General features: G+C 38.0%; 3 protein-coding genes across 4 annotated transcripts in view; 2 read left to right on the top strand and 1 right to left on the bottom strand.

Annotated features, from left to right (window-relative positions):
* Positions 1 to 45,305: 45,305 nt before the first annotated feature.
* On the bottom strand, positions 45,306 to 103,845 carry arel1 (apoptosis resistant E3 ubiquitin protein ligase 1). Of its 2 annotated transcripts, none has more exons than XM_039742227.1 (22): positions 103,671 to 103,845; positions 101,017 to 101,348; positions 93,059 to 93,227; positions 92,168 to 92,388; positions 91,268 to 91,339; positions 78,634 to 78,860; positions 77,034 to 77,271; positions 74,851 to 74,960; positions 71,739 to 71,919; positions 71,361 to 71,611; positions 70,848 to 70,925; positions 69,728 to 69,869; positions 69,414 to 69,535; positions 66,915 to 66,990; positions 66,702 to 66,811; positions 66,186 to 66,365; positions 64,474 to 64,599; positions 58,851 to 58,980; positions 57,093 to 57,151; positions 54,592 to 54,681; positions 49,157 to 49,332; positions 45,306 to 47,876 (listed from the first exon to the last, which is right to left on the bottom strand). In XM_039742227.1, exons 2-22 carry the CDS (start codon positions 101,162 to 101,164, stop codon positions 47,774 to 47,776), a joined length of 3,009 nt encoding a protein of 1,002 aa, XP_039598161.1. In that variant the 5' UTR covers positions 101,165 to 101,348; positions 103,671 to 103,845; the 3' UTR covers positions 45,306 to 47,773. The 2 variants fall into 2 exon arrangements, with proteins under 2 accessions (XP_039598161.1, XP_039598160.1); XM_039742226.1 differs by having other exon boundaries at positions 74,851 to 75,020; positions 103,671 to 103,844.
* A 61-nt stretch (positions 103,846 to 103,906) lies between these two features.
* On the top strand, positions 103,907 to 121,888 carry fcf1 (FCF1 rRNA-processing protein). The gene is made up of 8 exons (XM_039742228.1): positions 103,907 to 104,008; positions 105,296 to 105,363; positions 106,605 to 106,676; positions 107,001 to 107,149; positions 109,776 to 109,848; positions 113,111 to 113,198; positions 120,497 to 120,591; positions 120,955 to 121,888. Exons 1-8 carry the CDS (start codon positions 103,925 to 103,927, stop codon positions 121,001 to 121,003), a joined length of 678 nt encoding a protein of 225 aa, XP_039598162.1. The 5' UTR covers positions 103,907 to 103,924; the 3' UTR covers positions 121,004 to 121,888.
* Positions 121,889 to 132,959: 11,071 nt separating this feature from the next.
* ylpm1 (YLP motif containing 1) overlaps positions 132,960 to 144,179 on the top strand; it is a 107,747-nt gene continuing 96,527 nt past the window's right edge. The window contains exons 1-5 of the mRNA XM_039742199.1: positions 132,960 to 134,046; positions 136,186 to 136,395; positions 137,032 to 137,229; positions 139,489 to 139,892; positions 140,051 to 140,446. Coding sequence (XP_039598133.1) covers positions 133,204 to 134,046; positions 136,186 to 136,395; positions 137,032 to 137,229; positions 139,489 to 139,892; positions 140,051 to 140,446 — 2,051 coding nt within the window. The 5' untranslated portion in view covers positions 132,960 to 133,203. The remainder of the gene's footprint in view (positions 134,047 to 136,185; positions 136,396 to 137,031; positions 137,230 to 139,488; positions 139,893 to 140,050; positions 140,447 to 144,179) is intronic.

Here is a 144,179-nt window from a genome sequence, read left to right as displayed (position 1 = left end):
TTGGGCTTTGGGTCTACTCCCAGCTGAGGTACCTTCTTTATGGAATGTGTATGTTCTCCCTGTGTTCTTAAAGACATGCTGTTGGGCTGGATGAGGAGTTCCAAGCAGGTCAAGTGTGAATGACTACTCTGCGGTCGAATGGTTGCTACCAAGAAGCATTGTGTGACCTTCAGCAAGTCACTCACTCTGTTAATATCCTATAATTAGAGACATAAAAGCAGGTTAGATACAGTATGTCTTGATTAAAGAAAGGTCCATCTATTCAAAACTGCCACTGAACTTATCACAAACAACTTTAGGATGTTCTAGGAAAATTAGTGGACCTGGAGACTTAGGGAGAATATGTAAATTCCACACAGGCAGTGTCCAGATTAATCATTGCACCACAGTGCTACCCACCATGAAAAAGTGCTGTGTTAAAAAAGAAGTTAGTGAGGCCGTAAATCTAAAATTCAACCTCTACCACACTCTGAGTGTAAGATCCTGAGCACTGCAAATAAAATATAACATAGCACACTTAATCCAGTTCAGGATAAGTGCGCAGTCAGAACCTATCCTGGCAGCACTGAGTGCATGACAAAGAAGAACATAAGAAATCTGACAAATAAGAGGAAACCATGCAGTCCATCAAGACCCTTTATTTAGCTAATAGCTACGCTGTCCCAGCACCCCTGGAGAGGGAGCCAGTCTATCACGAGGCTAAATCACACATTCACACTCAAAGGGGAACAATCTGGAATCACCAGTTCATCTAACTCACAACATTGGGGCCTTGGTTAGCACTGCTACCCTCCCTTCAGGGTCCTGGGTTTGAGTCATGTGACCAGCTGTTTAGTGAACGTGTTTGCTCATTCTCCCCACATGTCCCCAAAGACATGGTGTTAGGTTAAGTGAAGATTCTAAACTGACTCCGACATGAGCGTGAACATGCTTGGGACCTGCTTGGACTAGGCCAACTCTTGTTTTTTGTGCCTGATGTAGCCGCAATAGTTTCCAGGCCCCTGACACCCTAATTTGGAATAAGTGGGTTTAATAATGTTGTGCTATGGTACCGTATAATCCCAAGATCAGAATTAAAGCGTGAAGCCTTTTATTTAATTTTACTTCTAATTTGCCACGTCTGCCCCTGTAGTGACATGTTCAATGTTCATTTTTCAAAGCACACAGTAGGTCAAAAAGTGCTAATGAAAAATAAAAGTAGAAACAGTCCTGCCAGCTTTCGCAGGGGGCGTCCCTAGCTGCGCTCTTTAAAGAAGGCAGCAAACATGTTGTGCAAAGACGCCCTGGGTGGAATCTGAGCCTGAAAACTGGACAAAGGCCCAGTGTTCGCCTGTCAAAAAACTATTGGAGGAACTGGAAAAGAAAGTCAATTATGCAAATATGGTGTCTGCCAAGAAACTAAGAGGAACTTCTTCCAAGTGTTTCAAGATGAGAGCCTTTATAAAACCGCAAGGAGAAATGAGCCTAAAGGCGGCAGAGCTAATAAATACTAGGACTAGGCCAAGGTAGCCATTTGGTGTCATATCAACTGATGCCTTCATCCAGTGTGGCGGTGTCCACATGGATTCAAAGCCTATCTCTCCAGTTGGTGCAAGGTTGGAACCAATCCTGAACAGGACACCCAACCTTTTCATGCCTGTTCAGATTAGTGAATATCTTTAATTCATAGCTAGTGAAAATCAGGAAAGACACAAGGGAGATGCTCACTAATTGCTCTGAAAGGCTGTCACTGCGATCACCCAATATGGCTGATGTTTAAAGCCCCAGCTGTGAACCTGGAGCCCTGGTTGAGAGAGGTGTACATTTAGTTTTCAGGTTTACAGACAAGTGTTGAGCTTCATACTGTTGACTAAGTTCTGCCTAAAGCACGCTAAGCTGAGAGTCACTCGCTCACTTCTTTATTTTTTAATTTGTAATTATTTTCTAGCGATTCTTACAACACTTTTCACTGTGAAGTTTCTCTCAAAGCCTTTTATTAGAGTACAAGGGTGTAAAGAGGAGTGAAATTATGCTCAGGTATGAAATGTTAAGGACTGCACAAACTGCATTGTTTTCTGAAATGTCCTTCTTGCAATGTTTTGACTTGTGCATTTATAACATTTAGCATTCTGTGATAATTGTCTGTCTGAATTCTTTAAAGGAATAGTTTGAACTGGTTGCTTAAAAGAAAGAAGAAGCCCTCTGTCAGTAAGAAAAACTTGTTTGTCTCAACTTATACCAGACAAAAACCAGTGTGAACTTTGTCCTAGCCTAGGGGTTACAGGGAAAAAGTTGAGTTGGTGAACGTTTCAAGGACATAAGCTTTGCCTACAAAGAACTGGCCAATGAGAGGCCTGAACAACTAAACATGAGAGAGGAATCAGCCCTGTACTACGGCATCCCTTTGACGTAAGAGGTACATCAAGGAAGCACAAGACTGGAAGCGTGTAGTTTTACGAAGAATAACTTAACATAATTACCAAGCTTATTGAGAGGGACATTTCACAACGCAAGCAGGGCATCCCCAGACAAATATGGGAGGTCGATGGCAGCCCAGGTTCGTCTATCCCAGCGCATCAAAGTCGCTGAGTGTTTAAAAGCTAGCAGGAACATCTCAGGGTCGTCTGTAGGACTCATCTTCGCCAGCAGATCCTTAGAGGCAGATCGTCTGGGTCTGGAGAAAGCAGAACATTTTGAGCTTGGCGAAACACATCATCCTTGAGGATCCATCTGTGCAACCACTTCTGTTACCACTTGTCACGCTTGGGTCACAAAGTTGCACAGATACAGTCAACAAAACTTTATTCAAACACTTCAAACATACATAAGTCTTATTCATGAGTGATTCAGGCTCCGTGTCAACCCATAGGGCACAGCTTCGTCTCTCAATTAAAAGAATAGAAAATCTTCATCTTTAGAGGGGTGCGCCTTGGGAACGGGAGCCCCAACAGGAGCAGAGGATGTCTAGGGGGAAGAGAGACAAGGTAGTGAGATAAAAGGACAGTCGCAGTACAGGGTTTTAAATGTTCAAAGCCCCACACAAGATGCAGATCACGCGGCACAGTAGCAGCAACAGCAAGCCAGCAGCTGATCCAGTAAAGAGGAGATAAAAAATTATGTTTGTTTGACATTGAATCACCGTTTAAGAGGGGGTGTCGGAGGAACGGCCACGGCACCTCAGGGCTGCGTCCAGCATGTTTACAACTGGCATAAATTCAGGTTTATAGAGAAGCCCAGAGTCTCTGCCATTACATCACTATGAAGGTCATTCTGGATCAGAGGAGTCTCTGTATCTTCCTCGTTTTATCATCGAGAAACCACATCAGATTAGAGACCATTCAGCTTACTAAGATGACAAATCACCTGGTTATCTAGGTATATTGGATGCCTAGACTGCTTGAAAGACAAGCTGCCACCCATTCAGGTTGAATTGGAATTATATGATCACACTCATATTGCTCTGCTTCTGTTTCAAAATAATTAAGAACCTTAAAAGTTCATTTATAACACATGAATAAAAGTGCAAATCTTCTCTCCTGCTTGTTTTAACACTATCTTGTGTCCTGGGATCATAAATATAAAAGACTGGGTTTTTATCTGGGAAAATTAACTCTAACAGTGACCATTACTGAAGCTACAGATAGCAGCTGCATCTTTTTGACTGGCTGGTGACATCACAAATATGAGGGCTGTAATGGGGATTTGAGACATTCTGTTCAGGTCTACTTAATAAAGAGTCTGAAGGTGAGAAGAGGGCCATCTGTAGGCAAAGCTGTTTAGCGTGCCACTGTGATCTGTAAGGGTTATTCATACACATAATTTTACTTACAATGAGAATCTACTGTAAATGACAAGGTTAATATGACAGGTAGAAAAGATGAATCAAGTGTCACATAGTGCTGAAGTTCTGATGTGCCCATTTTAGTAATGATTAATTTTATGGCCATGGTCATCAGGGTCGACAGCTATTTCAAACCTCTGCAGTAACCACGTGCTATTCCCGAATCATGCTTGTCAAAAAGCAAATGTACCCATGATGCCAGTTCAAAGGGAAGGTATAAAAATCAAACCACTGCATGAAACTCCAGAGCTTACCTATGGAAGGATGAAAGACATCGCTCCTGCCCGTGCCTAAGACAATGCTGTCAAAGACTGGAAAAGCGCAGATCACTGGAAACCCCGACTGCATCATGCTTTGGTCAAGCATAGTTTATATATCATTGTGAGTATTAAACCAATATTAAATACAGGATGGCCCAGATCTAATTATGCAACTTTTAATGCAATGCAGGAAAACAATACAAGACAAAAGAATTGTTAGAAATATCTTGTAATAAACGAAAATGGACTTACATTGAATTAATTCACTGATTTTCCATGTAATGTCCCACTTGTCCTCCATTTTTTGTGAATTCTCTATGTCAGGGGTCCTCAATCCCAGTCCTGGAGAGCCGCAGTGGCTGCAGGTTTTTGTTCTGACCTGGTTGCTTAATTAGAAAGCAATTCTTGCCAATAAAGCACTAACAAGCTATGAAATTAAATTAACTCTGCTATGTCAGGTCATTCTCATATCCTAGATTTTCTTTCCCTTTCTATCATGAAAATGATTTGAAGGCTAAAATGGACGAGTAATTCTCAGTCCTTCACTTTTTTCTCTTCATTTTTCTTCCAAGTATTTAATTAAACCCAATAGTGCAGATAAATACACACAGGTGTAAATGTAAACAAGCTAAATGGAGAAATGCTGCTCTCTCTTGTCATTTGCATGTTATTGATAATAAGGAGCAATTAAAATAGCTGTTTAAGACAAAAGTAAGCAATAAGGGCTCAAAATCACTAAAGTGAAAGTTTTATTAAGCAACTGGCTTGGAGCAAAAACCTGCAGCCACTGCGGCTCTCCAGGACCGTGATTGAGGACCCCTGCTCTATGTAATAAACTTAATAAGTTATAGCGTAATTAAAAATGTCGTAATTAGATCTGGACCACCCTATAGAAGCAAGTATAATCTTCAGTTAGTGTTACTGATTCTTTCAATCACTGCTGTACCACTAGGGGAATGATATCTATAAATACTGCATATGGGTTTAGTAAAGGCGGCAGTCTCTAATGAACCTCTTCCCAGGGAGCAGCACCTCCTGCTGGATACATTAACCTAGGAGCCTTAGGAGGATTCAGGACACTCTCTAAGATTTTTGTATTTAATGGGTGCAGGTTCCTCATCATCACTCCAAACCAAACAATTGATTTGTTTTGTTTCTCGTATTTGCCTTTGCTGGTCTCTGTGTGTAAAAGCAATCTGCAGATGGAGGTGAAGTGTGGCAGACACTTTTACTTCATATTTCTGCTGATGCATGCATGCCAAGCATAGGCGAACAGCTACATCATTTGTGTTTTTGGCTGCTTTAGCACGTACAGGAGATACTTTTTAAAACAATGTGGATGGAGCTTGTTTTGGTTTAAAAACTCCATTTTGTGAACGCAGCCTCTGAATGTTCCATAATGTCTCCATTAAATCTCTTTACAGTCACATCCTTGTCCCTCGTGCCCTGGTACCTTGCTTAGAACTGCCCATGCTGAACCCTTTCCTTGGTATTAAAGGCACAGATGGGAAGAACAATGTTTCTCTCTAGATTTCTGGTATTCACATGCCATCCTGTGATTTAACTTCCTTTCTTATTGGCTCAAGAAAATTCTAACAACTTAAAGCCAAATGAAAACATTTATTTTTAGGAGCTGCTTGAGCATATATTTTCAGTTTAGACTGCTCTGGGACACAAAAAGCTATCCATCCTGCCTCCTAAGCATATGGAAAATGTAACATGTTATACAACAAATGCTGAGCTCAACTTTAGTATCAATTAGCTTCAAAAGAATGGGGAGCAGGGAAGAACTTCAAATATCCAAAGTAAGAGACTTGGAAGCTTCTCAAAAGTCTGCATTTTTAATTAATGTACACATTCAAGAGCAGACTGAGCAGAAACACAGCAATTAAATGATAAAAGAAACATGGGCCCACCATGCTGGCAGGCATGATCAGCACATACATAACTCAATCCCACTTAATCTAATGCAGGGTTAAGGAAGAGCTAAAGCCTTCACTCGACAGCATAAAACATAAAGCAGCCCTGGTCAGGCCGACTCACAAACAGGGAAAGAAAAATTTGGATTCTACAGTTAACCTAACCTGGACATCTTTGGGGACGTAGGAGAAAACCCATACAGACACAGCAGAAGCATGCAAAGGACTGGGCATAAGACTGTTTGGTGTGTTTGTGATGGCAGTTACCAACAACAAGGATCATTAAATTGGAGCAGGCTGTATGATGAACCCCTAAGTTATTTAGAAAAACACAAAAGGGACTGCACAGCAAAATGTTGCTGGTAATATTCGCGCCATTACCAATAATCCACTGGAAATCAAAATGTTGTGATCAAGCATGCAGCTACAAAAAGCAGTGATCACAGTGACTCCTTAGAGGAATACTCCACCCAAAAATTATACCACTTTGTATGTTACATAACCCATGTAGTTTATGGCTAAGAAAAATTTTTAACCTCATGTTTTTGTGATGAAAGAACATAACAAAGTTTCTGACAGAATGGGACCCAATAGCAACCAACACTGACCAGCAGGAAACAATATCAAAAATGTCCATGAAATAAATTTCACATTACTCATGTCAAGTCATTCAATCTCACACTTAGAACGTGCAGAACATGTGTATTGTTTACTAAAAGCAGTGCATGAACAGGAAGCTCCTTCACATGGGATTGCACTTTTGAATTGAAGATTACCTTATTTGGCTGACACCTTTATCTAAGGCGACTCACAACATTTTTATGATACAATTGGTTGCATTTCTTTTGGTTTCCCAATTGGAACAGAGGCAGGTCAAGTGGCTTGCTTAGGGTCACACAGTGTCAGCTTCAGGGTTTGAAGGCCAAAGCCAAGATGTCCCCCTTCCCCTCATTCACTGGTCAAGAGTTCATTTTCGGCCACTCAAGAAGTAAGTTATTAAAAAAATAACAATAAAGACTAAAGTTTTCATTAAAACGGCAGTGCCTGCCTTGAACAGGACACAAGTCCACCACATTGTGGACTGCTAAATCTCACATAGTTATTAAATATGTTATTACATGATGAGTAGGTGTACTACTGTGGACTTGCATCACGAGTCATATTAGTTTACAGATTTGACCTGTGGTAACTGTTGAAGGCCAGCTGCCAATCCATGACAGCCCTCAGAAGCAGGGTGTTATGAACCTGAGGTTCCCAGAGCACTTCCTGGTGACATCAGCTTAGCTGTCTACTCAGCCCACACCATCCTGCACAGCACGACACCACTCAAGAGTGAAAAGTCAACAAAATCATTCAGTTTTTCACAACAGGTTTATACTTTCATGAGGCATTGAATAGCAATTATGCTGAAGGATAGCTTTTCTCAATCTTGATCCAGGGGGCCAGTCTTAACCTCAGAGGACCACCCTCCCCCCAACAGGTTTTTTGGGTCATTACTGTCATGTACACAGAGTACAGCACAATTCTTAGTTACATGTGCTAATCACAACACTGCTCTTTGCAAAGGCAGCTTCAGCTTGGAGGCTCCTTCTCTCTGGAACTCATGCCCTGGTATCTGAACACGGCTTAATTGATCATAACGTTCAAATTACTGTTGGAAAGTCTCTCTCTTTTTCCCTTGCACTTTAGATTGGCTGCCCGATGCTTATTCTTTTTTAATTTGCTCCTCATGATGCAGATTCTTTTAAGTGCATTCCGTACATTTTTAATTTTGTAGACTGACAGGGTTTGTTTCCTCGCAACTGATCACAAATTTGAGTGAGCCATTGTCACAAGATAAGATTTTACAGCCTTGAATTGTGTTTTCTGGAGGGTATGCACTATAACGGGTACTATTTTTATGAAAAAAAGATGCGAAGATTAATTGATTCTTTACATGATTGGATGTCATGTACTGCATTTAAATGATGGTGTGTTTCTGCTCAGCAATTGCCAAATTAGAATAATAACCTTTGTGTGCTTTTTATTAACAGTTGTTGAAAATGTATTTTTGTATTTTATCTTTAAGAGTAGATTAGTCTCTATTGTCTTTTCAGATTTTAATCTGGTGAGATGTTAAGCAAAATTACAACCTTTTATTGGCTAACTAAAAAGATTACAATAAGCAAGCTTTTGAGGCAACTCGGGCCCATTCTTCAGGCAAGATGTAATCAATGCTTACCTTCTCACCACATCCATTATGGCTAACACGGTACAACACCCTAGTACTACAGATTTTAATCTTTAATTCCTTCTAAAAAACGCAGTGCTCCTTCTTCTGATACACAGAACACATAGAGGTCCCTTAATAAATAATTTTTATTGCCACTGTACATGACCTACAGTGGTGTGAAAAACTATTTGCCCCCTTCCTGATTTCTTATTCTTTTGCATGTTTGTCACACAAAATGTTTCTAATCATCAAACACATTTAACCATTAGTCAAATATAACACAAGTAAACACAAAATGCAGTTTTTAAATGATGGTTTTTATTATTTAGGGAGAAAAAAATTCCAAACCTACATGGCCCTGTGTGAAAAAGTAATTGCCCCCTTGTTAAAAAATAACCTAACTGTGGTGTATCACACTTGAGTTCAATTTCCGTAGCCACCCCCAGGCCTGATTACTGCCACACCTGTTTCAATCAAGAAATCACTTAAATAGGAGCTGCCTGACACAGAGAAGTAGACCAAAAGCACCTCAAAAGCTAGACATCATGCCAAGATCCAAAGAAATTCAGGAACAAATGAGAACAGAAGTAATTGAGATCTATCAGTCTGGTAAAGGTTATAAAGCCATTTCTAAAGCTTTGGGACTCCAGCGAACCACAGTGAGAGCCATTATCCACAAATGGCAAAAACATGGAACAGTGGTGACCTTCCCAGGAGTGGTCGGCCGACCAAAATTACCCCAAGAGCGCAGAGACGACTCATCTGAGAGGTCACAAAAGACCCCAGGACGTCTAAAGAACTGCAGGCCTCACTTGCCTCAATTAAGGTCAGTGTTCACGACTCCACCATAAGAAAGAGACTGGGCAAAACGGCCTGCATGGCAGATTTCCAAGACGCAAACCACTGTTAAGCAAAAAGAACATTAGGGCTCGTCTCAATTTTGCTAAGAAACATCTCAATGATTGCCAAGACTTTTGGGAAAATACCTTGTGGACTGATGAGACAAAAGTTGAACTTTTGGAAGGCAAATGTCCCGTTACATCTGGCGTAAAAGGAACACAGCATTTCAGAAAAAGAACATCATACCAACAGTAAAATATGGTGGTGGTAGTGTGATGGTCTGGGGTTGTTTTGCTGCTTCAGGACCTGGAAGGCTTGCTGTGATAGATGGAACCATGAATTCTACTGTCTACCAAAAAATCCTGAAGGAGAATGTCCGGCCATCTGTTCGTCAACTCAAGCTGAAGCGATCTTGGGTGCTGCAACAGGACAATGACCCAAAACACACCAGCAAATCCACCTTTGAATGGCTGAAGAAAAACAAAATGAAGACTTTGGAGTGGCCCAGTCAAAGTCCTGACCTGAATCCAATTGAGATGCTATGGCATGACCTTAAAAAGGCGGTTCATGCTAGAAAACCCTCAAATAAAGCTGAATTACAACAATTCTGCAAAGATGAGTGGGCCAAAATTCCTCCAGAGCGCTGTAAAAGACTCATTGCAAGTTATTGCAAACGCTTGATTGCAGTCATTGCTGCTAAGGGTGGCCCAACCAGTTATTAGGTTCAGGGGGCAATTACTTTTTCACACAGGGCCATGTAGGTTTGGATTTTTTTTTCTCCCTAAATAATAAAAACCATCATTTAAAAACTGCATTTTGTGTTTACTTGTGTTATATTTGACTAATGGTTAAATGTGTTTGATGATCAGAAACATTTTAGTGTGACAAACATGCAAAAGAATAAGAAATCAGGAAGGGGGGAAATAGTTTTTCACACCACTGTATATGGAAACTGTTTTAGAACAGGAGAAAGACAAGTAAAGACGTACTGCACAGCTACAGGAAAAGAACCAAAAGACGAAAGGTAACAAGAATATAGACAAAGACACTGAAAGTGCTATTTATGGACTATCTATACCCGCCCTAACTCTGGGGCACACAAGCAAAGAATGTTGTAGTTGGGGATTCCTAGCTTTTCAAAAGAGTTGTGAAATAATGTGCACAAAGCACCCTCCACTCCACAATAATCAATAAACATTAACAATAATCAAATCCTCCAACTCCCAGACTCGTTGTTCCCTTCCTCCCAACTCTGCTCGTCCGTCTGGGATTTCCCATAGTTCTTTTATAGTCCCTAACCCGGAAGTGTTTCTGATCCCTCAGTCCATGTGATTCTTATCACTTCCGGGTCAGATCATAACTCCTTTTCTTCGCCAGCCTGGAAGCACTTTATTTCTTTCATCCTCGTGACATGGAAGTACTTCCGGGCTATAAGGAAAATAAACGTCTCTGTGCCTCCCTGCAGTGTCCCCTGGCGGCCCCGATGTTATCCAGCAGGGCTGTGCACTAAAACTACTAGTCCATGATGCCCTGCTGGAATTCGGTGCATCTCCATGTCGCAGGGAGGGCTCCCTCTGGTGGCCTGGGGGTATTGGCCAGGATGAATGGCCAGCCATAGTCCACAACAGGTAACAAGAGTTCAAGTGGTAGAAAATCTAAACCTGGGGATTTATCATTTTCATCAACATAAGAATATTCACAAGCTCCTTCACTGAGACAGAAGCATTCAACATGGCCTCATCTTTTGTGTATAAACAAGAGTGTTGTATATACACTCACTACATGTATACACAAGAAAGATTATGTTTAGATAAGAAATGCAGTTCATGTGGCTCTACATTCTCCTCCAGTGCAAACAGCCTACAGTAGAAAGAGATCAACTCTGAATTTTTTGCTTTTCATCATGATTTAGGGTAAATCTTAACAGCTGAGACTGTTGCAAATGTTTAATTCCTACATTGCTAATAGTCCACTCACACCATGATAACGAGCCTGTACTCCATGTAACAGAAATGTTGAAATAATAAAACATTTAACTCGTAGATTTTACGGCCAACATTTTTATTTTGAGACTATTACTGTGGATGTTGAGTGTGACTGCGCTAAACTCTTTAATTTAGCCTCCAGTTCAGCTATTTTACTAAGCCTTTGCCAGTTTTTATGAGATGCAAATGCTATAGAATTATCCCTAATAAAATCATTCATGGCATCCCACAGAATGGTAGGGTCAGAAACAGATCTGCGATTGAATTGCAAAAAGTCATTTAGCTTAGCAGAAAACTGTTCACAGAAAGCTTTGTCTTTTGCAGCAATGTGTTAAATTTCCACCTCAGGGCACAGGGAGGAAGCAGCAGGAGACTGAACTTGATCACACTGCCATTATGATTAGAGATTCCAAATTAATGTCACAAACGAATGCCAAACTGAGTGCTGTGATTTCCTCTCTTACTGCAAATTTTTAAACTGAATGTTTTCACGTTTTCAACCAAAATCTAATATTAGATAAGGGGCACATGAGTGAACAAATAACACATGTTTATGTTAATTTTATGAACAATGTTATCCAACACCATCTGGCACTGTGTGGAACAGTAATTAACCCCTTACACTTAATAACTGGTGGCGCCACCTTTAGCTGCAATGACTGCTACCAAATGCTTTCTTTTATTCAATCCCAGCCTAACTTTGGAGGAATGTTACTCTTTCATGGAACTATAGGTCTGAGAAAGCAGAATATAGTCTGTTCAAAAAATATTTTTGTATTGGTAAAAAACAAAACTAACAACATAAAAAAATCTCTTACTATTTGTCCCATAACCTGATAACAATCAGATAATGTTTAAGGATAGACAGAGTTTGTGCAGCACACAGCACAACATGGGTTATGTGAAGATTGCACAGGAGAAGAGGAACCATCTAAAACCAAGTTCATTACTGCATTTGTGTCCAAAACAAGATACATGATTAACGCTGGAAATGCTGAAAGTAAATGCAACCATTTTGTGACCCAAGTCAGCGCACAAATATGCCATATAGCCAATCCTACCACCTCAGGAGTCTAAAATTGTAACATGCACAGTAAACTGTAATAAAAATATGGGGCGCCCCAAGGCATATGATGATGCCACTATTCAAAAATAATTTACCAAACCTTCTCACTATTAAAGTCTGCAGGAAGTACATTTCAGCAAGAACACCAAAGAAAAAGCAGACAACTTCCATTACATTTACCAACTTCCAAACATCAGTATATTGGAGCATCAATGCTTTTGGGGATACATGAATTATTAATAATGCAAATGTCCTGCAAACTCATAATGTCTTCTATACTGCCATCTGAAGATATCCAGGTTTCCACATTATAATGTCTTTCAGGTTGGTGCATTTTGAGATCACCTCTTCTTCTGGGACAGACAGTCTAAATTGGTATAAAATATTTTGCATTTGGGGCGGCACGGTGGCACAGTGGGTAGCACTGCTGCCTCACAGTTAGGAGACCTGGGTTCGTGTCCTCACGTGTGAAGTTTGCATGTTTTCCCCGTGTATGCGTGGGTTTCCTCTGGGCGCTCCAGTTTCCTACCACAGTCCAAAGACATGCAGGTTAGGTGGATTGGCGATTCTAAATTGGCCCTAGGGTGTGTTTGTGTGTGTCCTGCGGTTGGTTGGCACCCTGCCTGGGATTGGTTCCTGCCTTTTGCCCTGTGTTGGCTGGGATTGGCTCCAGCAGACCCCAGTGACCCTGCGTTCGGATTCAGCGGGCTGGAAAATAGATGGATGGATGGATGGATAATTTGCATTTCACTTACTGTGGAGTGACTTCTGCATTAAGAAGTTACCATTATACTATAGTGGGAAGGTGCTTGTAGGATTTTTGGAAGGAATATCGCCCATGAAATGGAAGTAACAGGTAGGAGTCAAAGTGCCAGAAGGAGTGAACAAAACTAAATGTCAAAGCCAGAGCACAAAGCAGAGTTGTGCTCAATCAATGTAGCACAGATCTAAACAATAACTTTTTTTTTAATACCCCTGCTTATACGGATAAATTATTTTCTATTTTGTCAGGTTTATCCAAAACTTAGATAACAAGTGGCTGTGCCATTTTAAATGGGTGGGCCTTGAGGTCAGTCATGTGCAACTATAAAGAACATGGCCACAGACGTACAAAGAGAGTCTGAATAACTGTAATCTAAATAAACCATGTACAAAATGAAGGTAATTGAACCAGAAGTTTTAAAAACCTGCAGTTCATCATAGGCATCATTTTAATCAGCCACATATTAAAACAAGTACAATATGAACTGCGTCAACCAGAAGTGTGTACAGCGCTAAGATGGCTCAATTAAATCTCTTTTGAGGCATCATGTGAACCCAGTTAGAATTTATGCTAAGAGTACTTGGATCAAGGCAGAAAACAAAACTGGACAAGTGCTGCTCCGCTGCTAGGCACACACCTACAATGGACTCAATTTAATGTCACAAATCCACCTATTTCATGTTTTATCTGTACTGATAAATACGTACAACAGTATGGGGTTATAAACATAAAGAATCAAGATTGTTTGAAATAAGAATCAGCATCCGCTGTTGTAACTCCTAGTTAAATCCCTGCTCAAGAAAAATAATCTTGACCCCTCTGCTTTTGAAAATTTTAGACCAATCTCTAACCTGCCCTTCTTAAGTAAAATTCTGGAGAAGGCAGTCATCATGCAGTTAAATGACCACCTAAATAAACATGCTATTCTTGATAAATTTCAGGCAGGTTTCTGAACAAATCACAGCACAGAAACTGCACTCGTTAAAGTAGTAAATGACTTGCGGGTAAATGCAGACAGAGGCCATTTATCTGTTCTCATCCTCGTAGATCTGAGTGCCGCATTTAACACCATTGATCACAATATTCTTAGTCAATGGGTGGGCCTCTCTGGCAGTGTCTTAAATTGGTTTGAATCCTACCTGGCAGGGAGAAAATTCTTTGTGAGTTGTGGTAATTATACTTTAAAGACACATGATATTCTATATGGTGTTCCACAAGGCTCTAACCTGGGTCCGCTGCTATTCTCAATCTACATGCTTCCGTTAGGTCAGATTATCTCAGGGCACAACGTGAGCTACCACAGCTATCCTGATGACACATAGCTGTACTTATCAATAGCACCTGATGACCCTGACTCTCTCGATTCACTAACACAAATGTCTTACTGGTATTTCTGAATGGATGAATAGTAATTTTCTCAAACTAAATAAAGAGAAAACTGAAATTTTAGTAATTGGCAATAATGGATACAATGAGGTTATCAGAAATAACCTTGATGCATTAGAATTAAAAGTTAAGACGGAAGTAAAAAATTTAGGGGTAACTGTTGACTGTAATCTAAATTTTAAATCGCATATTAATGAGACCACTAGGACAGCATTTTTTCACTTAAGAAACATAGCAAAAGTTAGACCTCTTATATCACTGAAAGATGCTGAGAAATTAATTCACGCTTTTGTTTTCAGTCGACTAGATTACTGTAACGCACTCCTCTCAGGACTACCCAAAAAAGACATAAATCACTTGCAACGAGTGCAGAATGCAGCTGCTAGAATCCTAACTAGGAAAAGAAAATCCGAACACATTTCTCCAGTTTTGATGTCACTACACTGGTTACCTGTGTCATTCAGGATTGACTTTAAAATTCTGCTTATAGTTTACTGTATAAAGCCTTAAATAATCTCGCTCCATCTTATATATCGGAATGTCTGACACCCTATATTCCAAATCGTAACCTTAGATCTTCAAATGAGTGTCTCCTTAGAACTCCAAAAGCTAAACTTAAAAGAAGTGGTGAGGCGGCCTTCTGCTGTTATGCACCTAAAATCTGGAATAGCCTGCCAATAGGAATTCGCCAGGATAATACAGTGGAGCACTTTAAAACACTGCTGAAAACACATTACTTTAACATGGCTTTCTCCTAATTTCACTTTAACTTAATACTGAAACTCTGTATGTTTAATTCATCATAATAACTATTCATGGTGGCTCTAAAATCCGTACTGACCCCTACTCTGTCTTCTGTTTCTTTTTCCGGTTTCTTTGTGGTGGGGGCCTGCGCCACCGCCACCTACTCAAAGCATCATGATGCTCCAACAATGATGGATGGACTGAAAGCCAGAAGTCTACATGACCATCATCATCAAGTCCTTCCGTGAGAACACTAAATACAAAGAGGACTGTTTTCATTTATGTTGGGTAGATTGCCCAGAGGGGACTGGGCGGTCTCTTGGTCTGGAATCCCTGCAGATTTTATTTTTTTTTCTCCAGCTGTCTGGAGTTTTTTTTTTCCTGTCGACCCTGGCCATCAGACCATACTTATTCTATGTTAATTAATGTTGTCTTATTTTTATTTTTTATTGTGTCTTCTATTTTTCTATTCTTCATTGTGTAAAGCACTTTGAGCTACATTTTTTTGTATGAAAATGTGCTATATAAATAAATGTTGTTGTTGTTGTAACTCAAGACAAGGATAATGTATTGCCATACTGGATATTTGTTGGACTGATCATTGCAGATAAGAAGAAATGAGATAAAGCAGAAGACTTGAATTTACCTTCATGTAGATCAACAATGACGGTGATGATAATGATATTACGAACTGCCCGTTAGATGTGTGGCCCCATTCTGTACCACTTGTATGCAAGAGCGGCGTTTGGGGATGGCAAGTGGGGTGACCACCCCAGGCCCCGTGCCTAAGGGGGCCCTGCTTTTGAAGAATGCGTGTCCCATGTGAGCAGATTTGTCATTATATTCTCCAGTTATATTTTAATAAAGTCTGCATGTTTTCTTGCCAAAATTTAGCTGAATACTGTAATGTGAAAATCCGTTGTATGTTAACATGATTTTTACGAAATTCACACACAAGTTTATACAGTCCACAGATACCAGTAACAGTGTTTGACGTAACCGGCCTCACGTGGGGTTGGTCAGCCCCAGGCCCCGCACACCCCAAGGCCACCTCTGCTTGCTTGAACACAGCTGAGCCAACACCCAGGGTGAAACTATACTGTGAAAACGGTGCAGTATACCATGTGAACACAGACCAAACTTGAACTTGGACTCCTATTTACTAATAATTCAGAAAAGGCCAAAGAGGAAAAGATAACAAAAACTTCCAAAAAAAAGGCTGTAGGCTTGGTGGAGGAAGAGACAGAACGTTTCTGGCAACATTTAAGGAGTATACCTTGTCAGGGATGCCAGGGGCGACGACCCAGCCGGGACGCCTTGAGGGACCGGAAGAGGGCATGCGCCCACCTTGGATCACGTGGGGGCCACGGGTTGAGGGCATGGAATCCCAACCCTGTAGGGGCCCGTGGTCACCGCCAGGGGGTGCCCCAATGCCTTGGGAACCCTGCACCTCAGTACTTCCGCCACACCAGGAAGTGCTGGGGGGAAGAGAAGCAGGGACACCCGGAGGGCTTCCGGGAGTACAGCCGGCACTTCCGCCACACAGGGGCGTGTCGGTGGGTGATTGCCGGGGAGCACCTGGAGCATATCCGGGTGAGGATAAAAGGGGCCGCCTCCCTTCATTCGAGGCGGGAGTCGGGTGGAAGAAGGACTAAGCAGGAGAAGAGAGTGTGGAGGCGGCCCGAACAAAGGCAGTGTGTGTGGCCAGGACTTTGGGGGTTTGTGTGTGCACTTTTGAACATTGTAAATTACTGTAAATAAACGTGTGGTGGTGGAAAACAACATGTCTGCCTGTCTGTGCCCGGGTAACGTTCACAACCTACCTCGTCTGATAATGCTTTTCTGTTTGATAAGAAATTTTGGAATCTGGCAAGTACAAGCAAGAGTTTGTGAAAATCTGAACTAAAGGAGTCTTACTTGAAGCAGGGGCACTGATGGCCTTTAAAATGTCCACTGATTTGTTTAGAAGTACTGCATTTACTTGTTGGAATAAACTCCATGGACTGTCCCATAAATTGTCATTCATTATTAAACTTGACAGTATGGTGACACAATTAATAGCACAAGTAACTCACAGCTCCAGGCAACAGGGTTCAAATCCCAGTCCAGTCACTGCCTGTATGGTGCTGGCACATTCTCCATGTTTTTGCCTGGGTACTCCAATTTTCCTCCTACATCCCAAAGACAAGCACTAGTGGGTAAAGGGTGCTCGCTCTGTAAGCATGAGTGTACCTGCTACTGACTGGCATGCCATCCAGGTTTGGTCTTTGCCTTCAGTAAATGTTAATTTTACCACTTTTTTAGCCCTTAGAAGAGCATCACATTACACAAAGCCTTGACAGGCAGGTTTAAAACTATCTATAAAATAGGACCAGTGCTCATTAACAGCCCGTGATAAATTCTAGCTGTGCAATAATCACGGGTCCATGTAAAGAAACATTACAGTGAAATGTGTCAGTGGTGGGGGTGAACCTGTGATGTTCATTGATTCACAGTGTTAACATTTTTTAAAGAAGTTAGATTCAGGATATTTGCTGAATCACATTGGTCTTTTTTATTTATTTATTTTTTTTTTAAAAAAAAAAGGAGTGGATCTGGAGAAAACCAAACGTCCTGCCGGATGTCTTCTGATGTGCTTGTAGGCGTAGCTGAGTGATGTCTTCTATTCTCCACACTAACCCTGGAGCCATTGCTCTCTTAGCTTTAGATTTCCTAGGCTTACTGTTTCTTCTCCTCCTCCCATTTTTACACACACCCTGGGGCTCAGGTGGATTTCTTTCATTAAAAAGACACCTTTGATTGATCTAATGGTTTTCATGTCTTAGTTGTACATAGAGTAATTGATGTATTGAGAAAACGAAGCAGAAGCTGGCCACTTGCACAATGCAAAAGTGGGAAACCCAGTGGGCATTCTGATTTGTCCCTTTTCACCAGGGATGTCAGTTGATGCAGCAGCAGGCTTTTGAACTTTTTGAGGAAGACAAAGTGCTTGGGAGAAATTCACTTGCACCCGTGGAAAACAAAGGGAGATTGTTGGTACGTTACCGAGTACACATAATATTCAACACACTACTATGCCTCATAAAAAACTACAAGGAAACAAACATAAAAACAGTAATTTTAAATTGGGGGTTTGGTGTGAGAATATACACAGTAATGGGCTGTTTGTACCTGTTGTCATGACAACTAGTGCAAAACTGTCATATCACCCTGGCAGAGGAGGCTCTTGCCAATGGCAGACACGTAAGCCTTTTCAAATGTATTCATGTCTGTATTGAGCAGCTGCTTATTTAAGAACAGAGCCTTTTGTGCTCACACTGAAAACAAAAGATTAAATTTCTACAAGCCTTTTTGTCAGATTTGTGTAGGTAAGGTAGGCATTATTCCCAGTGACACTGTCACAGACCCTGGTTTAGTGCCTGTTTGGGGTACCTTTAGTGTGGAGAGTGTATGTACTCCCTTTCCTAATATTGGACTATATTAAAAAGTGTGGATTCCTCTGACTGTCAGCATCTCAACAGCAGCCTGATATGAGAGTGTACATACAGCACAGTCCTGTGTTGGTTCCTGTCTTGCATCAGTCTGTCAGTTGCTGTTGGTATTGGCTTCAATTCCCTTTTACTCTTAACCAAGAACAAATTGGCGGGATTAAATTTAAGATTGATGATTTGTACTAAGATAGACATGTACAAAATTATGTGAATAGGATCAGGGTCAATATAAACACTGATGTAATTTAAAAGCCTGAGGTGCCCAGGTGGCATCTCCATACAATTAACACCAGATCACTCATTTGCACTTTGCAAAGAGACCCTACTGCATACTGTGGTGGATGGCCGGCTTCATGTTCCGGCCCTCACCCCCAGGCCGCCAGGAGGAGTTCTCCCTACAGCATGGATGGGCCCCGAATTCCAGCAGGGCCTCATGGACTATGTAGTTTTTATGCACAGCCCTGCTGGATATCTTGGGGACCACTGGGAGTCGCTGTCGGGGGGCCCGGGGACTCATATATGCCTTATAACTCGGAAGTGCGTCATAATCCCGTGACAGGAAGAAACGATGTGCTTCTGGGGTGAAGATACGGACTATTTACCCTGACCCGGAAGGAATAAGGACTTGTGGACTGTTGGGCCGGAACACCTCCGGGTCAGGGAGTATAAAGGACTCTGGGAAAGCCCAGACAGGGAGCTGAGCTGGGAGGAAGGGTAGCTAAGTGTTTGGGAGAGGAGGATTGTCTGATTGTTGATTAATTACTGTATGAATAGTGTAGAGGGGAAAGTGCTTGGTGCACTGTATTATAAGAAAATAAAAGAGTCTTGGACTTTTACTTGGTGTTTGGAGTGGTTCCTGAGGGTTCAAGAGGTGGATCAGAACCTCTACTGCTACAATACTGAAGCTTCATAATTGATGAGCAATCTCCAAACACTACCGCTTGTTATGGGTAAACCTGAGCAGACATGACAAACTCACTGCTCTAAAGGTCAAAAGCTCAGCAACATGACCATAACTTCAAGGCACAACCATGGTGCCATGTTCTAATGTGCTAATAGTTATATGTCCTCTAATGCTTGCCTGTGTCTAATACACTATAATAGGGATCTTCATTTTGACTTCACCTCTGATAAGCCAAAACCCCACCCATCCACTCCAGAGGTTTAACGACCAGATTGGAGACCATTTCAACATCAATCCATTCTTTCATGCACATTACTGAATCCACATAGTCAGACTTTGTTTTGAGGGTCAAGAGCCTATTCTTATAGCATTGGTCAGATGGCAGGGATTGAATCTGTCCAGGTCATCAGTTCTATGCAAAGCCCACTTGCTTTCACACTCATATAGGGGTGACACTAACCGAATAAATATATATGGGAGGAAAACCAGAGTAGTTTGCAAAAATCTATACAGGTCACAAGGAAAATGTGCAAACTCCACACAAAAAGTGACGGGGCTGGAATGAATATGGCAATGTTATTTATTAAAGTAAAATGTGCAGTGATGACAATCTGGACATGCTGAGTATGGAACATGCAAACCATTCAAAAGGCCCATTTCTGCGAAGGTTAAAAGAAAACAAAAAGTAGCTACTGGAGCATCCCAGATGGATCTAGCTAGGTCCAGACATTAACCTTGCAGGCCACTGTGCATTCATGGATGCTGCAGGGCCAGAACACCAGCAGCAGCAGGCAAACAAATGTGCATCACAAACCTTATGAGGATGAGAGGACACCACAACAGAGGCACAGCTGTGTGGGCCGTTGAACAGACAGCCCGCCTGGCCGAGATCAAAGTCCATGTGAACATTCACTAGAAACGAGGCAAACCAGCATATACTAATCACCCCCGCAGGCAGCAGGAACACAGAGAGGCCCATGAGGAAGAATCACACGAGCCAACCCCACAACACAGAAAAGAGTACCTTGTGTATCAAAGAGAGAAAAACAGGAAAAGAAGCAAAACATCCGCTTTTGTCATGAAACGCCGAACCCTCAGAGGAGTCTGCAGCAGAGCCAAGCTGGCAGACACAGTGGTGGTAACTGGCTATAGCCAGGCAGCAGCACTTATGGCATGTAATATTTTTTCAGTATGTATCTACATATTAAATAAAAGAACACTGGATCTTCTTGACTGTTACTTGCTTATCCAAATTTTAAAATAGCTGCTTAAAAACATAACAAATGATATTAAACCTGATCTACCTGACACAGGATTGCAAAGAAGAAGATGCCTATCCTGGCAGCCTGAGGTCCACAAGAAAGCACCAAAACAATATGGTGTCACCCATCAAGTTAATGACAGGACATAGGATGGCCTGAGGAATCCTGCGCTATCATATGGACTTGGCAAAGATTAAATTCTGGCACCCTCTTGTATGTATAAATCTAGTCATGCATCTTAGGTAGCATAGAATACAACAGATTAACCATCTGACCTGTGCAGCTAAGATTTTTTAATCTTGCATGGATCTACATATACTCTTGAAGAGTTGACATTATTAACAAAAGCTTCATCATTGGGGACATCCATAAAATAAAGAAACTGTGGTAGTGGAGGCAATTATTTCGGGTTTCCTAAAACCCCTCTATGAAGGCTATTAAAGAAAATAAACATCCACTGTTTGAATTCTCCATTTTATACTCCATATGAAGTGCTTTATTCACACCTGATTGCTTCATAATTAGTTAGACATTATACGGCACCTACAAAAGCAGATTTAATGCAACTATTCCTATAATTTAAGTGGAAGCTCCAGTTTTAAATCATTCATTTAGGGTCACACAGAGTGTCAGTTTTGGAAATTCAGCCAGATGCCTTTGCCTTTTAATTACAAAACTGGATACATGTGACATTTGCAAAATGTAATGCTCTTCTTTTTAACCAGGACTTTGGTCTTTCAAACCTATGCCAGAAGGACCAGCTTCCCTGTGACAACAGCAGAACTGGGACTAATACAGTCCAAAGGCTGATCAGCACCATGGCTAGCACACTGAAGCCTTGCAGTGGCCAGCCCTTATCTCTTCCTAATATCCTGGATCAACTTGTCAACTCTTGCATTCATTATTTCACCAAATCTGCCATGGTTTTAGGAAACATGCACAGAGAAGGGTACAAGAACATCATCCTCCAGGTTTTACTAAACGGGTGCCTAACCATCTTCATTCTACTTGGCATTTTCTATAATCATGGCTGGCTCATTTTCCCTCTCGTTAGTGACCTTTAATTTTCAGCCACCCATTTCTCAGTTCACTTTATTGCTGGCAGTAGATCATGTTCTAAATCCTTTTGAAAGGCTTACCCTCAGGCAACTGCTTACATACCAAACAGTACTGCCCTAGCCATCGCTGAATTCTTAAACAATGATCTCATTTAAAAATAAATCTGTTGTTTAACCTAGTGTTTTTCCCTCTTGACCACAGTACAAAACACCAATAAAGAGTTAATAAAGCAGGTCAATGCTGCTGCCATAGCAAAGCTCTTCTTACCTTGCCTGACTCCCAAGCTTTAATCCATCAGCACTTACCTGTAGCTGTCCATACTATTATGGCCTGTTGCAGGTCTTGCTCAGCCATTTCGTACCACAAGTTACTGTTACAAATGTGATTTGGCTTTGTTGAAGCATACTAAAGTGCATAATGGGTCCATGACGGTTCAGGATTTTTTTATATTAACAATGGAAAGATATGTAGCGGTGGTGTGTGCAATGGGGAAGTTGTCCGATTGCATGTTCATATGCAAGTGCAATCGGCACAGCCATTTCCCACTGATAATACATGAGTTGTTAAGAGAAACCAGCTATACCCAAAGAGTTTTTAAGGGTCTGAGAAGGATAGAGTTGAAAACTATAGCAAGAAAGAACAGAGAAATGAACTCCCTATTGTACCTCACTTCACAGTGCATCATTCTTCTTTGAATGTCACGTTTGCCATAAAGTTTACAGCACTTGCTGTGCGATTGGAAAGCAAAACACAAATGTGGCTACTCATTGTGTTCCTGAAAACAAAGTTCTTGTTGTGGCAAAGTGCCATATGTACTTACAGAACTGTGAAAAAGGGCATAGGGTGTCCCACGGATCAGGTTGGTGCTAAATGACTACGCTGCAGAGTCATTCACACTTGATCTTGACTTTAAAAGCCATACACTACATGTTATTAAGTGGCAGAGAGACATTAAGAAACCAAATTTTTGAATTCCATAGAATCATTTTCATGCAGCAGCCTTGCATACTGCTCCCACTTATCATGTCCAGGAAAAGACATTTGTGAGCCTATGCTATGTTGTCCAATGTATTCTTGGTTCAATTCAGAATCTTTATATCTTATATCATTGAAAGATGCTGAGAAATTAGTTCACGCTTTTGTTTTCAGTCGACTAGATTACTATAATGCACTCCTCTCAGGACTACCCAAAAAAGACATCAATCGATTGCAACGAGTGCAGAATGCAGCTGCTAGAATCCTAACAAGGAAAAGAAAATCCAAACACATTTCTCCAGTTTTGATGTCACTACACTGGTTACCTGTGTCGTTCACAATTGACTTTAAAATACTGCTTATGGTTTATAAAGCCTTAAATAATCTCACTCCATCTTATACATCGGAATGTCTGATATCTTATATTCCAAATCGTAACCTTAGATCTTCAAATGAGTGTCTCCTTAGAACTCCAGTTTTGATGTCACTACACTGGTTACCTGTGTCATTCAGGATTGACTTTAAAATTCTGCTTATAGTTTACTGTATAAAGCCTTAAATAATCTTGCTCCATCTTATATATCGGAATGTCTGACACCCTATATTCCAAATCGTAACCTTAGATCTTCAAATGAGTGTCTCCTTAGAACTCCAAAAGCTAAACTTAAAAGAAGTGGTGAGTCGTCCTTCTGCTGTTACGCACCTAAAATCTGGAATAGCCTGCCAACAGGAATTCGCCAGGCTGATACAGTGGAGCACTTAAAAAAAAAACTGCTAAAAACATATTAGTTTAAAATAGCTTTCTCATAATTTCATTTTAATTTAATCCTGATGCTCTGCATATTAAATTATCATTATTATTATTCATGGTGTTTGCTCCAAAATCCGTACTAACCCCTACTCTCTCTTCTGTTCTTTTCCCGATTTTCTGTGGTGGCGCACCTAATCAAAGCACCATGATGTCCCTATATTGATAGATTAAAGGCAAGTCCAAGTGACCATCATCATCAAGTCCTTCCATGAGAACCCTGAATACAATGAGGACTGATCATTTATGTTAAGTAGAATGGCTAGAGGGGGCTGGGCGGTCTCATAGTCTGGAACCCCTGCAGATTTTACTTTTTCTCCAGCCGTCTGGAGTTTTTTTTGTTTTTTTTTCTCCTTCCTGGCCCTCGAACCTTACTTTTATTCTATGTTAATTAGTGTTCTCTTATTTTAATTCTTTGTCTTTTTTCTTTTTCTTCATCATGCAAAGCACTTTGAGCTACACTATTTGTATGAAATGTGCTATATAAATAAATATTGTTGTTGTTTACAAAAAACATAAAAGACCTATGCCGTCTTTTCTGAAGCAACACCCGAGCAGCATGATTCAATTTCAACTAAGATGTAGCTGTAGGACAGATGGGCTTACATTTTTCTTCATCAGTACTTTGGTATAAAGATGACCTCATTACTAAGAACATAAGAAAAATGACAAAGTAAAGAAGACCATTCAGTCCATCAAGTTTGATTGTTTAGCTCATAGTTAAGCTGACCCAATATCTCATCCAGATTCTTCTTAATTGTTGTCAAGGTTTCTGCTTCAACTCCATGACTTGGTAGTTGGCTCCAGATTCACACAACTCTTTTATGCACATCCACCTAGTACCTACTTGTCTTCCCATATGTGAATCGCTATTTAATTGAAAGAATTCAGCCAGATCTACTTTACTGGTGTCTTTTAAGAATTCTTGAAGACCTAGATTAGGTCTTTATGCAGTCTCCTCTGCTTGAGACTAAACAGGTTTAATTCTCTTGGTCTGTCAGAGTAGGACATGTCTTTAAGTCAAGGCATGCACCTGGTTGCTCTCCTCTGTAAAGCTTCAAGTGCTGCCATGTCTTTCTTGTTGTGTGGTTTCCGGAACTGCACAAACTACTCCAGATGGTGTCTCACTTATAAATGAAATAGTCTAAGCACAACATCCCTCAAGTTACATTTTTACAATATATCCTAACATTTAATTTGTCTTTTTAGTTGCTTCTCCACATTTCCCACATGATGAAAACACCATTTGTGTAAACCCCTAAATCCTTTTCAGAAGTTGCTTTCCTTAGTACAGTGTCACCATTTTTATACTCGTAATTGGCATTCCTATTGCCCACGTGTACCACCTTGTATTTTCAAACCTTAAATAGTGTTTTTCAAGAGTTTGCCTAGTTGTGAAGATTGACAAAACATTTTTGAATTATGTTTGCTGCCTTTATTATCTGCTATCCCTCCAAGTTTAAAATAATCTGCAGATTTCACAAGTTTACAAACTACACTGCAGTTAATGCGATTAACATAAATTACAACCTAAAGTACAACCCCAATTCCAAAAAAGGTGGGACACTGTGTAAGATGTAAATAAAAGCAGAATGCAATGTTTTGCACATCTCATAAACTCTTATATTTTATTCACAACAGAACAAAGAAAACACATCAAATGCTGAAATTGAGACATGAAAAATACTAGCTCATTTTGAATGTAATGGCACCAGCATTTCTCAAAAAAGTTGGGACGGGGACAACAAAAGCTATAAAAGTAAGCAATACTAAAAAGAAACATAGCTGGAGGAACATTTTGCAAGTAATTAGATTAATTGGCAACATGATTGGGTATAAAAAGAGCATCTTAAAGAGGTAGAGTCTCTCAGAAGTAAAGATATGAAGAGGTCAAAAATTGTGGAACAATTTCAGAATAATGTTCCTCAAAGTAAAATTGTGAAACCTTTGAATATCTCATCATTTACAGTACATGATATCATCAAAAGATTCCAGAATCTAGAAAAACCTCTGTGCCCATGATCTTCAGGCCCTCAGGTGGCACTTCATTTAAAACAGACATGACTGTATCATGGAAATCACTGCATGGGCTCAGGAACACTTCCAAAAATCATTGTCTGTAAACATAATTTGCCATGCCATCGACAAGTGCAGGTTAAAGCTCTATCATGCAAATAAGAAGCCATATGTGAACATGATCCGGAAATGCCACTGTCTTCTCTAGACCAAAGTTCATTTAAAATGGACTGAAGTAAAGTGGAAAACTGTTCTATGGTCAGACAAATCGAAATTTGACATTCTTTTTAGAAAACATGGATGCCGTATCCTCTGGACTAAAGAGGAGAGGGAACATCCGGCTTGTTATTTTAAAAGCCTGCATCTCTAATGGTATAGGGGTGCATTAGTGCCTATGGAAAGGGAGCTTGCACATCTGGAAAGGCACCATCAATGCTGATAGGGGTTTAGAGTAACATATGCTCCTATCTAGTTGACGTCTTTTTCAGGGAAGGCCTTGCATATTTCAGCAAGACAATGTTAAACTGCATACTGCATCTATTACAAGAGCATGGCTTTGTAGTACAAGAGTCTGGGTGCTGAAATGGCCTGCCTGTAGTCCAAAACTTTCACCAATTTAAAACATGAAATGAAAAATACAACAAAGAAATCCTAAGACTGTTGAGCAACTACAAATATCAGACAAGAATGGGACAACACTCTTTTCCCAAAAGTTAAGGCAACTGGTTTCGTTAGTTCCCAGATGTTTACAGACTGTTGTTAAAAGAAGAGGGCATGCTACACAGTGGTAAACATACCACGTCCCAACTTTTTTGAGATGCGTTGCTGCCATCAAATTCAAAATGACCTTATTCTTTTCTTAAAATGGCACATTTTCTCAGTTTAAACATTTGATACGTTTTCTATGTTCTATTGTGAACTAGCAAAATACCCACGCTTCGCAGCGGTGAAGTACTGCCTTAAAATTTTTATTAAGAAGAAAATGAAACCTTTTTAAACTGAGGGAAAATATACCAATAATTATTTGTTAAGGATCTCTTTGTATACCACATTTTGAGTTCGGCCCTCTGGTTGTAATATGACCAAGCTGTGCGCTGAGCTTACTCTTGAGCATGCAATGTACAGTTGGCCATGTGAACAGTTATCTTGTTTCAAATCTCACAGCTTGGATTGCTGCTGTCATAATCGGTTTGAGTTTCATGGTTTGTTTCAATTACGACAGTATTTGTAGGACTTGTGTTGAAGAGACATTCGGCATCTGTCAAGCGTTGTAAGCATACAACCGGTTTCATCGATAACTTCACATCCAGCTTTTGAGAGTTTCAACATTCATAAACATTTAAGTGTCCACTACTGAAATTGTCACCTGTGAATCTAAGATGTTTAAGAGGCATTGGCGGTTAGCGAAAGGTGTAAAATATTTGGCCATTTCAGTACACTTGAAAGCGAAAACCGAACAATTCAGCGGCAGCCATCAACTCACATGCAGATCCATAGGTGAAGGACTTAAGCATTTCACTCTTATAGTGCTCCTGTGTAGTATAATTATCTCCTGTACTGTCATCAGTCCACACCTTGAACCTGTCCCAGTCATTCAATACATAAGACACAATGTTCCTCCGGTTTTTAAGAGTGAGCCTGATATGGCCGTGCAATATGTAACAAAGAGAATGGAAAAGGTAGGTGCCATCTCCGGGCATGGAAACCCATTAGTAAGTGACAGTTCTTTGATCGATGGCGATCACCTCAATAGACAAGTTAATGGGGGTACGGTTGGAACGATAAAGGAAATGGGTACCTGAACAATGTAAAGTAAGTCTAAAATACGTAAACAATAACTATAATCGTAATAAACAAACAATAAAACAGCGGAGAAGCCATGGATTAAATAAAAAAGCTGTAATTATCAGCAGGGAGACGTGAATCCCGTGGCGAAGCAAGGAAGGGAATGAAGAGACTGGAGCCATGGACGGCCTTATATAGGCAGGCAGCCAACAACGTGGGAGGCGTTGGGATGGGGGACCCAACACCACCTCACACGGTGACCGAGCTGCAGGCTATGGACGTATATATGTACGTAAGTAGGATTCAGTTAGCGTTGCTAACTCGCGTACCAAATTTCTTGAAGATGGGCCCATAAGTAACAAAGACTGTTGAAAAGTTCAATATGGCGGCCGACAGTGGCATCATACCACCGAAATAAGTACATACATTGGTTTCAGTTAGCGCAGGGAAGCCACCTACCAAATTTCGTGAAGATGGGGCCATAAATAAGAAAGTTCAACATGGGGGACGTTGTCGACCGTTATAACCGTTACGCGTAGAATTTCAAAATGAAACCTGCTTAACTTTTGTAAGTAAGCTGTAAGGAATGAGCCTGCCAAATTTCAGCCTTCTACCTACACGGGAGGTTGGAGAATTAGTAACATTGAAAACTTCAATATGCGGCCGACAGTGGCATCATACCACTGAAATAAGTATGTACGGTTTTGGTTAGTGCAGGGAAGCCACCTACCAAATTCATGAAGATGGGGCCATAAATAAGAAAGTTCAACATGGCGGATGTTGTTGACCGTTATGACCATTACGCGTAGAATTTCGAAATGAAACCTGCTTAACTTTTGTGAGAAAGCTGTAAGGAATGAGCCTGCCAAATTTCAGCTTTCTATCTACACGGTAAGTTGGAGAATTAGTGACATTGGAAAGTTAAATATGGCGGCCAACAGTGGCGTCATACCACCAAAATAAGTACGTACATCGGTTTTGGTTAGCGCAGGGAAGCCACCTACCAAATTTCGTGAAGATGGGGTCAGCCTTCTACCTACATGGGAAGCTGGAGAATTAGTGACGTTGGAAAGTTCAATATTGCGGCCGACAGTGGCGTCATACCATCGAAATAAGTATGTACTTCGGTTTCGGTTAGCGCAGGGAAGCCACCTAACAAATTTCGTGAAGATGAGGCCATAAATAAGAAAGTTCAACATGGCGGACATTGTTGACCGTTATGACCGTTACGTGTAGAATTTCAAAATGAAACCTGCTTAACTTTTGTAAGTAAGCTGTAAGGAATAAGCCTGCCAAATTTCAGCTTTCTACCTACACGGGAAGTTGGAGAATTAGTGCTGAATGAGTCAGTGAGTGAGTGAGTCAGTGAAGGCTTTGCCTTTTATTAGTATAGATAAAATATCGGTTTATGAGATTTGCAAATGATTGCGTTGTGATTTTACTTACATTTTACACAGCGTCCCAACTTTTTTGAAATGAGGCTTTTAGAAAAAGTAGCAGCTCAAGGAATAGAGAGATTCCACTGGTAACCTCATTCCACCAGAGAATTCCCCTGTTAACTGTTCTTTCTCTCTTGCTGGTTATCCAATTTGAGATTCCATTTTTTAGGTTACCTCTGATGCCAACAGCTTTTAATATGAAAATTAATCTTTGGTGTGGGACTAATTCAAAGGCTTTTTGAAAGTCCAAGTAAATTATGTTCTATACTTCGCTTTTTTAAAGGGCGCTTTCACACTTGGTTCATTTGTTCAAGTCCAGATCCCAGTTAAATTGTTCCCTCCTCCCACTGCCCCCTCTGGTCTTGTATCAGAATGCGTTATGCTGATGTGAACCACAGTACATTTGCATCATACTTTTATTATCTATTTTAGCTGTTTATTCTTGTCAGCAGATAGCAAGGCTTGGAAGACACCATGCCACTTTTTCTATTTAGCCTAGCTAGTTAGTAGTGCAACATACCCGGTAAACATGGAGAACAATGTTTGCTGAGCTTTTACAGTTTATGATTGATGTACAGTGATCCCTCGCTATATCACGCTTTGACTTTCGCGGCTTCACTCTATCACGATTTTTTCTCATACACGCTTACATCACTACGCATGCACTTTCTGAGAATTTTTATCTAAGCCCCACGATGGCTCCTAAACTTGCTGCTTTTTCTAAGCCTTCTGACAATAAAACTAAGCACTGGAGGAAGATGCTTACTATCCAGGAGAAGGTGAAACTCTTGGATATGACCAAAGATGGCAATACCCTACAAAAGCCTCCTCATGCATATGAAAAGACAGCACCAGCAACTGTCTATCAAGATGATCTTCAGCTGCACACCCAGACACCCATTGCCTACTCCTAGTACTCCTTCAGCGGAAGAAGACAACGATGCACCTGCTGAAAATACTGCACCACCTGAAGACTCTCCTACTGTGGTCGTGCCTTCATAGGTTAGTGGTTGTGTTTAAGAACTGTGTGCGTGTGTAATTAAATGTACAGTACAATAATCTACTATACAAAAGCGGTCAGGATTGTCCTTCCGTCCCGTGAGTGCAAAGCGTAGCCGTATTCCGCTTATCACAGACTTATTACTTGCGGCTTGCGGCACAAAGCGACGCAATGTGAGCAGAGTTCTGGTGCTCCCATCGTTCCCTTGCTTTTGTGCGCAATGTGCTGGAAAAATAGACAAAATTATGTCTCTGGAAATAATTAATATTGATGGAGTACAAATGCCTCACCGTGTAGTAAATATCAGGGGAGATGGTGCTTGCTTATTCTCATCTATAGCTTATTTAGTGCATGAAACTCCGTCTTTAATGGTACAGATTTGGGCTGATGTACATTTGGACAGGCACTCGAGGGGATAAAAAAAACTTAGGTTTTCGGGAGATGTTATGAATGGGCACTTTGATGTTCACATTCCCTACACTTACATGCCTGATGTAAACATGGAACGCACACAAATTGAGGATAAAAGTCAGTTGCCTTAACAGGCGGGTGAGCCTAGTAATAATATGATACTGTATTTGTAACGTCTAATATGTCTTATTTTCTCTTATTTTGTCTAATATATTGGGTAATACGAGTGTAATGGTGACTAAAGGGTGTTATTTCATGTCTAGAGGGCTCTAATAATGTTAAAAAATGTATTTAGAACGTCGTAAACAGGTTTTCTATACTCTAACTGCGAAAATATTCGATTAATAAATAAAGAATCCTACTTCGCGAAAATTCATTTATCACGGTAGAGTCTGGAACGGATTAACCGTGATAAACGAGGGTTCACTGTAGTTGGTTACACTACCAAAATATTGCAATGAACAATAAACTGCATTATCTACTGAAGTTCACATGAACCTTAATACAGACCCCTATTTTTGATGGACCTAAGTATGGTTCTCGGGTCCACATTCAGATATTGAAAATAGTTTTCACACCTGAGCTCTAGTGCGAAAGCACCCAAAGTGACATGTAAAAATCAGGGTCACTGGCAGAACTTATCCCAGCAGCATCAGGCACAAGACAGGAACCACTTGCACAGATCCAGTACAGGATCACAACCTAACTCACATGCTTTTGGGGACATATAATAACTGAGCATGAGATCTGAACCCAAAATATTGTGTCTGTGAGGAGGTAGTGTTAATCACTGTGCCAACCTGAATAGTTACCTTCTGATATAAAAACCACTGAAATGAAAAAGGTTGTACTTACTTTCCTTTTTTTTAATTTAACCTTTATTACTTACTAGAATCATGTAGGAATGAAGGCACATCATCTTAACATCCAACAGAGTGTAGAGAGTTAAACACAGAGGATGAAGACCTTTAAGAAAACAGTTATACTAGTGTGATAGTCACACCACTTTACCGGATAGCAGTCCCTCCCCCTATAAACTTCCGTACGCCAGTAAAAAGCAATTCATCATTTCATTCAGTTGGGGACAGATGGGTGTCAATAACAGGTCTGTTATCATTTAGAGGTGTATGCAATATTCTACAGGGCTTCATTCCAACCCTCGTACTTAGCTAGACTAAGAACTGTTCTGTGAAGCCATCAATCTCTAGGCCACAACATTTTGTCCTTTTGCTTATATTTAAATTAGTGCACTACCTGGTCTACAATGTGAGTGCCTCTTCTTTTAAGGTGTCCTCATCAATCATCAGTCACAACCAGATACGACGCACTCATACAACCATTCATTAATTAATAAATCTGCAACTATAAAGTTCCATGCATACGCTGAAATCAACTCAGAAAGCTGCGTATAAACACCTTTAAGAGGGGCACAAAATTGTAGACCCCATCTGTGCCACACAGTGTTCAGATACTCACTTTACCAGAGACAAGATGAAAAGGAGAGGAGTGACTTTTGCCAAATATTTTTAGATTGCTTAGACTCCCTCAATTCTGGGATGTGAGTTTCCAGAGGGCTCCTCCAGAAGCGCTGATTCTGTTTACACTAAAGACTAGGGCTGTGACATTTTTAGTAAAGAGTACCCCCTACTGGTGAAACGACACCATATTTGATTAAAAGAAAAAACAACTAATTTTCATACTTTTAAAGCTCTCAAGTGAGATGAGGCTGCAAGACAATTGAGCGGACTCCAAGTGATGCACCAGAGAGAATCCGTCTCATCCCCTGGAGTCCGGAAGCCAAACAGATGTGGAATGCTGGAATTTGGTTGCTGCACATAGCCTAAAATCTTTACAAATGAGCAGCAATTAATCCTATTGTCAAAAAGGGATAAGCATAACTGGAAATTTAAATATAAAGGCAAATGAATTGCTCCAGAATATAGAATAAGAAGAGAGACTAAAAGGTTTGAGACCCCATGAGAACTTTGAAGTTGGTCAAAGATACAAATATAAATAAATAAACCAAAACAACATGCACTGAAACTGAAGAATCCATTAATCAAAATCAGTTCAGGGAAATGTGGAATAATTTAAGCAGAACACAAACGCGAGAAGAATTGGCCCTGCAGAATGGAGCAATTTGAAAGAGAACAGAAAAAAATAACAAAACAAAACACAATGTTTAAGACCTTTATAAACAATTCCAGAAAAACAGAGCAGAAAAAAAACTTCCTATCTGAACTTATTCTAATGTGAGCCAAGCTCCAAATGGTTCAGTGGTCACGTAAAGATGCCCACTAGCACCGTAAGGACCACCTGATGACCCCTTGAGAGCTGGTAGGGGAGCTCAACAAATCGAAGGCCCGCAGCCTTGAAAGCAGTCAAGTTGAAATACACGCACATAGCAGCCCCCAAGTGGAGAGAGGCCCTGCCAAAATGATTCAGCCATCTTGCCAGATACAACAGTATGCTCTCTCTCTCTCTGAGAGCTGTACTGTCCTCAAAGCCTCCTTTATTAAACTTTATAGTCTAACTACTTTTCTTCACCTATGACCCAAGCACCTGAATATGAAGTGAGCAAAAATATGACATTTTATTAGGATAACTTCAGCGCATAACTGGACTAAATTTAGGGCAGTTCATTTGGGCAAACTACCATAGCCTGACAATGACCTGTGCATGGACATGTTAAGAGGCAGCAACATTTAGGAGCTGCTGCATATACAGTGCATCCCGAAAGTATTCACAGCGCATCACTTTTTTCACATTTTGTTATGTTACAGCCTTATTCCAAAATGGATTAAATTCATTTTATTCCTCACAATTCTACACAACACCCCATAATGACAACATGAAAAAAGTTTACTTGAGATGTTTGCAAATTTATTAAAAATAAACAAATTGAGAAAGCACATGTACATAAGTATTCAAAGCCTTTGCCATGAAGCTCAAAATTGAGCTCAGGTGCATCCTGTTTCCTTGATCATCCTGGAGATGTTTCTGCAGCTTAATTGGAGTTCACCTGTGGTAAATTCAGTTGATTGGACATGATTTGGAAAGGCACACACCTGTCTATATAAGGTCCCACAGTTGACAGTTCATGTCAGGGCACAAACCAAGCATGAAGTCAAAGGAATTGTTTGTAGACCTCTGAGACAGGATTGTCTCGAGGCACAAATCTGGGGAAGGTTACAGAAAAATTTCTGCTGCTTTGAAGGTCCCAATGAGCACAGTACCCTCCATCCTCCGTAAGTGGAAGAAGTTCGAAACCACCAGGACTCTTCCTAGAGCTGGCCGGCCATCTAAACTGAGCGATCGGGGGAGAAGGGCCTTAGTCAGGGAGGTAACCAAGAACCTGATGGTCACTCTGTCAGAGCTCCAGAGGTCCTCTGTGGAGAGAGGAGAACCTTCCAGAAGGACAACCATCTCTGCAGCAATCCACCAATCAGGCCTGTATGGTAGAGTGGCCAGACGGAAGCCACTCCTTAGTAAAAGGCACATGGTAGCCCATCTGGAGTTTGCCAAAAGGCACCTGAAGGACTCTCAGACCATGAGAAACAAAATTCTCTGGTCTGATGAGACAAAGATTGAACTCTTTGGTGTGAATGCCAGGCGTCACGTTTGGAGGATACCAGGCACTGCTCATCACCAGGCCAATACCATCCTTACAGTGAAGCATGGTGGTGGCAGCATCACGCTGTGGGGATGTTTTTCAGCGGCAGGAACTGGAAGACTGGTCAGGATAAAGGAAAAGATGACTGCAGCAATGTACATAGACATCCTGGATGAAAACCTGCTCCAGAGTGCTCTTGATCTCAGACTGGGGAGACAGTTTATCTTTCAGAAGGACGACCCTAAGCACACAGCCAAGATATCAAAGGAGTGGCTTCAGGACAACTCTGTCAATATCCCTGAGTGGCCCAGCCAGAGCCCAGACTTGAATCCAATTGAACATCTCTGGAGAAATCTTAAAATGGCTGTGCACCGACGCTTCCCATCCAACCCGATGGAGCTTTTGAGGTGCTGCAAAGTGGAATGGGCAAAACTGGCCAAGGATAAGTGTGCCAAGCTTGTGGCATCATATTCAAAAAGACGATACTGTAATGCTGACGATGCTGTCAAAGGTGGATTGACAAAGTATTGAGCAATGGCTGTGAATACTTATGTACATGTGATTTCTCAGTTTTATTTTTAATAAATTTTAATAACTTTGCAAAAACCTCAAGCAAACTTTTTTCACATTGTCATTATGGGGTGTTGTGTGTAGAATTCCGAGGAAAAAAATTAATTTAATTCATTTTTGAATAAGACTGTAACATAACAAAATGTGGAAAAAGTGATGTGCTGTGAATACTTTCCAGGGCACTGTAGATGATCATCTAGAATTCCAAATTGGTGGTTTCATTGTTTCTCTCTGCCTCTTCCCAGCTTCATTACTTGAATGATTTTCGTTGTCAAAATCAAGTCTGCATGACTCTACAGTTTGGGATAAAGACCATCTGCACCAATCCTAATCATTTTCAAGACACACTATGTATGCCTTTTTCAGAATTCTGAAGTACATAGATGCACATAAAAATACAGTTAACTCTACTGTACACTCGATAACACTCCCATAGGCTGCCAATCCATCACAGGGAACATAGACAGTTCAGAGCCACTGACCCAAATATACTGCTGCTGTGTTTGCTCCGTTTTACATTACAGAAAGGTCATCATCCAAAACCCTCTCTTAGTTCATGTAACAGAATCATGATATTAAGCATGTCAGTAAAGTTAACAGCTGAAAATAAACTACATTTTAGCATAGTCAAAGTTCAGGTCTGAATTCTATTGAGATAATGTTGCATGAGATTAAGAGAACTGTTAAAAAACCAACATCTTCAAACATTGATAAATTCAAAAAGTGTTTTATGGTAGGAACAGGCCAAAATACCTTCCTGGTTACCATCCATTGTTTTTTTCTGAGCAACTGTTTCTATTACAGGGTCCTTTATATTCCTATCCCAGCAACACAGAGTGCAAGGAGGGCACCCTGAACATGACACCAGTGTACAATGATGCAAACTCACACATAGCAAACCAATTTAAATCTGTCAGTAAATGTAACATGGTTGCATCTGGAATATGGAGGAAGCAGAAATACAGTACCAGAACAAACTATACATAAATACTCAATTAAAATATGCAAACTTCACACTCTGTAAATTAACTGCAGGACCCTCGAGCTATGACCCAGCAGTATGAACAACTGTGTCTTCACACCATTATTTATGTATAAAATAATTTGTTGCAAAATACTAGGGCGTAAGGAAAGCTGTAGCTTATTTTTCAGACCACTGCTGTTAAAAACATAAGGTGGAGAGACTACAATAAATATTTACATGAAAGCAGTGACTCTCAACCACTGGTAGTGGATGTGCACGAATTAACCCCCAACTGGGGATTAGATTAAGGCCATTTTAGAAGGCCTCAGACCCATTTTTGCTATTGTTGGGACAGCAGCACTGGGTGCAAGGCAGGTAAAGAAAAAACTTCGACATGGGTGCCAGTCCACCACAGGGTTCAATCATGTACACACCCACATGAGGACAATTAAGGGTCAACAATAAACATTGCATGCATGTCTTTGGGGATCAGAGAGAAGAACTCATACTGAGACAAGGAGAACATGTGAACACACAGACAATGAACAGCACTTAAGAGGTATATAGTTCTATTTGTCGCCAGCTTTTACTAAATATTGACGTTTTCTTCTACCCTTTCTCTGATTTCGACCCTTATATCAATGTTCTTTTTATAGAAGCTTGTAGAAAATATTCTGTCCTCTGTTTCATGTTCACATCCTACAGGATTTATATCGGTTAAACTTCTTTAGTTAGACATGGGGGGTTTCATTATGTATATTTACAATGATAAAAGGGGTGGCATAGTGGCAAGACCTATTTTCTTGTAGCTCCATGAGGCTAGGTTCAATTTTCAGCTGTTTCCATTTAGTTTACAGCAGGTGTCTTAACACTTTATCTTGGTGTACCCCTCCCGGAATTTGCATGTTTCAAAGTTTTTTCTGTCTTAAATGGTAAAGAACTAAACTCTTATTAGGAGCTCCCAACAATCCTCAGCTAGATACATTGGGTATAATATGAATTACAATGGTTGAATGCAAAACTGCAGTTGTAATGAACATGACTAAAGGATAAATGCAAATCCTCTTCATTTTTTGTAGGTATGCATTATGTTGCATTAAAAGAATTGATTTCATCATCATTTGCACTCTGTCATTTAAATGTGCAACACTACAATTTGAAACAAGTGCAACTGACAGCTTTTAGTTACAAAGGAGGGGTGAATCAAGTACTAGTTATTTCTAAACCTATTCTATAAATAAAGTGTTAATTATTAAAAGTTTTTTTTTACCCACTTTAAGTTAAACTATGTGGAATTTTAAACTAACAAGTCTCATAATGCCCTAACATAATTTAAACCATGTAGTTGCATATGACCTCTGATTAAAATAAGGAAAAAAATAACTCATAATTTCCAAAAGACTCCAGTTAAAGCAAAATGAGGAAAATAAATTTTTTGTATTTGATACTCACCCTGCGTTGTTTATACTGATGGTTTGGGGAAAATGTTTAATCCCACGTCTTCACAGAGAATGGTGATAACAAAAACTCCTGATATAATAGATTTGAAGGGGACAAATTTGAAAAACAGCAAACAATATCAAATCGTCCATCGAAAAATAAATCTCAAATTACTCATGTCACATAATCCAAATGTTATGTACCCATGCAGTCATATTTAATGCAACATCCCAAACACTTTTTTCCAGTTGGAATATTACAAAAAAAATGACTTCTGGAAAATCCACTTGCCGACAACAAGTGTGCTCAAATCATATCAAACATTTGAAATGAGTGCCTGCCTCCTCCTCATTCATTGGTTAGGAGTCCTGCACAGTAATAGATCTTTCATTGTCTACCATGGCATCAGACACAGCATCTTTCCCATTGTGCAAAGTGGAAATCCTCAAGCCCTCTGAGCAAAAGTAGCTCTTGAAGTATAATTCAAAAGCTTTTCGCTCTCTATCTCTTTCTGCCTTTGGTCGTGCTTGCTGCTGCAAACTATTTTTTATTTTTTTGGTGTTACCTCTCATGCCACAGGTTGAGAACCACTAGTGTAAAGATACTTTTCTCCACGTGTGCTTTTTCACTGTGTCATTTATTTTCCTCCACATACTAAGCCAAGTGTATTGTCCCCCATGGCTCCACCCACATAGTGGTGAAATAGGACAAACTTTAAAAATCAATAAACCAACAGGTATTGCTAGCTAAGCGGAGGCAAGTTACGCTTCTAAACATGGCGACAGGTAGACTGACTTGAATGGAGCCTGGAGCATGAGTGAGGAGGGCCCCACCTGGCTCCCCACTCCTGACGTCATGCTTCCCTCTCCCCTCGGCCAGTAGCCTCTGTCTCGGATTAGCACGAACATATCATTCCTGAAAGCGAACTATGATACTTAGCGCAATAAGAGAAGTTACAAAATCAATCAGAATGTTCAAGTAAATCATACAAAAAAACCTGATCAAATCCGTTAAGTAGTTCTCTTGTGAAAAGGGGACAGAAATACAGACAGATGTTGGGTTTCATATATATAGAGATGTGTGGACAGTGGTATGGATATAAAAGCAATAAGCTAACGTCACGCAATCTGAAACATAAGATAAACTTTAATATTTACTAATACTGAGAAAGATCCTGTGCCCTTCAGAATTACTGGAATCCCCTGTAAAGATTAGCTAATAGGCCTATGAAAACAGATTCTTCATTACTCATTAGCTTGATCTTACACTCAGATTATGGAGAAAATGTAAACTTTAATTACTACGGTTAAACTGTTACAATTACCAATTAGTCCAAGTACGTCCAATAATTCTGTATCACATCTCAGCATTTAAAAGCAAAATTCTTTCAATTCTGATCATTAACCTGAATGCAGGCTCTCGTGTTAGATTTTACATTTTCTGAGAAAACCAGCAGCAATATCGCTGCCAAACTGACTTTTACCATGGGCTCCATGTACACTTGTAATGAAAACGTAACTTCAGTAAATGGATTAGATTATGACTATTGCCTTCAGTAAGCAACAAGAGTTAACACCTTTATATTAAAAGGACTGCCGTATACTGCTTTTATTACACATATGTGGACAAATTTATTGGCACCCTTACAACTCATTGAAAAAGTGCTGTATGCCTCCTGAAAAGTGATTAAATTAAAAGCAATTGTGTCATTTACACCTGCATGCCTTTGATACACTATGTCTTCAAGTAAAGCAAAGCAACTGTGGAAAAAGATAAAGTATCACATATTCTTTACAGATAATCTAAAAGGGTCCAGAAACATTTGTTGGTACCCCTAGAAAAGATTCTAAACAATTGGATTTGAGTGAATTTTTTAAATTAGTACCACACATGTCTCCAAATCAGTCATTCAGCCTATTTAAATGGGGAAAAGTAGTCACTCTGCTGTTTGGTATCATTGTGTGTCCCACATTGAACATGGTCCAGAGAGAGCAAAGAAGAAACTAGTCTGAGGAGATATGGCATACACTTATAGACAAGCATATTAAAAGCAAAGACTGTAAGACCATCTTCAAGTAGCTTAATGTTTCTGTGAAGTTATGAATATTATTAAGAAGTTTAAGGTTCATGGGATTGTTATAGCTACAAGAGGAAAATCAACCCCAGAATGGGCAGGTAGGATATTGAGAATGGAAGACAAAAAGCCAAGAACAACATCAAATGAGATACAAGCTGAACTCCAAGGTCAAGGACATTCAGTGTCTGATCACACCATCCATTGCTTTTTGAGTGTCAGTGGGCTCAGTGGAAAAATACCCAGAATGACTCCACTTTTGAAAGACAAACAAAAAAAGAGATACGGGAATTTGCTAAAATGCATACTGACAAGCCACACTGCTTCTGGGAGAATCTCAGAATGCCCTTTGAATAAATGAGAAAAAACTGGAGCTTTTTGGCAAGTCACATCAGCTCTGTGTCCACAGACAAAAAATAAGCTTTCAAAGCAAAGAACCCCATGGAGGTCATAATAATAATAATAATAATAATAATAATAATAATAATAATAATAATAATTCATTACATTTATATAGCGCTTTTTTATCAGTTACTCAAAGCGCTCAGCAATTGCAGGTTAAGGGCCTTGCTGAAGGGCCCAACAGAGCAGAGTCCCTTTTTGTCATTTACGGGATTCGAACTGGCAACCTTCCAATTGCTAGTGCAGATCTCTAGCCTCAGAGCCACCACTCCGCCCACTCCGTCATGGAAGACCCTGAATTAGGTTTTAGGGCTACTTTGCTGCATTTGGCATGAGGTGCCTTGAGACTGTGCAGGGAACAATAATATCAAGACTATAGAGACATTCTGCAGTGAAACATACTGTACAGTGTCATAAAGCTCTGTCACAGTTACAGGATAATGGCCCAAAACACACAGATTAAAAACACATAAAAATGACTAACAACAAAACATTGGACTATTCCCAAGTGGCAGCCTATGAGTTCTAATTTGAATCCTATTAAACATCTATTGAAAGAACTGAAACATGCAGTCTGAAGAAGGAACCCTTCAAACCTGACACAGCTGGCACAGTCTGATCAGGAAGAGTGGGCCAAACTACCTGCTGACAGGTGTGAAAGTCTCACTGAGACCTATAAGAATTGCATGTTTGCAGGTTGCCTCTAAAAGTATTAGGTCGAGGGTCAGTTTTTTATTTCCTTGCCATTGTCTTTTGTGTTATTTGAAATACTCTTTTGAGTCAAAACTCTAAAACAAAGTCTGATTTTTGTTAAACATGCAATTAATAATGATGGGTGCCAATTACTTTTGTCAGTTTCAAGTTATTTCATAGACAATTGTGGGCTGTTCTTTTTTTGTGGGGGGCAGGTGTTATCTGGGTAGGGTTTGCACCTTTCGTTTCCATATGGGTTTTTCAGACACCCCAATTTCACTCACACATCCCCACAGACACGTATGTCATATTGACTGTCAATTCTGGGTGGGTATTAGTGTGGCTGTGGGTGTGTACATTAATTGGTGATGTGATGGACTGACCGTATAATACTGTTACCTGCTCTGAGCCTAATGTAGCCAGGATGAGCACTAGCCTCCAATAACTCAATTGGGGGTTTGAGAATGTCATGCTATGGTTTTGTTATGATACTAGGCATTCAATTATGTAAAGCAACATGTAAACAATGTGCTCCTGTATATATGACAGTGGACTCGAAACAAACTACAACAGAATGACTGTAATCAGCTTGTTCCACTTGCAGCTGAGTCTACATGGAACTATAATATTAACAGAGATTTATGTGATCAGTGCTAATAGGAATGACAGGGTGACCAATGCAAACATGTAATTAGAGGTCAGCTCACTTCTAGCTCTTCACAATCTGTTTTTCATGCAGCATAAGTGAGTGACAAGCCTCAATTGTGAGCAAAATATATTGTGATTTAAAAGGATAATAATAAAAAAAAAAACTTAGGTAGGTAGGTAAGAGCTCGGAGTGATCTGGCTGCTAATTAAGAGCTTCACTGCAGTGGAAGTGGAAATTGTTTTATACTTTCACTTTCCCTAGATGGAATGCTTGCCTATTACAAAGAATATTCTGCCAATTTATTACTAGACACCTAATTTTATACACGCAACTTCAATATATACAGGAAAACACAGAACATGCAAACTTAACCCAGAGAATAATTCTGTCTGGAATGAATGCTACATCTCAAGCACTGTGATATAATGGTATTCCTCCCGAGTGAGCACTTTACTGCTTTAATGGAAATGCTTGAAACCTATAAAAGGTGACTATGGTGATACATAGACCCAATGTTGTGAAAGCCAACTCTAGAACATCCAAGGAGATTGCTGGTTTTAATTCCTCAAACATTCCTAACCAAAAGTAAATTTCTGGCAATCTTCTGACTGCTAGCTTAAGTAAATGGAATCTCTCTGCTTCCAAATACATTACAATAATTCCAACTTACTTTAGCTGGTTTATTTTACTTTCTAAAAGAATTTAGCAAAGAAGGCAGTTATTTTCCTAAACTCAACTTGTTTACATATATATTTTTCTCTTTTGAAATACAATACATGTAGAAAGACTACATGCCATCTCAAACTTTTGCATTTTTGGACTAAGCCTGAAAATAAAGCACATGGAATCCAATTTATAACCTGTGTTTATGCATAGTAACCCACCAAGACTAAGCAAAAAAAACAACAAAAAAAAAACTGGCCAAAAAACACTATTGGAACAGCAGTAACTGTAATTTGGGTCTAGCATAATCATTTGTGAAATTGTAAGATGGCAGAGGGCTTAGGTCTGCTACTTTACAGCTCCTGGAGGCTAACATGCCTACACCTGTGTTCAAGGATGTAGTGAGTCAGACTGTTCTTTTAAGCCTTTCTCTGCTGGACAGTCAAAAGTATGGTGCTGATAAAAGATCTCAGACATGCTGTTGTGGAGGGTACATTTTGAACTTTCAACTTTAATCAAGATCTCCTTTAATTAATGTACATACAACCTTGCCTAGATCAGGTGATCCCTCAGTAGATGCTGATTCATCTAAAAGCTTGATGGTAAATGCCATTCACACTTCAAAACTGAAAGAGCTACAGGGCTTAATGTTAAAGACAGAAGTATTACATTCTGAACTACAATATGACCAGCAGAAAGCCAGTATTCAGGCAACACTGAATCTCATTTGGGTTACAACAAAACAATTCTGTAGAGATTCAGAAGCCACGTGGAAGAAATTCCTGTGGTCTATCAGAGCAAAAATAGAAATGTGAGGTTGAAATTATAAATGTTGTGCAAACCATAAGATAAAGTTGAGGTAGTATTTCGTAAAGGGGCTGCATTTCTTCAGGAGGGACAAAGCAACTTATCAGAAGAGAGGGGAGAATGAAAGGGTGGCACACAGTTGCTTAGAACAGAACAGAGAGTTCCCAATTTGGTTAATACATCTTTTGCACAAAAATTTGCTCCATATTAATTTCAACAAACAAGTTTTAAAGAATATTATTTAGTAAATGGAAATCCATTTAGAGTAAAAATGCTCCAGTAAACTAAATGTGGCAGCAACTGCCCACACCTCTTTTTCAGTTTCTCATTGGAGCATATTTTTTAGTTCACACAGGAAGAGCACAAATAAACAACAGAATGAAACTGATTATAAAATCTGTGGGAATGGGAAGCAAGAGCCACAGGGTTACCCCTGTACAAAATTTTGCAACACCATTAAGCACATTGCCACAGCTTTGCAGCTGACACACTTCCTTATCCTGTTCCATTTAATATACTACATAGTTGAGCATTCACTGTGTTTTCTTTAGTTGCCCTGGTTTTATCATTTTACACTACAGTCTGCTGTTCTTCCTCTTGATGCAATAATGTTCTTTGCATCCTTAGTTTTCCTGTACTCTCTCCAACTTCATACTTTGTTCTAGATATACTGTTCCAGCTGTTCTTTTTCATTTAGGTATTTCCCCATTTCATTATTTTACTCTGAACCCATCACATCTGCTTCTCTTTTTCTGGTTTTATTACTTTACACTACACCCTTAGCATTTCCTGTTCTTTCCCAGCACCATTATTTTGCATCAAATCCACAGTGATTGCTAATGTTTCTCTGCCTCTAATCTTTAACTCTACAAGTGTTTCTTGCTCTCTGTCTGGCTTTCCCTTCTTTATTTTCTTAACTCTTCTACCTTTTTGTATAACTAATCTACTGTCATAAGGCATTTTACTTAGTACTTGGTCTTTCTCATGAAAATACAGTAAATGAAACAAAAAAAGAGACATGACAAACTGAAAGGTTACTACTTAAGTAATCAGGCCTTCAAATAAAATGAAAGAATGTCAAGTGGTGTACCAGAGGCAGTTTCAATGAACCCAGTCTACATGACTACCTTTATACTATGTGCCTGAAGTGCCCTCTGGTGGAAATAGGTATTCACTATATCTATACCAGGGGTTCCCAACCAGAGGTGCTTATAAAAGCTGAAGTTGCAAAGCTCTCGATTAGTTCCCAAAAATGGCATGAGAAAAATCACAGGAGAAAAGCAACAACAAATGTCTCACTGATGAACTGATGTGTTCTCACTAACTCAGTCTGTTTCATTCTCTTATACTGGTATCTGACCATCTTTATTTATTTTTAAATAAGTGAAATAGCATTATTACACACTAATAATGTTGTTATTGTTATTTGAATTTAAAATAAAAACATTAAAAACTGTATCTTAAAAATTTCCCCTTTGTCGTTTGCTTTAACATGGTTGTAGTATAAACTGAAATTACTGAACAGAGTGGGGGAAAATTTACTTTCCAAAAGTTTCCATGGGATAAATAGGGTGAAAGGGGTTGGGAACTCCTGATCTATGCAAACAATGTCCAAATTACTTTGTAGGAGAGAAGTCTATTCTGGTTACATTTTTGAAAGCCAAGTGATTAAAATTGATTTAAACTTAAACTATTGTATATTAACTCCTGGGTGCCTGAGGAGGATAACTATATTATAAAACTAAAAAAACAATGGTTTGCACTCTTAAGTTTTGCAATTAGGACTGCTAGAGGCACCAAATCAAAACCTTTTTCAAGAAATATTAGTTTGCTTTACCATTTATTACATGCTATTAAATAAACACATAGAAAAAACATTGTTACAAAAAAGGAATTACAAAATAGCACCAAAACCAACTTCTGTTACTACTGAGCCAACATCTTTATAATGCAAGAAGAAAGCATTGAGTGATGACAGGGAGCTGACCTGGAAGTAGAAAGCTCTCCATCAAAAGAAGCAGTCTCAGAACAACTTGTATGACTAACAATGTCAAACAGTTTCATGAATATTTGTGTGTATGTTTTATATATAAAAGAGAGATACACACACACACAGACACACACATTTCTGGTAATATTTACTAATAACGGCAAAATGTGTTTACATGTTCAAATAATTGTGCTAGCTACTGTAGCAAAGTATAAAAAGTAAGTTTAATCCCCAGCTGAAGGTCTCTGAATTAAAAGATATTCACTAAAACTTAAGATTCTGACAACAAAATCCATTATTATCTTTTACCAACCTACAGATAGTGGCAATTATAGCTTGAATCATCTCTTAAGTGAGGATTTGTTGATTACTACTGGATTAAGTTAATGCAATTCTCACATCACAATTAAAAATCTTTCCTTTACAGGCTGCAGCCCTTTCCAAAAAAATCTTTTATTACTCAAGCACCAAACTGCAAAGCTTTCAAAATCAACCCCAATTATACCTAACCTTAATGTGTAATCAGTAAACATTAACAAATAAACTCTTCAGAAACTGAGCCTAATATTCACATTCAGAATAAAGACTGGATTCTTCACGTGCGATATCAGTGACACTGTATTTTCTTATTTTAACTCCTGTTTTTCATTAATGAGGGGTATTATAACCTTTAGTTTCCCAGGTATAACATATATGCAGTGACTTGTTTGAAACATCCTATAATGTTAACTTTCTGAAACACTTTACAGAGTAGCTTTCTTTTGAAGAACGAATATAATGAAAATACTGATCAAGATAACAATAACAAAAGAAGGGTTTTTAAAAACAGTTCATTTATGAACTAAACTGCAATATACAGTGTACGGAACAGTCAAGCATCAATAAGTTAAGCCTTTTTACTAAAGCATATGCTGTTGATATTCTAAGAGTGATTTAAAAGTGGATACTCCTTTTTCATTAAACACAAAATAAAATTCCTAAAATTAAAAAGATTTGCCATACAGGTGGAACAAAACACATAATGATTATACTTTATTATTTACAAAATTTGACTTTGTACTTTACTATGACCTATAATGAGCTAAAAAAATGTCAATGTTTACCTTAAAAAAAATTATAAACATCCGCTTAACTTTTGGAAGACTGCATATCACTGTTTCATTGAGGGTAAGAAGACCTCAGAGTCAAGCTGCGTTGTAGCTACAGTTACATTCGTTTAGAATTTCCACTGGAGGGTGTTTGAGAAAAATAAATAAATATGAGGAAAAGTAAACATTTTAGATATTTGCCAAACCTTAAATTTTTAAAAACAGAACATCTGCATATTTATTAACTTCATTTTAATTTGTTCCATAAGCAACACAGTTTGTTCTGCAGCCATTCAAATCTTAACAGTGCAATAAATTCAAAGATTCATTTCTGATGGCTGATAGCATACAGGGTTACAAATTTTAAGACCAAGAGTAACCTGTTCATATCTCCTGTCTTAGACAGCATCAAAATATTTACACCATTTTGACCTTCTCCATTATATAGCTAGTAATATTGTCTTAGACACAGAAAGACAGGCATCGTGATGCATAAACAGTGCATTGTTTCTTTTGCAGCATGTGACTAGAAGGGTGTTCTGATAATGTATGCTCAGCTTTGACTTTCAACAGCAGCTAAGTCATAACTATTTTTCTGCTACAGTATTTGAACTTTAGGGAAAGATATCCTAATTCGTTCATAAATTACAACGACTGTTTGCCAGTCCATTAACAGTCCAGAGTACTCTATTGATTTTACTCAAGTGATAAATGAGTAAAATCATGAGTCCACTAATAAGAAATAATAAATGGCCAATAAGTCCAACCAGCGATAGTGTGATCATGAATAACTGCAAAGCATATAGCTTAGCAGTACTGGAAACCCCCATTGTGCCCCGATATTGTGCATGTTGAATATTATACAAAAGAAGTACATATATACAGCAAAATTATAATAAAACATGTGCTTTTCAGAACATTAAAAATTGCTTTTTTGAAATTACAATACAGTATGCTTGCGCAAACTGCTGCTTTTTTTCTTACTTTGAGATATGAATTCTAGAGAATGGGACCTAATGTCTTTTAATTGTAGAAATAATATAACATTAGCATTCTCCATTAGCCATCCTAATGCATTTATACTATATGTGTACTGTCTAATCCTAGTTCAAAAATAAATTACACTATCAAGCAGTACAAAAATGCATGCATCAGAGGTACCAGGGATATCTTTACAAGGGAGGAAATTCAATATTATTTATAACAGGGGGTTTCTTCCATCTTCCGTTACCTTTAGTAGAAATATATCAACCTCAAAAGCACAAAACAATCAAGTATTATATACATAAACATATACTGTACATAAACTCATAAAATAAGGCAAGAAAAAAAAAAATTCACATTTTATAGGCAGTAAGCTCCTGTAAATGGCCCAAGTGCTTCCCAGCGGTAAGTACACCCTTCTCAGTACAGCACTAAAATGATCCCATAAAGCTGAAGTGTTCATAAACTTTTTTTTCACAATTTTCAAAACAGCAAATTAATCTCACCACAGCTACTGAATGAAACAAAACAGAGAAGCAGGAAACAAAAACACTTCAATGGTGGTATATAATTTATCTTCTCTTCACCTTTAGAATTGCCAAGTAATTTATATTTGCTATATACTGTTAAATTGAAGTGTTTTGAATGGTCTGTAAGGCAACTAGCAGCTATATTTAACACTAATTTTTAAATAAGGTGAAACCCCAATTTTGCATAAATATACAAGTAATTTTGAGGGAGTATATCTGTGACCATACAAATGCATGTTGCACTTCAAACACTAAAAAAAGCTCGCAATGGCATCCCTCTTAACCTAACCAGTGCAAACCATTACATAATCTAAATTTAAAAGAATTTCCTGGAATCTCTTTCTTAGTTAACATATTTAACCTGCTTCCTATTTTAAGAAACAATTTCTCATAATTTAAAATGAAGTGCATAGAGGAGCTGGATTAGTCTTACCTTGTTCTGTATTCTTTCAACTACTACAATAGCTAGTAATAATAAACTTGCGGTTTCTGCGAGCATAGCTGATACAGCTAATAACACCCTCCTTATTTTCTGACCATGTAGCCTTTCTTTAATTATAAGAATATTAAATAAATTTCCAACTACAGAAAACGGGAGACAGGAAGGTCACAAAATCTTTTCATTTTAAGTCTCTTCTGCTTCTAGTTAGGAGAACTTAATATCCTTCGGTGACTATACAATTATTTAAAGTAAACTCTATCAAAAGCACCTTTTGAAGCACAAGATTTCAAAAACAAGACTACATTCTTGTAAGTGGGGGTTAAGGGGAACAGATAATGAAACAATAGATATATTTTGAACTGGGACAGGAGAACAAAGGAATTACTGTGACTGTCTTGCATAAGGCATTATTATTAAATTGGTAAAGACCTCCTTGCTGTGTTGATCTGAGTAGTTTTCTTGGTAACAGCTGCCAAAGTGTTATCTATACATTATTACATTTGCCCTTTAGAACTTTGTGATTTGTGTAGCTTTATTCAGGAACCTATTGTACCTTTTAAAACCTACCACATATCTGTTCATATCCTGTCACAGCATACCATATAGGTAGCACTTTCCTTTATGGATTGTGACAATAATGTGTTCCATTGGTTACTCTGATGCCCTTAAATTGAGGCCTCCCTAGCAGAGCACCACCAGCAAGGTGTCCGTACATACATTCACAACATTCCAAAACCTTCACAGCCTTCACTGATGGCAAGTTTCAGCATCTTGTGCAACTCTTCACAGGAGTCATACGTGGGGAGGCACAGCTGGTTAAAACTGTAATTTAAAAAATTGTTAGTGTTACTATTAGAATAGACAACTACAGTTTTAATGGACCTAAAATTAATTCCATGACTAACAAAATATATGACTTGATCTTTATAGTACTTAATCAGAATACTGCGGTTGCTGGGAAACATCTACACTCCTTGTCATGTAGTTTATCAAATTAAATATATTCACTTGACTGTGTACATTTTATATTTACTTAGCTTCACTTGATGCTTTATTTGTTGATTCTGATTTTATTTTCCTATCTATCCATGTGCACACTTAGTTGTTTTAAAAATGGTGATATCTGGGATGAGATCATTATTCTGTTTATTCCCTTTACTCAGCATGAATTGCAAAAAAAAAAGGTGTCCTTTACTTTTCCATGTGGATTTTGATAAATTCAAAGATAATGATATGTACTGTATAACTGAGTGCAGTATATTTAGTACACTTAGCTTTGTACTGAAACTGTTCTGAATTGCATCAGGGTGCATTGTGTTTAAATTAAACAAGATTTAACAAGCTGCAGAATATCAATGCGACTGAAGCATGAGATTAGTAATATAGTTTATAAATCTAAACTGAAAGACATCAACCTTCTTAAAAGATTTTTAAAGTACTGTCCTTAACAGGACTCATTCTGTTCCTTCCCTTGCAGTTGCATAATGGAACAGTCACGACTGAATTTTAATTTTGTAGACTTGGCTCACGCTTCAAAAAGTAAAATCTTTTCATTATTGCTATGCAATTTCCTAGACCTGAAGAAGTATATATATAATAATAATAATATAATATATTCTCTATTAACAGAAATTATTGTTTGTTTTACACAGTTACAAAACATAAAAATTAAAATGAATTTTATAAACTATTGTTTAAGAATTTCAATTTTTTTTTTACTTTTTGGAGTTTAAAGGACCCTGTCATTGTGACGCTTATTCTACAGTTTCTTTAGCTGTTTAAATATGCAAAAAAAAACGTGTTTACATCTGACTGCATCCACTCATGCAATCAGTGTTATCATGGCATTGGTGTTTATTCCTGTTTTTTGATGGGATGTTCAGGGATGGGTGCCTGGGGAGGATAATACTAAAAGACAAAGGAGAAGGTGCAAACTCCACAAAGGAAATGACTAAGCTGGAATTAAAATTCTAAACCTGTAAGGCTAATTACTGTGCCAAAAAGCCATTACTATAAGTTGCTATGAAAATGTACCATTTAATTAAACAAAATTAATTAAATAGCAAAACAAGTTAATGTTAAAGAAAATGCAAAAATCTCACCATGTGTGTGCAGTTGGCAGTGTGCTATGTGTTGGAGCAGCTATAATTTGAAAGGAAGGGCACAGTGCAGCAAAGCCTCCAGGAGGCAGTTGGGATGAGCCAGTGGTAAACTGAAGCAGTCGAGCTAGTTCCTCTTGGGTGAAACTGGACACCACAGCCCAAAACCATTTCATCACCTGCAGAACAGTAACAAAATCAAAACCAAGATTAACGTTTACATTATTTATAGAGAAATGTGGTCAGGTCAAAATCAATTAACGCTAATGTGGCTGTCTTTGAAAGTTATTCAATACATGATATGAAGCTAGTATACTGTAGCCAACAGGTTATGCAAGATCTAAAGACCTTTTGTTTAGGATTAAAATTAAAAATGAGATAATAATTTGTGCTACCAAAAAAGTAAATATTCTTAAATATGTGTGTTATATTTGAAGATATCTCGCTCATTTCAATTACATGTGAACAATTTTCTGAAAAGATAGTGCTTTTCCAATGTTATTCAGCAGCAGCTACTTTGCTTTAAAGGCATGCATATGTGACATGTGTTAGCTAATATTTAAGCTATTGTAGGGACAGGAATGTCTAAGTCGCAACTGGACCACAGAAATCTGAGGCAGGATATAAACTGAAATACATTTTTTTTGCAGTTAAAAGGTAAGGTCAAGGTTTAATTGCATGATTTATACACAGTGGATTCAGAAAGTATTTAGAGTTAATTTTATTATACCAGCGACCATAGTTTTATGAACTGATTCACTTTTATTCCTAAATTTAATACATAAAAATTACATTTTTTTTTGTTTTGTTTGAAGCAAATAACATTCCATATGATCATGTCTAATTTATACAACATATAATATAATATAACATTACATACAATCAAGTCGAACTTAACAAACCAGAATTCATCTCCCATCCAACAGAAAGCGAGAACATCATTTCCTAGATATAAATTTTATATGAGATAAATGTGCTTGATAAAAGATTTTAAGTTGGATGATTGAATGCTTTGCACATATCGAGCTTGAGTGTATTCTATGCATGGCTGCCTTCCACTCCTTTTCTGAGATGTTAAGTGAAAGATCTTTTCACCACCGTACACTGGGATCTTTGAAATGAACAGACTTTAATATGTTTTTATATATTATTGAGATACTATCTGAGTCTTCAAGACTTATTATTATTTCTTCTGGAACAAAAATGATTGGGATGTGAGGAAAATTGGGTGGGTTCCTTTAAGCAAAGTTTCTGACTTGAAAGTAGTGAAATAAATTGTGTTGATGGGAAGTTAAATTTAAAGCATAATTGTTCAGAAGATGCAAAGACATTATCTATATACAATTCTCTAAGTGTTTTAATCCCAGAATTTTTTTGCAAACATTAAATACTGTGTAGGTTTGAGAAGGTAGAAAAAGGTGGTTATCATGTAGAGGTGCAACAGATAAAAGTTCCTCTGTCTTAAACTTCTTCCTGCACTTTCTGTTCAAATCCTTCTCTGGTAATCCCCTTTATCACTGATGCATTTTGAAAGTGAATAGGCAAAATTTTTTAAACTATTATGTCAGTTGATTTATCAACTATCAAAGTGTGGTAGACTGATTTTCTAATTTCAATTGATGTTGGTTTTGACTGTTGAATTTATGCACACGATGAACTCAAAGGTGTAATTCTTACTTTGCCAACTATCTGGTATTTTCAAGTATTTCATAACATGATAATAAATATCCTGCACTGCCAACACAGAAGAATTTATTTTCACAGCCAGCAAAACGTTATCTATTAAAACTTTCATCTCATCAGGTGTTGCTTGTTGTTGCGGCACAAGATCTTCTCTGCATTCACATCTGTTAATATTTTTTTCAACAAACCATTTGATTGTTTTTCAAGTTTTGTGACAGAATCAATAAAAGATTTGTGGTTCAAACATCATTTCAGGTGGCCCACTTTCGAGTTGCTTCATGCTCTCCCCAAGGATAAATTCATTAAAAGATTCTTCTTTGAAACATATTTTATAATAAATACACTTTATGAGCGTTGGTAAATGATGTCCAATCAATTCCATTCACTAGAGGGGACACCAATCCAGCTTTAGACATAACTCAAGGATAATTAAAGCAAACCAGATACACCTGACCACAATTTAGAGCCACAGTGCTCAACCTTGCCCCACTCAGGAGCCACACTGACAAAAAAAAATACTTTTGCAAGAGCCATAATTCAAAAACGTCCCTTTCCTCCCTGAAGCCATTATGTATTGGAGAATAAGTATATGCTTTTTAGAGATGAAAAGCATGATGTAGTAACTGTAATATTTTATCACTGCAACCACAAATTTTAATATTACTGAAGTGTTTCAACATTATCATTATTAAATGATTTCCAATTGCTGATCACAAAGTCCATAACAGCAACATACAGCACTCCTGCTCATCACAGCCCATGACAGCATAACAGGCAGCATTGCTTATCATCACAGCCCATAACAGCAGGCAAGAAACATACAGCACATTGATCATCATTTTCCAAACTCCAGAACAGCAGGTAACACACAGCTCATTGCTGATGAATGCAGTTTCTCTTTCATGTTCCACTTTCTTGCTCCTATATTCCCTCAAGAAGACTCTTAGTTCTATAGTAGCCTACATTAAGATTTTAGATTAAAAGGGGTTACTAGAAGAGAAACATTGTACTTGCTTCACTCAGTACAATTTCTGACACTCCTTCTGCCATAAAAGGGATTTGTAGTCAAGCTATACACTAGAAACAACAGTCTGAAAGGCCTGTGTTGTGTGCTGTTGAGTCATTTTGTTTTGGTTACAGCATTTTATTTTTGAGAATACAGAGAAAGCTGCTTTACACTGGTATGTGGATGGAAATATTGAGTTGATGTAACCAGCAAGCCTGCAGATGCTTGGAAGTTGCCCTGCCAATTTCCAAAAGTCCACTACATCTTTCATCTGAAACTGACGCTGAGTTCATTTGAGCACTTTAACCCTGAAAACTCCAGTTCAAGCTGCACAAGTTCCAACTGGTCAATTATGTGCTTCATTTAACCTCTCTCAATGAGGAATGGACTTTATACAAGTAGAATAAACATTGCCTCAGTTCCTGAAGCCATGTAATCTTGATTTGTAGTGATTGTGACTGACAGGACAGCATCTGCATGCATCACCATCACTTTTTGCACAGTGGGGAAAAATCAGTAATCAGAACTGCTGATGGTGTGTGTTCAAGTACATCCAGGTTCTCAGAAAATTCTCTGGCAGCCGTGTAGAGTTTATACACGGTCATGTTTCTTCCATGCATCTTGAGATTAAGTTTGTTCAAGTGCTGTGTAATGTCACTCAGGAAAGCAACAGAAAGTATCCACTATTTGTCATCCAAAAATGACAATCGGGAAGTCTCCCCATAGCCAAAAATAAAGGCTTTTAGTGGTTCAAGCAGGTCCATAAAATGTGCAAGCATACGTCCTTTAGATAGCAATCTAATCGCAGTGTGCAATACTAAATCCCAGTAGTCAGTGTCAGACTCTTCACATAGCAGTTTAAAGTTGAAGTGGTTTCTCGCATAGGGCCCTGATCTACTTAACCACTTTGATTACAGTTGCCATCACATCATTCAGACTCTTAAACTTCACAAACAAGGCTTGCTGATGTACAAAAGCAGTGGTATGGCAAAATGCCCTCAGCAACTCATCATTTTTCATTGCAGCTTTCAGCAAAGCCATAGCCCCAGTTCTCTCAACAACTATTGCCAGTGCAGCATCTGTTGTGAATGCTATGATTTTTTTCTGGTCCAATGTTAAACCTTGCCAACGTCTCCAGTAAAACACTTCTGATCTCCACACCTGTTGTTCCATTTTTCAGAAGAACCGTTGTCAAGCAGTTCTTCTGTAATGTCAGGCTCACTGGTGATTGCTTGGATGAAGATGAGTAATTGTGGCGTATCATTGATATCCATGTTTTCTTCCATTGCAAGGCTGACAAACACTGCAGATGACAGTTTGTCCTTGAGCATATTTGCAATATTCTCCTAGCCATGACAGAATCGGATGGTTGAATAATTTTTGTCTCTTGTTTGACATCCTTCTCAGTGTTTTCCTTCATCAATTCCCTATCAGTATATGGCTTCATCTTTTGCATTAGTTCATGTATGATTTTGTAGGATGCCTCTGTCGCCCTTTCACTAGTACTAGTGTGGAAGGAGTTTTTCTGAGCAGTTCGGTTTAGTCTGAGTTTTGCCAGATTTTCGGCCCCTGGCTGTCCATACTGAGTGTGTAGCTTTGTGATGGAGCTTCTAATTGGACCTTTTGAACTTCAAAATGATGTTACCACAAAGCAGATGGATGAATTTTCCCGTACTGCTTGAAACAAAGAAAACTAATGTTTCCAGTCCTCTTTAAATGCCCAGTATTTCTCTTCACATTTGTGTCTCTTACATTCTTTAACAGTTTTTGCTAAATGCTAGTTTTCCAGTGTTCATGCTTAACGTGAGACCTGAAGTAAATTGTGATTGTGTTTTTTAAGTGGTTGAGGGGTGGGGACATAATTGATTGATGTATACAAATAAAAAAGAAATCAATTCTGTTGACAATGTTTCTTTAAATTATTTTGTAAAGATTTTATTGTTCTTAAGTAGGACTTAAAAGATCCGCAACTGGCCTTTGAAGAGCCACATGTTGAATACCGCTGATTTAGAGAGTTACAAAAAAGGGTCTATTTATACAAATAAATCTGCAAATATGTTTTCACTTTCTTATTAGGGGTTTGGGTGTGTATATTATTGTGTAAAATGGTAAAGTTATCCATTTTAAATTAAACCCATAACACAGTAAACTGTATAGAAAGTAAAATGATCTTAATACTTTCTGAACCCACAGTAAGTCAGAGGAGGAAATATTTTACCAATAAAATTAAATGTTATAGGATGACAATCTGAATTGTTGGGTTAAAATGAATATTTTAAAGAGTGAAAGGTGAACGAAAAAAACAAAACAATTCTTCCATATGAAGGTCTCTGATGTAATATATTTAATTTAATATTGTTTCTTTGTATCAGTATACTGCTGCTGGATTATGTGAATTTCCCCTTGGGATTAATAAAGTATCTATCTATCTATCTAATATATAGATGTCACAATTATTTTGAGAAAGGGGGGTTATCAAGGAAATGTGGATACTCAGTTTGTTACATTAATTAATATTTTTTTAAATCTGTGTATTCTTTAAGGAATTTTTATAATCTAAGCAAAAGTCTATTGGGAATGATGCTATCTTAAAACAAACAGGGCTGAATTATTCTTCAGCTATGAAATAGAGAACTATAATAGCTACCAGCTAGACTGTGTTGTGAAGAGATCTGGGAAATTACTGTTTACTAAATATAAAGAGTTAACCATGAAAGCTTATAAATAACAAGAGCAAATCTGCACCTACTTTCTCTCTGAAATGCCAGGATCCACCAACAATTACAGCATGGGTTTTAAAGTCTAAGACATTGATGTCTCCTGTGCCACACATCAGCAGCTGCAAAGAGAAGATTTTTATGTCTTGGTATTGTAAGCATATGTTTTCTCAATAGCGTGTTCTTACACCTGTACAATTAGATACTGGCAAACTATACAAGTCAAAATTCATAAATTACAATAGTAAAATTGTTTAAGACTGCTCACAAACTACAGAACAAAAAAATCTGAGATGACCTTCTCTAAATGATACAACACTTAATAACTACTGAACAGGAAGAAGTATAGAGTTTCTACTTAAGGAGGTGTTTAATTTTACTTTTGCAAAGTTCTTTATGATGATATGTTCATCGAATACACTAATAAAAACAAACCTTGCTTGAATGCATATCATTATGGGAGCACATAATTGTTCATGTACAAATGTAAACTTCCTCACACATAGTCATGTGAAAAAGTTTGGGAACCCCTCTCAGCCTGCATAATAATTTACTCTACTTTCAACAAAAAAGATAACAGTGGTATGTCTTTCATTTCCTAGGAACATCTGAGTACAGGGGTGTTTTACAAACAAAGATTTTTAGTGAAGCAGTATTTAGTTGTATGAAATTAAATGTGAAAAACTGGCTGTGAAAAAACGTGGGTACCCTTATAATTTTGCTGATTTGAATGCATGTAACTGCTCAATACGGATTACTTGCAACACCAAATTGGATGGATTAGCTTGTTAAGCCTTGAACTTTGTAGACAGGTGTATCCAATCATGAGAAAATGTATTTAAGGTGGTCAATTGGAGTTGTACTTCCCTTTGACTCTCCTCTGAAGAGTGACAGCATGGGATCCTCAAAGCAACTCTCAAAAGATCTGAAAACAAAGATTGTTCAGTATCATGGTTTAGGGGAAGGCTACAAAAAGCTATCTCAGAGGTTTAAACTGTCAGTTTCAACTGTAAGGAATATAATCAGGAAATGGAAGGCCACAGGCGCAGTTGCTGTTAAACCCAGGTCTGGCAGGCCAAACAAAAATACAGGAGTGGCATATGCTCAGGATTGTGACAATGGTTACAGACAATCCACAGATCACCTCCAAAGACCTGCAAGAATACATTGCTGCACATGGTGTATCTGTACACCGTTCTACAATTCAATGCAATTTGCACAAAGAACATCTGTATGGCAGGGTGATGAGAAAGAAGCCCTTTCTGCACTCACGCCTCAAACAGTGTCGCTTGTTGTATACAAATGCTCATTTGGACAAGCCAGATTCATTTTGGAACAAAGTGCTTTACACTGATGAGGCAAAAATTGAGTTATTTGGTCATAACAAAAAGTGCTTTGCATGGCGGAAGAAGAACAACGCATTCCAAGAAAAACACCTGCTACCTACTGTCAAATTTGGCGGAGGTTCCATCATGCTGTGGGACTGTGTGGCTAGTTCAGGGACTGGGGTGCTTGTTAAAGTCAAGGGTCAGATGAATTCAACCCAATATCAACAAATTCTTCGGGATAATGTTCAAGCATCAGTCACAAAGTTGAAGTTACGCAGGGGTTGGATATTCCAACAAGACAATGACCCAAAACACAGTTCAAAACCTACAAACGCATTCATGCAGAGGGAGAAGTACAATATTCTGGAATGGCCATCACAGTCCCCTAACTTGAATATCATCAAAAATCTATGGGATGATTTGAAGCAGGCTGTCCATGCTCGGCAGCCATCAAATTTACCTAAACTGGAGAGATTTTGTATGGAAGAATGGTCAAAAATACCTCCATCCAGAATCCAGACACTCAAAGGCTATAGGAGGCGTCTAGAGGTTGTTATATTTGCAAAAGGAGGCTCAACTAAGTATTGATGTAATATCTCTGTTGGGGTGCCCAACTTTATGCACCTGTCTAATTTTGTTATGATGCATATTGCATATTTTCTGTTAATCCAATAAACTTAATGTCACTGCTGAAATACTACTGTTTCTATAAGGCATGTCATATATTAAAAGGAATTTGCTACTTTGAAAGCTCAGCCAATGATAAACAAAAATCCAAAGAATTAAGAGGGGTTCCCAAACTTTTTCATATGACTGTATATTCTCTATTTAATAGACAAATGCTAATTCTATAAAAAACTACTGAAGAGCTCTACTTATAGCAACTCCTTTCAATAACAAAAATGAGATTACCTTTCCAAAAAAAAAAAAAACTTGTATAAAACTGTAGTCTATTCCTTTTATTTTTTCACAGTTAAGGAAGCAGAGTATAAGAAATCACTTTCTGAATGGTGGTTGAAGGTTTTCCCCATTAAATTTTAAATAGAATTTGTCTTGACATAAAATAAATCTTTATTTGCAGAGAGAATACATTAAATAATAACATTAGCACCTGTCCAAAATTTTATTTAACTTCAGAGGAAGTTAATTAACAAAACCAGTGTAAAAAAACACTATGTCAGACAGTGTAAAGGTACCATACATACCTCCAATTCATTTTCATCAAATATAGCTAATAGATTTTCTGGAACTAATTCATTTAAACCTGAAAAATGAGATTAATATACTACTTAAAACAGCATCTACACAATTCCTAAAAATTCATAAATGTTAGATGAAAAAACAAAATTAGCATTAAAATTGTATAAAAAAAAAACTAAAAATAAACTTTTTGACATGGTTTTCAACATACATTACACAGAAATGGAAACTAACAATGCTGCTGCATTATGTGTACATGTCCCAAAAAGAAAAAAAAATTAAAAGAAACCTTTGCAACTCAAGTTACACTAACATATAAAGCAAATAGCATTAGTCATTTGGAACACACGCATACACCTATGCATAGTGTTTTTATTTACTTATTTTTCTGTGTACTTTCTAAGATACAAGCCTTAGCTTTTACGCTTTCATAGTAAGCAACATGTTTTCTTTTCAAATTGAATACTATATACCAGTGTTTCCCAAACTCAGTCCTGGAGGCCTACTATGGCTGCAGGTTTTAGTTCCAATCAGTATCACATTTAGTGATAATAATTGATCTCATATAACTAGTTGTTTTTTACATTTCATTCTCTGTGAAGCACTGCAGCTTGTCAATATGCATTTTAGCAAATTACAATCTTTTTTTGTTTTTCTTTCAACATTTGAGTCCTCCTGGTTTTTCTTCCATTGAGCCCACTATCCATCTAAAAAAGATGGATGGTGCGATCAGACATTGATGGACACTGACCTTGGGGTTCAGTTTGTCCTTTGCTTTTTGTCTACCATTCTCATTATCCTCCTTCCCATTCTGGAGTTAATTTTCCTTTTGTGGCTGTTTCAGGGAGGGTTGGCTACAGTCCTGTTTACCTTAAACTTGTTAATATTTGCAACTGTTGTCACAGGAACATCAAGCTGCTTGGAGATAGTATTAAAGCCTTTGCCTTTAAAATGCCTGTTTATATTTTTCTGTCTGATTTCTTCAAGAAACTCTCCCCTTTGCTTTCTCTGGTCAATGTTTAGTATGGGACACATGATGACACCAAACAGCAGAGTGACTACGTTTCTTCATTTAAACAGGCTGAATGACAATTGGAGACTTGTGCGATACTAATTAAAGTAAACAGCTAGTTTGAAAAATCACTCTAATCCAATTATTTATGATCTTTTCTAGGGGTGCCAACAAATGTGTCCAGACCACTTTAGAATATCTTTGTAGAATAAACAATACCTTTTCTCTTTTTCACACTTGCTTTGATTTTATCAATGACACATTGGGCATATAGGTACAATTGCTTTTCATTTAGTCACTTTTCAAGTGAGCTGTAAGGATATTGACAAATCTGTCCAGGTCTGTAACTCTTAGTACATTTTAATAAAGATTTACCAAACTTTGTAATTTCTACACTGACCACAAAGCTCAGGAAATAGGAAGTGATAGTTCTATTAGTTAGGCACTGAGACCAATTACAAACAGAATTTGGTTGAAACAAAAACCTGCAGTCACAATGGGTCCATAGGACTATATACTGGTTTTAAAAAAGAAATTTATAAAATTTTTGCAAAATAAATGAATAAACCAAATAAGACACTTCTAAACCTACTGTAGGACCATCATACCTAATACAAAAGAATCATCTTTAAAACCCTAATATTTCACTGCCACTCTTGTATTTTTTCTTGCTATTGTATAAATAGAAAAGGCACATCAGCATTTTATTCTACACAAATGCTATGATGTGGATAATTATATCCAGACCTACCCTTCAGAAAGTGCTCCACCTCCTCTCTGACTTGACTAGCAAGTCTGTACTGAGCAAGAAGATTTAGGTAAAGTATCTTGTTTTCATTTGTAACTTTAACCTGTGCACCACCTGCTACCAGTTCAATCACCTTGAAGCCAAAAAATAAATAAATAAGAGATTAGTGTATGTATTTCAAGAATCTCATAAAATCTAAAGTGAATAGATATGAAACTGTAAAAAGGTGGAAAAAATGTTGAATTAGGCCTGGTCAAAAAACGTGAAAGAAAATGTCATTTTATTTTAACATACTTAAGGTTGGTGGTTGACCTTAACAATTCAAAATGAAAAAAAAAACATTGCAAAATAATAATAAATAAAAGTATTTAAAAGCAATAGATAAAAGTACTTAAAAGTAATATGAAATACAACTAAACAGACAAATGAATGATCTCATAGTATCCAACCTTTACAGTGTTTGGTACTTTTATTATTAAACTACCATTATTAAAAAACAGAAAAAGACAAACACAGAAGCTAAAGAATAAGCCAAACAAATAGCAGATATCTGAATATAAGCAGTAAAACAAAACATAGCATTGATTGCATTTGTCATTTCAGTCCTGTCCTGTAGTTCTGCTACGTTAGGTTAAGTACACATACTCAAGATAAGTTCAAAAAGTAATACAGTAATTACCTTTAACAGTACAGAAAATAATTCAGAGTTTAGCAGCATCACTACAAGTAACATAATTAAAAAAAAAGCTCTGGGATTAAAAGAGCTCTTAAATCAGTTGCTTTTTACACTTGGAAACTTAAATCTGCAGCATGACGGAAACATGCGAAATTTAGAGAAAAAAGAGGATGGCTAATGTGCGACAGAACTGAGTCAGCCTTCCTTCTAACCTGTTTGTAGCACAGATAAGTGAAAGAGGCCTGCTGCAAATGAATACTTTTACTGCTAGTTATTAAGACTGTTTATATTCTTAATGCAGAGTTTGCCAAAAGATCAAATAAAAGCAGATGTGAAAACAAATAAAAAAAAAGTGTCATTGTGGTTTTGTCCACTTCAAAATTGTTTCCTAAGAAAAAAAAACTGTGTCTGCCACTTCTTACAAATTTGTCTTTTGTTAAGATCAAAATTTAGCCCGTTATCAGTGATTGTCCCTAGACATTTCTAGTGCTCTACCATTTCCACTTTAATTAAAGTTGAGACAGTGAAAGAAGGAGAGCATCCGAGGTCTAGAACCATATCTTTTGCTTTGGACAAACTAACAATATTTTTGTGGCTGTCCTTATCTTGTAGAAGACCAACTCTGACAGAGTTATCTGCAAATTTCATTGCGAGTTTGTCCTAAAATAGACTGGCATCCATCTAAAACTATTTCCTGCTTTATTCCAAGTACTGCTGGGACTGACTCCAGCTACCCAAGTTCCTATATTGTACTAAGAAAAATAATAAGTGAATAAAGGATTTAGATTGGTTATAGCACTGAAAGCAAGGTGAGTAATTTATCCACCTGACAACTTCAAGCCATGAACCCAAATCCGGGTTATTACACTATGTTTGGGGATCAAGAATGGTCTTTTCATGACTGCATGGATTTTCCTGAGTTAATCATGTTTCCTATCACATCTTAAAGACATGCCTATTAAGTTATTTGGCAAATGTAAACTGGATCAGTGTAAATAAGTGAGAGATGTGACTGAGTGGACTTCCCTCCAGTAGATTGGTATAATTTGAGAAAATATTTCTCTTATAATGAATGGTCTTGCATTCATCCACAATGATGCCAAATTGAAAAGATCTTACATAAGTAATAAGAGCCAACTATATAAATTTTAAGTATCTATCTGAAATGTAAATATTTAAGTTAACTTAACTTTTAGAAAAAAATTATGAATACATTTTGATCAGTCTACTGACTTTTTACCTTAAAGCAGCATGGGAAAATGAATGAAAAAGGAAAACATATACAGTAGACCCCCGCAAAGTCGTGGTTCAGGGTTCGAGGACTCAGTCGTTCGTGGATTTTTCCTTAGAACCTAACTACTAATTGTTAGCAGAAAGTGCAAATATCCTCCGCAATTTTGTATGGCTTTTATCGTGGCAGTACTGTGCTGTAGAGAGAACAGGAAGCAACTGCTGAGGGAAACGCGGTTTGGGATCATGAAAGTAGCCAATCCGAGAGCGTTATTCATTTCTCCTTGCTGCTGTTTGACTGCTGCCCTGTGACGTGTCTCCAGGTGAGTGTCCTCGTGTTTTTCATTTTGTTATTGTATTTATTTTGTTATTCTTAAACGCACAAGATGTTGCTGAATTGCCCTGCACCTTCTAAGGCTTCTGGCACTGAGCCTAAGCGCAACAAGATGTTTAAAACACTCCAGGAGAAGGCTGAACTACTGGATTTGCTCCGGGAACTAAAAAGTTATGCTGCAGTAGTGCGTCATTAACTTATAACTAAGAAAATGACAGTGCATACCAAAGAAAACGTGCTTGCATGAATTATAGTACGTATAGCAGTAACATTGGTATTTTACATTTTAGTACCGCGGGAGACATAGCAGTACAGTACTGTACAGTGGACGGGTTTACATTTACATTCTGTTTTTAGGTAATGTATTAAGGTAATTTTTTAGGTAATGTATTAATGTATTAAGCTGAGTTTGCAACAAAATTAAAGTGCTTTGGGGGAATACTGCATTTAGGGTTAAAACTATAAAAATAGGCATTTAAAAGGCATTTTTTAACCACATCCAAAAGTCACAGTTTTTCACAATTCGCGGGTGCTCTAGGAATGTAACCCCTGTGAATTTTGGGTGTGTACTGTACTGCTGACAGCTCAAAATTAGAAATGGACTTCTTGCATTTATGAATAAATGGGGTACTTGTATGAACAGAATCGGTGATAAAGGGCAGTCCTGGCGGAGTCCAACTCTCACTGGAAACGGGCACGACTTACTGCCGGCAATGCGGACCAAGCTCTGACACCGGTTGTACAGGGACCGAACAGCTCTTATCAGGGGGTCCGGTACCCCATACTCCCGGAGCACCCCCCCACAGGATTCCCCGAGGGACACGGTTGAACGCCTTTTCCAAGTCCACAAAACACATGTAGACTGGTTGGGCAAACTCCCATGCACCCTCCAGGATTCTGGTAAGGGTGTAGAGCTGGTCCACTGTTCCGCGACCAGGACGAAAACCACACTGTTCCTCCAGAATCCGAGGTTCGACTGTCCGACGGACCCTCCTCTCCAGAACCCTCGAATAGACTTTTCCAGGGAGGCTGAGGAGTGTGATCCCTCTGTAGTTGGAACACACTGTCTGGTCCCCCTTTTTAAAGAGGGGGACCACCACCCCGGTCTGCCAATCCAGAGGCACTGTCCCCGATGTCCATGCGATGTTGCAGAGACGTGTCAACCAAGACAGTCCTACAACATCCAAAGCCTTGATGAACTCCAGGCGTATTTCATAAACCCCCAGGGGCCCTGCCACCAAGGAGTTTTTTGACCACCTTGGTGACCTCAGTCCCAGAGATGGGAGAGCCCACCTCAGACTCCCCAGGCTCTGCTTCCACATTGGAAGGCATGTTAGTGGGATTGAGGAGGTCTTCAAAGTACTCCCCCCCCACCGACGCACAACCTCCCGAGTCGAGGTCAGCAAGGCACCATCCCCACCAAATACGGTGTTGACACTGCACTGCTTCCCCCTCCTGAGACGCCGGACGGTGGACCAGAATCTCCTATAAGCCCTCTGAAAGTCATTCTCCATGGCCTCTCCAAGCTCCTCCCATGCCCGAGTTTTTGTCTCAGCAACCACCGAAGCCGAATCCCGCTTGGCCTGCCGGTACCTATCTGATGCCTCCAGAGACCCACAGGACAAAAATGTCCTATAGGACTCCTTCTTCAGCTTGACGGCATCCCTCACCGCCGGTGTCCACCAATGGGTTTGGGGATTGCCTCCACGACAGGCATCGACCACCTGACGGCCACAACTCCAGTCAGCCGCCTCAACAATAGAGGCACGGAACATGGCCCATTCGGACTCAATGTCCCCCACCTCCCTCGGGACGTGGTCGAAGTTCTGCCGAAGGTGGGAGTTGAAGCTACTTCTGATAGGGGACTCTGCCAGCCGTTCCCAGCAGACCCTCACAACACGTTTGGGCCTACCAGGCCAGACCGGCATCTTCCCCCACCATTGAAGCCAACTCGCCACCCGGTGGTGATCAGTTGACAGCTCCGCCCCTCTCTTCACCCGAGGTGTCTAAGACATGTGGCCGCAAGTCCGACGACACGACCACAAAGTCGATCATCAAACTGAGGCCTAGGGTGTCCTGGTGCCAAGTGCACATATGAACACCCTTATGCTTGAACATGGTGTTCGTTATGGACAATTCGTGACGAGCACAGAAGGGGGGGCCATTCCTCCAATTATGCCCTTCCAGGTCTCACTGTCATCGCCCACATGAGCACTGAAGTCTCCCAGCAGAACAAGGGAGTCCCCAGAAGGTACGCCCTCTAGCACCCCCTCCAGTGACTCCAAAAATGGTGGATACTCCAAACTGCTGTTCGGCACATACGCACAAACAACAGTCAGGGCGCCCCACTCGAAGGCGGAAGGAGGCCACCCTCTCGTCCACCGGGGTAAACTCCAATGCACAGGCTCCAAGTCAGGGGGCAATAAGTATGCCCACACCTGCTCTGCGCCTCTCACCGGGGGCAACTTCAGAGTGGTAGAGAGTCAAGCCCCTCTCAAGGAGATTGGTTCCAGAGTTTAAGCTGTGCGTCGAGGTGAGTCCGACTATATCTAGCCGGAACCTCTCAACCTCGCACACTAAGCTCAGGCTCCTTCCACTTCAGAGAGGTGACATTCCACGTCCCAAGAGCCAGTTTCTGTAGCCGAGGATCAGACCGCCAAGGTCCCTGCCTTCGGCCACCACCCAACTCACATTGCACCTGACCTCCTTGGCCCCCTTCCATAGGTGGTGAGCCCATGAGAAGGAGGACCCACGTTACCTCTTCGGGCTGTGCCCGGCCGAGCCCCATGGGTGCAGGCCTGGCCACCTGTACAACCGGTGTCAGAGCTTGGTCCGCATTGCCGGCAGTAAGTCGAGCCCGTTTCCAGTGAGAGTTGGACTCCGCCAGGGCTGCCCTTTATCATCGATTCTGTTCATAACTTTTATGGACAGAATTTCTACGAGCAGCCAAGGTGTTGAAGGGGTCCGGTTTTGGTGGCCTCAGGATTGGGTCACTGCTTTTTGCAGATGATGTTGTCCTGTTTGCTTCATCAGGCAGTGATCTTCAGCTCTCTCTGGAACGGTTCGAAGCGGAGTGTTTCTTCACAACAATCTTAAACTATTCCTGGGTTTGCATATTTCTATTTTCTATTGAAAATCTTTTCTTCTGATAATATATGCAATGCATGACATGCTACAAAATGCTAGAGCTTCACCCTTAGAAATAACCAAAAATCTCTGTGTAGGGCAAAGTCCACAAAAAGTGAAAAAAACTCTGGAGAGCATTTCTCTACGGTGTCTTATCACCTATGAGAAGTATGGTTATCAGTCAATCTGCATGTATTTTCGCTTATCAACAATAAGCAACATGACAACGGTTCATGTGGAAGTTAAATGGTGCAGCTTACCTTTTCAAGCTGCCCCGCACTGTTGTATTTCTCTTCTGCAAACACCAAATCCATTTCATTGACATCATTATTAATAACAAAGCAAACTTTGGTTTTGTAGAATTCTGGATCATCTGTCTCAAAGTACTGTAATGATAAAAAAAAAATTCACTTAAAAAAAATAAAGGCTGGCGGAAAATTGTTAATCCAGCAAAATACTGAATCACAAATTAACAGTACGGAAGGGACAGGCTATGTTAAACACATTTTTAATTTCCACCTGTATCCTGAAGTACATGGTGTCCTTTTTAACCGAGATAATCCCGTTAAGTCAATTTTAACAATGATTTTTTTAGAATTTTTGAAGACCTGAACTTGACCTTCACCCATTCTTCTCTGCTCAAGAATTAAGAGATTTAATTCCTTATATCTGTCAGAATAAAACATGATCTAGGTGTTTAGTTCGGAGATATATTTGGTTTGCTCTTCTCTACTGATTCCACAGATGATCTCAATCCACATGGGGAGTTCTCCTCCTATTTGCACTCTTTGTCTCCAGAAACATAACCAACTTATGTCTTGTAAGTTACCTTGATTTGACATTTTGAAATAAATATTAAGTGTAGAACTGTGTCAAAAGATTTCTAAAAGTCTACATAAATTATGTTATAAGTTTTACTTTTGTCAATATTTCAGTGAACATTAGTTAGCTATACACATGCATCTGCATAAATAAATTAGTTCCCAATAAATGCATCTAAGAAATGTGCGCAATTATTATGAAAAATGATTTAGTTTTCATTATATTGCTTCACAAGGAGAACCACACAAATAGAACTTCTGCTTAAACAACCATAAAGGAGGAAGCACAATAATGGGAAGATTATTACAAAACAGTTATACTTCCCTCATGAACAAACATTTATACTCCCCTCAGACTCTGTCCATTCTCCATGTGTCTGAGTGAGTTTTCTTCCCACATCCTCAGAGATGTGCATATTGGGTGAAATTGTTATTCAAAATACTTTTTATGAGTGTAAATGATGTGTGTGCGTGTATGGATTGGGCCCTGAGATGGACTGGCTGTTCTCTGCATGCCGCTCTGTGCTGCAGAGAATAGGCTCTGGTCATCTATGACCCTGAATTGGATTAAAAGAGTTTGTAAGAATGAGACAACACCTAAACCTAGGTATTTTCAGACATTTCTAAAAAAAATCACAGTATAGCTCAGTGTTTTTGTTAAATTACACCAAGAAGGAATTAGGACCTAGACACAAACTCTTCTATGACAACACAAAATATAACCAAGTCTAAACATTTTTGGAAACAATATGTAAAAGAGAACATTTGTAGAGATGTATAAATGTAAAACGAATAGTTATAACTGCAGATCTGTTAAATCAGTACTGTTTAAAAAAATAAAAAAAAAGTTTTGCATTATGTAAGTGATGTTCTACCAGTTTTTAAAATGGCAATCCTGGCCAGATTCATCCCTGCTTGAACTCCACAAGTGAAATCTAAAAGAATAACATCTTACAGAAATTAATATTACCACAAGATGTAAGTGTTCTGTTACACATAAAAGAATAGGATTAAGAATTTCATGCCAATTACATCAAGCATTAAATCAAATTTTTAGATCAGATAAAGATTTGATTTCAGAAAACATCACACTTTATCTTAGGGAAAAATAAAGTGGATCTTTTTCTGTTCAAGTGACAGAACATGCATACCTTGTAGCTCATCCGCAAGCCTATGATCTGTGCTAAAAAAGAGCGAGTAAACCTTGCTCTGACTAATTGTTTATAAGCTCCACCAAGCGCTGATTCATATAAGCATTTGCCAACAACTTTTCCTGCAAACTCATACACCTTCAGTCTAAAATGGACAGGACGTTCAGAATTTGGATGGACCTAAAAAAAAAAAGAAAAAAGAATGAACTGTTATTGGTGGAAAAAAATGACAGTAGTGTAATCTGACTTGTAATTTGCCACCAAATACTTTTAAGAGAATACAATCTGGTCAGAAATAACTACGAGCCAAATAAGATTTAATCAAAAACACAGCCCGATTTTTAAGAAAGGCAGTGAAATTCATACATATCAAATATTAGAAAAAAAGTATAAGCTGCCGTAGAAACAACATTCTGTCATGTCTTTACAAAAGTCAACATGTACAAATCTACATTATAATTTCGTTTATAAAGAGCTCATTTTTAGGACTCTACAGAAAAAGAAAAATGACTCTACCAAGCCTTGGTTGTTGTCAATGAAACGAGTAAAGAATTGATTTGATGTGTCAAACAATGATTTGCAGATCAGTTCAAACCATTCCCTTCGTGGCCCACCCCAGTCCAGGGCTAAAAAACACAAAACACAATTACAATAAAAAAAAAATTCAGAAGTAAATCAGAGTTCAGAAATAATGACTTGACATAGTATGAGTAAACAGATTACACATACCTTCCTCATCTTGGAAAACAATCTCAAAATTTTTACTCCAGTCAGAAACTGAAAAATTTTTTGTAGCCTTAAGGGACTAGATGAAAAAAATAATACAGTATTTAGAACACTAATCCATCAATTTTTCGAACTCAAGAAAGTCTAAATTGTATGTCAGTTCACCATAATAATTAACACTGTAATTCTCCAGGTTTACACTTGTTACTGTACTGTTTGCATACTGTGCAGTATATTTAAAGAAATGTGCACTTCTTTGATGGTTACATTAAATAAAGGCTTTAGGAAGAAATATACAAGGGGAGTTGATATTCATGGAAAGTAAATATTGCATACAGATAAAATGATCTCCAAACCTGTTTGTCCTTGGGATTCTCAATATGTTACCACCATGGAAGAACACTGGAGAGCATCAAATGTCTGGAATGACTGGTCACACCCAGTTTGTCTACTACCACTGTGGCTGCTGTATCTAACCCTTCTATCAGTCAGCATCAACTATCTTAATAACAATCAAAAACTATCTAAACTGCACCTGTGCAAAATGCATAGATTTTTCTGGTTCAGTAGTTCATTTGACACATTCAGAAAATTGCTAATAAATTATGTTAATTGGGTAGAAAAGTACATGGAACTGATTGTTAAAGATGAGACAATCATCAGCTTATCATCAGAAGGAGTTTTGGCACATCTTATACAGTGGAACCTTGGTTCACAGCCATAATTCGTTCCAAAACTCTGGTTGTAAAACAAACCAATTTCCACTATAGGATTGTATGTAAATACAACTAATCTGTTCCAGACCGTACAAACTGTATATAAATATACATTTTTTTAGTTTTTAAGCACAAATATTGTTAACTAGCAAAATACTCGTGCTTCGCAGAGGAGAAGTAGTGCGTTAAAGAAGTTATGAAAAAGAAAAGGAAACATTTTAAAAATAACGTAACATGATTGTCAATGTAATTGTTTTGTGACTGTTATGAGTGTTGCTGTCATCAAGGATTTGATTATCATTATTTCTTTCAATCAGGTTTGTATTTGGTGGATGTGTTGTGTTTAAGTTACATTCCGTGTTTGTCTAGTCTATCCCTGACTATCTCATCTTCGTTGTCAACTGTTGTAAAGATAACTGGTTTCATTCATCGAAGTGATCACTACCCAAATCGGTACTCATGAATCTAAGATGTTTAACAGGCATCCCCGGTATTAAGTTGTGGATTTGCCTGTGAATATTTAGCGGCAGCGTGTGTATGAACGTAGTTTAAACTTAAGCTTTACACCTTGCTTTCCTATTGATGTGTCTACAAAGGCTTGTTCAGCATCAGAGGGTTGTTCCTTTCCTACTGCATCAATAAACAGCTTGTCTTCCTCTTTATCTGAGACATCACACACTACATGCACGGGTTTACCTATCCCAGTCTTGCAAACTATAGTGAAGTGGTTCAGTTTACCACATTTTTTGCACTGTCTTCCTTTAGCTGGAAATTGACTTTTTCCACCGTGTGTTTTGTTTCCGCAGTAGGTGAACTTATAAATATGCGTGTTGCTGCTGTCTCAATTGTGTAATGCGTTTTTTGTTCAGCTCTCTCTCTCTGCACAGGGAGAGACTGAACATGTACAAACCGAAAGGGAAACTGGCTTGTTCGTATACCGAGTGTGTGGTCGTGAACCAAGGCAAAAGTTTGGCGAACGTTTTGGTCGTAAACTGATTTGTACGTGTACCGAGACTTTCGTGAACCGAGGTTCCACTGTACTGCAGTACTCCCAAGCCAACCAACTCTTAAAAGTGGGGTCCCCAACATTCTTTATGATTGGCAGGGCACTGAAACATCCCTTTCACAGGATTTAGCTCAAGTGGAGTAGTCTACCCCTTGCTTTAGCTCAGACTAATATTAAGATTAAGGCAACAATGAAAAGTGACATTTAAGTATTGTGACAAGCTACCTTTAAGCTTCATTATAAATCCCAAGGGCACATCAACCATTTTCACAGAGTTTTGAAATACAGGATTAGCAGGTGTGAACAAATACTGCACCATATTCCAATCCTCTAAACCATGGCAGAAATTAACTCATCATTCATGTTGAAAATGATCATCAGGGGCCTTGACTAGGTCTCCAGAATAAAGAACAGGTTTTAGAAAAAAATAAGTTTCTGTAAAAGCACTCATCTTTGGAGCCTTGGTGAAATTTTCTGAGGATTAGTTTTAGGAGAAATGGTGAAGGGGTAGAGGTGGGAGGGTTTGTTATGCTTATTTGATTTGCTTCATTTCTTGGTTTCCAATTAGAATATTTAAAGAAACTTCCATTTGTCTACAAATTGGGGAAGCTGTTTTTTATTAGATAGGTCTCTGTAACCTTATTTAATGCAACCAACACAACATATAAACTAAATATCTTGACAACTTCAATTAAAAGCAGATTAAATGCTCATACTTCAATTGTATGAAATCACATTACATACAAAACATCATTACAACAGTAGCAATGCTGGACTCACAGTATCCAGGAGGAAGTTGCGGCTAATCTTCAAACAGATTTTAGTACGAGGTCGTTTTGAATGCAGTTGCCTCAGCTCACGCTGGAAGAAGTTCACTTTGTCCTGAAATGTTTCTGAGCCTCCTAACCCCAGAGAATTAAAAGAGAAAATATTTGTTTCTAATTCAGACAATTCCATTTCAGAGAAAGATATCATTAGGTCCCTGTTCATTTAAACCATAATGAAAACTGCTTATCTTTTGTTACAAGTAAAATCTTACATGACTATTTAGTATATTTAAAATCACCATTTAATACAAACATACAAAAACTTACCAATGTTTTTATGTAGAAATCTTATAAAGGTGGCTGCCATGATATTCCTTTCCTTACAGCTGAGCTCTACTGGTGGCTGCATTCCGTCATCCACAACAAGTGTTAGGTGTTTATGAATAGGGTCAGGACCATGATATGAAAACTAAAAGAAAATAAGCCTTAAGTGAAGATTTAACATAAAACTAAGGACACTTCCAAAAGACTGCAACAATAAGGCAGTAATAACAAAAATGTATAAAAATAAATTAAAAAGTAAAGGCAATTTGAAAACTACACAGTAATCACAATGGATAGAAGCGGACATAAGTCATCACATTTATGATGACTTTTGGGTAGTCTGAATATGGACAGCACAGTGCTCAGTGTCAACCAGACCAACAGCAAAGGTTAAATGCACACTGATGCTCTGCTGCAGGACTGCACCATTGTTAAACAATTTACCATAGTGAGATTTCTTTAGGTTGAGGGAGTGAAACCTACTGACATGGCCTTGTACAGAATTAAACACAGCGTGACTCAACAAAGTTTATGAATTGGTAGAAATGTTTAAAGTGGGAAGTGCAAGTATAACCGACAAAGCTCGATCTGTTTGTCCATCAACATCAAGCACACGACTCAACATTGATATGGCGAACACCTTCTTTAAATAAGACCAACAGATTGTGTTCTGCACTGTTGCTGCACATTTGGATAACAGCTATTGATCTGCCAATGCCACAGTGCATGACCACCTAGGGTACCGAAAAGTTTGCAAAAGATGGGTACCCAAAGAGCTTATTGATCTGCATAAACCAACATAATTTGGTGAATTTTAGCAGGTTTCACTCCCTCTGCCCAAAGAAATCTCACTACGGCACATTGTTCAACAATGATGCAATCCCGCAGTGGGGCATCCATGTTCATTTGACCTTGACTTTAATTAGATCTAATTAGATTAGGTCCAGTTAATTTTACCTAAAAAATACATTTTGGGTGAAACACTGGCTTTGGAAGCATTTTTCATTCTTTTCTGTAAGCCTGCAGTAAATATCATGTAATTTATTTTAGTCAGAGGATTACATTATAAAAGAAATAGTAGCACTTCATTGTATTTTAAATCAAATATAAAACAAGGACTTGCCTTTGTTCCTGGACATACTCTAAAAGTGAAAAGGCGCCAAGGAATAATTTTCAAATAATATTCCTTTATAGAAAATTGCTTAAGGAGAGAAAGAAAAACAAGATGTCACTACTAAAACTTGGAAAATTAAAAAAAGTCAAAAAAGTTTATATTTCAAACAGATAACAAATTTACATTTAAGACCTGATAAATAAGAAAAGGTATAACAATAAAAATACCAATTGTTTTTTCAATGCAAGATTACTACTTCGTACTTTACACCTAGGAAAACTAAAATCCCACAATACCCCATAACTAAAAAGTCTGAAATGCAAAGTATTTATTACAAATCGAAGACTGAATCCTAGAAGACTCTGCAACATCCTGTTTATACTTAAAGTATGACTAACATTAAATGAGTAACTTGGGAGTTCAAAAGAGAGTAAAACTTCATAGTCATTGAGCTCTGAAATGTCCCTATTTAGTATTTCCTTCTTGTTCATAGCTTTTTATCTTTTAATATTTTACATTTACCTTTGGTGATATATAACAATATACTTTTTTTGGTTTTTTCACTTTCTCTACTTGTCCCTCTGAAGGAGAGTCCCTGTCTTCCTCATCCTCTTCATTGGCTGTTGACAGTCTGCGCTGAGGCACTAGCAGTGCAGAGGAGGGTAGCTGCCAGAAAAAGTTGGAGTAATTCCCTGTATTATAAAGGTACGCCTCAAAGTAAATATTCATCCCTGGAGTTGAGACGTTTTTTTCAACAGTGTTTTTTTCATTCTCTGAAAAAAAAGATAAAATTGGTTAAATATAAAGCGTCTGCAAAATATACAAAACCATTTAATGAAAACAAAGAAAAAAAAAAGTCACCAATAACACAAATCATTTCCAAAAGCTAAGAACTCTCACCACTGAGCACAATAATATCAAATTCTCCATTGCTTATTGTTTGGTACTGATAGGAGATGCAAACCCTGAAACATCCTTTCTTCAATAAGGTCAACTTTAGCAACACCTGGTAGAGTTGTTTATTTGATACTACTGACTTAGAAAAGTAATCCCCTGATCTTTCTTCATCTTGAGTGTCCAGCTAGGAGATGCAAAAAGACAAAAAAATCATATAATTATAAGGCATTAAGGAAAAACAATAATTATATAAATGCTACAAACAAATACACTTACACATTTGTAGTAATCAACTAAAAAAAAAAAGACATTCTCAGAATTGCTTGAGTCTTGCTAAGTATGCTGCCTCCAACATAGTACTGTGCGAAACTCTTTGTCAATAAATAGTTTTCCTCAAAGTCGAGCAAGAGGAATCAAAATCTATTCATATTTCTCAGCAGTCATCATCCCATCAATTTTGACCAGATCCATCACACTGTTGGCTGAAATGAATTCCCAAGAACATGAAAGAGTCACTGTCATGCTTCACAGGAAGGCCAAAGACAGGAATCAATGTACTTCTTTGCCAATCTTGAACCTGACATGCTAGAATTTCCATGAACCAAAAATTTCAAATTTGGACTTTTCACTCAATGAGACTTTCTGCCACTTCATGTCTGTCAGAGTGAGTTACCACAGACATTTTAAAGCCCTTTAAAGATCCCACAGCATTCAGGGCTACCAACCAATAACTGGTTACAATGCATGGGTAGCACACTTGGTTCAGGTAATTGCTACCTCATTAATCTGAAACAGGTGCGCTGTTAATTGAATTTAACAAATACAGTGATCCCTCGCTATATCGTGCTTCACTCCATCGCAGATTTTAAATGTAAGCATATCTAAATATATATCACGGATTTTTCGCTGGTTCACGGATTTCTGAGGACAATGGGTCTTTCAATTTATGTTACATGCTTCCTCAGTTTGTTTGCCCAGTTGATTTCATACAAGGGACGATATTGGCGGATGGCTGAGAAGCTACCCAATCAGAGCACGTATTACATATTAAATAAAACTCCTCAATGATATACAATATGCTTCCCGCATGCTGCTTCGCACACTTAAAAGCTCTAACAGCCCGTATTGATTTTTCATTGTTTGCTTTTCTCTGTCTCTCACTCTCTCTGAGAAATACAGGCAGATACTTATCCATCATGCAATACCATCAGGAAGGCGTATGATTGGCCCCATTATCTGCTCCTGACGGAGGGGGTGTGAGCAGAGGTGCTGTTTGCTTAGAAGATACAGACGCGCCTGTAAAAAAATGCTGAAAGGCTACATTCACATTGATCCCTTCATTGCGCCGCTTTATCACGGTGCTTGCATACTTAAAAGCGTAACAGCCCTATTGATTTTTGATTGTTTACTTTTCTCTCTCTCTCTCTCTGACATTCTCCACTCCTGACGCGCACCTTGAAGAGGAAGATAGGTTTGCATTCTTTTAATTGTGAGAAAGAACTGTCATCTCTGTCTTGTCATGGAGCACAGTTTAAACTTTTGACTAAAGGGTGTTATTTCATGTCTGGAGGGCTCCAATAGTGTTAAAAAACGTATTTAGAAGGTCGTAAAGAGGTTTTCAATGCTATAACTGCGAAAAAATTAGATTTATAAATAAAGAATCCTACTTCTTGGAAATTCATTTATCTGTCTCGAGCGGATTAACCGCTATAAATGAGGATTTACTGTATAACTGTGCGGAGAATATTTATAAACAGTGAGGGAGAGTTTCTAAGAGATTAAAATATATAAAAATAACCATACAAACATATGGTTTCTACTTTGCGGATTTTCACCTGGAACGCAACCCCCGCGATCGAGGAGGGATTACTGTACTTGGAATGGCTGGGGGTGCATAGAATATAGTGTTGTGAACCTAGCCTCTAATGTTTTTGCCATCTCACAAGGTTTTTGTAAAAATACAAGAAATTCTTGTTACATTTTCTTGTTTATTTTTATCTGTTCTATGCTATTTCCATAAGCAAATAAACACCTACTGCCTAGAACACTAGTTTTAAACATTTTAAGTGGCTAAAACATTTGTAAAGTACTATATAAATATAATCAAAAATACAACAAACAACTTGTTCAGGAGTGAGCAATGTTGGTTCTAGAGGGCCATAGTGGATGCACTTTTTTGTTCCAACCCAATTGCCTAATTAAAAACCAATCCTTGCCAGTATCAGACCTTATTTAATTTCATTTTAACTCTGCAATGTCAGGTCATTCTTATATTGTACACTTTTCCTTTCCAAAGGTATCATCCAAATTATTTGATGTGTAAAACAGACGAGTAATTTTTAGTACTCACTTTGTTCTCTTCAGTTTTGTTTGAAGTATTTTATTAAACCAGATAGTTCACAATGAATACACACAGGTGCAAACAGAAGCAAGTTAGATGGGTTCTTTTGTTACTTGCACGTTATATTTAATGAGGAGCAATTAAAAGCACTAAATGCACTTGTTTAAGACTGAAATAACTATTTAAGGGTGGGGAATCTTAACAAGCAACACAACAAAAATGAAGTATCACAATGCTGGTTGAGCAATAAAGCAATTAAGTGCTTCATGAGCAAAAGTTGACTCCTCATTATGAATCTGGGTTGGAACAAAAACCTGCAGCCCCCCCAGGACCAATGTTGCTCACTTCTAGATTATATAATGTACATGTAATTCTTATATGTACTTTAAAGCTTAACAATTTTACCTAAATGCAAATGTGAAAACATGCCAAATAATTTACAACAATATCAAAATATATGATCTATTTTTATATGGACAGAATTTAAGTTACTAGGCAAAATACATACTGATAAAGAATGGTTTAACAGTAGATGAAGTGTAATAGAAAACACTTCAGTTTTAAAATACAATAAATGTACTACAAGGTAGAGTATAACAATTTTAATTTTAACAGGACTAAATCTACAAAACATTGAACATTTGATGTTTAAAGTCTGTAAAGCTTGGCTTTCAATATTCTGAAGTTAAAAATAGACTTTCAATACCACAAATAAATTACAACTCATTAATGGGGAAAAAAGACAACAGAAGGTGAAGTAAATGATTGTCTTACTGGAAGAACCTGTACACCATATACATGTTCATCATTTAGGGCAACTGAATTGTTTGTTGGATTTCCATATTCATCTCTGGGTTCAACCTGTAAAGTGTGCTGCTGTCCAGCTGTCAAAACCAGAGTGGAAAAATGGCAAGTAATTTTTGTTTTAGATGGAACAACAGCTCCTACAATGGAAAAATAAAATAGTTTTTAAAATAAAGAATAATGAAAAAGCATGTCTACATGTGTAATACACCTTATCTCATTATAAAAAACTGGACACTACAGATCCAATTTCATGTTCACTGAATATATCTCTGCAGATTACAATTCACAATTACAATTTACTTGTTTCATTTAAAAGGCTGAATTAATAAAACGGTTAATGTGTTTGTCCACTGGCAGATGTCACAATTTCTAAATGTTTCTTGTCACTTTGGGGTTTTCCTAAATGTTTAAAAGGTTTGAACAGTTCCCTACATGCTTTTCTTGTGTTCATCAAGAAAAACATTTCATCTTGTTTTAGATTTGAATAGATTTTTAAATGTGTGGCAGTCTAAACCCTGACACATTTATAAATTCCATTTTTGTAGATATTAATTTTACATGTGACAGATATATTACAAAATGCTAATTCCAGAGGATATGCTTACTTGGTAAGAAAACAGAATGGAAAACTAAAAATAAAACAACTTTGTAAAACTAAGTACAGAAAAACTTCTGTTTCAGACTTAATATTATTTTATCCTTACAAAATTTAAATTTTGATAGATAAACGGAACTAAAGTATGAGTAGGTTTGGAATAACTAACATTATAAACAATGAATAGAATCGTAATGTTCTTGCAATCTCAAGTTCAAAAATAAGAGAAAATCTACTGAAACCTACTTGAGGCTAGATAAAAATGTCAAAAACTTAATTTAAGAAGCTTTTTTTATTTTAGTGTCTACATTGTATAATGAATAATCTATTATGCAAAAATTTTAGTAGGATCTTCAGTCCAAATCATCATTTAAACTAGCCACAGGCTGTAATGTAATGCCCTACATATTTAGTATACAGATTCTTCGTAAAACTTAACCTGATTAATCCGATTATAGCAAGAATATTTAGTACATTAATTAACATGGACAACTATAAGTTTATATGGTTAATATTGTTCCACACATAGAACACAGTTCATTTTTGTAAAATGAGTATATGGTAATCAATATGCAATAAATCACCACTCTCCAGCACCATGACAGGAGTATTAACACAAAAAAGAGACTCCGGGTAACTCATCTGTTATTTACTCTGTATGTATGCCTTATAATCACGGTTTAGGCCTCAAATCATGGAATTTACTACATATATCACTCTATAAACATTTTACAGAACGAGGCAAAAAGCACTTAAAATGTATTTAAAAGTGTCTTGTTATATTGCACCACTTTTAAAAGACTAACTTCTTTTAAGTACATAACACCTAAGTCCTTGTTTTGTTTAATGCAAGGGTTTTTATTAATGCTGCCTTATTTAAAACGGTTCCTGGAACCTGAAAGATATTTTGCAGCTTGCTTGGCTCCAGAGGAGTATGTGGAAACTGTGCAGACCTGGAAAGCCTTCAACAAGACTTTAATGAAACTGAGGCCACTGAATGATTTCAAGCTGAGCTGTGCTGTGCTGTGGTGTCATGAAATCAAGAACCTGTTGTTTTCAATGATTTGGAAAGAAATCAGTCTTAATACTATATGAAAAAACTGAAACAAAAGCAAAAAAACGCAGAAAAAATAATTAATGCCCCAGTCATTTTCATCACATCTTCTCAAACAAGCAAGATAATCCGCTTTTATGGAATTGACAGTGTCTTCAGTGTGTTTTTGCCATAGCTATAAGCAGGTCAATCAGTCAGTTTTCAAACCTGAAACAATTCAACATTAAAACTGAGTACTTGATTTGGATGGTGCCTGGGTTACTGGTAACAGGTTACAAACTGTACTTTCTTATCAGAAACAATAACATTTTCTTTATTATCTCATTGATAAGGTTCCTTAAAATAGATTCTGTAGGCAGTACCAGCTTAAGGTGGTATTTCTTGAGAAAGTCCTTGACATGAATCAAAAATGGGTTTATTAAAATAAAAGGGGAAACAAGAATCAAAACATAACCCTTTTCTATGTCAAGAAAAACAAAAAACAAAACACAAACATAGTACCTGGTTGAAATACTTTGTAGTAAGGGCTATATGCCACATTTAGCCCTCCCAGCTTTACCGTTATTTCATAGCGGCCAGCTTTCCTCACTGTAAAAGCAACCTTAACCACATTAGTATTAGGCTCCTGAAGCACTTCTTGTGATATTGGAATGTCTTGTGCCAGCTCAATATGGGAAATATGCACACGCAAGCCAACAGGACGGGCTGCTGGAAAAGGCTGTCCATTCTTGTAGAATAACTGCAGGGAATAACAATATGGATAAAGCAAATTAAAAATGATATATAAGAAATTAAGCTTTTAACATACAACATTTAAATACCTGTTAAGAATATTCAAAGAGTCAAACCTTCTGCTTAAAGTGAAAGAAGTTTGCAAATTCAGTAATCAACTGAATTTAAAGTTAAGCTGTTTTCAAGTTCTAATTTTATTACAATGTCGAAAAGGATCAATAAAGTTAGAATACCATCAATGAAAAGACAACCCTTTCACATTTACATTTATTTTCTTCTTAATCAACCTTCATTTTTTAATACCATAATTTAAATATGAATGTTACTGGATGAAAAATACACTTCTTCTTTGATAGGATATTGTAGGGTCATTCCACACATGGAAATAAATAAAAGTTGAAGGAGAAAAAAGTGTCACAAAATTGTCCATTGTCTAATGTAAATTTAACACATAAGTAAGGGAAACACAAGGGAGAGCACAAAATATCAAAACATCTGATGACAAACCATACCATGCTGCCTCACTGGACCTATAGATATTTGGACCACTTCATTAAAATTTGGGATGGCTCAATCACTTGCCTTCCTCTTAATTTAATTATTTCATAATACTGGGATCCTTCCCAAAAAGTGAGCCTCTACCCCAACTCTCTTTTTGACTCTAGACTTAATTTGGGTTTTTGCATAAGGCTTCTTTAAACCCACTTTCACTGTTACCTTTAGCCTAGCTACACAATCACTTCTGGCTCCAGCTACAGCCCTTCTTTGGCTATAAAACACAAACTGTAATTGGTCAAAAACTAGTCCTAGCGGCTCTGTGAATCTCTACAGCCAAAGACTTCAGGAATCTTTAAATGGCTAGGCCTCACATATAACCTTGATCGATATATTAAATGCATTATCCTAGGCACATCCACCTCTTCCCCACCTACCCCTTTTACACTGGTGGCCCTGCCTCTTGCTCTTTGAAAGCACAATTTATAACACCGTATACCACCCGCAGCTTTAGCTGCCTTCTACACAGGCATACCAAGTTGCATTCTCACCGGTCTCAACCCAAACACCTCTACCACCACCCCAACCAAATCCTTGTTTTCAAATATCCATGGGACACATTAACCTGCATTGTGCCATCTTGATAGAGCCAGTGGCCTTAATAATCAGTTGCCAACCAACCACCCCATGATATACAGGTACAGTATTTAAAGTGTTATTTGTCTACTATTGTTTGCTTATAAGAACTAATCTGACATCTACTCAGATTACATTTACTTTGACCAACTGTTGCTAAAAACCATGGTCAAACATTTCTTAAATGATATCTGAGTCTTTCAATTAAGCTTTAATATTGAAAAATTAGGTTTCTCACGTGAACTCGGAAAGTCATAGCATGACCCACTTCCTGTGGCTCTTTCCAGTCCCAAGAGACTTTACATGACCTTGGGTCAAGGTAGTTGCCACGGACATAATCATAGATAGTGCGATCTCCTCTTCGGCCACGTTCTTCATTCTGAAGAAAACTGACAACTCTAGCTGCAAGCTCGCACAGAAACTTTATTGTAAAGACAAACGCAATGATGGAAACTGTAATTCCACCTGTCAGTTAAAGAGAGAGATACTTTTATTAAAGACAGAAACAAACAAAAAAAATCCAATCAAACATTTTCTATCTTCCATTTAATTCACTTCAAATGAACCAGAGTTTGTACAAACAGCAATGACCAGGTTGCAGAAAACATTCATACTATACTTGGCCATCACAAGCAAAGGTAACTGTAAAAAAAGGTCATAATAATCATATTACCAATACTATAAGCATTGGCCATTGTCACACTCTTCAAAAATATAAGAGTAAATATTTATATACAAAATCAAAACATTCTTATCAAAATACTATATTGATCTGAAATCTCGATCAATCGGATATGGTATCATTTATTCCATCTTAGGTTATGTCCACATTACTATGTTTTCATTTAAAAATGGCATTTTTTTTTTTTTAAACCAAAATGATCCCTTGTTCACACTAGTGTTTTTTCATTCTTTTTTTCATTAGTACTCCCATCCATACTAGAATGACTGAAAACTCATGTGATATACAGATTTATCTACATTTGGTATGTGCAGTTCAGCGGAAAAATCCTTAAAGGGATGGTAACACCACTGGCCATGGAATTATCACAAAACTGTACTAACCAGTAAAATATTCAAACCGTACAAAATGCAATTTATATGCATACACATAAGCAATAAAACTAGCGCCACAGAAAGCAAATGTTCTATGCCTGCTGTGTTGGAATATTGTATTTCTTTTGCGAAGGGTGACCAAAAATGTAATGAGATGTTGTAATAAGCAAGATCCTGGGCCCCATGTGTCAGACATACACGCACTGAAAACTTTCCTGTACATTTCTAACCTGCAAACTTGCATGTATGCACGTAGCTAGTAGCATTGCATGCACATGAAAGTCTTATCCATGGGAAGGCATTCTAAATAGTTGCAGCACATGTGTAACAAACAACAAGACACTAGTAATTCAGCAAGAGAAGGTTGTTAAAATCTTAATCACATACTGCTTATTGATATTATATTGATTTTAGATGTTGCTGTAGAAAATATACACCATATGGCAATATGGTTGCTGATATACACACTACCCAAAATAAGACTTTCTTCTGTATTTCTGTTATTAACACAGCTCAAGTAATTACGGTACTTTGTTATATGAAAGAAATAACACAAAATAGAATATATTGGAAAAAATATTTTAAATATTTGTAAACATTAGTATAGCGAGGTTGTGTGGTACCTAGTGCTTCTGTCTCATCTATACTAATAAAAGGCAAAGCCATCACTGACTGACTGACTGACTGACTCACTCATCACTAATTCTCCAACTTTCCGTGTAGGTAGAAGGCTGAAATTTGGCAGGCTCATTTCTTACAGCTTACTTACAAAAGTTGGGCAGGTTTCATTTCAAAATTCAACGCGTAATGGTCATAACTGGAACCTATTTTTCTCCATATACTGTAATGGACGTTAGCTCGATGGCCGTGGGGGAAGCGGAGCTGCATGTGACATCATCACGCCTCCCACGTAATCACGTGAACTGACTGTGACCGTAGTACGTAGAAAAGAAGGAAGAGCTCCCAAAGAGCGCTGAAGAAAAACGCCGAATACTTTATTCGCGACATACAAGTTTAATGAGAAGACACGAGGTATAAACGAGACTTTGGATCACTTTGTAATGGAGTTAAAATTGTTGTAGCGAGAAACTTTTAAGTGCTGGGTCTTAGCTAACATTAAATAAAGCCGTGGACATCGCAATATTACACAAGAGAGCAGCTCATGTGAACTGACTGAACGCAGTATGAATGATCACTTCCATACATCAAACCTGTTCAAAAAACGCATTACACAATTGACAAGGTGGGAAAAGAATATGCTCCGAGCTGAGCTCCACAGCTAATGCGGTCTTGCGGAAGCAACTTCGTCATGCTGCCACCAAATACTCACAGAAAAATCCACAAGTTTATACACACGCTGTCTCTAGAGTTTCTCCACACTCAATGTATTCCTCGCATCACCTTTATACCCTCTGATCTCCCATTTCAATTCAGATGCCTCCAATTTCCAGTAAGGCTCTGCTTCACGATGACAAGTAAGAAGTCTCAGGGACAGACCCAACAAAAGGTTGCCATTGATTTCGGGCAAGATTGCTTTTCTCCTGGACAACTATATGTTGCATTCTCAAGAGTGAGCTCGCACAGCTTCGTCATATTACAACCAGAGTGCTAAAATGACAACGTGATATATAAAGAGAACTATAATAATCGTAATAAACGAACAATAAAACGGCAGAGAACCCGTGGATTAAATAAAAAGGCAGCTTCCTTGGCAAAGCAAGGAGAAACGACGGCATTATATGGCGTTCGTTTATAAAGCAGCGGAGAAGCTGTGTGAAGGCAGCTACATAAAAAAACAGCAGAGTGCCACACTCTGAATGTATTCCTGGCATCACCGTTATACCCTCTGATCTCCCATTTCAATTCAAATGCCTCAAATTTCCAGTAAGGCTCTGCTTCGCGATGACAATTAATAAGTCTCAGGGACACAAATTAATCATTGATGTGAGGCAACATTGCTTTCCTCCTGGACAAAACTATACGTTGCATTCTCAAAAGTAATCTCAGTGCACAGCTTAGTCATATTACAACTGGACTGCTGAACTGACAACGTGGTATACAAAGAGATCCGTAACAGATAGTTATTGGTATATTTTCACTCAATTTAAAAAGGTTTTAATTCCTTCTTAATAAAAATTTAAAAGCAGTTCTTCGTCGCCACTAGCGGTTTAGGATTTTGCTATATACAGTATATATATATACAGTATATATATATATATATATATATATATATATATATATATATATATATATATATATATATATATATATATATATATATATATATATATATATATATATATATATATATATACTATATATATATATATATATATATATATATATATATATATATATATATATATATATATATATATATATATATATATATATATATATATATATATATATATATATATATATATATATATATATATATATATATATATATATATATATATATATATATATATATATATATATATATATATATATATATATATATATATATATATATATATAGTATATATATATATAGTATATATATATATATATATATATATATATATATATATATATATATATATATTGTCAGGGGATGCCAGGGGCCATGACCCGACGGGACGCCAGGAGGGACCGGAAGAGGGTCAGAGCCCTGCCTGGACCACGTGGGGTTTGCCTTCGGGTTGCTTTGGGGCCACGGGTCAAGGGCATGGAAGCCCTTCCCTGTAGGAGCCCGTGGTCACCGCAGGAGGCGCCCCAATGCCTTGGGACTTGTTTCCCCAGCACTCCTGCCACACCAGGAAGTGCTGGGGAAGATTATGACGGCGCCGGAGAGCAGCCGGGAGGACAGCCGGCACTTCCGCCACGCTGGGCGCACGAAGGATGCCGGGAACACCAGGTGCTCATCCGGTCAGCTATAAAGGGGCCGCCTCCTTCATTCAGGGCTGGAGTCGGGTGGAAGGAGGACAAGCAGTGGAGAGTGGAGGCGGCCCAAGAAAGGCATTGTGGCCAGGACTTTGGGTGATTTGGGGTTTGTGCACGGACTGAGGTCTGAGTGACCATTGGCTGGGGTCTTAGTGACCCGTTATTGTAAATATATTGTGTAATAAACGTGTGGTGGTTTTACAACAACATGTCCGCCTGTCTGTGCCCGGGTGGCGTTCACATCTGGCGTAGTCGGCAGGATGCTCCGCCTGTTTCAAGGCGGAGACCTGTTCAAAAATATTGTTGTGGACGGCCCGGTGCAGCAGGGGACCCCACCCACGCATCAGCGGGGCTGCGGCACACAGCCCCGCTGGGTAAAGGAACCCCACGGACCGCCAGGGGTCCGCAGGAGGGCCGTTATTCCCTGAAGCGGGCGGGCGCGCGGCATTGGAGGAGTGCAGCGGGCTCCCCGATCGCGCCGTTGCTGGAGGCGCCCGGGACGGCATGGCGCCCAGAGAGGCCACGCCGAGGACGTTTCCTCGGTTAGACGGGACCTGGGAGGTGAGTTCCCTGCCTATCGGCAGCGGCCCTTGGGGCCGGGCGTGTTTTGTTTTCCAGGCAGGGACCTCCCGGATCCGCGTCAGTGGCGGGCGATGCTGGTTTGCGGGCCCGGTAGGACGGCGGCCGCGAGGGCTGCGGAGGAAGAGACGCTGCAGCTCGAAGGTGCTGGCAACGACAAGGCTGCCGGCAAGCACGCCGCCGCCGCAGAAGGGGAGCCAAGATGGCGCGGACCAGAAGTCCCTCCCCTGACAGGCACGCGATTGGACGGTGTGTCTTGTGTGCCCGCCGATGACTGCAGAGAGGCGGACCAAGGAATGTCCATCACGGGCAGGGGAGACCCGATTGGGCCGGAGGAAAGGCCCACAGGAAGTGGCGGCCGGAGGCTGACAGACAGGTAGGCTCAGCGCCGGTTAACTTCCTGTCTTTGCCGGCTGCTCTGGCGGAGCTGAGGCGTCCCTTCAGCCCGTGGAGCAGCGTGTATTACAGATGCTACGTGCCCTCCGGCTGAGGTGCTGGAACTGGAGAGGAAGGCGCCGGGCGCTGCAAACGCTTCGATCGACAACGGACGGGCGCGACGCGGGAATCTCCAGCCGGAGAGGTACGGCGGAGACGGTGAGTACAGCCGACTCCGTACAGCATGCGGGAGGGTCTGTTGAAAAGGCTGTGATGATAACGATCAGTTCCGAGTAAGCAGCCCTCCGACAGGAGGAGGCGGCGCCGCTGGCTGTATCGCGCGGGCGAGGGGAGTCCGAGAGGACGCTGAATGGACACGGGCTGCTAAGTGCCCCGGTCCTAGCGCCCTGCCCGAGTCGGCTGCGGTCTTGCGCCGACTATAGGGACGCAGACGGGACAGAGCGCCTTTTATTCCATAAGGAGTCTCAAACCGTCATGGCGTCCCAGAGTGAACGGAGGAATAAGAGGCTGGGTGCCGATTCCTCCGATATGTTGCGGACGCAGACGGGAAAGGGGCTCGTGTTGGTTAATACGGAGTCGCATATCGCCAAGGCGTCCGAAAGTGAAGGGAGGATTAAGCGGCTGGGTGCGCCTCCTCCAATACAGTGAGACGCGTTGCTGGGTGCACGCAGACGGCTGGCCGCCTCTGAGGGAGCAGAGGGAATCCCTGAGGCCGGCGGTGAGAGAGCAGGCGGTGCCGACAGTTCGCTATCGAGAGGGACACGGAAGCGCTGGAGAGGGTGCCGATCAGGCAAGTGCCGGGTGCCGGTTGGGGGGAACGCTGCGCGTGCGTGGCACGAGCTGGGTGCTTTGGCAGCGGTTCTGCCCCTGTATTCTCTTTGTAGGGACGGACCCCGGCGAGTTGAAGGAACCCCTCGTGGCGGAACAGCCCTCTGATGTCGGGCCGCCTGCAGAATGATCTCTGCCGGTGTGCAGGTGCGCCACAGCTGGAGGAGCCAACGGGGAACAAGTGGCTCGGAACAAAGGGGCGTGGAGGTCCCGGAGGGGGTGCCTACCGAGGAGGCCCCGGGGTGCCAGTAAAAGGGGGGAGCACAACCTGTGCGAGGCGCAGGGATGCACCATGGGTTGGTGCTCAGATTGTGTCTCCGCCCTGTCCCTGCTAGGAGTGCGGGCCGGACCCCGCTATCCTCGAGTGGGACCCGTTTGGGCTCTGCTGCCCTCGCGGGACGGGTCGCTCTTACCCACAGTGGTCTTCGCTGGCTGTGGGGCACTGTCAGGGATGCCAGGGGCCATGACCCGCCGGGACGCCAGGAGGGACCGGAAGAGGGTCAGAGCCCTGCCTGGACCACGTGGGGTTTGCCTTCCGGGTTGCTTTGGGGGCCACGGGTCAAGGGCATGGAAGCCCTTCCCTGTAGGAGCCCGTGGTCACCGCCAGGAGGCGCCCCAATGCCTTGGGACTTGTTTCCCCAGCACTCCTGCCACACCAGGAAGTGCTGGGGAAGATTTATGACGGCGCCGGAGAGCAGCCGGGAGGACAGCCGGCACTTCCGCCACGCTGGGCGTGGCCAGAAGGTATGCCGGGAACACCAGGTGCTCATCCGGGTCAGCTATAAAGGGCCGCTCCTTCATTCAGGGCTGGAGTCGGGTGGAAGGAGGACGAAGCAGTGGAGAGTGGAGGCCCGAAGAAAGGCATTGTGGCCAGGACTTTGGGTGATTTGGGGTTTGTGCACGTGACTGAGGTCTGAGTGACCATTGGCTGGGGTCTTAGTGACCCGTTATTGTAAATATATTGTGTAATAAACGTGTGGTGGTTTTACAACAACATGTCCGCCTGTCTGTGCCCGGGTGGCGTTCACAATATATATATATATATATATATATATATATATATATATATATATATATATATATATATATATATATATATATATATATACTAGGCTCACCCGCCTTTTAAGGCGACCGACTTTTAAGTTGACCACTTCTTAAGGCAATTCAATATGTAGATCAATTTGATATTTTATACAAACTCATTAATTTGGTTATATTGCATTTGAGCGGTATTACTTTAATACTAATAGTTTCTGTTATTTTTGTGAGGAAATGTAAACTTTTTTTCTATATTGAGGTCGCCCTTTTGAACCCCCCTGATATTTACTATGCGGTGAGGCATTTGTACTCCATCAACATTAATTATTTTCAGTGACATAATTTTGTCTATTTTTCCAGCACTTCGCGCACAAAAGCAAGGGAACGATGGGAGCACCAGAACTCTGCTCACATCATGTTGCTTCGTACAGCAAGCTGCAAGTAGCAAGTCTGTGATAAGCGGAATACCGCTACGCTTTCCACTCACGGGACGGAAGGACAATCCCAACCGCTTTTATATAGTAAGAAAGAAGAAGAAGATATCGCACAGTCTGGAGCAGAAAATCATCTTTTACCTGGAAAAACGAAACTACAAAACCCATCGTGCATTGCAAACTGGACGGGGCATGTGTGAAATTCCGCGCCTGCGTAGCACTCACGGGACGGAAGGACAATCCCGACTGCTTTTATATAGAAGGATGTATGTATGTGTATGTACATACACATATAGAGATCTGTATATATATGTGGATATGTATATATATGTATGTGTGTATATATATGAAGATCTGTATATATATGTATACATTTGTCTGTGTGTGTGTGTATATATATATGGTACGTTGCATGCTCAAGAGTAAGCTCAGCGCACAGCTTGGTCATATTACAACCGGAGGGCCGAACTCACAATGTGGTATACAAAGAGATCCTTAACAAATAATTATTGGTATATTTTCCCTCAGTTTAAAAAGGTTTCATTTTCTTCTTAATAAAAATTTTAAGGCAGTACTTCACCGCTGCAAAGCGTGGGTATTTTACTAGTGTATACAGTATATCTATATATCTATATCTATATATCTATATATCTATATCTATATCTATATATCTATATATCTATATATATATATCTATATATATATATCTATATATATATATCTATATATATATATCTATATATATCTATATATATCTATATATATATATATATATATATATATATATATATATATATATATACACTAGTAAAATACCCACGCTTTGCAGCGGTGAAGTATATATATATATATATACACTGTGAGTGGAAAAAAAACACACCAAAATGTTTTTCATCACATCTTCAACAATAGTCGGCCGATTTTGAAAAAATTTGGAACATTGTATAAACTTGTGAGTAATTAATACAACTGTTGTTGGAAAACATATTACATACACTTTGTATCAAACATTAAGTAAATCAGCCGACTATTGTTGAAGATGTGATGAAAACATTTTGGTGTGTTTTTTTTCCACTCACAGTGTATATATATACACACACTATACATACATATATTCTATACTATATATATATATATATATATATATATATATATATATATATAGTGCATCCGGAAAGTTTTCACAGCATTTCACTTTTTCCACATTTTGTTATGCTACAGCATTATTCCAAAATTGATTAAATTAATTTTTTTCCTCAGAATTCTACACACAACACCCCATAATGACAACATGAAAAAAGTTTACTTGAGGTTTTTGCAAATTTATTAAAAATAAAAAAACTGAGAAAGCACATGTACATAAGTATTCACAGCCTTTGCCATGAAGCTCAAAACTGAGCTCAGGTGCATCCTGTTTCCCCTGATCATCCTTGAGATGTTTCTGCAGCTTAATTGGAGTCCACCTGTGGTAAATTCAGTGGATTGGATAAATTTTGGAAAAGCACACACCTGTTTATATAAGGTTCCACAGTTGACAGTTCATGTCAGAGCACAACAAGCTTGAAGTCAAAGGAATTGTCTGTAGACCTCCGAGACAAGATTGCCTCAAGGCACAAATCTGGGGAAGGTTACAGAAAAATTTCTGCTGCTTTGAAGGTCCCAATGAGCACAGTGGCCTCCAACATCCATAAGTGGAAGAAGTTTGAAACCACCAGGACTCTTTCTATAGCTGACCGGCCATCTAAACTGAGTGATCGGGGGAGAAGGTCCTTAGTCAGGGAGGTGACCAAGAACCCGATGGTCACTCTGTCAGAGCTCCAGAGGTCCTCTGTGGAGAGAGGAGAACCTTCCAGAAGGACAACTATCTCTGCAGCAATCCACCAATCAGGCCTGTATGGTAGAATGGCCAGACGAAGCCACTCCTTAGTAAAAGGCACATGGCTGCCCGCCTGGAGTTTGCCAAAAGTCACCTGAAGGACTCTCAGACCATGAGAAACAAAATTCTCTGGTCTGATGAGACAAAGATTGAACTCTTTGGTGTGAATGCCAGGCATCATGTTTGGAGGAAACCAGGCACCGCTCATCACCAGGCCAATACCATCCCTATAGTGAAGCATGGTGGTGGCAGCATCATGCTGTGGGGATGTTTTTCAGCGACAGGAACTGGGAGACTAGTCAGGATAAAGGGAAAGATGACTGCAGCAATGTACAGAGACATCCTGGATGTCTTTCAGCAGGACAACGACCCTAAGCACATAGCCAAGATATCAAAGGAGTGGCCTCAGGACAACTCTGTGAATGTCCTTGAGTGGCCCAGCCAGAGCCCAGACTTGAATCTGATTGAACATCTCTGGAGAGATCTTAAAATGGCTGTGCACCGACGCTTCCCATCCAATCTGATGGAGCTTGAGAGGTGCTGCAAAGAGGAATGGGCGAAACTGGACAAGGATAGGTGTGCCAAGCTTGTGGCATCATATTCAAAAAGACTTGAGGCTGTAATTGCTGCCAAAGGTGCATCGACAAAGTATTGAGCAAAGGCTGTGAATACTTATGTACATGTGATTTCTCAGTTTTTTTATTTTTAATAAATTTGCAAAAACCTCAAGTAAACTTTTTTCACGTTGTTATTATGGGGTGTTGTGTGTAGAATTCTGAGGAAAAAAATTAATTTAATCCATTTTGGAATAAGGCTGTGACATAACAAAATGTGGAAAAAGTGATGCGCTGTGAATACTTTACTTTTACTTTGCACTGTATGTATGTATGTATGTATATATATATATATATATATATATATATATATATATATATATATATATATATATATATATATATATATATATTTTATGTCAAGTAATGGAACTATAAAACAATATTTTGTGACAAAATTACTTTTAAAAGCTAAGAGATCTTAAACATTCTAAATGTATCATAACCTGTATATACAGTGGGAATGTGAATGGATATAATTTATTCCACAGCACAAGTAGGAAAAGATGTATTTTGTTATTTACTCAATGACACATTTCCAGTATTCTGTCATGTTAACAGGTAACCTTCCAGAGTTACTTGCTTTCTGTGATACCAGTCAATCCACACAGACATGCAGAGAATGTGTCAAATCCATGTGGGCCTTGATCAAACTAAGAACACAAGATACTGGTAATGAGAGGCAGGAAAGCTGGCTATGTGCAATTGCTCTACACATATATAAGTAAAGTTTAAAGGGTCATTTCTCATTAAGTGTGTTTACATGCACTTCAATAACCTAGTTATTCACGAAAGCCTGGTTTCTAAAATGCCATGAAAACCCTTATCCCAATTAGAGAAGTTTGGTTATTAGCCTCTGAGAAACCTGGTAAACAGTAGTAGATTTTTCTGCAAATAATCTGATTAGATGGCCATGTAAACCCTTAACTGGGTTACTGTTACAGACTTTGTAGTCTGCACATGTCCGCTGCACTCTGTCGGCCTGTGCATGTATTTGATTTGCATACACATTCAGAAGCCATGGATAGAAGCTTCCACAAAATAAATTTCAAGAGGCAAATGTTCGGGCAATCACATTATTCCTTCAAATAATCTATCTCAATATCTCAGAAATTGGTAAATTTATTTTGATGAGCTGAATGTACTATGCTAAACTGAGCCACATATTAAAAGTAACATGCATCAAGTAGTGTGACTATTTTTAAAGTAACGAGTAACCTAATGCAATACTTATCTTATTGATGGATAAAATACATGTGTTATTATTATTCCAGCAGCACTGGATGGAAGGTATGAAGCCCACATACTGGGTCCCTTGCAGGGCTCAATCGCACAACCACGCAGATAAGAGTGTGATGTGTGTATTCCAGTAATTAAAACCTATACATAAAGCGTCAGCTTGACTAAATATATTTATAAAACACAAGAAAATTATCACAGGCATCATGCTTATTTTCACGTTTAACTCTTTTTTTATACAGTTTAATGACATTAGAGTGTTTTGGCAAAGGATAACTCCAGAAAATTACTTGCCTATTTCAACACGTATTTTAAGAAACCAGGCTTCTGCCTTAACCAGATTATTCATCTTAATCCTGTTATGTGTGTACATGTAAACTCACTGATTTAGGAATACAGTAATCCCTCGTTTATCGTGGGAGATAGGTTCCAAGGCCGGCCGCAATAACTGAATTTCCGCAAAGTGGGGACACCATATTTATTTAATGTGTATTTGGACGTTTTTAAACCCTCCCTATACTGTTTACAACCCACCCTTTACTCTATTAATAACAGGGACAACTGTTAATGAATACGAAATCGGTAGATAAGTTTACAGTTACTGTATAGCGAAGTACATGTACCTATATATGACGTGATGATGGTGATGAATACCCTGTATGCTGTGCAGTAAAAATGTTGACGATGAAGGTGATGATGACTTTTACTGTGCAGCCGATGACTGTATTTTACGTCTCTTCAGACGGCGGTGCCATTTCCTGGGGCACCCCTTCCACGGTGTATCTGTAGTAGTAGTAGGAACTGGCTCTTTTTTGCGAGGCTGCAAAAACATTGTGATCGGCAGTTGCTGCCACTGCTTCTTTTTCCGGTTGAAGAGCAGCTTGTAGGCGGTCAGGATGTCGTCGACTTTGTTGCAAAATTGGACCGATCGAACCATATCGTCGTCCCATTCCTGTGACCGCTGTTGTAGATCCTTAGGCAGTCTGCAGCCACAGCCGCGAACATTCTCCCTTCCTTCAACATATCCAGAAGTTTCAGCTTCTCAGTGATCGTCATCATTCTTCGTTGGTGTTTAGGCTCAGCCCCAGCCTTGGAAGAAGGAGCACGTTTGGGAGCCATTGCAGGGGGTGAAAATTGAAGCGAAGTTCAACACAAAGAAATCACAAAAAAAAAAAATCACACACAGTACAGTGTAAAGTAAACCGCTTGGCGAGAAAGCTTGAAGCGAAATGGCCGCGACAGAGAGAGGTGCTGTGGGATCTGGGCATCAGTCAAAGCACCAATCACGGGCCCTATTAGAAAGCGGGAAGCTGTGATTTGTTGTCTCCCTCCCATGTACCAATCACAGCCCGTGTTACAACACACTTAGTCACCGAACTTGTTTTGTTGTTCTTAGACTAGGAAATACTACTACATTTAAAAACCCGCGAAGTCGTGAATCCGCGAAAAGTGAACCACGAAGTAGCGAGGGATTACTGTATCCAAAGGTTTTTCTCCACCCACCATTCGAAGGTATTGCCTCAGCATACTTCAATATCTTTTTATCTGAGGTGACTAAAATATTGTTTAGAGGTATCCTAGAAATTAGCAGTAATAAGAAGATTTAGCTTTAAAGATGAAAAATGAGGTGGATTATAATAATCTTTTAGTTTTTATAATGATACATGTACATTATGAACTGTTTCAAAAAATTCAATAAATACATTCTTCTCCTCCCATTCTTAATTATACTCATGCAGTAACTGTTAAACAATTCTAGTATCAGGTGTAAAATGTACCTCTGCATACAGCAGCATTCAAACTGCAATAGCCACTCCAAAGAATAAAGTCTGAACAAACTTTTTCATAAATTACATATTTTTAAAAATCATAGTGACTTACCAATCACGTAAAACATGAGGTCTCTTATGAGAACACACAATGCAACTGTACAGCCAAAAATTACAGCGCCAACTAGAACAACATGAAACAAGCAATCAGTTTTATTAATATCCTTATCACATACAGTATTAAAGCACTTTTTGCAATTCATCGTCACAAAGTAAAATATTCCTCTGGACGCTTTCAGAACTGCAAAATATCTCCCTAGCACTAACATAGAATATGTGAAAATTAATCATTCATTTACAGTAAAAACCACCTTTAAATAATCTAAGGCTGGTGTTTCTGTCTATGTGACATGGGTTTAAAACCATTAATTATATTACATATATAGCAAAACACATTTATACATTGACTGTGTAAATGACTGACTGAGGTAATTTATGTTAGGTAGAATGCCTAGAGGGGGCTGGGTGGTCTCGTGGCCTAGGTCCCCCTGCAGATTTTATTTTTTTCTCCAGCCGTCTGTAGTTTTTTTTTTTTTTCTGTCCTCCCTGGCCATCGGACCTTATTTTTTGTCTATATTAATTAGTGTTCCCTTATTCTGATTTTAATTTATTTTGTCTTTTTTCTCTTTCTTTATCATGTAAAGCACTTTGAGCTGCATAATTTGTATGAAAATGTGCTATATAAATAAATATTGTTGTTGTTGTTAATTGTGTATGCAGAGCCACAAAATGACAATTTTATCAGTAATAATTATTTCACTAGACAGCATTTTCCCCTCTAGCTTCCTCTGCATTCATAAATAGTGAAGATCATGTGTTTTATTTTTTTCATTAATCTAATAGACAGCATATAAATTAATAGAACTTTGCTTTCTTAAACAAAGGACAAAATGGATTTTAAATGGAACTCAGCAAACTGTGCCAATGGTTTTCCCACCAGGTAAAGCCTTACCTAAAGACCACTTCTCATTTAATTGCCTCTGAAGTAAACTTTCAACTAGTTGGATGTCGTAGGCTTTGCTGCAATGTCCCCTGTTGGTCTGAAGGAACTTTATGCCAGTTGACAGCCTGACATAGTCTTCATAATAATATCCCCAGGAAGCCAGGGAGAGTTGCACTTGTTGGTCAAACTGGGCTAAATCATCCAAACTTGTGCAACCCAATGCCTTCAACCTATTTTTTAGAAATATAAATATGAAACATATAAGTAACACTCATATTTTGTTAATTGTATTATGTAAGAAAACCCACTTGGTAACCATATCTCTTCTTGTGTTTAATGGGGAAATTTGTAGCACTTTTTTTCTAGCAGAACCTGTTTAATTTTCAAGACAATTACTTTAAAAATGCAACTTTTCCCGAGTTCTAGGTGACATTTTTCCCCTTTACAATCTTAGGTAGTACTGTTAAACCTTTCAGTTAATCATCACCATTTTGAAGAATCATATAAATTTATCTTAACATGCACATAATCAAGATTATCTAAAATCAGAATCCAAACATTATTATATGAAAAAAGTAAACAGAGATTTTCAAGATACTTTAATTTACACTTTTTAAAGTTACAATAGTAAATCTATTAAAATAAGTCAAGGTTCTGCCATGTGCTGTTATAATATTTGACAATATCTGAAAAGTTAAAGGGGGGAAAAAAACTTATTTAGAATAAAATCGCAAAATAAAGATATAATTGGATACCCTTAAAAGTGATTATAACTGATAAATAAACTACTGATAAAATTTAAATCTACTAAGTAAACATATACTTTATAATATGTACTTAATCATCAGATACAGTTAATTTCATTATTTCAGACTCTTTTTCATTATCCATTGGACTCACGTGTGGTAATAATGCTCAAGGCCTTGAGACCAGAGCCACTCTTGTAATGCAAATTCTCTCAAAAGATGATTCTGAGATTCCTGGAGTTTCTGCACTGGCACAGATTTGACTACTGCTTCTTCTAACTTAGAAATAACAATAAAGCTCAGCTCCTCCAAGGAGAGAACATCTGTATAAAAATATTTAAAAATAAGTTAAAATCCTTGTAAATGACTAAAATGTAGAAATGAAGATAAATAATTAAACAAAGGGAATTAATAAGCACAATTTCTTTTAAACATTGGTTGGAATGCTAGTTTGAGCAGCTGCCTAAATCTACTGGGCTTCACTTAGCAAAGATACAAGTATATCTTAGTAATGAAACTTACTCAATGAAGTAAAGGTCTCACATATGGGGTATAAAATAAGTAGACCATACTCTGTAAAACAGTGCATTGCTTCTAAGTTGCATATAAACATTCTCCAGCTTTCTTGACCTCTTTTTCAGGATAACGTGATAGTGTATCGGGTCACAATGAATATTGGTTTATTTCCCATATTTACAAAGGATTTGATCAGGTGTCCTTGGAATACACTGATATGCAGACTGACAGACTGTCAAATTTAAATTGGTCTGCTAGAAATGAGTTTGAATATACAGTATGTATACTGTATGAAGACCCTGCAATAGACTGGACAGCTGTCTATAGCTGGTTCCTACCTTACAACCGACTTAAGCTGGATAATCTCCAGTACCCTTCAGATCTGTGTTGATTAAAGTGCCATTTGAAAATACGAATGGTTGAACTGGTAATTTTTTGTATCACTCATTTTAAAGAGATTATTTTTTAAATTATTTGAAGAACTGGTGCTCTTACCATCACTAACCTATTTTTCGACATTCCTGAAGCATCAAAGTATTGCAGACAGGGGCACTCTAGTCTAAACTAATCCAAACTAATCCTGATCAAGTACTCCACTGTGTTTGGATGTAGCAAAGAAAGTAACGGTGTTGCTGCACAAATTACTAAAAAAAGACAATCTGAATTAACCTTACTATTATAACATGCCTATACACAGGAATAAAGTTCAATTTATATTTAGTACATCACTGTGGTCAGTGCATTCAAAAATCTTTACACTAATATATTGCATGCTTATGAAACATTCTTTCATATAAAGTATGTCTTTAATATACAGTACTTTATTTTCCACTTATTTTTATTATATTACATTGCAAACTTTTTTTTTATATATATTATATAATCTTGATTTTTGCCTTCATGATTATGCTGTACCTATCTGTGATATAAGAATTTATTGGGCTCTGCCAGGAGAAACACAGAGAAAGTCTAGGTTTTTCTCGCAAAAAGAGGACAAAGCTCCAATTTAAACATGAGATGGTTTATTATACCAAAACAATATTATCTAAGAGTTATAAAAAGCGTAACCACACTCCGACACTTGAGAACCCCACCTGCATAATCCTGGAACTTTGAAATTATAGCCCCCTGTAACCTTCTACCTTCCAAACATTTGCATGCTCTGACAGCACCTGGAGAAGATAATAGCCAGAGAGTACTCTAAGCACCTCAGGATACAGAGAGACACAGAGAGAGCACACAAGTGTCCTAACTGTTACAGCTGTATTCATTCTGCCAAATTCCAATGGGGATTTCCAGCCAAGAGTCTGATTGAGACCGTACCTGAATAATCAATTAAGTACACAATTATTACTCATGCTATGGTTACTTTTAGCTGTTGTCATCATGTTGCCACTGTTGTGGCCCCGAAATTGTACTGTAAGTGGAAGCACCTCTTGACACTGCATTCCCTGTCAATGAAGCTGATCCTTTCATGGAGCTAACACAAGACAGTGATGGTATTCCACCTTATATTAAAATGGCACCAGTGTGCTCATCAGCAAGAGATTGTCTCTTTCTTCTATTTTTCTCATTTACACTTTTTATTTTGTGCTGTATTGTTTTGTGCTCTTGGTATGTAATCAGTAAAGCTCTCTCGAAATGTATTGCTCCATTGTGAACTTATATCACTAGGTCAGAAGTTAACTTTTTTTTCTTTGGTGGCTCGTTTTATTGTTCCCTGTGTTTGTTGTCTGTCTTCTGTATTCTTTTCAGAAGCACATGCCTCAGAAAGCAGAAAGGGTATATTAGTTTGCCTCTGATCTGTCCTCTGTGCAACCACCCTCAGCACCCTGTTATTTCCTGCCAAGCCTGCATGTTTGCAAATGTTGGATAAATCAGCATAATCTCCATGGTACGAAATATCACATCTTCTTTATATATCACAGTCACTATTAAATACCTGCCTTCAGCCACAGGTGAAGGGTCAATCATCACAATCTTATATATTACCCCTGCTTGTTAGAACTGTTTTAGTGAAGATGCTAGATCATTCAAAAAGAAGACTTTCACTTTAAATGCTTTGTTCTGCTTCATGGACAGGACTATTTATTTTTAACTAAAATTGGCTGGTGGTTGATAAGTCAAACCTATGGTTAGAATTTTCTTCTGCTTAGTTTTGTACCACACCAATAGCTAATGATAAGCATTGTAGTGTGGCTATTGCTTTTAAAAGTGTTTTGAAATGTCAAATCAAGTCAAGTGAGATGCCATGTCCTTGCTACAGAATGCAATCCAATGTTGAAGTACATTTGCTAAAAACTAAATTCAGCAATCCACTGCTTATTTTTATTTGTGGATGATGTCTTGACAAATAAGTGATTTTACCATTTATGTTTTTTGTAATTCAAAACCTTTGGTTATCAAGTTCATTCAATTACTTCGTCTTACTTTATTGTCTGGTTTCTCTTTTAGTGATGCTAATGTTAAAGATGTTTATGTTTCCGATCAAATGACAATTGTTTTAAGTGTTGTATTGCCTTCTTATGTTCTCAGGTTGCAGATTTCATGCTACAAGTTCTCCCATTACAAATGTTTTTTCTAATGGTTATGAAAGTCCTTCTGATATTGCCTCTGTGTAAGCTCATCAGAATGCAGACGAACTGGTTAGTCTCTTTAATTCTACACCCACATCTATACTCAATTCTATTACTCCAGTTAAAAAAAGTCACTTTGCGTCTAAAGACTGTCCCTGTGGTTTAATGACTCTGTTCAGACTTTTAGGGAAGAGTGTAAGAAAGCAGAGTGTACAAAGAAAAACATAAAATAGCTGATAGCTGACGATATCCTGAAAACCAGTATGTCTGAATTCCAGTAGCATGTTGCATCAACCAGGACAAAATACGTCTCAGATATTGTTTCTCCAAATTTCCAGAAACTTAAAAATTTGTTCTTGAACAATAAATTCTGTACTTCTGTACTCACCACTTAGCTTTGCTGTAGGCGCTGATATTTAGGATAAACTTCTGAAGTGTTTTACTAATAAGTAAAATCTTTCATATCACCATCTATCTTGCTTTCTTTGGTGCACTTGACTTGTGATGTCTTAAGTCAATTTCATTGTTTGCCTTTTCTCTCTTGCAAAAACTGTACCCAGTATGATGTCTACGCCCTGTTCCCTTGATGAAATTCCATCCGGTCTATTCAAAGAGACCTTTGATGTTATTGGTCCTATTTTCCAGCTTATGTTTAGTATTTCTCTTGCCACCAGCACTGTTTCTGCATCCTTTAAGAATATCCAGTCTACAGTATGCTTAAAAACATAAATTGCACCCTAGTTTTCTTAGAAATTTTTTTCATGTTTTAAAATATCTCTCTAAAATTCTTAAAAAGGTCGCTCTTTCTTACCTGCTGTCTTTCCTTGTTAATAATAATATTAACTGTTAACACTTCTGTCTGGTTTCAGAGCTTTTCACACTATCTAATCTACTCTTCTGAAGGTGGTGGATTCTGGTGATTGTGTCATTTTGGTTTTACTGGATTTAAATGCTGATTTTGATATGGTTGACCAAACTCTACTATACCTGACTGTTTGATAATTAGGTTGTTATCCAGGGTACAACACTGGTCTGGCTTGTCCCTTACCTTAAAACACAGAACTATGTCTATAAACGTCAGTTCTCCTCATTTATTGTTCTTCTACGTGGAGTTCCACAGGGAGTCCATTTTAGAGCTTTCCGTTTACATGCTAACACTAGGGCAGATCACTAGGAAATAAAACATTTCTTTTCACTTTTATGCTGGCGATATACAGCTTTATTTGCCAGTGAAACTTACTAATAACTGTGTGAAAAAAATTGCAAGATTTCCTGAAAGTCTGAGAAAGTGAACCCACCTTACAGACCTGGGGGTGATTTTTGATTTTTTGATTCAAACCTCAAATTTGACAAAACATTCCAGTTTGTTGTCAAAAGTAGCATTGTTCAGCTTAGAATGATCGTGAAGACCACATCATTTTTGTTATTTTGTGATTTAGAGAAAGTGATATATGCATTCATATCATCCCTGTTACAAAAACTGATACTTCAGTCCTAATTTCATGTTCCAAAAACATAATGATACAAGCTTTTTTACTGCATTGGAAGTACCGAGGATGTCAGTACTGCACTCATGCATGACTGAAGGTAGGACAAATTACTCTGGAAGGTACAATAATCAATGATAAAAACAGTAAAAACTACATATTATACAAAAATGTCTTACAGTCTTGCTGATACAGCACCGCATTAACAGATGACAAAAAGAAAACCAGCAGAGGTCATGTCTGTAAATGCTTTGTGTTTACGTAAGAGAATGCAGATAATGATATTAGTCACTTTTCAATTGTGTCCTACACAACCCGATAAATAAATGTCGGCTTCACAATCCTTCTCTGATCGTAATGCACATTTCTATAGATGTCCATCAGTCTAAGCATCTGTCCATTTTCTAACTAGATACAGTTCAGGGCTGTTCTGGGGTGAGACATATTGAACAGTGGATGTGGGTGGACTACCAGTGCAAACAACAGTTGTAGCAAGTAAACATCAAGGAAAGAGTCAAACAAAGTGGCTCTTTGACTTGTCCAAACTGGCGCTTATATGAGCAGCTCCACGTGTTAATGCCAAAATAAAACGTATTTAGTGTTTCAGTACTTCAAAGGGCAAGACACATCTTCCTATGAATATCACATGTACTTTGTTAACAGAGATGCATAACCACTAAAACATAGTTAGTAAGACAATCAAAACAGCATACATCATTGCTAAATACAAATCTGCAAACACTGAATTTATGTCACACATTTGGCTTTTGATGACAAACTACCATTCATTAGTATAACCCATAAGTCAAAGCACAGATGCCATATATTTGAATGGGGCATTAAGGAATGTAATGCTATCAAACAGTTACAAATGTTTTGGGTACAGGTAATGACAGCCTAAGTAATTTTCAAAATCTGGATTTATACATGGCATAAGAAATAAAGTCTTATCACTCACGTAAGAAACCTTGATAACATAAAAATAAAAGGCAGTTTAACAGGATTTCCTAAAAATAATGGATTAATGTAAAACTGACAAGTTTGATTTCACACAGGAAGCTTTAAAACTTGAATAGGTGAAAAAATGAAGAGGGGCAGATTTGAAAAATTAAAACACCATGAGATTCTGACATTTAGAATTTGAATTGATTTGACTAATCCATTAAATATCACTCTTTAGTAATATTTTTTACCAACTAATTATTCAAATATCACTCTTACAATAGCCAAATATTACAAATCTAACTGACTGTTTTGCTAACAAATCAGATACTAAAACATGCTGTTACAAAAACAGCTTTAAATAGTTGGTTTAAAAGGAAATTTCTGTAATTATTTTGAAATGCACCAATTTAACAGAACATACATAATAACATTTGAATTTTTCTACTTTAATATGGATTTTAAGCAGTACTATTCAGTTACTGGACAGATAATATCAGAGAATAAATTTAGAATGTGCACATGCTAAAATAAACAATGTAGTTCATGAATTATCATTCTTTATAAACTCTGCTAAAATCCTGCCAAAATTATAAACCCCATCTGTTCTTACACTGTGGGGATCCCCATCTCTGTCACACATTAAAATTTAAGCCTTGCCATGCATTTTGATATTTATGAATGCTAATATTGGTTTACTTAAATGACAGTTGGGTAATTACTTGTTGTATATTACAAATTTTAAAGCTGTTGTTACTATTGGTACTTATATATTTTATACTGTATTTCAGAAAAAGGCACAATATTGTTTGCTTCAAGAAATGGATGTATTTCAATAAAAAAATAACTGAATGAGGATTTTTGTTTTTGCTGCAGTATCAAAATGTATCAAGTATCATAACTTTTCCTTGACATTGGTATTGAAAACAAAATTCTAGTATTGTAAAGTCTCCAGTCTAGAGTATTGTAATTCTTTGTATGCATAGATCAGTCAATCTTCTTTGCTATGCCTGGGATTAGTACAGAATGTTACAGCTAAACTACTAACTGGTATTAAAAAAAGAAATTACATTACCTGAACCTAACCTGGCCTGTCTGACCACCCAATCACTTCCTGGGCATTCTCCAAATTATTATGGTACCTGCTTGTGATTGTAGTGGAATAAAAAAAATATATGATGCTCAGTCTGCTATGCTCAGTCTGTTGCTCAAACTCAAGATGAACAACTTTATAAAAATGGCATCAACTATTACTGCAAACTGCTATTCACGAATACATCTTCATTTTCCTCAGGAAGTGTTTGCTTTATAGTATTTGCAAGATACATAAACAAGCATCTTTGTTAGCAGTGTATGACCATATTTCTCCATTTACATTATGATTTTTTTTTGTTCTTTATTTCGCCTTATACAATTTCTTGTATTAGGAATTTGTTAGTTTTCGCATACCCCTTGGGGTCAGAGCGCAGGGTCAGTCATTGTACAGCGCCCCTGGAGCAATTGCAGGTTAAGGGCCTTGCTCAAGGGCCCAGCAGAGTAGGATCTCTCTTTTGGCAGCGACAGGGATTCGAACCGGCAACCTTCGGGATACCAGCACAGATCCTTAGCCTCAGAGCCATAAGGAATAATATATGTAAAATAAAAAAGTGTAAAGACTGAAATCAGTTTGATCCTGAATATTTTTCCTTGACAACCTGCTCAGAGCTTTTTTTGCAATATTTTTTTGCAATATTAAGTTGAACAACTAAACATGTCAAAGGTCTGGGCACACCCAGATTATTGACTCCTTAAATAAGCATTACTACTTTCAATGTCCCAATGAGAATCTCATAATATATTTGAACTTGGAAAATGTAAAGATTGTTTCATAACTGGAGATCAATTTGGTGTAATGTAACAGAAAGAACAAAACCATGGTGATTGTACAAAACTAAAGAGATTAAGATTCCAAAGTACTACCAGCAAGATCACATGCACACTTTTCTTATAATTTGAAGGGCACCTCAAAAGGCCCATAGAACCAATGATGTTTGCAGCAGTCTATCAGGCAAAAGTGGTAAGGAAAGATTTGGCAATCTCCCTGCTAAGTAAAACTGTGTATTTAAAGACCCGTCATACACACTGTATCCCCCCCACCAGACCTGGTTCCATGTGACTATCACCTGTTTCCCCAGTCTACAGACAAATCTTTGCAAAAAGCAAGACAAACTGTTTTAATTGAATGGTACAGAACGGCTCTGTGAATGGTATAACAAATTTATTAATGTTTCCCGCGTCCTTCCTGAAAAATAAAACCTGTTTAATATTACTATTGATTCTCAAAAAAATTGAATTGCCCTTCGTATATATAATTAATGAAGGGGACACAGGTGTGGTAGATCACAAAATATCTTTTTCACTAATGTTTAATTAATATGAACCCTTTCTCTGTACCAAATGTTAACCAATGTAATACACTTAGTTTATTCACCATCTGAAAAGCTAATAATAGTAATACATTTTATTTATATAGCATGGGAAAAAGTTATATATTGATAAAAAAATCTTGGAAAATAAGAAAAAAATAATACATTAATATGAAACTCACATACCTTTAAAGAGGTGTCTGTAATCAGAGAAGCCATTTCCATTGATCCATTCTTCAATTTGGTTCTCCTTTGTTTTATTCCACTTGACTTCCCAAAAAAGAATCCACAAAACTGAGCAAAAAACAAAAGTCACCAGAAAATTTGGGTCCATCAGACCATCTTCAGTCCTGACTTTGAGATTTCTTGCTTCAATGAAATGAGTTCATGACAGAGTGACATATAAAACTCACAGTAAAAAAAAAAGCCAAAACAAAGATCTTCTTTGTGTGCAATTACTGAGTGTTCACAGAGAACTTATCATTTACACTGAAATAACCTCTTCTAAGAGTAAATACCTATTAAAAAAACACAATAAAAGGAAGATTGTTTATTACTTAAGACTCTAAAACAGACATGCTACCCCTTGACAATGTAATAAAAGTATTCTTTAAATGATTCGTGAAGTTTACGGAGTATTTTTTAAAAACCAGATAGGGAATTAGTGATCAAAATGTGGTCTTAAATAAAATAAGCAGTTATAAATGCTGAGTACTTATTCATGCTATAAGCAGGTCATTCCTGAAGCATTTTTCTAAAGTTAGTATTCCAAGAATTCAAAATGTAAGTATTCATATGGTAAATTATGTAAAATAAACATGTGACAAGACACTGCATCCTCTGTATTTTCTAAACCAGCCTTTTAAAACACAAGCACAACATTTTTGGCTAAAATATCGATAAATATGTACTGTCAGAAAAATCGGAGTAATCCGTGAATATGAAGCACCTTCAAACGAGATTGAGCTTTTGAATTGAATTGAAGTCTCTTTCCCTCATTCATTGGTCAACAGTCTGGTCTTTAATTTAAAACACACTTGCTGTTCATGCACCACTCTGATTTTCCAGAAGTATTTACTCAATGATATTTTAGCAAATAAATGCATGCCCTTTGGTCATTGTGAGCATACAATTGCATAACGGACTTGTAGATTATGAAACACAAATGAAGTAACAAGATTTTTTTCATGGACATTTTAATATTATTTGCTGTTACTTAGTGCTGGCCTCCTGTAGACCCCTATTAGAACTTGTATCATAAACTTCATGATCTCTGTTCTTCATAAAAACAACTTTTCTCAACCCTCTCTGCAAACAATACTTGGTATGCAACTGATATAAAAATATAATTTCAATATCATATATTAAATATCATTTTTGGGTGGAGTATTCCTTTAAGGCCAGTAAGGATTGTATGTTATAAATACTGCAGCCCAAGGTATCAGCCATGCTGGTCTTTAGCAGGTGCAATTATTGCTCACATTACTTCTCAAGGTTTTGTTTAAACTTTAAAAATTTTTAATAGGAATGCATGCAGCTGAAATAGAGGAGTAAAAGAAAATTTCTACTTTACTTTTAATTTTATGCAGCACGTGGAGTTGAAAATTATCTTTCTTGTATTTTACAGAGCAATTAGCAGATGTCAAAAATGTATACTGTTCAGGATATCTTTCAGTATTACACAATAAGGCAGTTTTGTGAAATTCAGTTCATAGATTAATAATTCACAGAGCCATACAAAGTTGTATTTCTGAAGAATACAATGGTCTCTATCTTCATCAAACATTAATGTAAGCAATAAAAAAGGTAATGATTATTCCCACACTTAAAAATGAAGGTTAGAAAAACAGTGTTTGGGTGGCATAACCTTCTTGAGACAGGTGTCATGTAAGTAATATTTTCATTGATGTAGCAATCTGCATGAAAAAGCTCCTTCGTTCAAACTGCTAAAGACGTCTTACTATCATTAACAAATAATAATGAAACATGATATAAACATAATCAGGAATTCAATAATTAGCAAAGGAAATGTAATTTCGGAACTGGCACTTGTATGAAGGGAGGGACTCAGTTTACATACTGCATGATACGGCACGAAATATATTACAAATCATAAGTGGACTTGAATTTGTGCTTCTGGAATGGTTGCGGAATGCAGCAACATTTAAGAAGCCAATTGCCTTTCCTCCACCCTAACTGAAAACTGTACGAAAATGAGATGTGAATAATAAAAACAGAACATGAAAGCAATTTGGTTTTACAAAGGACGGAAAAAAAACAAGTACAATTTTACAAAGGGGATAATCAAATGAGAATGGAATGACACGTCCACGGTTTTGATCTACTGAAACATATTCAACCCTCGACAATACCATTTATTTTTTTTATAAAGCTGTACCGATGTTGCATTTAGAATGCTGATTGAAAAACCTAAAAGCTTCCTTTCTGAAATGACTAGTACAGCAAGGGAACGAACAAGTTTAGCCTGAATGACCTTCTCTCTCATTGGCTTTATTGTGTATAACGATGCAGGAATGCCTACTGTGAAGATGCAGTGTTAAAATACTGTACTTTCACCTTAAGTCAACGCACATTCCTTCACCATAAGGATAAAGATGTACACTTTTACAACAGTTCCAGCCTTGATAGTTAATATTATTGCAGAAATGAACTGGGTCATTTGGACAAAGCGACAATACAAATAAAGGAACTAGAAAGATCGTAGTGCCTTGGGAGCAAAGGGCGAGTGTCATTTACTGCAAGTTATCGCTCGCGTTGTTATCTATGACATGACCCTTATGAGTCAATCAAAAAGCCACCGGTAACGAGATGACACCTACCTCCGTGTAAATTTGTCTTCCTCGTCCTTCATATGTGTCCATATATATTCCACCAATTTTGTTTTTAGAAACTTCGTCTTCTCTTAGTACACAAGATTCCGTCCATACGAACCGGTTCCACCTGAGTTCTGTTTACCTGTACACAAGCGGAAGAGACGCAGTGCACGTCTAGACGCAAAAGGTGTGATTGGGGCGGAGCCGGGCAAAACGTACAAAGACGTAGTGGGAGGGCACACCTGCTTGCGTCTTTTTGCATGCGTCGGTTTTTCGGTGACGTAAAACTCGGGAGACAGTGTTCTGTACATGTTAGATGCGTGGGGTTTTTCTTTCTAAATATGGTAAGCGATCTCTGCTTTAAGTTTTTGTTTAGGGAAAGCATTTGTCATACCTGATAGCTGTTAATGTTCTTGCAATGTAGCGTGCTACTGATACAATTTTGTGCGATCGACAAAGTGTCTTCGACTTACTACGCATTTTAGTCCTCGTGTTCATTAACTCGCTACGAAGGCAAAAAAAAAGAATATAAGACAGTATGATTTAGTGTTAAACTAATCAAAACAGGTACAGTTGTTCGATTTAAGCTTTTGAGTCTACAGATGATATTCAGACTCTCGCAGAACTAAAATAGCGCAGTGGCAAGTTTTTTAGTCGTTCATACTGTTCACACTCCTTATTTGCGTTCGCATTATAATGTGATTCTGATCTTTCTTTTACTTGCTGCATTGCAAAGTACATACAGCAGTATCACATTTACTCGTCATGTTCAATAAAGTAAATACTGATATTTCATTTACACCAAATAACAGCTTTTGTCTAATTCGTGGTAGAGACGTGTGTGTACGATATAACCATATTTGCATCGTTTTCATAGCTAGTAGGGCCATCATATAAACGTGAAAAAGTGCTTTTTGAAAAATTCACTGGCATGTGTGATATTCTAGGGAAAACTAGAGAGAACATGCGTATAGTGAATGTCCACATGAAGCTAATAAGTTTCAAACTTTGAACACAAGATACACCAATGTGTCATCTTAAAAAAATAGTATAGAAACTGAAAACCATTATCAAAAGCATTAAATACTTTGACATCGATCTGCATATGGGATCTCTTATTTAGTCCAACAAAATTACGTGTGGTCACTTTGCTGCTGCATGTTATGACATTTTTATCCTTTATTTAACATGAAAAGCATTCATTTTTAAGCATGTAGTGAAATAGATTATTGATACTTGCTATTTGATGTTGTTATTGTCCTTCCACTTCATTAGAAATAATTGCCTACTTTTCTGAGTTCAGTCTGGGTAAACTGCCGATTTTAGGTATTTATCAATAATCCAATATTTACTTTATACAGCTATCACAATGTTCTTTATGAAGCAAGATGTAATTAAACGAAACAGAACATTTTTAAAGTAAAACTTACAGTAGCAAATAAATTGAGAAACTATGGAGCCATTCTTGACATTATCCCAATTTTTAACTGAATAAACAAGGTTGACAATAGGCAAGAATTAGATTAACCATGGTTAAGACAAAATTCCTTTGTATGATATGGAATTTCTCAAAAAGATAAAAGAAATATTAGCTAATATAACCAGTATGTCCTTCATGGCTTATTTTTAAGGGAAAACAGAAGCAAGCAAAAAAATATGCAAAAATGAAGCGAATGATAAGTCTAAAGGATCAGAGAATGTAAGTCTGTGTGTCTTATTTCCTAATCTGCTTGTGTCTGTCTAGTTAAATTCTTTCACATGCTTTATTTTATCTTATTAGTTTTAAAGAATACCTTTACAATTGTTAGAAAAAATGTAGATAGCCTTCACATCATGAATCATTTATGTAAGTAAGCCAATAGAGGTGCAGTAGTAAGCATCACACTTAGAGAAACAAGAGAATGCTTTGCTCCTGTAAGAAGTGTTTTTTAACACCATATTAGTTTAGGGTAGTGTTAAGACTGGAGAAAAGTAAATGTGGTCTGCAACAGCCGATCATATTATTTTTTTCTTCCCTTGAAGGGGTGCCATGTCAAAATAGCTCTGGTTTATTTATATATATATATATATATATATATATATATATATATATATATATATATATATATATATATATTTTTTTTTTTTTTACGTTTTAGTTAAGGGTAGTGGTCTCCATTGCTTCCCCAGTCTTTTATCATCCACCCGTTACTATGGTTAGATTTTAAGTCCATCAGAAAGAAAGAAGATTGATAACTAAAAATTATCAGAGAATTGGGCTACATACAGTATCAGCAATTGTTCATATTTTGCACAGTTGATTGTTTTGTTCTGTCCCTTGAAGATGTAATACGTTTGGATAAGTGACAGTTTTTAATTCCATTACTTTTTGCCCTATGTTGCTGTATTTCTAAACCTTTTCTAAAAAGTTTCTTGCTAATTTGTAGTTGCGCTGATACCTTAGTTATGAAAAGAGGTGCAGTGCAGTGTTTTGCTGGTGCTTTGGCAGATTTTGACATCTGCTTCCACCACTTCAAAAATGCAAGACTGCATTTGTTTTTACATCTGTGCCATGTAATACTTTTTAGACTGACTGTCACTTACCTCATCATTTGGGATTTCTTATTTGTTAGTCATGTCCCAACTAATTAGATCAATGAGCCGAGTCACTCCTTGTATTTTTGAGATCTTAGAAGAAACATATATTACCTTAGTCACTTTCTCCTTAGCACAGCATATAACACCTCCATACCAAGTCTTTCTCTTAAGCTGACATTCATCTTTCACTTACTCTCCGACACTTTACACATCCATCTGATCATTCTAATCTGCGACTGCCAAGAGGGACAGTGACCTTATTCAAAGCCCATGCCTGAGGAGTAAACGGGTTGAAAATAATTGCTGTTTAAATTTGTTAAAATTTTAAAAATGTTTATTTTTTTTTATTTATTTTGCTCTTAGAAAAGAGCAGGATAGAGCAAAATCTCAACCAAAAAAGAAAGAAGATCCGTCTGCAATTAAGGAACAAGAAGTGTAAGTTGTAGTCATTTTTAAAATGAACGAAGACTACATATTAAAACGGTAATATAATTAGTACCGAAACTGAAAGCATGTCTGATATTTTTGAAGATTTAGTAATTTAATCTTTTTGCCAATTGTAATGAACAATTAAACTAAAATAACTCTTCCTGGCATTAATTCTAATAAACCCAAATACATGTAAACATAATTTAAGACTGAATTTGTTTTGTAAATAGTGAAAAAAGTATAATAATCAGAAATTTGAATGTTTTTATTTTATGATAAGCATTCCCAAAATGCATTTTGATGTGTGTTATTTTGTATTTTATTTTCTAGACCCAAGTACCCTTCCTGCCTTTTCTTTCAATATAATACGCAGCTTGGTCCTCCATACTATATCTTGGTTGACACAAACTTTATTAACTTTTCAATTAAAGCAAAATTGGATATTGTGCAATCTATGATGGACTGTCTCTATGCCAAATGTAAGTCCAAATATTTTTTCGATAGTAATCATTCTTTTCAGGCAATAGTATTGTGCTTTTTCTTTGTTTTTTCCTGCTGCTACTGTATTTATTCAACTGTTCAATTAAGATTCTACTTCAGATATATTCTAAGTCACAGTCAAGTGTAAGTATATGTAAGTGGTTGAACAAGAAAACTGGTGGAAAAGTGCAACATAATAAATTTTTATGTTGGCTATAGTAACGGGACAGGAAGACAACAAATCTGTCAGGCAAAGGAATATTTAAGGGTCATCATAAATTAGTGTGATAAGCATAAGCAATATCATTTAACTCAGTCTTGAGAAACCAAGAAAGATATGGTGTAATCTTATATTTTCATGCTTCATTCTGATTGTCTCTTGAATGAAATGTAGATAGTTACTGTGCTATTGTGAAAACATTTTTAAGTATTGGATACACACTACTGTTTATTTAAATAGAAGGAGCAAAAATACTTTAAATGGTGAAAACTGCATCCATCATTACTAAGGAAAAGTGTAGACTCTAACTGAACTAAACATTAGATTATGCCTGTAAGTGAAATCCAAATATTAGCCGGTTTTTAAACATTTTGTAAGACCACTGGTCTGTTTCTCATCTTTTCACTTTTAATCATACTACATACTACATTTTTCTCCACAAAATTATCATAATGAACAAACACCAATTTGAAAGACATTTTTTGTCAGGTTTTCACACTAGCATTATTTTATGAGAAGCACAATTGAACAGAGCAAATGCAGTCATAGCCTTGGGGTTCATCTGCATTGGTGTTCTGGAAGAAACACAAGTTTACCATGATTTGTTCTAATTGGATGTAGGAGTAGGCTAACCATAAATATAATTAATCCAGAGAATCCATCAAGATCACAAAGCAGCTGCTTATTGTTCTATCTATCTATTAAGAGACTGGCTTTAGAAAAACCTGTAGCTCTTCAGTAGTGAGTTTTTATTTCTAAAGGATTATAGAAAAAATAAGAATCTAAAACCTTGACAATATAAAGTGCTATTAGATATTTCATATGAAGTCATGGATTTTAGATGGTTTGAAAAGCAGTTGTGTAAAACTCTTGAAGTTCTTTACTAAGACAGAATTAATGCTAGATATATGTATATATGACTGAAAAAATATATTGAAAGCATGAAACAACTGAATGGCCTTTTGCATTTTCAAGATCTTATCTCACTTTTTTAAAAACTGTATGTTACTGACAATTGAGTAACACTGCGATTTTTTTTTTTTTCTTTTCTTAATGCGCTTGCTGTTCATTTTCACTTTTCAAAAATCTTGATAAAACTCCTAAATTATTTTGAACCAATTTTTTTCTTTAGTTAAATTTGTGAAAATTAGCTAACTAACCTTAAATGTCATAAAGCTGTGATACCAGTGCTTGAGTAACAAAGGCATTTAATCCACCTGATTGGTGTCAGTATCTGAAACAAGTGAAGTACAAGGCACTTGATGCAAATAACCACTAGCTTGCTAATAAATAAGAATTTCCAATCACAATTTTAATAAACATGTCATTTGAAATCAAATTTAGAGGTAAATGTAATGAAAAGAGATTAACACCTGAACTTTCACACACCACTCATGATTTTCAGTTTATTGACTATGAATAATATATTTTCATGGCATTCTTTTTAAAGTAGTAGTTATGCCATTATATGAAGCTTTATAATGTTAGTGAGTGAAAATGTTTTATCAGCTTTGTTATACCTTAGATCAGGGGTGTCCAACTCCAATCCTGGAGGGCCACAGTGGTTGCAGGTTTTCATTCTAACCCTTTTCCTAATCAGCAAGCAGTTTTCTCTGCTAATTAACTTCTTTTTCCTTCATTTTAATAGCTCTGTTTTTAAGGATTGAGTTCTTTGAATGTATTTGTTTTTTCATTAAATGGCAGCCAAACAGAAATGAGATGTGAAACGAGTCAACAGATGACCAGCTAAATGTCAAACTCCAGCCAATTTCACTCCAACCAGTTTCTTAATGAGAAGCCAATTCTTGCTGTTAATTAAAGCCGTTATTGAATATAAGGACTAGTTGCTGCTCTCATTCTGTTGATTTTCTGTTTTTTTCTAAGAACACCATCAAGATGTTTTAGTGACCTGAGCAGATCAACATGACCAAGACCTTTACCTTTCTTTATTTTCAGGTTAGCTGGTCATGTGGCGGCTTGTTTTGTGTCTCATTATTGTTTGGCTGCTCATTAAGGAAAAATAAACCACTAAGTGGTCTGAGTCACTTCAATTAAAACTAAGGCAAAATAAGTTAATCAGCAGCAAAAACAGCTCACTAATTAAGAAGATGGTTAGAATGATAACCTGTAGCCTACTGCGGCCCACCAGGACCGGAGTTGGACACCCCTGCCTTAGATGTAAATGTGCAAATAATTTACATTTTTGTGGTTTTATAAACCAATTTAGTTGCACTTAAGAAATCTAAATGTTAAAATAAGTTGTGAGGATAATTTAAGAATAATCATAACATGTTTTGTATTTGTTGGTGCATTACAGTTTTAACAGTGCAAGTTTTATGTTATTAAGGTTGGGTTTAATTTAAGTAATAGCTTTCTAATCATTCTTTTCTCTTGTTCATAATTAGGTGTGCCATGTATTACAGACTGTGTAATGGGTGAAATTGAGAAGCTGGGTCAGAAATTCAGAGTAGCACTGAGGTATGGTTAACATACATGAATTTCTTGCCGACTCTTGAGGATGCTAAAAGAAGTGTACTGTATATACATGCTAAGCATTCAAAACAAAAACAATTTATTTATAAGTTTAGATATAATGTCATTGTACATACATAATGCAGAACTTGTTCATATGTGGGGCCAGTCATTGTACAAACAGAAATGTTACTAACAATAGATTGTTTCTAGAGCTTTTAGTGTGTATAATTTTATTAGCCTGCTCACTTGTAGATTTCTGATCCTAACTCTGCATAGTGCTGCATTATGCTTGTGTCTGTGATCGAAGGTGGATGAAACATCTACTGTAACTTATGTATCTAAAGTATTTTACATCCTTTAACTATTAAAGTAAAAAATGTACTCTTTATTATATTTAACACATTTGATATTCTGCAAATATCGTAATAATGGCCACAGGATGTCACTGTTCTACAGTATTTTAGTATTTAAGGATAGGGACCTTGGTATGAAAGTGTGAGTACAGATGCTGTAAATACATTTTCATACCCACTTAATCCAATTTATGCTTAAGAGGAAACAAAGCCAACAACACCGAAAAAGGCTCCACTTCATTGCACAGCACACACACACATAATCATTCCCTCACTTACAGTTAACCTCGCCTACACGTGTGGATTTGGGAGGAAACGCACTCGAGCATATGGAATATATATAATATACTGTATACAGTATATATAAAATTTTGCTTAAAAAGTAAAGGAACACTTTTTAATCAGAGTATAGTATCAAGTCAATGAAAATTCTGGGATATTGATCTGGTCAGTTAAGTAGCGGAGGGGGTAGTTAATCAGTTTCAGCTGCTTTGGTGTTAATGAAATTAACAACAGGTGCACTAGAGGGGCAACAATGAGGCGACCCACAAAACACAAATGGTTTAACAGGTGGAGGCCACAGGCATTCATCCCTCTTCATCTTTTCAGACTGTGTTTTCACTAGTTTTGCATTTGGCTACGGTCAGTGTCACTACTGGTAGCATGAGGCGATTCCTGGACCCTACAGAGATTGCACAGGTAGTCCAGCTTCTCCAGGACGGCACATCAATATGTGCTATTGCCAGAAGATTTGCAATGTCTCCCAACACAGTCTGAAGGGCATGGAGGAGATTCCAGGAGACGGGCAGCTACTCTAGGAGAGTGGGACAGGGCTGTAGAATGTCCTTAACCCATCAGCAGGACCAGTATCTTCTCCTTTGGGCAAGGAGGAACAGGATGAGCACTGCCAGAGCCCTACAAAATTATCTCCAGCAGGACATTGCTGTGAATGACTCTGACCAAACAGTCAAACAGACTCCATGAGGGTGGACTGAGGGTCTGGCTTCCTCTAGTGGGGCCTATGCTCACTGCCCGGTATCGTGGAGTTCGATTGGCATTTGCCATAGAATACCAGAATTCGCAGATCCACCACTGGCGCCCTGTGTTTTTCACAGATGAGAGAGCAGGTTCACCTTGAGCACATATGATAGATGTGAAAGGGTCTGGAGAAGCCATGGAGAATGTTATGCTGCCTGTAACATCGTTCAGCATGAGCAGTTTGGTGGTGGGGTCAGTGATGGTCTGGGGAGGCATATTCATGGAGGGATGCACAGACCTCTACAAGCTAAACCATGGCACCTTGATTGCCATTAGGTATCGGGATGAAATCTTTGGACCTATTTTTAGACCCTGTGCTGTTGCAGTGGCCCCTGGGTTCCACCTGGTGCACGACAATGACCAGCCTCATGTGGCAAGAGAATGCAGGCAGCTCCTGGAGGATGAAGGAATTGATACCATTGACTAGCCTCCACCCTCGCCTGACATTATGTTTCGGTCCATGTGACGCCACCAGGTTGCACCTCAGACTGTCCAGGAGCTCAGTGATGCCCTGGTCCAGATCTGGCAGGAGATCCCCCAGGACATCATCTGTTGTCTGATTAGGAGCATGCCCCGACGTTGTTAGGCATGCATACAAGCACGTGGGGGCCATACAAACTTCTAAGTACATTTCTGAGTTGCTGCAATGAAATTTGCGCAAAATGGACCACCCTGCTGCATCATTTTTTCACTTTGATTTTAAGAGTGTCTTCAGCCCTCTGCAGGTTATTAATGTTCATTTCCATCAAATGATGTGGCAGCCTTTCGTTCCTAACACATTACCCAGACCATGTCAGTGTAGATATCCAGGATGATTTTTTTTTTCCATTGAGACCTGATGTCATTTCAAAGTGTTCCTTTAATTTTTTTGAGCAGTTTTTAATATGTTATGTGTGTGTGTGTGTGTGTGTGTGTATATATATATATATATATATATATATATATATACATATATATATATATAGTGTGTGTAAATAGTATGTAATGATTTAAAACTAGCTGTGTAAGCCCCTTCTGTAAAATGCCCGGGCTCCTATAAACTATTGAAATCATCAGGGGAAAAAAATGAAATGCAGAGAAGGCAGTTTCATTTTGCCGATGTCCTCGCCTCGCCTTAGAATAAGCGAGTTTGTCTTTCATTGGCGGTTTTACTTTGGAGAAAGAGTCGCTTTCTTTCAGCTTCATACTGTAGTCTCCTACTTCTTTATTCTTACGACTCATTAACTCGGGGGACGCCTTGCCGGCTTTTTGAGCTTCATGCTGTAGCCTCGCACTTCAGGCCAGACAGACAGACAGACACACATGCTTCTACACGTAGACGTTTATATATAAGACTAGCCGTCCCCTGGGGCTTTGCCTGGGGGGCAGCTAGAACAGGACAGCAAGGAGGACCCTGCCTGGCTCCCTACTCCTGACGTCATGCTTCCCCCACCCCTCAGCCTGCAGTCTCTGTCTTGGATTAGCAAGAATATATCACTCCTGCAATTGAACTATGAAACTTAGCACGATGAGAGGGGGTCACAAAATCAACTGGAATTTTCAAGCAAATTATAGAAAAAAAACAGATCTAAATCTGTCAAGTAGTTCTCTCATGAAAAGCATACAGACAGATGTTGGATTTTTTATATATAGAAAGACACAGACTGGTTCAGCATAATTTTCTTCCCAGAACGTGCAATGATTTCATATATTGTATGTGAATATAGAATTTTAATCTTTATAAAGTCAGTGATGTTTGCTTTAGACATTTGTCATCTTATTATTCACTTTGGCAGTGTATACATTTTTTTTTATTAATGCCCTGCTTATCTCCTCACTCATGCAGAGATTTTTAAAATTTGGTTTTCTGTTTGTTTGTTTTTTTTATTCAACAGAATTGCCAAAGATCCACGCTTTGAAAGATTACCTTGTACACACAAGGGCATATATGCAGATGATTGCTTAGTCCAAAGAGTCACACAGGTAAACTGCATGAGAATGGGATGAATGGAAGCATCATTTTTGATATTCAAATGTTTATATGTAACAACATATAATGCCTGAATGTTTGTTTTGAAGTTACAGATCGTCTCAAGTCAGTGGTTTCAAATGGTGCTTTGAACATCCATTAGGACCTGATGCCATGCAGAAAAGTGGCAGTGGGTTCTGTTTAGCAGATAAAACTTTTCTGTGTTTATAGTTCAAATTTGTTAAATTTATTTAATGGCATTAGTCTCAATCCATTAACAGAACTATCACAATATAAGTAGTGTAGCAGTGTGGCAGCTCGGTTCTATCCCTTAACAAATACACGTAGCTTATGGTAGTGTCTATGCAAAATGTCAGGAGATTTCTGTTGAATCAGAACCTAACCTAGATCATGTATGTTCAGTCCTGATCCTGGAGAGCTGTAGTGGCTGCAGGCTTTAAAAAAAAAAAAAAAGACTGGAACCTATCCTAGCAATACTAGGAGAAAGGCAAGGAAAACACTGTTCCAGTTTATCATGGGGCCCACTCACGTACACATCCACTTTCAAATGCGGATAGTTTAGAGTTGCAAATAAACCTAACATGGACATCTTTAGACATGTGGGAGGAAAACCCAGACAGATAAGAGTCTTTTGTACCAAGCTTGTTTTTTGGAACATACCATTTAGTTAACATTTTTTCATATTTTACTTTTTTCGGGAATTTTTACAAAATTTTATTAAATGGAGCTACTTCGTAATAAATACTGTACACATACACAGACTAGTAGGGGTTTAGCTGATTTCAGGTGTTCTCTCCTGCATTATTTGTAGAACAAGAACAAAACTCATTATTGACAAGTTAGGTAAAGTAAAATAATCCCAAAAAGAGAGAACATTAAGAGACTCCTTTACAGCTGAAATCATAGCAGCAATATGCACCATTCTAAATGTTATTAAAAGTCATATTTTTTGAGACCACGGAAAGTTTGTGAAAACCATGTGAATAAACAAAATTTTCTCTAAGATTAATGTTAAATTAATCTTGCACTACTGCAGCCTTTAGCAAGAGATTGCCCACTGTTGCCTTAGACATCTATAGCCAGTTTATTTGTAGTCATGAAAATTCCCTCTGCTGCTTGCAAAAATAAATCATTGGTTTTCATATTGTTGTAAACTGTATTAAAAAAAAAAAATTCTCCCTGGAGGTTTTCAGTCTGTGAACAGTACCCTTTTGAATACTTTAGCATTTGGAGTTTTCCATTTCCTTCTCACCACTAGAAAACTATCCAAAAACAAAAACCAAAAACTTAAAAGTAATTTGCTTTAAACAGTGGACCCTTTCAACAACACATGTGGATATATTTACAGATATAATAAGTCTACATACCCCTGCTAAAATTGCTGATTTTGTGTAATAAAAAAATGAAAACAAGATAAATTCTGTCGGAACTTACTCCGCCTTTATTGAAAAATAGCAGTCTACAGGTGCCGGTCATAAAATTAGAATATCATGACGAAGTTGATTTATTTCAGTAATTCCATTCAAAAAGTGAAACATATATTCGATTCATTCATTACACACAGACTGATGTATTTCAAATGTTTTTCTTTTAATTTTGGTGATTATAACTGACAACTAATTAAAGTCCCAAATTCATTATCTTGGGAAAATTTGAATATTGTGAAAAGGTTCAATATTGAAGATACCTGGTGCCACACTTTTATCAGCTAATTAACTCAAAACACCTGCAAAAGCCTTTAAATGGTCTCTCAGTCTAGTTCTGTAGGCTACACAATCATGGGGAAGACTGCTGACTTGACAGCTGTCCAAAAGACGACCATTGACACCTTGCACGAGGAGGGCAAGACACAAAAGGTCATTGCTAAAGAGGCTGGCTGTTCACAGAGCTCTGTGTCCAAGCACATTAAAAGAGAGGCGAAGGGAAGGACAAGATGTGGTAGAAAAAAGTGTACAAGTAATAGGGATAACCGCACCCTGGAGAGGATTGTGAAACAAAACCCATTCAAAACTGTGGGGGAGATTCACAAAGAGTGGAGTGCAGCTGGAGTCAGTGCTTCAAGAACCACCACGCACAGACATGGGTTTCAGCTGTCGCATTCCTTGTGTCAAGCCACTCTTGAACAAGAGACAGCGTCAGAAGCGTCTCGCCTGGGCTAAAGACAAAACTGCTGCTGAGTGGTCCAAACTTATGTTCTCTGATGAAAGTAAATTTTGCATTTCCTTTGGAAATCAAGGTCCCAGAGTCTGGAGGAAGAGAGGAGAGGCACAGAATTCATGTTGCTTGAGGTCCAGTGTAAAGTTTCCACTGTCAGTGATGGTTTGGAGTGCCATGTCATCTGCTGGTGTTGGTCCATTGTGTTTTCTGAGGTCCAAGGGCAATGCAGCTGTCTACCTCCATTGTGTTTTCTGAGGTCCAAGGGCAATGCAGCTGTCTACCAGGAAGTTTTAGAGCACTTCATGCTTCCTGCTGATGAGGAACTTGCAGATTTCATTTTCCTACAGGACCTGGCACCTGCACACAGTGCCAAAGCTACCAGTACCTGGTTTAAGGACCATGGTATCCCTGTTCTTGATTGGCCAGCAAACTCGCCTGACCTTATAGATTTTCTATGGGGTATTGTGAAGAGGAAGATGCAATATGCCAGACCCAACAATTCAGAAGAGCTGAAGGCCACTTTCAGTAAACATGGGTTCTCATAACACCTGAGCAGTGCCACAGACTGATCGACTCCATGCCACGCCGCATTGCTGCAGTAATCCAGGCCAAAGGAGCCCCAACTAAATATTGAGTGCTGTACATGCTCATACTTTTCATGTTTGTACCTTTTCAGTTGGCCAACATTTCTAAAAATCCTTTTTTTTGCATTGGTCTTAATTGATATTCTAATTTTCCGAGATACTGAATTTGGGACTTTCATTAGTTGTCAGTTATAATCATCAAAATTAAGAGAAATAAACATTGAAATACACCAGTCTGTGTGTAATGAATGAATCTAATATACAAGTTTCACGTTTTGAATGTACTTACTGAAATAAATCAACTTTGTCATGATATTCTAATTTTATGACCGGCACCTGTGTGCAAAGAAGGTGTAAACAAATCAGAAACTGTTTAGCGAAAAAGGAGGAAAAATCCTACAAAAACCTGCGCACCCTCTAAGCTAATACTCAATTGAAGCACCTTTTGATTTTATTATAGCACTCAGTCTGTTTTAGTAAGAGTCTTATCAGTTTGGCACATCTGGACTTAGCAATTTTGCCAACTTGCAAAAAAAGTCCATATCTGTCAGATTACAAGGACATCTTCTGTGCATAGCTCTTTTCAGGTCACCCCAGAAATTCTTAGTTATGTTAAGGTCTAGGCTCTGGTTGGGCCGTTCCAGGCCATTGCTCCTCCTTTTGAAGCCATCGCTTTATTGATTTTGATGTATACTTTGGGTTGTTGTCATGCTGAAAGGTGATGATCCTCTTCATCTTATTAGCAGATGCTTGAAGGTTTTTGTGCCAGAATAGACTGGTACTTGGAGCTATTCATGATTCCATTTACCTAGTCTAAAGCCCTAGTTCCAGCTGAAGAAAAGCAGCCCCAAAGCTTGATGCTGCCTCCTCCATGCTTTACTGTGAATATGGTGTTCTTTTGATGATGTACTGTGCTATTTTTGTGCCAAACATACCTTTTGGAATTATGGCCAAATAGTTCAACCTTGGTCTAATTAGCCATAATACATTTTTCCAAATGGTTGTGGGAGACTGGATATAGTTATTTGGTAAGTTTAACTGGGCTTGGAAGTTTTTCTTTGGGAGAAGTGGCTTTTGTCTTTCTCGAATACCGCACAACTTAGACATATGAAGCATACAAGTGATTGTTGTCATGTGTAGGAAACAACCAGTACTTGCCAGGGAATCCTGTAGCTTCTTTAACTCCTTGAGGGCTGAATTTTTTTTTCAAAAAACAGTTTTCTGAAAAGCAGACAAAGAAATGCAGAAATCAGCATAAAATGTCTGTTGCTGTGTGCTGTGACCGTCAGTTTGTCGCAGTGCACCACAATCTGGTTTGTACATCTTGTCATTGCAAGTGGTGGTCCTCCCATACCAATGTTGACATGCATATGGCAACTACATTAACCTCATCAGCATCGTAATCAGATGGGGACTGATTAGCTGATGCTGGTACATCATATTCACTTTTGATTACTTTTCAAAATTGTAGTCCAACAAGTCAGAGTTGAATTCAGCAATAATATGCAAAACGTTGTCCGTGGAATATTTTGCTTTACGCATTCACTTCAATCTCTTGCCAGATGTCAATGTCATTTTTGCCATTGTTTCCTCCTTGCTACTCACGCAAGTGCAAGTAATCTTGGTGAAACCAATGAAGCTAACTTTCCTCCTAGCAAAGAGAGTCCAACTAAAACGTAACATTTTCAGTTGATTACCAACGTCAATCACTCCTTTTGACAAAAGTCGATATCAGGCCTGAAAGAGTTAATGTTGCAGTAGACCTCTTGGTGGCCTCCCTGACCAGTTTTTCTCTTTCTTCTCATCAGTCTTGGAGGGACATCCTGATCTTGGTAGAGTCACTGTTGAGCCATATTTTCTGCACGTGTTGATGACTGTCTTCACCATGCTGTACAAGATGTTTAATGCTTTGGATACTTTTTTTGTACCCCTGTCCTGACTGATACTTTTCAGTGACGATATTCTTTGCAGACCATGGCTTTTGGAGTATGTTGATATTGGAATAATCCTACAGGAAGAGCCAAACTTTATCTGAGCTAAATCTGAGCCATTTTAATTGATGTCGGATGTATACTAACTACTATTTAAGATGAGACTTGATTGATTCTGAATGCAGCCACATCCTTGATTATTAAAGAGTGTTCACAATAATGCAACCAGGTTTTTGCAGAATTTTTATTTCCTTTTTTCACTAAATAGTTTGATTGGTTTTCACATTCATTGTATAGATAGTAATTTTGTAATAATGGTGGAATAAGTTCTGACAGGATTTACCTTGGTTTAATTTTTTATTACACAAAATCTACAATTTTGACAGGGGTGTGTAGACTTTATATCAACTGTATCCACATTGATAATTTCCTCAAGACAAGATTGGCAGTAATGATTTAAGCTGACTTCAGCACTCACTATAGTGCATTTTTTGTCCTGAGCTGATTAGTTGCTGTATCAGAGTGTTATGTAGACAGTGTGCACATGTAATGGTTGATGAGCATAGCGGGAGACATCCAGTATTTATTTTGGCAAATAAATGCATTGGTGAGTATTTTTTAAGATGGTTGAGATGGATTGTACCTACTTTAGGTCATCAGTGATGCTACTAACTCTCTAAACCATGTAGTTCTATTTTTGCTTCATAAAATCTAGTTTTAGTTCCTTAGTTTTGCTGACATTAGGGGAGAGTTTTTTACCCTGGTACAAAAGTATCAGAATTCTCTGTAAGCCATCTCATCATTTTTTACTGATCAGGAATGTGTAGTTGGAACTTTGTCTGGTCTCTATCGCTCTTACTGGAAAAAGTACTTTCTAGCAATAAACTAAACACTGTACTTGGATTAGGAAACAATCCTCAAATATTTAGATCAAGTAACTGATTAATAAGAATGGTTTCAAAATACAGAGAAAAGAAATAATTTATTTATCCACCTAGAACTGAGTTCAATAAAACCAAGTATAGCCCCAATAATTGCTCATACAAGCAGCTATGTGTTGTAGCAGGGAGTCATACAGGTGTTTGAATGTGGAGCAGTGGATTATCCAGCAAAGCACTTTTCATCCAAAAAATCAGTAGTGCACAGAATGGTCCAAACATATTCTGTCAAAGATAGTGGAGGGGGTTGTGATATAATGTTGGTGTTCTGGAATAATCCCATTTTAAAAAATATGGCACCACTTAGGCATGATACAAAATGCCAAATGATAAGCAACAACTGTGGTGTTATGGGTCCACCGCTTGCTTAGCAAAGACCATTTAAATAAATGATCACCGCGCTCGCGGTTTCGTGAGGGGGCGTAGTGGTTGTAGCAAGCCGCTGGGCGATCTGCGGTGTGGCCGTTTCTCACCGAGTGCACAGGTGAGGAACTGCCCACATCCGTGATTGTTCCTGTGGCTAATGTGCTGCAGCTGCTATGGCCCCTCGCTGTATAAAAGAAGTGCGAGTCGGCTGAGAAGGGAGGAAAAAAAGAACAAGAAAAAGATTGATGAAAAATGAAAAGGACGGAGGTTACAGGGAGCGAGAGACAGACACACGGAGTGTGTGGTGAGCGAACGAGCGCTTGTGGGCTACTGCAAGGAAGCTGGGTGTTAGGCCGACACCCAGGCATTTGAGTTGATGTTGCTCCCGCTGAGCGACCAGGTAGCAGGAGTGACCGGGGAGGTTGGGATGAGTGCCAGACCGAAGCCAGGGATCGGGAGGTCTCCATTCTCGTGTTTGAGTGAGAAGAGGGCTGCTGCAGGGAGCATCTCGCCTGTTGCATGGGCCCGTATGGGAGAAGCAGGTGAAGCGCCAGCATAAAAGAAGACACCGGGATTTTTGTTGCTTTAAAAGACTGCTTCCACATGAAACGTTTTAAAAGGATTGTGTTTTCTATTGGTTTTAACCTCCACGTTTTTATGGATTATTTATTTAATGACTCTTTTGAAGCACTGCACTTTATAAACACTTTGTGTTTGATGGACTTTTTTAATAAAAGCACTATGCACTTTTTTTTTTTTCCCCCTTGCTCAAATGTTGTCTCACTGTTTAGCTCACTCGGTGACATTATCCATGGTGTTGGGTTCAAGGGCTTCCAAATATCAGATGGGAGCGTGGAGCCGAACCCGCATCGTCACAACAACCTCTTTGAATTATGGTACTGGCCAATTGTCCCAGATAAGCAGTGGAGACAACCAGCATCATAGGCCATGGCACGGCACATCATAACATCTGTATGTGTGTTGTTTTGAAAATGTTGTCTGGTTTTTATTTTTATCATGAACCCTAAGGGGACTTGTTAATGACAATAGCTGCCAGTTTTGATTGGTTAATGGCAGTTATCTTAACGTATGCTATACAAATTGCAACATTGCTTCTATATAGAGTGTATATGTTTATTTTATATTTCTTTGTATTTATCTAGTCAAATATGTTAATGGTGATAGACAGTAGTATAAGTTTCAAATGAGGACAAAGAATTTATTACCAGCTGCTCATTCCCAAATGAAAATAAGCTGCTTGCTGCTCTACTACATCTGTATATATGCATTCCTAAGCTTTCTTTTATTTTCATAGCACAAGTGTTACATTGTAGCCACAGTGGATAGAGACTTGAAAAGAAGAGTTCGAAAAATTCCTGGTGTCCCTATCATGTACATTTCAAACCACAGGTGAGGTTTCTCAAATGTTCAAGCATGCTTTTTTGTTATTTTTCTTTTTAATATTCCAGTGATTAAAATAATTTTAATGGAAATATTATAGTAACAAATATGTGAATGGGTTTCATACAAAAAATGGACTGAAGGAATACTGAAAAATCACATTTGTGAAGTGACAGCTGCATTTTTTTCTGAATACTGTAAAATTGCTTTATACATGAAACATTTTAGTTTTAATCATGTTCAGCTGAAATTGTGTGTGATGCAATTAAATTTAAAACTTGAAATACATCAGATGAGATTTTTTTTATTTGGTTCTAGGATTTTAAAATACTTGTTAAATTAATCTGTATTTCTGTTTTTTTCTTTATTCAGATACAATATTGAAAGGATGCCTGATGATTACGGTGCTCCCAGATTGTAAAGTACTGCACTATGACATTACTGTACATAAGGCATTTACTACCAACAGGAAAATAACTTGTTAATAAACATCTTTGAAATGAAATGCCACGCAATGGAATAAACCGTACATTTTATTTACCACAGTACTTTATGAAGTACATTCATTATAGGTTAATGTAAAAAGGAGCAAATATGTTATTGTTGGAAAAGGTGCTGTATCTTCAATGCAGATAAAGACCCATTTAAACTTCTACTTTGAAAATGAATTTATCAATAAAAATGGCTTGTATATGTTTGTATACAGTATACTATTGTGCCTTTATTTCTTTTCTCTACTAATGAGAAATGGATAGTTATTCACATTAAGTTGGGTAGAATGACTTAAATTTTACTGTACCTAACACACAGCCTGTTTTAATATAGTATTAAGAAATTAAATTCACCGTCATTCAGAGTCTGTCAATAGTTTGATAGTAAGTGTATCAAAAAATCCTGCATTAAAAAATAGATATAACTATATAATGTTGAGCCTTTTGCAATTCTGGCAGATGCAGACTTGATAACTCTAATAAATGTTTTGTTCTGTTACTGATTTTCAGTCTTGTATTTAGCCATTCCGTTCCCACATGCAGATTCTGTCATTCAATAAGTGTTTTATTGGCTATACTGTATATTATGTTGTTTTGTATACTGTGTGTGTGTGTGTATACTCAGTTTAATTAGCTGTATACATTTTGCAAACGTAAATCTCATAAGTCTAGATGGTGAACAGCATACCTTTTGCCTTATATATTGTTCAGTTCCTAAATATTTACTGTTGTACAGAAATGTGTACCTAACTGTGCATGCTGTGCAAGTGTGGATCTCTTTTCAAATAAATCCATTTTATTTTGTTTTCTACTTTATACAAACTATTTAATAGAACCAGTGGCTAACTGAAACCTACTATATAATCTAATCATTTCATGTACATGTATTGGTTTAAAATTTGCTTAATTCAATATACTGCTCAAAAAATTAAGGGAACATTTAATCATCACAGTCTAACACAAAGGCAGTGAAGCTATAGGGATATCAATCTGTCCAGTCAGGAAGCATAAGTGATTGTGAATCAACTTCACTTGTTTTGGTGCAAGTGAAAATGACAACGGGTGCACTGGGGAGACAACAGCAAGACAACCCCCAAAAAGGTAATGGTTTTGCAGGTGGTGGCCACAGATAATTACACTCTCCTTTTCCTTCCTGGCTGATTCTTCTCTAGTTTTGTGTTTTGCTAATGTCCGTGGTAGCACGAAGTAGTACCTGCAGCTGATTCAGGATGCACAGGTAGTCCAAGACCATCAGGCAGAAACTAGAAAACAGGTCATTACATGAGGAAATCTGGACAGGGCCAAAGAAGGGTATCAACCTAGCACTAGGACCAGTATCTGCTCCTTTATGAGGAGGAACAGGAGGAGCACTGCCAGAGCCCTACAAAATGACCTTCAGCTGGCTACTGGTGTGCATGGTTCTGACCAAACTGTCAGTGTGGCATGAGGACCCAACGCGCTCTATTGGAACATGTGCTTGAAGCCCATCACTGTGCAGCTTGTTTGCCATTTTCCAGAGAATACCTCAATTGGTAACACCACCATTGGCACCCCATTCTCTTCTCCGATGAGAGCATGATCATAGAAATGAATACTAGCTTTCCTGTATGAGCTTTACAATGCATGTCTTGTTTACTCAATGTATTCACTTAAAAGCTGCATCTTATCTAAATAATGCTAAAGTAACACCAATATCCACACAAATATTAACAGTCTTATTAAACAAAACTGTAGAAGGCAATGTTTTTACTCTAATAATGGCAAAATGATTACAGTAGTTATGTCCAGCTTGCTCTATACCTAGTCAATCTGGACAAATTTTGCTTTAATTATATCAAATAGTCCTAAGAATGCCTGTAGTGCTGGGCTTCATGCACAGAGATGTCACTGGGGTTAATGTCACCCAGTGTGGTAACCAAGGCCCAAAGAGACATCTGGGTGACTAGATGAATACAGCTTCCTGGCAGTGAGTTTGATCATACTTTAAACAATGCAGTATACAGACACTTTGTTATTAATGCTGCACAGTAATTCCCACATTTAGTGGTGTGTTGACACTTAATAGATTCATCGAGCAGGGAGTTTGTGCGTCTCCCTTGGTGATTTCAGCCTGAAACGCTATACAGACAATCATTTAGGTGTCACCCAGTGTGGTCTGGACTTCTCAAGTAATGTCACTGGTCTACTGCAATATGTTGTTTTCTATTGTTTTGCAACTTTGTCTTTGAATTAAATGGTGATAAATGTGGTAAACCAGAAATCTAAAGAAACATTGATTGCTTTTGTTACAATATGTGATTTTCATTGTATGCCAGAAAATAAAAGTCTGCTTGAGAATACTTATTACATTTCCTTAAGATAAAGTACAGTATCCCCAGTCTTTATTGACCCATCACAAAAGGTTTTACAAAGCAAAAAAATTACACCATCAAATGTAACAACTGAATGGCACAATATTTGAGAAAAAATACACTATGATAATAATAATGTAGACAAATAACCTCTAAACAATATTCCTGGATGTGAAACAAAGGATTTTTTTGATTTTCATGTTATGAACATTAAGAGATTCCTACATCAAAAAAGTTTAGGGTACAGGTTTTTATGAATGATTAAAAAGTGAGATGTGTGATGGCCATCTGTGTATATAATAAAATAAGTGTGTATCGTTCGTTTTGTGTGGTTTAAGAAAAACATCAAAAAACAGCTCTTTGGAAGTTTGCTAAAAAATACTTTTAATGTTTTTGTAAAAAATAGATTTTTAAGAATGATCTAAAGCATGGCATAGAAATTGTGTGACAAATATTAGGAACTCATGAAAAGCATACATACATTTCAAAACTGCCTAGTCCAATTCAGACTTAAGGGTCCTGCAGCATATCCTTGCAGAACTGTACATAAGAGACTCACTCTGAGCAGGATGACAATCCATTTCAGGGCATGCACATGTACACAGCCACACAGAAACCAATACCAAGCTGCCAATTGATTTAAACTACACAAATTTGGGCACAATGGAGAAAAATCCACACAGACTACAACCTGTTGAGGAATTTAAAGGCAGTATGCTGGATTCTCGAGGCAGCAGTACTAACTACTGCACTATCCTTATAAAAACATAATGAACAAGAATAAGATAATATATGTTTTTACTTAAGTGTATAAATTTAGGTAACCATGAAAAGGAAATGTAGCATCACTGCAGCTTGAAGTACATTCATCATATTTAAGTTAAAACATATTTTTTGTAAGTTCCAAACAAACCAACTTTACTTTATATAGTCCCTTACTATAACAAACACCACTCCAGTGCACTTCATAAACACTGATACTATTGTGGAAAATACTCCACAAATAAAAGAATACAGTAATCTTGAGTCATTGCTAGAAATGAAATTCAAAACGAGCAACCATTTATTTCACCAATTGGTGGAGGCTCATGTGCTGTAGTTCAATGCAATATGGCAGACTGAAGAAAACTAACAGAATAAGCTCCTTTTATCAGTTAGGTTCATTTACATATAATAGCTAAAAAGCATTTGTGAATAGTATATGCTTGTATCCCAATCAGTACCATCAAAAGGTCACAAAATAAGTCTTGGGTAGATGTCTGGTTCATAAAATAAACTTCTAACATGTAAACTGTTATCAAAAAACAAACATAATGTTAAAATAATATATATGACCTAATCTAATTTAAATGCGCTGGTACAAATGATGTCAGGATATGTTCCCTTAAAGTTATTATAGCCTAACTGCTGATGTATATAATATACTGTATATGCTTAGTGTCACAGAGTGAAAGAAAGGCAGGAATTGAACTGTAATTTACTGTGCAATAACTTTTGCATATGAAAATGATGAAAGAAATGAGGGGATTTTTTTAAGATCTGCTTAATCATCCAGCTGCTGAATTTAAGTTAATAAGATATTCATTAACTAAATCATTGTACAGACACCATGGAACATTCCCTCACATATCATTAAAGTTTACCAAATCTATAATCTTAGCAGCAAATGTGTGAAAAGGAAGCATTTTAAAATCATAACAAACAGCATACAGTATATAAATTATAGAAACAATAATAATAATTGATTACATTAATACAGTGCTTTTCTGGGTACTGAAAGTGCTTTAAAGAGACAGTGGGGAACCACTTCAACCACCACCAATGTAATGTGCAGCATTCACCGGAATAATGTGATGGTCATTATTGTGCCAGCACACTCAACACACTTTAGTTATGAGGTGGTGAAGGGGTGAGAGAAATAGATAGCCAATAAAGAACAGGGGATAAGTAGTGGGCCAGAACACCCAGGTAGAGATTTAGCCAGGACATTGGAGACCACCCTACTGTCTCCCTAAGGATGATGAACAATCTTTTATGAGCATAGTGAGTCAGAACTTCTGTTTTATGTCTTACCTGAAGGAAGGCGGCACCTTTTACAGCACACCAATTGTCCTTGTAACTGCTCTGGGGTATTAGGATCCACACGCAGATCACAGGGAAAGCACAGCCTGCTGGCCTCACCAACACCACCCCTTCCATCAGCACCCCGAGCTTTTCCTATACAGTCTCCCATCCAAGTACTGGTTGGGCCCAAACATGGAGTAAGTGTTCTGAAGGTCAGGTGCTATGGCTGCTCACAAATGATGAATTGCTGATGTTACATACCTATTTCTTAAATTAAAAATGTAATTTTACAATTTACATTGAGAATTTTTTCAATTATAAAAATACTAATAATTACAAAACAAACACAAAAACTATATCCATGTATACAATGGGATTTATTATAAATGTCACAAATATAAAATTAGTAAGAGATAAAAATAAAATGTCTATTCTAGGTTTTACAATAATTCATGTTTTGCCACAGGCTGCTTAAATCATTTCAATGTTTTCATATAATTTGTTTTGAATTTTCTAATGCTTACTTTCTTCTTTGACTATTTAAATTTCTGAATACTTCATTTTCCATAAATAATAATAACTTTTACATTTCATCATTAAAAAGCAAAATATCTTCGCCTCTTTGCGTAGTAGACACGGGGTAAATGCGGAGACTAATACTAAGAGACCTCTCCAATTTTATTAGTTCCATTTTTGAAATATTACAAGCTTTTCTCTAATTAACATCTTGAAACCATGAGGCCCGGAAACCTTTTGCTGAAAGGCTAACATTTATATATTACATTTTTTTCTTTTTACGCCCATATATTTTACTTTTGGATTTAATTCAACATTTCGCTTTGAAGTCATGGGGTTTACAATGTGTAACATTTACCAAGACTGAGTAACATCAAATAGAACTACATACATATTGTTTGATCAATACTGGATATTCCTCTGATCACTCTAAGTAGACAAGTAACTGGCTGTTAGTATTAAACAACTGTGTCACCGGTAGTGATGGGCCGCTCGATACTCAGGTTTCGACACTGTGTCGAGCTATCGAAGCACTGGAGATCGAAGCACCGCTTCGAGGCTTGCTTCAAATGCGCCCGTCACGTGATTTTGAGCACGCTAGCGTAATGACGTCATTGATATCCGCGCAGTCAGCAGTCGATTTGGTCAGTAACTAGTCTGCTGAAGTGCTTTGGCTGAAAGCGTAAAAGCGGTTGTCTGTGCTATATTGATAAAATACGCTAACCCGAGTTCAAATCCTAATTGGGGCTCGCATATGTTGAAATGAGGATTTTGTATAAAACAGTTAAGTAGTACTTGTTTGAAAGTTAACAAATATATTTTGGAGACATTATGAACGATTTACATGGGGCACCTTTTTCCTCGGTGTGGAATTGTGTCCACCAAGAATCTGTAACAAATCGATGAGCATATTTTGCGTAAGGTAGCACGTACTGTAACAATCCAGAATCTATTCTACCCCATGTCGATCATATCACAGAGGCTAAGAAATGCTTCACTAAAGCCGACGTGGTCATTACACCAGTATATGCGCAAGACATTCCTCATTAAACGTTTTACTATTCAGTGATTCCCAGATCTGTTGCTGATTTGTATTATTGATTTCCAAAAAGCAATGTGAGTAAAAGCGTGTTCTGCAGAACTAATCACAACTGTCTTTAAAACAGAATCAGCGCCATCAACAGTGTCTTCTGCAATTTTAGGAAAGCCTCGGATTTCTGCGTTAATGAGACAAAAAAGTTGTAAAGAAACTTTGCAAATTCATCCAAAGGTGGACGTAAAGATCACTCAAGTACTGAGAAGAAGGAGCAGCTGGATAAGCACATCTGGAGCCAAACTTTCAAAAAAGCACTTGACTTTGTCAGCAACATCCTTTAGTTGTGAATTCATCTTATCAAAGGCTGCGCTGGGGGGGGTAAATAAGTAATCTTCCGAAGTGCAGCACAACAGAGTAAATAATTGATGTAAATAGAATTACTGAAAGACTAAGTTTTTGCCGTTTCTGTATTCTTAAACCATCTTCCAGTTACACAATCCCCCGCAGTCACTGTCACATTCAATGTTCCCTGCTCCTTAACCTGTCTTGTTACCCAAAGCATCAACACTCAGTTTCATTCAAGGCTTTACCGTCCTTCCTTTCATAGACATAAAATAAAACACATTTCCTCTACATGTCCAATAATAATAGTAAACTTGCAGGAACGAGAAAAGCACAAGATGGGAATATTTATGACAAGAGCCTGGACATCAGGATGAGAATGTGCCTTGTCACCCATTACGTGAGTTCGTCTGCCATCCCTCGGTTACACTGGCACACGTTACACTCTGGAGCAAATGCAATGGAGAATATCAATCAATCAATCAACATTTATTTATATAGCACATATTCATACAAAAAAATGTAGCTCAAAGTGCTTTACAAAATGAATAGAAAAATAGAAGACACAATAAAAAATAAACAGAAGTCAACATTAATTAACATAGAATAAGTAAGGTCCGATGGCCAGACTGGACAGAAAAAAAAAAAACTCCAAAGGCTGGAGAAAAAATAAAATCTGTAGGGGTTCCAGACCAAGAGACTACCCAGTCCCCTCTGGGCAATCTACCTAACATAAATCAAACAGTCCTCTTTGTATTTAGGGTTTTCATGGAAGGACCTGATGATGATGGTCACGTAGACTTCTGGCTTTCAGTCCATCAATGTTGGTGCAACATGAAGCTTTGAGTAGGTGGTGGTGGCGCAGGCCGCCGGAAAAAGAAACAGAAGAGAGTAGGGGTCAGTATGGATTTTGGAGCCACCATGAATAGTTATTATGAAGAATTGAACATACAGAGTATCAGGATTAAGTTAAAGTGAAGTTATAAAAAGGCCATGTTAAAGTAATAACATGTAATAAAGTAATACCGACAATGTACACCTTCAGAAGTGGAATAAATCGACTGTATACGTAGAACATTTCAGATAAACGATGAATTTTGTTAATCATAAACAATGCAACATAACTATTATATGTGTTGTTACTTTTTATTTATACTCACCAAATGTTACATATCTACATGAGAAATGAATATGAGTAATATGTTTATAATCATTCTCACTAAAAGACACTGTCAAAATATATTAATGAGAAAATTGAGACACATTGGCCTTTAGGAAATATAAAAAAGCGTGTGCGCTGTCACTTAGGACAGAATGCATTGTTAACGTGACGCACTCTCTACTGACGCGATGTCATGAAAAAAAAGAAACAGATCAGTCCATGCTAACTCAAATCCTCCTTGATGTTTGACCTAATGATTAATTGTCAATATCAAATCAATAAAGTCATTTTAAGAAGATGACAAGTCTGCTATACTCAGTTTAATCAACGCTACTTTTAAAAGTTTCCTTATACAGAATATAAAACAGAATCTCAATGATACGGGACTCGCGAGTAGTAACGAATAATATGTGACACTGAGAAATTATAATTCTTAATAACGGGAACAAGTAAAAACTACGACTTCCTAAAACGGACACTGTAAATGTAGGCATTTCAATAAATAATTTAGGAGACTTGTGTGTGCATTTCAATATCGATTTAAGAACTACGTAGGCCACCTGTTGTACTATAAACGGTAGCTCAAGCAGCACTTAACAGTAAATAGTCTAACAGGACAATGACTGACTGAAACGAAGATGCTGCGCCGCTACAATAAAAGTTCACACTGTCGCTCTGCATGTTTAAAAGGCGCTGGTTGGCTGAAACTGTTTATAGCGAATTGTCCCAAGTTGGAAGTGCCATATAGCGATCAGACACGAAAAGACACATTTAGGCATAATGGACAGTAGTTTGTTTTTCTACAATACAAATTCAGTACGACACCTGGGTCTCCAAACACACAAATATGAAGCTTATTACATTTTACAGTGAAACTCTTTACATACACAATATAATTAGGGGCGTGTGCCACCTGCCCGACTACGGTGGCCCAACCTTCCCTCGATAGCTCGATTCGCTCGCTATCCGTCCAAGCTTGTTAAATGGAGGAATAGAAAAAAAACTTTCACAAGAGGAGGATCAGCGACGCGAACCTGAGCGACAACACCACTGAGCCACCTAATCCGGATAATTAACGAGCTCTACACAACTGAACTACTATCTCTGTTCTTACTGCGGCGGATGAAATATGTTGTTTGACATATGCACGTTAAAATGGTTTAATTGATACGAGAGTATCATTGTTGTATTCTCCTAATGAAGACGAAAAAATTATATGTATAGATGTATACTATATGACGTACGGTTTTGAACAAAATTAAGTGTTCCATAAAAAGGTTGAACGATTTACCTAATCTTTTCATATATATATATAGTTAATATATGACAATATATCTTTGACACTATGTATCAGACAAAGGAAATCACAGCAATCCACAAGAACAATAATTTATTCTCAGCAACTACCTGAATTGTAGCTTAACCATATCAACTGAAATGTGTAATGTCAATACGAATTACAAAATATAACTAGAGAGTTAAGTGTCAAATAGACTCTCAAAATTAAGAGGTCAATGCCATTCAGTGTGCTGAGGCTTCACAAAGATTCAGTAACCAGTGACCATGTCTGCTCGAAGCCCTATCATGACGCAATCTCATTTGTACGCATGTCTGAGGCTTCAGTAGCCGCGTCATCATCTCAGTAGTACGCATGTCTGAGGCTTCGTGCCCGTTCAAAGCCTGTCATGACGCAATCTCATTTGTACGCATGTCTGAGGCTTCAGTAGCCGCGTCATCATCTCAGTAGTACGCATGTCTGAGGCTTCGGTAGCTCCGTCATCATCTCACTAGTACGCATGTCTGAGGCTTCGGTATGTCCGTCATCATCTCACTAGTACGCATGTCTGAGGCTTCGGAGACCCGTTCAAAGCCCGTCATGACGCAATCTCAGTACTCTGCGCAAAGCTTCCACTCATTATTTGTTCAACGAGCTACCGTTTGAAGTAGGCTACATATGGCATCAACAGAGTTAAAAAAACTCAACAGAATTCCCATTGAAATGAAAGTTTGTAGATGATCAATACATGTTAAATGATCGTGCCCGATAATACATTGTGGCAAAAAATAAAATTATAAATTATACATCATACAAACGCCGACTTGTTGAATGCATAATGCTGCAAAGAAGAGCTTTAGCAATACGGGTGACGACACATCTCTCACTATAATACTCTCCTAAATATCCATTCTTCGCCTCATGCAACGTTTTCATGCAACACTGAAGGTATGTCATATAGTATACATCTATATATAATTGTTTTCGTCTTCACTACATACATACATGTATACATTAAAAAACATACATTATATACCATCCTCCTGAAAATACTAGTGGTGCAGCGGTAGCGTTACCGCTTCATACTAAAGCATACGTGGGTTCGGGTCCCACGTCCACCCTCTGTAAATTATGACCCAAAAGAGTCTGATTTTCTTTTTTTTTTTTATTAAACAGCAAATTCCAGCGTGGACCGGAAGCGAGCAAGGCGAGAACACTAGTAAAGATATATCAAATGGAAATGTGGATCTTGTTTTATGTCTATAACAAAAAAAATATTTGAGTAACGATTTCAACTGTTTTTGTAGTTGTTGATGGCGGGTTTAGCGGTTTAAATTTTTAAATATTAAATTGATAAGGTGGAATGTGTTCTTGCTTTGAGTGTTAATGTGTTAGTAACTGGGATTGCGCCTCTATTACTGGAAGATTGCTTAGGAATGATACAGACTGGACAACCGACCTTGATATGTGCACTGCTCACCTTGGAGTGTCCCGTGTGTGTCTGTGTGCCGGTGACTGATCTGCGCCGTGTCTCTCAGCCTCTCTGATGTGCTCCGGATTGACACCTTTGAATGTTTGGTGCAGCAGAGCAAATTCAACCTGATCTACCACAGTGGATTTGTTATCACCTTATTCCAGCGTTTCTCAACCTTTAAGTATTTGCGACCCGAGTTTTCATAACAGTTTTAATCGCGCCCCCAACATTTTTTGAAATGTAGATGCATATTTGATTATACCTACTTAACTTTTATCGACATTTATCTAACTCTATACAGTATTTATTGTTCTATTATCAGAATGTAGTTTAAGTTAATTTGTTTTGGTTCCAACAGATGTTTTCTTTTTTCACATCTTCGCGCCCCCCTTTTTGTTACTTCGCGCCCCACAGGTTGAGAACCATTGCCTTATTCAATGGAGGGGTTCATGGACGTCAAATGGCAGTGAATAGAAATGGATTAATGTAAATACGTGAGCTGCCATACGCAATTAGACATCGCATTTTGATGGCGATTTTGGTGATTCCCGAACAGATCTCTTATGTGATCCTTCCACAGTATCTCTCAAAATTATTTAGTTCAAAATGGTTATAAAGATTTCAATTCTGATCCTTTTTTTTATTATTGTTAATTTTGATGAGTCTTTAAGTCGGATCGAACTCGGCTAGCACTACGCTCAGAATTTGAAAAGCAACCACCTTAGTTAGTTGAGCCATTGACGGCGTCATTTCTTTGTAGCAAACTCGTTACTTTCGTGCTCCACAAAATATTGTAAAGTATTAATAAATGAAATATTTCAATACTTGATCGAATAATAACAGCTGATTTAAGGATTTCACCTTTTCTTTGTCAAATGTGCTTACCTATATCATGGCAAAGTACAGGGATAAACCTTTATTTTCCGTCTACTCCATTTTAATTAAGTCAAACCAAGGAAAACATTTAAGGCTATTAAATGTGATCTCAAGAAAAGATGAGGGTTAATTCTAATACTAATAACAGGAGCGATTATAATGATACAGTGCAAAGGTAAATACTAATTGAAAGAGCCGGGAATCCATGCGTGAGGCGTCTTATTTTAACTCTTGCTATCGTATAGTGCATTCTGCTTGTCGGCGTTAGTTATATATATATATATATATATATATATATATATATATATATATATATATATATATATATATATATATATATATATATATATATTTTAGACATCAGACACTAGAAGTTGCTGACGAACCCTTCTCTTCGTTGTCAGTCTGTAGCAGCGAAAAAATAAAAGCAATAAGAGTTATAACAGACGTCATTGAAGTGGATCATGAGTTTGTGTAATGTTAATGAAAATGGCCAGGAGGGGTCACTAAAGAGGTGAGTGTCAAATGCTTCGAAGCTTCGATACGATTTCCGACACAATTGCTTCAAACGTTTTGATGCTTCATGAGGCTTCACTCCGCCCATCACTAGTCACCGGTGAAATACCATTTTTAAAGTTTCCCAAAGCTACTGTAGAATCTAGTCCCAAACGTTTCCGGGTTGCCCTATGACGACACTTTCAGTCGACAGGAGTGACAAATCAACAAACAGAAAGACAAGCACCGCCCCCTTCAAGATTCGAGCTCGCGCCGGGTTTCCAAGCACGCGCAGCGCGATTTCGTCAATAGGGTCGACGCCATTGCTTGCTGCACTGTAATTCTTTAGAAGAAAAGAGAACCTCGGATTTCTTTACCTTTATTGTTGTAATGGGACCTGAAGACGGGAAACTTGAAAGTAGAAAACATACGGTTTAAGAGACTAATTTTGGAGTTTGCTTTTTGAAAGGGACTTTCTGTTCTCTTTCACTTGGCTCAGGCTATTTGTTGACACTTTTGCGGCCTGCACCCAAGAAAGATGTACCCGTCTTGGGGAAAGCATGGCGGTGGCTCTTACCAGCACAACACGGGTCAGCATTCGAACTACCATAACAAACCACCGCCTCCTAGAGGCTCCAGCTTGTACAGTGGAAACTACGGCGGTTATGGTTCATCTGGAAGCTACTCTGCCTCTTCGGGCCCGGGGTCATCCAACTTCCAAAGCCTTAGAGAACAACACCTCCAACAAATGCAGCAACTTCAACAACTTCACCAGAAGCAATTGCAGTCGGTGTTACACTCCAGCAGTACACCTTACACTGGAGGCTCCTCGCACAGCAGCAGCGGGACCTGGCATGGAAGCTCTTCGAGTTCGGTTTCGACTGGTTATTCCACGGGGCCCAACTATCAGCAACAGCATCAACACCACGGACCGCCGCCATCGTTTCCTCCCCCATCTCACGGACCACCGCCACCGTTTCACGCTCCTCCTCCAAACCAACAACAACAACACGGGCCGGGAGAGCAGCAGGCCCCCATTCCCATAACTGCCCCTCCATCGGGGGAAAAACAGGACCATAAGCCTCCTGTTACTCCAACAGAAGACGACCAGGTCCAGCAGTCGAAACTTCCCGTTCCCCAACCAGCCCTTCACCAGAGTAATCAGTCGCCAGCACCTAATGTGCCTCCTGTAGACTTACTTCATTCTCAACAGCATCAGTATACTCCGCCACCTACCGCACAGTCGGAATCCACAGACCGTGTTATTCCGTCACATACCCCACCAGAGACCAATAGTCCTGCGTGTTCAATTGCCCCCGTACTTGACAGCAGTGAACCAAGACAGGAGCAGCCTCCGGATTTGTCATCGATGTCATTACAGGTACGATGTTTCTCCTTAATTCGAAAAGCGATAGTGTTGTGTTATGGTAGGGAGTGATGTTTAGGGTTACCAAGTACAGTATTTATCCAAAAGAAAACATTATTGGTTGTAATAAGTCTGAATTTTTAGGGTAGAGTAAACGACCTTATACTGTATTTTAAGTTCCGGCTACCATCAAAGTATTAAAAGCTTTCATAGATGGTTGCGTTCATGTGAAGAACATCCTTCGGAAACGAGAACACTTAAGGACAGACCCAAAGCCCTCTATGGAGTTGTCAGTTAAACTTTGCTTTTTGTTTATCCCAATAAGATTTACAGAGTGTTTCTAGTTTTGTGGTTAAAAGTATGCCACAGGTAATTTTATATTTTACCTCATAATTTTTCAGCATTATTAGAATGGTAGTGTGTGGAGAAATATCCTTTATTTGCCAAATATTAATTCATATGATTTTGTTGGATACGTTTTGAGAATTCTTAAAATCTGAATATGGGTGCAGTAGAGGGGTTAAGTGGGAAGAGATGGAGATGTAAATTCACTTAATTATTAATTAGCCTACCCATATGACTGTTCCTATCTTGTACCATATGATTGTCTTCCCCAGCTTTCTGTGATGCTGGTCAGGGTTAAACAGGTTTAGAAGGTAGAAGTCAGACATAGCAGTTGTCACCAACAGCCCCCTTCACAATTATTGGCACACCTGGAAAAGATTACTAAAAACGGTTGTAGATAATTAATATTTTGGTGAACTACCTCAATGTCAACACTGAAAAAAGATGGAAATTCCACCTTTAATAAATCTATTCTGAGAAAAAATAAGCAATAACTAATTACTTTAAATAAAACCACATATGCCATGATTATTGGTACCCTAGGAATTCTTATGAACAAAGTATAAATGGAATAATAGTAATCCATGACTCCCTGTGTCACTAGGGTATAAATATGACATGCATAGAGGCAATATTGTTTTATTCGTTCATTAGCATGGGAGAGATAACACACTATTCAAATGAGGGGAAAGTGTGCTGACCTTCATCAAATTAAGGAATGGCTATTGAAAAAAATAGCTACTCACCATAAAATGCCCATGGGGCATTAGTTAAAAATTCAGTTAACTGGAGCTGTTACCAAATTGCCTAGAAGAAGACCCAAGTTAATTTTGTCTCCACTCACAGTGAGGAGACTGGTAATAAAAAGGTTATAAATTCCCCAAGGATCCCTATTCGAGAAATATAGAAAAAAAGTACCATCTTGGCATCACCAAGTGTCCAAAACTACCATCAGACTCTGTGACTTTCCTGTCACATAACCACACATTTAAGTGCCTGGATTTGTTAAACATGATTAGAACTTTGTTCTATGGTCAGACAAAATGAAAAAGAAGTTTTTTTCAACAAATACTTAAGGTGTGTTTGGCCTAAAAGTAGGGTGGCTACACCGAAAAGAACCTGATCCCCTCTGTCTAGAATGGCGGAGGTTCTGTGAGGTTGTTTCCTCCAGAGGCCCTGGGAATATTGTTAGGGTAAATGGCTTCATGGCCTCCATGAAATACCCAGAGATTTTAAACTTAAATTTTACTGCCTCTGCCATGAAACTAAAAGTGGGTCATCAGTGGATCATAATGCAGGACTGTTATCCAGAACATATGTCCACATTAACACAAAAATGGTTAATTGCACACAAAATCAAGAATGTCATGGGAGTCTCAGTCCCAAGACCTAAACCCCTTTTTAAAACCTGTGGGGTGATTTGAAGGGGGAGAGTGTACAAGAAAGGACCTAGGGCCTTGGATGATGTGGAGAGACTCTCTGCTCTGTGTTCTACATCCTTACAAGATGTTTTAGGAGAAGACTCTGAGCTGTTTTATTGGCAAATGGAGGTTCTACACATTATTAAATGCAGAAGTGACAATAATCATGGCACATGTGGTGGACCAAGATAATTTACCTTAAAGTGTTTTTTATAATATAACCCTTTTAACTTCTCTTTCCCAGGGGTGCCAATAATTGTGGAGTGGACTGTGCAAGTTTTAAATGAGAATTAAGTTTGTTACACAATATATTTAAATGTCTACATATCCTTCATGATATTATCATTTACTATATATATATATATATATATATATATATATATTTTAGGAACAGCAGCAGTTTTGGTATAAGCAACATTTACAGAGTCTTCAAAAGTTAAAACAGCAGCAGAAAAATGAAAAAGAAAATAAGAAACAAGAACTCACTGGCCAATCCCCTGTTCCTCCTCCACCAAAGGAACCTCCTGCTGATGCAGCACCACCACCACCTCCTCCCAGGGAAGAACTACCCCCTCCACCTCCTCCAGAAGAAGTTAAGGTAGTACATGACTTACTTGTCAAGCTTTTACTTTGTTTTTGTATAAATCATTTACACATTCAAATACATTCCCTTTATAAGTATGTGTATGAACAAATATCCCAAGAAAAAATAAACCCTGGTCATGACCTTGTATAATTAATTCCCTGTGTTTTACTGAGTTAGTGTATATGTGAGTAAAGCTTGTAAAGTGTGAACATTGTCATGACATGCACTCAATAACATTTATGTTAGTGAGTTTGTTGTAGGAAATTTGAACCAGTAACTTGATTTTTTTAGTGAGGTTTATTCATTTTCTAAGATTAGCTATTAGATAAGTATCTGTAAATGATGACATTTAAATGTAACGGACACTCTCCGACCAAAGAAAGAAACTATTGCAGAATTGCTTCCAGACACAGGTATGTGTCGCTTGCTGGGACAGCGTCTTGCCCTTTCTCTGGGATGATGGTTTTTATGTGTGAACGTTTTCATCCTGGAAAATGGATGGGTGGTTGTAATATGTATGAATCCCAGAGACTGTTCTGGGAAGGTTAGCCCTGGAATTGCCATGGATGTATTGAAGGGTCATCTTTGTGTGAAAGGTTATATCATTCTTTTATTTATCTGTACACTTATTCTTCTGTTTTCATACAGACTGATATCGTCACATCTACAGAGGACCCTGAAGAAGCAGCACGTCTGAAACAGTTACAGGCAGCTGCAGCTCAGTGGCAGCACACTCAACATCAAAGAGCAGGTTATCAGTACCAAGCCATGATGCAACAGCACACACATCTGCAGCAGCTCTTGCAACAATACCAGCAATTTATGCAGCAACCAGCCCATCTGCAGGTTTGTTTTCTTGTCTTTGAATGTCTGTGTACCATTTAATCGTGGTCAGACAGTACCTTTTGATTTTGTTATTCCTTAGCTAAAATGACTGTTACATTTTCTCCTCACATAGTCTTCATTTAACATTTGTAGTTTAGTCTGTGAAAAGACTATTAGTTCCTAGTCTGCCTGATGTAAAGATTGGTAATATCCAAATCTATTGAAGAATAAAATTACTGTGTAAAAAGCACTGGTACCACGTACACTTATGTGCCACTTTATGTTTGAACCTGGTGTTTGTTAAGGACAAACCATACCTAGCACAGAAGCCCAATAACAAAACACCACTCGGGTTTAGGTAAGGAAGGCAACTATTTCCAATCATGTCTTTCCTGGTGTCTCCATTACCCACATGGGCGTTGGAATTCCTCAGTGGAACTCTGCAGTCTCCCAACTGTGACCCTTTCCAGGATCCCCTCCAGGCACTCCAAAAGGCCTGGCATTCTGAACTGAAATTTGGTGCATGAACAAATATGACAGTCACAGTCCTCCCCTTTATCTATTTTATGATCTATCTTTCCATTGTGTGTGGGAGTGTTCACAGGTAGGGTTTTTAACCTTTTATTATAAACAATCAATTTATAGAAGGCTGTCATTCATGAAATTAGATCAATGTTTGCAACACTAATTAGGAGTTACAGTGGTACCTTGAGATATGAGTCAAAATGCTCGTATCTCAAATCAATTTTCCCCATTGAAATTAATTGAAATGAGATTAATTCGTGCCAGCCCCCAAAAAACCACCCCAATTTTTTTTTAAGAAAAATGTATTTGTAATGAACAAATACTGTATACAAACAAAATAAAACCTAATACATAAAAGAGAATTTAAAGAAATAAACAGGTATTGGCGAAGCCGGTTAGCATATTGTAATGTTTTTTTCTTTAACTTCACTTTTGCTTAATGTAATTTTTTTCTTCACTAGTTTTTTTACTTTTTTGCCACGCTTTCATCACTTTCATTCTCAAGGCGTTTCAATAGAAGCCTATCCAAGGAGCTTTGTTTAGTCCTCCCGTTTATTTTTATTTTTTTTTTTTTAATTGTATTAATTTTATTGTAATCATTCCATACAAATCGATCAATTTTTACAAAAAATAGGATGGAAAACAAGTCAACCCCCACCCCTGAGAGAGAGAGCATGGCCAACCCTTTAGAATGTTTCTGAAATGAGTTGGGCAAGTGTCATTAAATAGCGCCGCTGCACGATCAGTTTTAACTTTTTCAGTGTGTTTCTTTTCAATAAAGTCAAGTGTTAGGCAAGTGTCATTAAATAGTGCTGCTGCACGACCAGATGTCACTTTTTCAGGGTGTTTCTTTTCAACAAAGTCAAATGTTAGGCAGGTGTCATTAAATTGCACCGGTGCATGATCAGTTGTAACTTTTTAAGGGTGTTTCTTTTCAATAAAGTGGAGTGTTAGGTAAGTGTCATTAAATAGCGCCGCTGCACGGTTAGTTGCAACTTTTTCAGGGTTTCTTTTCAAGAAAGTCATGTGTTAGGCAAGTGTCATTAAATTGCGCCGCTGCACAGTCAGTTGTAACTTTTTCAGGGCATTTCTTTAAAGTTCGAAACCTTTTCCCACATTGCAAACACATCCTTTATCTCACTTTAAGAGATAACCTCCTCTGCGATACCGATCTCCTGCAGAACCTACGTATGTTTCCGTGTCTGCAGTTCCGTCAACTCCTCCGTCGTCAGTTTCTTGGAATGTGCAGTGACAAGCTCTTTGATGGCTCGTATTTCGAATTTTGGCTCGTAACTCAAGGCAAAAAATCAACCTATTGACGGCTCATATCTCAAAAAACTCGTACGTTGGGGCACTCGTATCTCAAGGTACCACTGTATTTCCCATTATCTACATTAGGAGGTTTACAGTTTTTGTTGTAGCTAGTTTGTACTTCACTGTATAGAGGATTATACTGTATCATTTTAGCAAGACAATTTATTAAGCTGGTGGGAGCATGCTTCTTTGAAGTCTTATAACCAATCGATGTTGTTTCAGTAAAGCAACCAGCCTTTTTTTTTTTTTTAAGTGAAAATCTCCTGATTTTAATCAGTGGCTGGTCGATCGGACCATCCCTAATATTCAACCCACTTCATTGTGATGATGTTATAATCTGTTTAGTCAAATGCTCGTGCAACATTAGATTTTTCTTTGTCTATAATAAATAAAATGTAATTTATCTAGGATTGTATTAATATTTTTTTTTCTGATTTGTAGACAATGCCTCTGGAGATGCAGCTTAGACATTTTGAAATGCAGCAGCACCAGTTTATTCCACTTTTTCAGGAATGGGAGAGGCATTTTAAAATCTGGCAAGAACAATTTCAGGCGTATCCCCACAAAGACCAGCTGAAGGAATATGAATCACAGTGGAAGCAGTGGCAGGATCAAATGCAATCAACTTATGCTCACCTGCATGAAAGGGTTATGACTCTTCGCAATATGCAACATCAATATGTGTCCGCTCCACCTTATGGCATGGTTGGCATTCCACCTTATGGTCAATATCATCAACCACCACCTAGTGTACATGGTAGTATGCTGCCCCCTCCCCCGGTGACCTCTGTGCCCCTCCCGGTGACCTCTGTGCCCCTCCCCGGTGACCTCTGTGCCCCTCCCCGGTGACCTCCGTGCCCCCTCCCCCAGTGACCGCCGTGCCTCGGTGACCTCTGTACCCCCACCTTCAGGTTCCCGGGTGACCTCTGTGCCCCCGCCTCCAGTGACCTCGGTGCCCCCACCCATGTCAGTGCCCCCACCTCCAGTGACCTCGGTTCCCCGCCCATGTCTGTTCCCCGCCTCCAGTGACCTCGGTGCCCCGCCCATGTCTGTGCCCCGCCTCCAGTGACCTCGGTGCCCCGCCCATGTCTGTGCCCCCACCCCTTGTGACCTCTGTGCCCCCGCCCCCAGTTCCACTTCTTAACTGTCCACCTCCATCTCTGCCATCTCAGCCTGCACAAACATCTCCTCAAGTTTCATCATCTTCAAGTAAAGTTTTCTCAGAGACACCAAATTCTGTAGTAATTCAGCCTCCATCATCATTGGCTTCTGGACAGCCTGGGTTTCTCACCACATCTTTACCATCAGTTTTTACTTCATCAAGTCCAAGTGTAAAGCCATTTGATCCATTATCACCACCTAGTCAAGGATCTCCAGCAGAAAGTCAGAGAAATTCCAGGTAAGATTATCGCTTATTTTGATGTGTTCAGGTAGATAGACAGCATTATTGACAAGTGAAACAACAATCTGAAAGCTTATTGTCTGTCTCACAGATCTTTATTTCCATTCATAACTATACTCTTAGTCTGAAGATAATTGAATTTAAAGAATGCTGGTCATCATGCTCCTCTTAAGTGTGAGAGCAGGAGTTATTAGTTGTCAATGGCATGACAGTTTGTATTCATTCATATGTACATAAAATTGGACAGGTATCGCCTGAAGTACTATCAACCATTTTATGAAAATTAGGGTATATAAAGAATGTCATTTAGTACCCTTTCTCGTCTTACAAACCACAATGATGCTGAATTTTTGTGGTTATGGAGACTGAGTCTGGGCTGATTTTTGAAATACTTGCCACTGGAACTGATATTGGATCACTTTTGCAGTCATTTTAAGTACACCTTTCTGCAGCCTGCTGAACAGGGTGGAACTGGATATTGGTGTCATGCAATCAGGAATGAAATACCAACTACAGTGGTGCTTGAAAGTTAGTGAACACTTCAAAATTTTCCATATTCCTTTATAAATATGACCTAAATCTAAGTTGTAAAAGTAGACATGTAGAAACCAGCTAAACAAAGTAGACAAAAATATCATACTTAGTAATTTATTTATTGAGGAAAATCACCCAGTATTTCTGTGAGTGGCAGATGTGAACTTAAATGGTAATTTGAAGGTGAGATTAGAGTTGGTTGTTGTCAATCAGTGTCATGGTTGTCAATCAATATAATAACTAAAGGCAAAGGTTCTCATACTTTTGCAACTCACAGATACGTAATACTGGGTGATTTTCCTCAATATATAAATTATATCAAAATAATTCTACTGGCAACCTTACGTCTAAGTTGGTATCTACTTATAAGAATAGAAATGTTTTTATTTTAACCTGTTTTAATTTCTGAATGATACATTTGATGAAATGTTATATTTCTTTTCATTCTAGACCCTGCAATTGCAAAGTATCTGACCTAGATAGAATTGTCTCTTAGGTGGGACGTTTACACATAGCTGTTTTGTTAGTAGTAAACCTGATTTATTCAGTAAACACTTGAGCAAGCTGCATAAAAAATTATTGATTCAATTGAAAAGTACACGACTGACAGCCCTCACTTTCAGTCCCCAGCCTACAGTTCTGAAAGTGTTCTATGTGTGCTGCTCTGTAATGTCTCCAATACATTCATATACACTGTATGAAATGTTTTTTTCCTTTTCTAACATATTTGGACGTAAAGATCTGATCTTCTTTTAAAAAGTATCTTTAGAAAAGGTTACATAATTGGAAAAACAACAATGACAATCTGACTTTGCAATAATTTATCCAATGAAAAATACACTGATGTGCCATTTCTGTAGAAAAAGTACCAACTGAAAGAAAGTTTTTCTCAATCTTCCATGCACAATTCTTTCAGCTGTGAGATGTTTGAGAAGTATGTTGATTTCATAGCCTGCTTCAAATCCCGCTATAGCATATTAATGGGATTCTACTAGGATTCTACAGAGGCTCTGAACTGCACAGTAAAAAAGTTTAGGATTACATATCTCATACATGCGTGAAAATATCTCGTAATGCAAGAAAATATCTTGTACGTATGAGATGTTTTCACTTACGTACAGGATATTTTCATGTACATACAAGCTAAAGTTAGATTAAAATTTACAAAAGTGTGCTTGGGGCTGCCTAATTACGACTTTACTAGGTTTGACATTGCTGCCATGTCTAATAGCTTGGTTATTTAAAAAACAAAAAAGCAGATGAGTGGGTTTTTGTTTGTTTATAAAGAAGTGTGTAATGGTTGAAGATGGGTCTAACTGCAGTCTGCAATACCTGTAACATACATCAGGTAAGGTAATGCCTACAACCATGCTTTATGGTTGGTGTCGGCATCATCTGGTCAAATTATGTCTTTTGTTTTGTCAAAAATGTCTTCTGGTACTATGGCCAAATAATTTTATCTTTGCCTAGTCTTTTCAGAGCACAGAAGTTCTGGTCTTTGCCTAGGTATTCATGGGCAAACTTTAGTCTTTCCCTGATGTTCTTTTTAAATAGACAGTTTCCCCCTGGCACACTTGCCATGTAGATCCAGTTTGTACAGTCTCTTTATAATGGTAGACCTGTGCACTTTCATACCGCCATTGGTAACTGATAACTTTTTTGGTCCCATGATGTAATTCTGGTATTCTCAGAGATTTCTTTCAGGCTGAGCTTGCCTGTATTGCCTGGACAATGTGGCAGTTGTCTGAACTCTTCTTCACTCTGTAAACAATCTTCCAGACAGTGGAATGATAGATTTCCCATTGCTGGGAGATCTTTTAAAATCTTTGGAGTCCTATGCTTCTAAAACCTTCTTTGTGATGGCCTTTTAGAGCTGTTTTGATCTAGATACAGTAATAACACACTTCCAACAACTAAGAGCAAACAAAATCAAATCTCTGTGTTTTAAATACATGATCTGGTGCACCTGATTCTAATTTAAGAAATTTGAGGTGGTAGTAAATTTTTTCACATATGAATTTGCATTTATGTTAGTTAAAATTATACAATGACACTTTATAGTCCAATGTGGCATGATGTTTGTTTTATCTATCGGTACTATTTAATTGAAGATCAAATCTTGATATGTCCACGTTTTAAAAATAACAAAAATAATATATGACTACATTTTCAAAGCTGCTAGTTTGTACTGTTGTGTGATAGACAAAGGTGTTTCAATGTGTTCACATTGGCAAGGTACATATACTCAACAGCGTCTGAACATTCAAACTCTCCACTGGAAAAAGCTCCTCTGTGTTTCAAGATCATTGATCCTGTTTTGTTGCTAATTGTTATATTTGTGAACCATTTATGTCTTTTTATATCTTAACTTTTTAGGATGACTATATTTTTCACAATCCAATGCATGACTGGTATAACAAGACTGGGGGTACTTATAAAGATGGATACTTTATATTCAGTTTCTTTCTTAATTCATATTTGCTAATTCTGCATACCCATATCTTTCTCCATTGTTAATACTGCTCACATAAATGTCATTTTCACAGAAGTAGAAGGAGGCCCAATACAGCAATGTATGTCATAAGTACTGTGTTATAAGTACATCACATAGTGTGAATGCACATCAGTCTAACTGAGATAAAAAGGAGACCAGACATCTTGTGGACCACAAGGCATTATTTTAAATATAATTAGCATGTCTGTTGATGCTAGCATAATGAATCCTGTGTTCTAGTTATTCCTTCCCCCATAATCCACTCAAACCATGCCAATGTCACTCAAGCTCATAATCCTAGGAGGGAGTATGTGAAACTGCTTACTAGTCACCCTACGTTTAGTTCATTCATTTTCTTTTTTGGCCCATATCCTACAGCTCTAACATGTTTTATGAAAAAGTGGCATTGAATGCTTTATTTCTTCAACATTGACACACTTGCTTCACAAATTCTCTACCACTTAGTGTTTAAACCAACACTTGCTAGTGTTCTTTTAGGTCCTTCTATCCAGCTTTATTTTCTGTTTTTAAAATGTGATTTGGCAATTTGCCAGATGAACACTGGGAGGGGGAGATCACAATTAGTGACCTATAGTGTGCTTCCAGAGAAATTGGCTTGTGTTTATTGCATTAAATAAAAAAAAACAAAACTGTATTTTAGCATGATCTTTCATGGGTCAGAAATGTCCCTTAGGTAGATGT

This window comes from Polypterus senegalus, chromosome 18 (assembly GCF_016835505.1).
Source record: "Polypterus senegalus isolate Bchr_013 chromosome 18, ASM1683550v1, whole genome shotgun sequence".
Lineage (NCBI taxonomy): Eukaryota > Metazoa > Chordata > Cladistia > Polypteriformes > Polypteridae > Polypterus > Polypterus senegalus.
This window is presented reverse-complemented; position numbering and strand designations above follow the sequence as displayed.

Bases quoted from the DNA above. Each gene is read 5' to 3' on its own strand.
- arel1 (XM_039742226.1), bottom strand. From the start codon at position 101,164: ATGGACCCAAATTTTCTGGTGACTTTTGTTTTTTGCTCAGTTTTGTGG. The intron at 66,366-66,701 runs GTAGAGTCATTT...TTTTTTTTTTAG, and splicing joins TTGACAACAACCAAGGCTTG to GTCCATCCAAATTCTGAACG. The intron at 64,600-66,185 runs GTATGCATGTTC...TTATCATTACAG, and splicing joins GCTTGCGGATGAGCTACAAG to TACTTTGAGACAGATGATCC.
- fcf1 (XM_039742228.1), top strand. From the start codon at position 103,925: ATGCGTCGGTTTTTCGGTGACGTAAAACTCGGGAGACAGTGTTCTGTA. The intron at 106,677-107,000 runs GTAAGTTGTAGT...TTTATTTTCTAG, and splicing joins GCAATTAAGGAACAAGAAGT to ACCCAAGTACCCTTCCTGCC. The intron at 109,849-113,110 runs GTATGGTTAACA...TTTATTCAACAG, and splicing joins AAATTCAGAGTAGCACTGAG to AATTGCCAAAGATCCACGCT.